The sequence below is a fragment of the Budorcas taxicolor genome, chromosome X (genome assembly GCF_023091745.1).
Source record: "Budorcas taxicolor isolate Tak-1 chromosome X, Takin1.1, whole genome shotgun sequence".
Lineage (NCBI taxonomy): Eukaryota > Metazoa > Chordata > Mammalia > Artiodactyla > Bovidae > Budorcas > Budorcas taxicolor.
The window spans coordinates 14,266,427-14,410,605 of NC_068935.1; the positions used below are offsets into that span (position 1 = coordinate 14,266,427).

General features: G+C 39.6%; 1 protein-coding gene and 1 pseudogene across 1 annotated transcript; one reads left to right on the plus strand and one right to left on the minus strand.

Annotated features, from left to right (window-relative positions):
• Positions 1-18,859: 18,859 nt before the first annotated feature.
• BEX2 (brain expressed X-linked 2) lies at positions 18,860-20,013 on the minus strand. The gene is given in 4 exon segments (XM_052663585.1): positions 18,860-19,438; positions 19,774-19,821; positions 19,824-19,851; positions 20,005-20,013. Coding segments are annotated over 4 exon segments (474 nt in total). The 5' UTR covers positions 20,011-20,013; the 3' UTR covers positions 18,860-19,046.
• Positions 20,014-20,467: 454 nt separating this feature from the next.
• LOC128070144 (uncharacterized) lies at positions 20,468-99,441 on the plus strand (annotated as a pseudogene).
• The last annotated feature ends 44,738 nt before the right edge of the window (positions 99,442-144,179 follow it).

Here is a 144,179-nt window from a genome sequence, read left to right on the forward strand (position 1 = left end):
GTTGTCCCCTCTAACCTTCAATCTGAAATCTATCTTCCTCCACAGAAATAGGGAACTGATACCTGGAGGAGAGGGACTTCTGCAGGCGTCAGCTCTGGATCACAGGAAGGAGTGTCACCAGTGGGCTCGGATCCCTAGCTCTCCTCCCTCCTGCAATAAGCGTGTCAGAAGTCAGCCCACTTCCTCCCTTCACTTGCCCCCTCCCAGCTCACCCTCCTTCAGTCTTTCTCCCTCACTGCCTGAGGCCCTGTCCCTCATTTTGGTCGTGACTAATCCCAGAGGTCAAATGGGGCCCCTGCTCCTGTGGTATGTATTTGTGCTGCCTTATCAGCCGACATATCTTCTCCCAGGGCTACTGGCCCCACTGGTACATTTCTGAGGAATTTCTTTCTCTCCTTTGATCTCAAAGCGCCTGTCCTCTCCTACTTCTCTACTCTGACCCTGATTGTTACTCTTTCTGTCTTCACATAATAAGTACAGGGTGGATTGGCAGGTAGGGAAGCAGGTAGTTGAAACAGCGATTTTCTTTTCTTCTAAATAATTTTCTTTCAGTTTTATTTAATGTATTCCTCACAGCATGAGTTATTCTTATAAGTTAAATAAAGCTCTTTTCATTTGGGAAAAAGAACATGTTCAACATAGAGGAAAAACCAAGATCCCCAAATTCTGAGAGCAAGTTAAGTTTCTAATATTAATTTTCACTATATAGAAAGTGGATTCGATTGGCTACATATAAAATAATTGTTTTTTAGTTTTCATAAATGTCATGTTCTGCTGAAAAGTCCATGTATTTAATGTTCCCAAACAATAGCTGAGTGCTAAGTGCACTTGCTGGTATGTGATGCCTAACACAAGATCAGTCTTGAAAATCTGGCCTAAGGCTATTTCATTCAGAGGTTTAAGCATGCATAAAGGCAGCTGAGCATTTGAGAGGTGCCGAACATGATCTGATCTTCCCTGCCCTACCTGACTGTTGCTTACCTGACTGTTGCTTACTCCAAAAATATACATGGAGAGGTGACCAAGATGGTGACTTCAATACATGATTTTGGCTCCTCCCCTCCCTCCCCCAAATTCCCACAGAGATTACTCAATTCCAGCAGAGGCGGGAATGCTGTTCTGACAATTGGAGACCAAAACAGATCCCTTCTAGACCGCTGCAGCAGAGGGTTTCCATAAGGCCTGGAGAAGTGATTGTTGTGGGGAAAGCCTCCATACCTGCTTGTTGTCTGCCATTATTCCCAGTGCCCAAGTGAAAATTTCCTTGATTCTGTCTATCTGCTGCCTACCACCTAGCTAGGGAGATACAGCCTGCTGGGCCTTTCAACTCTATTATCTTTACCTCCAGGGCATCTTGGAGGAGCCTAGCCAACCAGCAGAGCTGCTGCCTGCTAGTCCACAACTGCCCTGGCATGCTTTCAGCCACATTTAGACCAGAAGGAATTCTGACAAGCCAACCATACTGATTGACTGGACCAGGTGTTTTCAATTGAGGGAGTCTGTGAACCACCTGAAATAATAGGCAAGGTTGCATATGTTTAAAAGGTAGTACAATTTAACTTATATGCAGAGTACATCATGAGAAACGCTGGGCTGGAAGAAACACAAGCTGGAATGAAGATTGCCGGGAGAAATATCAATAACCTCAGATATGCAGATGACACCACCCTTATGGCAGAAAGTGAAGAGGAACTAAAAAGCCTCGTGATGAAAGTGAAAGAGGAGAGTGAAAAAGTTGGCTTAAAGCTCAACATTCAGAAAATGAAGGTCATGGCATCTGGTCCCATCACTTCATGGGAAATAGATGGGGAAACAGTGGCAACAGTGTCAGACTTTATTTTGGGGGGCTCCAAAATCACTGCAGATGGTGACTGCAGCCATGAAATTAAAAGACGCTTACTCCTTGGAAGAAAAGTTATGACCAACCTAGATAGCATATTCAAAAGCAGAGATATTACTTTGCCAACAAAGGTCCATCTAGTCAAGGCTATGGTTTTTCCAGTGGTCATGTATGGATGTGAGAGTTGGACTGTGAAGAAAGCTGAGGGCCGAAGAATTGATGCTTTGAACTATGGTGTTGGAGAAGACTCTTGAGAGTCCCTTGGACTGCAAGGAGATCCAACCAGTCCATTCTGAAGGAGATCAGTCCTGGGCATTCATTGGAAGGAATGATGCTGAAGCTGAAACTCCAGTACTTTGGCCACCTCATGCGAAGAGTTGACTCATTGGAAAAGACTCTGATGCTGGGAGGGATTGGGGGCAGGAGGAGAAGGGGACAACAGTGGATGAGATGGCTGGATGGCATCACCGATGAGATGGCTGTGAGTTTGAGTGAACTCCGGGAGTTGGTGATGGACAGGGAGGCCTGGCGTGCTGCAATTCGTGGGGTCGGACACGACTGAGCGACTGAACTGAACTGAACTGAACTGAACTGAAAGTATGTAGACTCATGAAAAGAAGATCTGTATCCTAGGAACCTCAGAAATCCTGAGACATGAGCTGGTTGACATCATGAAGAAGCAGGAGCTATGAGGTCAAGAAAAGGCAGAGGAGAAGCAGCTACTTGGGAATGAGACCAGAAGAGACAAATAGCAGCAGATCTATGTTAAAGGAGAGCACTTACTCCTTGGGTTCAGGCCTTCTTAACTAAAGAAACCCCTGGAATAATGTTCAAAATGATGTGCGTCTACGTGTGTGGGGGGGTGGGTAGGATATTACTGGGTGTGTACATTTGACTAGGATAGTATCTATTACTTTCTTCAAATGCTCAAATGGGGTTATGTAAAAAATGAAGTAAAATAAAGTAAAAAAAAAAGAAAATACATTTTCACATTTTTTTCAAATAGGATTATTTCTTAGAAGAAATTAACATTAATGGTTAACCATTTTAATGTGTACAGCTCAGTGGCATAGCATACATTCATGATGTTGTGAATCTATCACCTCTATCTAGTTCCAAAACATTGTCATCAATTCCATACGCATTAAACAGTCACTCCCAACTCTCCCTTTTCCCTAGTCCCTAGCAACAACTAATCTACCTCTTGCTTCTATGGAATAATTTATATAAATGGAATCATGCAATGTGTGACCTCTTATGTCTGACTTCTTTCACTTATCATAATGTTTTCAAGGTTCATCCACATTGCAGCATGTACAGTATTTCATTTCTTTTTATGGCTGAAAATGCTTCATTTTATGTCTATATCATATTTTGTTTATCCATTCAAACATTGATGGATATCTGGGTTGTTTCCACCTTTTGACAATTGTGACTAGTGCTGCCTTAAACATTTAAGTATGTTTTTTATGTGGATGTATGTTTTTATTTCTTTTGAGTATATGCCTAGGAATGGAGTTGCTAGGTCATATGGTAATTCTATGTTTCTATGTCTAACTATTTGAGGAACTGCCAAACTGTTTTCCATAGTGGCTGCAATATTCTGCACTCCTACCAGCAATGTATGAAATGTATCCACATTCTCCAAAACAATTGTTAATTTCCATTTTTTATTTTTATAATCCTAGTTGGTGAGAAGTAGCTTTGATTTGCATTTTCCTAATGACTGATGAAATTGAGCATCCTTTCATGTGCTCATTGGATATTTACATACCTTCTTTAGAGAAATATCTATTTAAGTCTTTTGCTTATTTTTAATTGGGTTGTCTTTTTGTTGTTGAATTGCAGGAATTTTTCATATATTCTGGATTGTCTTCACTTTTTGATGGTGTCCTTTGATTCACTAAAGTGTTAAATTTTTATGAAGTCCAATTTATGTTTTTCTTTTGTTGTTCATGCTTTTAATGTCATATCTAAGAATCTATTGCCAAATCCAAGGACATGAAGATTTATCACATTGTTTTCTTCTAAGAGTTTTAAAGTTTTGGCTCATTATTTAGGTCTTTGGTTCATTTTGAGTTAATTTTTTATGAAAGTGAAGTCGCTCAGTTGTGTCCAACTCTTTGCAACCCCGTGGACTGTAGCCCACCAGGCTCCTCTGCCCATGGGATTCTCCAGGCAAGAATACTGGAGTGGGTTGCCATTTCCTTCTCCAGGGGATCTTCCTGACCCAGGGATTGAACCCGGGTCCCCTGCATTGCAGGCAGACGCTTTAACCTCTGAGCCACTGGGGATGAATGTATAAGATTCAAAGATTCTTTTGATGGCAGGGCATTATACACTGTCACTTGAATGGATCAAAAGGCATTTTTACAAGAAAAATTGCAATTTACTCTATGATGTCTTGACTTCTGTTTTAAGCTTGATTATTTGGGATATTTGAGCAGCCCAAATAGTAGAGGATATTTGCAGAGAGTAGGAAATAAGTTGCCCTAAATAGCATAGAAAACATTTTATTGTGAGAATTAAAAGAAGGAAAACAAATAGAAGAATAAAGAGTCTTTGTAGACCAACCATAACCAAATTCCTTATTTATATGGCATTAGCCAAGAAATCAGATATGAAGTTTTCAAGGTCTCTAACAATATTTTTGGTAGACTTGAAAAGTGTTATAAGTATAATTATATATTTTTATGACAAAAGTATCTTGGTGACAAGTCCAGTAGTTATATTGTTAGAGGGTATAAACTGATAGTTTAGTAAAATATATGGGAAAAGTTACTAGTATTTATAGCCAAGGAGAAGAGGTAGTTGTGTCCATGGTCAGAGACATAGAACAGGAGATAGTGATAGAAAGTTGGAGTTGAAGAGTAGGATAAGGTGCTAAGAAGTGGGAGGTCCTCTTTCTAGGTAGTTGAGGAGTGTTCTAGGAGGTAGTTGCTTCCTGAGGAAAACAATAATCTCCATTAACTTTTATAGTGGCATCAATAGTAATAACCTCTATAAGATTTCCCTTCAGGCACAGGAGTAGAGATGTGTATAAGTTTTGGCAGCGAGCAAAACATATACCAGGGTCATGTACTAAATAAATTATGAACTCAAGACATAACAAGATCACTAAAATCAAAGGAAGAAAAGTAATAAATACATTGTGTCCAATTTGTCAATATCTTAAGGAAGGTAGCACACAGGCATTGCTGGGACTCTGGTCTTAGTGGCTGGTAGGAACTCTTTCCCCATTGAATGATCTTGGCACTCTTGTCAAAATTCATTTGACTTACATATGAGAATTATCTGGGGTATTCTATTCCATTGATCTGTCTTTATAACAGAATGACACTGCTTGATTATATAACTTTACAGTGAGTCCTCCAAATTTGTTCTTCAGTTTCAAGGTTGTTTTGGCTATTTAGGGTCACTTGAGATTCCATATGAATTTTAAGATAGGTTTTTCTGTACCTGAGTAAAACATCATTGAAATTTTGATAAGGGTTGTACTGAATCTATAAATTATTTTGGCTAGTACTGACATCTTAACAATACTGTCTTCCATTCCATGAACGTAAAATTTACTCCTGTTTTATACTTTTTTTCAGTGTAAAAGTATTTTTCACCCTTGCTTAATTTTATACCAAAATATTTTATTCTTTTAATGCTATCAAAAAAGTATTAATTTGTTTTTCAGATTGTTCACAATTGGTGTATAGAGACATAACCCATTTTTATGCATTGATTTTGTACCTGCAGCTTTGCTAAATTTATTTATTAGTTTTATTGAGGACTCTTTAGGGTTTCAATCTATAAGATCGTGTCAGCTGAGTACAGAGATATTTGCTTCTTTCTTTCCAGTATGGATTCTTTCTCACCTGATGGTGCTTGGACTATGCCTTCCATTACTGTGTTGAGTGGAAGTGATGAAGCTGACATCCTTTTCTCATTTCTGATCTTAGAGCAAAAGTTTTCAATCTTTCACCAACTGGGTATGGTATTAGTTGTGAGCTTTTCATAGAAGGTATCTATTATGTTGAGGTAGTTTCCTTCTATTCTTAGTTTGCTGAGTGTTTTTATCATGAAAGGGCAGAGTGTTGAATTTTGTTAAATGTCTTTCCTGAATCCATTGAGATAGTGCTTTTTTCCCTTCTCTCTCTTAATGTGGTTTATTACATTAATGTATTTTTATATGTTGAATAGGGCTTTTCTGGTGGCTCAGCTAGTAAAGAATCTGCCTGCAGTGCAGGAGATCTGGGTTCTATCCCTGGGTTGGGAAAATCCCCTGGAGGAGGGCATGGCAACTCACTCCAGTGTTCTTGCCTGGAGAATCCCTATGGACAGTCCATGGGGTCACAAACAGTCAGACACAACTGAGTGACTTTCACTATTTTGAACAGTACTTATATCCAGGAATAAAGTCCACTTGGTCATGGTGTATAATCCTAATGTACTGCTGAATTCCATTTGCTAGTATTTTTGAATAAATATTCATCTGAATTATTGGTCTATAGTTTTCATTTCTTGCAGTATCTTTTTCTGGCTTTAGTATTAAGATATAGCTGGACTGGTAGAATGAGTTATAAAGGGTTTCCTGCTCTTCAATTTTCTGGAAGCATTTCAAAAAGTTTTTTTTTTAATATTTGGTGTAATTTACCAGAGATACCATCCTATCCTGCTCTTTTCTTTGTTGAGAGCTTTTTGATTATTGATTCAGTCTCCTTACTCATTATCGTTCTGTGCATATTTTATATTTCTTCAATATTCAGTCCTGGTAGGTTATGTGTTCTACGAATTTGTCTATTTCACCCAGGTTATTCAATTTGTTGACATACAGTTGTTCATAGTCTTCTCTTATAATCCTTTTTATATCTGTAAAATTAGTCATAATTTCTGTAATTTAATTTTAGGCCTATAGATATTCTCTTTTTCTCTACTCAACCTAGCTAGAGATTTTTAAATTTTGGTGATTTTTTTTTCTTTTTTTATTGATTCTTTGAATAACTAACTTTTATTTTTTCTCTGTTGCTTTTCTATTCTCTATTTGTCTTTAATCTTTATTATTTCATTCCTTTTAATAACTTTGGGTTTAATTTGCTCTTCTTTTTATACTTGATGTATGAAATCAGCTTTTCATGTGAGATCTTTTTTCTTTTTTAATGTAAGTGTTTATAGCTGTAAGTTGCCCTCTAAACTCTATATTCACTGCCTCCCATAAATTGTGGTATAATGTGTCTTCATTTTCATTTATCTTGTATTTTCTAAATTCTCTTGTGGTTTCTTCCTTGACTCATTAGTCAAGGTTTAATATACTTTTCTTGAATTCCTTAAGAACCCAAGATCTCCAGTCAATCTACCTTTGTATCTCTATCTTCCAGTGTTATCATGTGCTTTTTGTTACAATATGTCTATGGTTTTTTATGAAGAGACCTCTAACTTTCCCATTCTTTTGTTTTCCTCTATTTCTTTGTGATGATCACTGAAGAAGGCTTTCTTATCTCTACTTGCTATTCTTTGGAATGCTGCATTCAGGTGGATATATTTTTCCTTTTCTCCTTTACCTTTCATTTCTCTTCTTTTCTCAGCTATTTGTAAGGCCTCCTCAGACAACCATTTTGACCTTTTGCATTCATTTTCTTATAGATTGTTTTGATCACAGCCTCCTGTACAATGTTATGAACCTCCATCCATAGTTCTTTAGGCATTCTGTCTATTAGATCTAATCCCTTGAATCTATTTGTCACCTTCACTGTATAATCATAAGAGTCTTAATTTAGGTCATACCTGAATGCTAGTGGTTTTCCCTACTTTCTTCAATTTAATCCTGAATTTTGCAATAAGGAGTTCATGAACTGAGTCACAGTCGGCTCCCAGTCTTGTTTTTGTTGACTGTATAGAGCTTATCCACCTTCGGCTGCAAAGAATATAACCAGTCTGATTTTGGTGTTGACCATCTGGTGATGTCCATGTGTAGAGTCATCTCTTGTGTTGTTGGAAGAGGGTGTTCGCTATGACCAGTGCATTCTCTTGGAAAAACTCTGTTAGCCTTTGCCCTGCTTCATTTTGTAGTCCAAGAGGAGTACTTGTCTATTACTCCAGGTATCTCTTGACTTCTACTTTTACATCCCAGTCTCCTATGATGAAAAGGACATCTTTTTTGGGTGTTAGTTCTGGAAGGTCTTGTAGGTCTTCAGAGAACTGTTCGCCTTCAGCTTCTTCGGCATGAGTGGTTAGGGCATAGACTTGGATTACTGGGATACTGAATGGTTTGCTTGGAAACACATTGAGATCATTCTCTCATTTTTGAGATTGCACCCAATACTGCATTTTGGACTCTTTTGTTAACTATGAGGGCTACTCCATTTCTTCTAAGGGATTCTTGCCCACAGTAGTAAATGTAATGGTCATATGAATTAAATTCACCCATTCCAGTCCACTTTAGTTCACTGATTGCTAAAATGTTGATATTCACTCTTGCCATCTACTGTTTGACCACTTCCAATTTACCTTGATTCATGGACCTAGCAGTCCAAGTTCCTATGCAATATTGTTCTTCACAACATCAGACTACTTCCATCACAAGTCACATCTACAACTGGTCATTGTTTTTACTTTGGCTCAGCCTCTTCATTCTTTCTGAAGCTATTTCTCCACTCTTCTCCAGTAGCATATTGGGGACCTTCTGCCTTGGGAAGTTCATCTTTCACTGTCATATAATTTTGCCATTTCATACTATTCATGGAGTTCTCAGGGCAAGAATGCTGAAGTGGTTTGTCCAGTGGACCATGTTTTGTAAAAAAATTAGAGAAAATTAGAGATGCCAAGAGAACATTTCATTTAAAGATGGGCACAATAAAGGACAGAAATGGTATGGACCTAACAGAAGCAGAAGGTGTTAAGAAGAGGTGGCAAGAATACACAAAACAACTATATGAAAAAGATCTTCATGACCCAGATAACCACAGTGGAGTGATCACTCACCTAGGGTCAGACATCCTGGAGTCTGAAGACAAGTGGGCCTCGGGAAGCATCACTACGAGCAAAGCTAGTGGAGGTGATGGAATTCCAACTGAGCTATTTTAAATCCTAGAAGATGATGCTGTGAAGAGCTGCACTCAATATGCCAGCAAATTTGGAAAACTCGGCTGTGGCTGCAGGACGGGAAAAGATCAGTTTTCACTGCAATCCCAAAGAAAGGCAATGCCAAAGAATGTTCAAACTACTGCACAATTGCATTCATGTCACACCCTAGCAACGTAATGCTCAAAATTCTCCAAGCCAGGCTTCAACAGTAAATGACCCAAGAACTTCCAGATGTTCAAGCTGGATTTAGAAAAGTCAGAGGAACCAGAGATCAAATTGCCAACATCTTTTGAATCATAGAAAAAGCAAGAGAATTCCAGAAAATCATCTACCTCTGCTTCAGTAACTATGCTAAAGCCTTTGACTGTGTGGATCACAGCAAACTGTGGAGAATTCTAAAAGCAAGGGACCACCTTACCTGCCTCCTGAGAAATCTGTATGCAGGTCAAGAAGCAACAGTTAGAACTGGACATGGAACAACAGTCTGGTTTCAAATTGGGAAAGGAGAACAGCAAGGCTATATATTTTCACTCTGCTTATTTAACTTATATACAGAGTATATCATGCAAAACCCCAGGCTGGATGAAGCACAAGCTGGAATCAACATTGCTGGGAGAAATATCAATAACCTCAGGTATGCAGATGACACCACCCTTATGGTAGAAAGTGAAGAAAAACTAAAGAGCCTCTTGATGAAAGTAAAAGAGGAAAGTGAAAAAGCTGGCTTAAAACTCAACATTCAAAAAATGAAGATCATGGCATCTGGTCCCATCACTTCATGGCAAATAGATGGAGAAACCATGGAAACCATGACAGACTTTACTTTCTTGGGCTCCAAAATCACTGCAGGTGATTATTGCAGCCATGAAATTAAAAGGCACTTGATCCTTGGAAGAAAAGCTATGACCAACCGAGACAGCATATTAAAAAACAGAGACATTATTTTGCCAGCAAAGGTCCTTATAGTCAAAGCTATTGTTTTTTCCAGTAGTCGTGTATGGATGAGAGAGTTGGACCGTAAAGAAAGCTGAGCGCTGAAGAATTGATGCTTCTGAACTGTGGTGTTGGAGAAGACTCCTGAGAGTCCCTTGGACGGCAAGGAGGTCAAACCAGTCAATCCTAAGGCAAATCAGTCCTGAATGTTATTTGGAAGGACTGATGCTGAAGCTGAGGCTCAAATACTTTGGCCACCTGATGCAAAGAGATGACTCATTGGAAAAGACCCTGATGCTAAGAAAGATTGAGGGCAGGAGGAGAAGGGGACAACAGAGGATAAGATGATTGGATGGAATCACTGACTCAATGGACATAAATTTGAGCACACTCCTGGAGATGGTGAAGGACAGGGAAACCTGGCATGCTGCAGTCCATGGGGTCATGGAGAGTTGGACACGAATGAGCGACTGAACTAACTGACTATCTATGGTTTTTTAGTTGTAAGATTAAAAGTGTGGAAGCGATGGGACAGCTCCATCTTATCCAGAACTAGAAGTCTGCAGGTCAGGTTTTGCTGTCAATAAAACTGAAATCCAGCTCATATTTAGTTATGGTCCTGCAGCTTCTCAGATCTATGGCAAGACACTTGTACTGTCTTAGAATGTGTCCTTATTTATTGTTATAGAGAGAAATCTTAGGATTTCTAACAGTTTGTCTCTATCCATCTCTGAGAATCAAAATGGCTTTTGATGAGAAAGGTTTCATTTTGATGAAGTCCAATATATTGATTTGTTTTCTATTAGAGGTTTTTTAAATTCTAATTTAAATTTATTTACATACTGAAAGTGTTAGAGTTTCTCCTGTGTTTTCTTCTGCAAATTTTATGTTTTACCTTATATTTCAGTCTTTGACAAGTTTGACTCAACTTTTTATATGATGTGAGATAAAGTTTTTCTAATGATGACAATGTGGTAGTGATCGTGATCATGATTGTTAATACAATTTCAGTTGAAACTAGTTCCAACACCAGTTATGGAAAAGAGTGCCTATTCTACCATCAAATTGCCTTGGAAGCTTTGTCAAAAGCATATATATGAGTCTATTTCTTGACTGTTTTATTGACCAATTTGTCTATATTTATGCTGATACAACACTGTTCTATTATAGTACCTTTATAATAGTCTTGTAAGAAGGTAGTCTAAGTTCTCAAAAATGTTTCTTTTCTCAAGGTCATCTAAACTATTCTCAGTTCTTTGGATTTTTTAATATAAATTTTAGAATAAGATTGTCAATTTGTATTAAAAATTGCTGTGGTTTAATTTGTCATGAATGTTTTATAGTTTTCAATGTGCAGATCCTGAAAATCTTTTGTCAAATTTAAACCTAAATAATTCATATTTGTAATGTTACTGTAAATTACATTGTTTTAAATTTTATTCTGGCTACTCATTACTTGTAGAGAGCTGAATATTTTTCCTTAAAATTTATGTTCACTCAGCACTTCAGAATGTGATCTTATTTGAAAATAGGGTCTCTGCAGATATAATTAAGAATTGAGTGATATCTTACTGAATCATGATGGGCCCTAAATCCAAATAACATATCCTCAGAAGAGACAGAAAGGATACACAGAGTAGAAGCAGAAATTGTAGTTGCTGCCACAAGCCAAAGAATTAGGGCCACTGGAACTAGAAGAGGTAAGGAAGGATTTTGTTCCCTAGAACCTTCAGAGAGAACTTAGTACTGGTGACATTTTGATATGGACTCTGGCATACTGAACTGTGAGAGAATAAATCTCAGTTTTTTTAAGTCACCAAGTTTATGGTAATTTGTCACAGTAGTCTCAGAAAACTAGAAATATATTTGTATATTGATCATGTATTCTGAAACTTTTCTAAACTCACTTATTAGCTCTAGTAGTTTCTAGTATATTACATAGCATTTTCTACAGGGACAGTTTTGTTTTCTATGAATAAAGATGTATCTGTTTTTTTCTTCTGCAATTTGTATTACTTTTATTTCTTTTTCTTATTGTACTGGCTAGAACTTCTAGTACAGTGTTGATTCTAATTAGTAAAAATGTCCATTTTTGCCTTGTTTCTTATCTTAGGGGGAAAACAGGCATATATCATTTTGTAAGTTTTTCATAGATGTATCAGGTTGAGGAAGGTCTCTTCTGTACCTCATTGCTGAGTATTTTAACACATTATTGATGGGGGGATTTTTGCAAAAGTTAACGCCTGTGGTCAGCAATTTGTTATGTAAGTGAATATTGAAACATCCCCAGTCAATAACATTCAGGTAACAAAAGACATATTAATGTATCTCTGGTCCTTAATGTATTAATCAGTAATCAGTTTCTAAATTTTAGCAGTTTTTTTTTTTCACTCTCACTTGAGATCATCATATGTTTATTTTGTCTTTTTTATATCAATATGGTGAATTATGATTTTCAAATACTAACCCTGCTTTTAATCCTTGGGATAAACCTTACTTGGTGATGTTGTATTATAATTTTTATATATAATTAAACTCAGTTCAGTTCAGTTCAGTCGTTCAGTCGTGTCCGACTCTGCAATCCCATGGACTGCAGCACGCCAGGCTTCCCTGTCCATCACCAACCCCCGGAGCCTGCTCAAACTCCTGTCCGTCACGTCAGTGATGCCATCCAACCATCTCATCCTCTATCATCCCCCTCTCCTCCCGCCTTCAATCTTTCCCAGCATCAGGGCATTTTCCAGTACCTGGTTCACATCAGGTGGCCAAAGTATTGGAGCTTCAGCTTTAGCATCAGTCCTTCCAATGAATATTCAGGACTGATTTCTTTTAGGATTGGCCGGTTGGATCTCCTTGCAGTGCAAGGGACTCTCAAGAGTCTTCTCCAACACCACAGTTCAAAAGCACCAATTCTTCAGCGCTCAGCTTTCTTTATAGTCCAACTCTCACATCCATACATGACAAATGGAAAAAGCATAGCTTTGACTAGACGGACCTTTGTTGGTAAAGTAATGTCTGTGCTTTTTAATATGCTGTCTAGGTTGGTCATAGCTTTTCTTCCAAATCCAATAATTGAACTAGATTTTACTAAAGTTTTGTTAAGAATTTTTACATATGTGTCCATGAAGGATATTGGTTTTAGTTATCTTTTCTTGTAATATAATTGTCTGGTTAGTTATCTGGATAATTCTAACCTTGTAGGATGAGTTGCAAGTATTCTCTCTGCTTCAGTTTTCTAAGGATTTGGCATAGATTTGGGGGGATTGGGGGCAGGAGGAAAAGGGGACGACAGGGGATGAGATGGCTTGATGGCATCACTGATGAGATGGCTGGATGGACGTGAGTCTGAGTGAACTCCGGGAGTTGGTGATGGACAGGGAGGCCTGGCGTGCTGCAATTCATGGGGTTGCAAAGTCGGACACAACTGAGCGACTGAACTGAACTGAACTGAACTGAACTGGTGTTATGTCATCTTTAAATGGGGCCTCCCAGGGGGCTCAATGGTAAAGAATCTGCCTGCAGTGCAGGAGACGCAGGAGATGAGGGTTTGATCCCTGAGTCAGGAAGATCCTCTGAAGAAGGGCATGGCAACCCACTCCAGTATTCTTGTGAGGAGAATCCCATGGACAGAGGAGCCTGGTGGGCTACTGTCCATAGGGTCGCAAAGAGTCAGACATGATTGAAGCTACTGACCATGCATGCATGCATCTTTAAATGATAGGTAGAATTACCACTAAAGCCATCTTGACCTATAGTCTCCTTCAGAGGAAGTGTTTTAAATTAAATTTCCATTTATTAAACAACTGTAGGGCTTTCTTCTATTCCAATATAAGTGTTTATACTATAAAATTTCCCAAGTACTACTTTTGTCATATCACAAATTATTATATGCTTAGTTTTCATTTTCACTCAATTCAAAGTATCTTATAATTTCCCTTTTGACTTCTTCTTTTGAGTTATTTAGATCTGTATTGTTTCACATTAATTTAAATATTAGGGGAATTTTCAGAGATCTGTCATTAGTTTCTTGTTTAATTCTATTGTGTTCAGTATATATTTTATGATTTGAATCCTGTTAACATTATTGAGGTATATTTTATGGTCCTGTATATGGATTATCTTGGTCAATATTCCACATGCATGTGAAACAAATGTACTGTTGTTGGTGGCAAGTTCTACAATTGTCAACTAGAAATTGATTCACATTGTTGTTCAAGTTATATGTACTTGCTGATTTTCTGTCTACTTGTTCTATCAGTATTTTAGAGAAGGTGTTGAAATTTATGATTGTAGTTGGGATTTGTCTTTTTATCCTGCATTTTTATCAATTTAAAATGATAAAATTTTATCATTTTATCAATTTACATGAAGCACTGTAGTATGTGAATATTTATGATTTTATGTCCTCTTGACAAACTCACCCCTTAAAATTATGTAATGACATTCTATGACCATGATGTGTTAGTGTTAATCACTCAGTCGTGTCCAACTCTCTGGCCCCATGGACTGTAGCCGGTCAAGGTATTATTCTTTTCTCTGAAATTTATCGTAACTGATATCAATATAGCCACTCAAGACCTGTTCTGACTGGTGTTAAGCTTGTTCTCTTTTTCCATTCTTTTTCTTAAAATCAATTCGTATCTTTAAATTTAAAATAAGGGCCTTATAGGCAGCATATATTTATGTCTTCCTTTTCTATACAGTTTGATAATATCTGCTTTATAATTGAGGTCTTTAGACCATTTACATTAAAGTGATTATTGGTATTGACATGTTTGAATTTTAATCAAGTATCTTGCCATTGTTTCCATTTGTCCCATCTGATCTTGTTTTTCTCTTTTCCCTCTGACATTTTCTTGTGTATTCTGAAGATTCCATTTTATCTATTTTGGTAATATATATTTTTAACATTTCAGAATCTACCTTCAAGTGATATTAAGGTATAGAATAAGAACTTTAAAATTGTGTACGGCTATTCCCTACCTCCTGGCCTTTGTATTACTATTGACATACATTTTACTCCTACATGTGGTGTAAATCCTATAATACATAGTAAGTTGGGGGCAATTTGAAGGCTTATATTGTTACCCATCTCTCAGAGAACTTTTCCCTGCACTGTCTAATGTTCAGTAACTAAAAATTGTTTTATATATTTTGTCCACATTTTCATTTTTTCAGTTATAGGGAATTAAATCCAGTCCCTGTTACTCTATTTTCATTTGAAGCATAAATGTGGCTTGATGTTTCAAATGATGGTTAATTTTTCAGGACTTGTTTCACTTCTAACCAAAGTGCATTTCATATGTATCTGGACTTGCTGAAAGAGTCCAGTGTCTGTGCACTATTCTTGCTCTGCCTCTGGCTAGAAAATTCAAACTGCATAGCTTTCTTTGGTCACAAGGTGGCCCTTAAGTTTATTTATTTATTTTTTTGTTTGGCGTTTGCATTTCATTTTTTTTTTAATTTTTATTTTTACTTTATTTTACTTTACAATACTGTATTGGTTTTGCCACACATTTTCTGAATTTCCTTCAATAGATTTTATTTTATTTTTTTAAGAAAAAAATCCAGCAATGTTTGTATTTAAATGTTATATTATCTACATTATTATTTAAATTTTATTGCAATACATAAGGATTCAAACATGTATCCTTGTTGGTCATTTGCTGACAAACACTAAATCTACTCTTAGTTTTTTTCTACTAGATATACATGATATACTAAAATTTCAATGATTAATCCATATCTACATCTCAAAACTTTCTTGAACACCCTTTTCTCTGATAACAAAGGGCACACTCTCTAATCTCACTGTCTTCTCTTTGCTAGATTTTTTAGGTATTTATGGGAAGAATTTGTCTATCCCTTTTGTGAAGAATGGCCACTGAGGGAGAAAAGGAAGCTCGCCACATAGAAATGATGTCAACAGGCGAATACAGCCAGGTCTTAGATATGGCTGTTCCCTTCAAGGGAACTTCATGCCTAGTTTCCTTATGATCTTTTGGTCACTTTCTGCTGGTTTTTTGTTGCCTGAGCATCTTACATGGAGCCTGACCACTCACATACTACACCATTAGATGCCCTTTCAGATCCAAACACTCTGTTAAGAGCTAAGGGAAGGTGGTTAACAGAAAGCATTCTGTCCGGAGACTACAATCCTAAACTCATCCTTCTCTGAGGTTGACAGAGCACCTTGGATCTACCTATATACAAAGAGACGTACAGTTTTGGGGGTATATGCATGTCTAAACTTCTATAAAAATATACTATAAATTCACTCACATGTGAGCTTCCAATTTCTCTTCATGAAGGAAATGCTGAATATCCTTAGGCCAAGAAAGCCATAATGCTTCTATTTTCCATAGAAGTTGATGCAAACATTGGCAACTTTAGGGAAGTCTAAGAGACTTCCCTGACAGTTCAGTGGTTAATACTCTGTGCTTCCACCACAGGTGTTGGTTCAATTCCTGGTTGGGGAACTAAGACCCTGAATGTGGCATGGTGTGGCCAAAAAAATACAGTTTAAAAAAAGAAGAAAAAGAGTGAGAAGTCTGATGGGCATAAGCCTCTCTGTTCATTTGCTTTCCTGTCTTTTCAACTTTAGCCTTTCTCTTTATAAATTTCTGTCTCGTATGAATATACCTTGTGTCTCAAGCACCTGGAGGAGGAAGGGCTTTGAAATTGATTAGGCATCTGATTCATGATGTCTGGGGTTTGCTGTGTTACATGCCATTTTGACCTGCCTAGCCACTTTCCCCTTTGGATTTGTAAGTTCTATTGTGATGCTATATTCTAGAGCAGAGGGGTATAGGTGCATAGGTGTACATCTCTTTGTGTATAGGTAGATCCAAGGTGCCCTGTCAGCCTCAGAGAAAGATGAGTTTAGGATTCTAGTCTCTGGACAGAATGCTGTTAACCACCTTCCCTTAGCTCTTAACAGTGTTTGGATCTGAAAGGGCATCTAATAGTGTAGTATGTGAGTAGTTAGGCTCCACATAAGAAGCTCAGGCAACAACCAACCAAACTTTCTCTATTAGGGCCAAATAAGTATGCAGGCTTTACAAGCGGGCCATACCATCTCTTCACAACTACTCACTTCTGCCACTGTAAGCCAAAACCAACCATAGATAATATATAAATTAATAAATGTCTGTATTCCAATAAAGCTTTATGGATATCAACATTTGAATTTCATATGATGTTTTACATGTCACAAAATATTTTTTCAACCACTATAAAATGTAAAATTTATTCTAAGCTTATTGGCCCCCAAAAATAAGGAGGCTAAATTTGGCTCATGGGCTGTGGTTTGCCAACTTCTGTTCTAGAGTCCTAACTTCTAAGTTTATTTCCACAGAAGACTCTCTTCATACATAATATGTATTTCACCTACTTAGCACACTGCATGGCAACTTCATTTTCTTTTGGGACACTAACCCAATAGTCCTCCAATCAATCTTCTCTTAAAGATCTCCACATTTGGGTATCTACTGAATTCACTGACATGATCTGGCATCTAACTCAATATTGTTGTTCACTTAGTCATGTCCGACTCTTTGCGACCCCGTGGACTCAATATAGGATAATTTTTTACTTTCATAGGTTTCACGAAGGTGATGTGAGGAGGGACTTTCTCACATTGTTAAGTGAGCTGTTTCCTCACACATGTTGCATAGTATCATAAACAGGAAGATTCTTGGGAAGGCACTTGGGAAAGACAGGGTCTTTCCAGGAAGCATAACAGGGAGAAGGGATTTATGCACAGTTTATAGAACAGTGAGGATTCAATTCACTCGGAATTCCAGAGACACAGTAGGACTTTCTCACCTTAAGGACTCCTGAACATCAACAACCTGGGAAGAAGGTGGCAATGGGGCACAACAGCAGAGGAACTTGTTTGTGAGTACTGGGACAACTTGGCTTTGGGAAAGTGAGTGAAGTCACTCAGTCGTGACCAACTCTTTGTGACCCCATGGACTGTAGCCTACCAGGCTTCTCTGTTCGTGGGATTTCCCAGGCAGGAATACTGGAGTGGGTTGCCATTTCCTTCTCTAGGAGATCTTCCCAACCCAGGGATTGAACCTGGGTCTCTTGCATTGTAGGCAGACGCTTTACCGTCTGAGCCACTAGGGAAGTATTTGGCTTTGGGAACGTCTCTCAAATAACTGAAGGTAATGTCTAAAGGTTTGGGTCATGCATCTCCCAGGGGCAGTTAAAAGCTTAAAGAAAGCTTAGACTTACTGCCTCATCAAGTGCACACAAAAGGCTTGGGAGGTGATTATTATATTCATCTTGCTGAGAAACATGATTTTTAAAGAGGTATATCTCATCATTATTAGGTTTATACTTCTAAATAAGAGATTAAGGTAAGCTAAAAACAAGATTTTGTCACAAGTACTTATAAGTGCTCACATTACTTTCATCAAGTGGTCAACAAGCTCTTTCCTTAATATGTATTGTTTTGAAAACTGAGAAAATGAAGGGAGTTTCCTGGCAGTCCAACAGTTAGGACTTGGCACTTTCACTGCTGCAGCCCCAGTTCAATCTATGGTCAGGGAACTAAGATCCCACAAGCTGCAAAACAGCAAAAAAGGAAAAAAAAAAGTGCATGGAGGGTGTAACATGTGGGTCACCAGGACCTCTAATCTTTAAAATGAGGATGTCCTCTCTGACAGTTCTAAATTGATAAATCTGATAGACAATGAACATGGCTTTCCATTTCTGTGAAAAACACAAGAAATTATCTGTGACTGTGATACTGAAAAGGTAAGATCTAGTACTCCAATCAGCATCATTTGGGAATTTTCCAATGCAGACAAACAAAAAGAGGGAGAAAATAGAGATAAGAAAATTAAAAATATTCATAGTTCTACCATAAAGAGATACTTTTACTTTATATATTTTTAGATGGTGTGTTCATATATAAAACATATACGATTTTAAGGGGAAAAAAACACAAAATGCTTTTTTAAACTGCTTTATTAACTTCACAATATATAATGAACATTTCTCCATGCAACAGTTAAAACCTTCCTGCTGACAGAAAATTACAGATTGGGTCAAAAACACATTTAATTAGAATCTGGTAATAGGAAACGCGCAAGAAACAAGTTTAACACCAAAACGTTTACAACAAAGGAAACTCAAGAACATCTAAGTTGAGGAAGTAAGTGTCTCTTAACTTCAGGGAAAACATCAGGATTCAAGGCATAAGGCAAAACTCATCATGATGCTCATGGTAAGGGGGGTCAGTGCTAACTGCCCGAAGACTATGACTCAACTGCTTTTCCCTCAGCTTTTCCATCAGCTGCCTCACCTCCTCCCCAATCCTTTCCATATTCTCTTCTCTCATCCTTGCCTGTGGCTCGCCAAGCCTCTGAGTCACGTCCCATCTATAATGCAGGATGGGCTGCCTAACACGGAACCGCCTACGATTTCCTCTAGGTAAGTAATATTCACTAGCACCCGAAAGGAGGGCCATAGGTTCTCTTTTATTAGCATCTTGATCCTTTCCATCTTTTTTTTCATTCTCCTGGTTGGCATCTTCCATGCTGTGGTTTTTTACTGCTTGTTCCTCTTTGGACGCCATTGCTCCTAGGAGACAAAAGACGCAACAAGGGGCTATTTTCTGGGTGGAATGATCAGCACCGAGGACAGAGGCCCTACTACGCACCTCTCAAGATTCCCAGTCCTGGTGGTCAAAGGCTTTTCAAATTTTCCTTTTCCCACCTGAGAGGCCTCCTACGCCCTCTAGGGGGCCCCCAGTCCGAGCACTGGCCCCCTCCTGCGCCCCAACCCACCATTTTCCCTGCCGATCCAGGCCCAGGTCTCTGCAGACACCAAAATGGAGGACGGGGCTGCAGGGAGCATTTGGAGTCTTAGGGTTTTCTCCACATTCCCCCCACCGCCCAACTGTCCCTCGCACCGACCTGGGCCTATCCTTGCTGTCTCCTGCTCCTCCCGATTCTTGCTGCAAGTGCGCCGCCGCAACACTTCGACTCGCAGACCTGCAGAGAGTCGGGGTGGGGGCAAGGGGCTGCTGCAGCCGGGCGCTCGGCCCCTTCCCGGGCCCAGGTCCCCTACCCCCAGCCACCCCCACCCAGTGTGCCCCGCTCCCACGCTCGGCCGCCCCCTTCCCAGCCCCCACACCCCGCATCAACCACCATTTTTTCTACCCCAAGAAGATCGGGGATGGGGCGGGGCTATGGGAAAAGCTTGCTACGGTGCGAGAGGCAGGTGTTCGCAAGGGGCTGTTGCCCCAAGGTCTCCAGGCCCGCCCCCCACCCCAGCCCCCGGAAAGGCCTGCCGCTTTCGTCTGCCAAATGCTGGGTGGCGGGGGGTGTGGGAGCTGCAGTCTCTACTGAGGGGCAACAGGACCCCCAGGAAGGGCCCGCAGGCCGCGTCCGCTCGCCCACGCCACCTTTGTGGACCCCACTCCGGGTCTCTTACCTGCTCCCCTCGCGCCTGCCACTCTTGGGGGCCGCCCCGGCCCGCACTCCCCTCAGTGCCAGGCGGAGCAGGTACCAAGAAGCGAGCTGGTGACCGTCGGGTCTGACGCAAGAGCTGGGCGTGCAAGACTCGGAGCCGCCCGGTCACGTGGGGCATGCGTCACCGCGGAAGGCCATGCCCTCACCCCGCCCCTCCTACCCCGAGCCGGGGGTCTCGCAGAGCCGGAGCCCGCGGGGACATCTCCCCTTGCACTCCACTCTTACCCACCCGCCCTACCCACCGCCCGGCCCCATGACACTTGTCCAGGAGCCGGCCTCAGAGCTCTCCTTTCTTCATGTGTTCCTGGGTCTTTCTCTTCTGGCCTGGGAAGGGCAGTACTTTCCCAGGGGGCCGATGGCCATGCCCACTTCTCTTCTGAGGACTTGCGTTTTCCCTCTTGTTCCCAGGACACTCCTTCCACCTGCTGTCTTTACTTCCAGTCTCTCTTTTCCTCTACTAAAACGAGTAGAAGAAATAGGTCACGAATAGAGCCTAGGAGTCTGGATTTTGAAAAATTCTTAATATCTCTCTGTTTTGTTCCCTTTATTTTAAACAGGAGTCTGTACTTTTAAAAATCGTTTTTATTTGAAAAAGGGTTAAAGTTTGGGGAAAAGAACCCAAACACCTGTTTCTTCTGCTAAGTCGTTATATAAATATAGACTCTACAGGCAGCTACATTTTTAGAACTTGGAAAAGGACAGGGCAGCTGATGGTTCCTCTTGTGAAGGTCCCCTAGATTCATGAGGCCCTTCCATGAAGTGAGCCAATAAATGTGTAGCGCAATAGAGCCTTGTTTGTTTTTCAGAACTAAGAGAACAACAGAAACTCCGTCACAAATTTCTGATTCAAAAGGCAGTAAGTATGTCTGTTTGCAAATCGCATGAGCATGTTGATAAATTCCTGAGGCATCTACAATAAACCTACTATAGAACTAAGAATTTAATTTAGCAGACTTGTAGTTATAGATATACAGAAACTCAGTTGTGATCCTGTATGCTAGCAACGAACAATTGGAATTGGGGTAAATTTAAGAAAACATGAAGAAAACTTATACACTGAAAACTACAGACCACCGAAAAAAGCTAAAATCAAAATGAATGTGAAGATAAACCATGGTCCTTGATCCAGAAATTCAGTACTGTTAAGATATTAATTCTCTTTAAGTTGATCTATAAATTCAGTGCTTCCCTTGTAGCTCAGTTGGTAAAGAATCCGCCTGCAATGCAAGAGACCTGGCTTCCATTCCTGGATGGGGAAGATCCCCTGGAGAAGGAAATAGCAACCTACTCCAGTATTCTTACCTGGAGAATCCCATGGACAGAGGAGCCTGGTGGGCTACAGTCCACGAGGTGGCAAAAGTCGGACACGACTTAGATACTAAACCACCATAAATTTAGTGCTGTCAAAATCATACTTGCAGCAGGAAACTTCATATAAATTGATAAACGTTGTTGTTGTTTAGTTGCTAAGTCCTGCGCGACTCTTTGCGACCCCATGGACTATAACCCACCAGGCACCTCTGTCCATGATGTTATCCAGGCAAGAATGCTTGAGTGGGTTGCCATTTCCTTCTCCAAAATTGACTAACTTACCCTCCCCCCAAATTTATATGGAAATGCAAAGGGCCTAGAACAGGCAAAATAATTTTGAAAAGAAAAACACAAATCTGGAAAATTGCATTATCTAACTTCCAGACTTATGATGTAATTTTACAGAGAGTGGAGTATACAGACACTGGACTTACAAAAATTAAAAACTACTCTTTGAAAGCTACGGTTAAAAAATGAAATGGGAAGCTGGGAGAAAATATTTATAATATGTGTAACCAACAAAAGGTTTGTATCCAGAAGATGTATAAAGAACTCAAATTTAAAAATAAGAAGGTAGCAATGCAATTAAAATGATCAAAATAAATAATATATGAAAAGTTTGTAAAAAGATGATCAGAATGAACAAAAATGTCACAAAAATACATATACCAATTACCAATGAGCTCATGGAATGATACTCAATGTCATTAATCATCAGGAAAATGTAAAAAAAATACAGAATAAAATATCACCGCATACTCATCAGAGTAGCTAAAATTTAAGTCTGACAATCTTAAGCATTTTTGAGGATATGGACAACTGAAATTCTCATTCATTGCTGGTAAGAAGTTCAATCACCTTGACAGATTTTAACAGTTTCTTGAAAAGTTAGACTTACACTTAACCATCTGTCCTGGAAATTTCACTCTTAGGAATTTTCCCAAACAGAATTTAAAATATATTTCCTCAGAAAGACTTGCACAGGAATGCTCATAGCAATTCCATTTATGATAACCCCTAAATGGATACAATCTAAAAGTCCATCAAGAAATGAATGAAAAAATTGTGATGCACTCATGCATTAGAATACTTTGAAGCCATAGAAAGGAACAAAGTACTGGTACAAGCAATGACAGAGATGCATCTGAAAAAATATCATGTGTAGGGAAAGTTCAGTTCAGTTCAGTTGCTCAGTCGTGTCCGACTCTTTGCAACCCCATGAATCGCAGCACCCCAGGCCTCCCTGTCCATCACCAACTCCCGGAGTTCACTCAGACTCACTCACGTCCATCGAGTCAATGATGCCATCCAGTCATCTCATCCTCGGTCGTCCCCTTCTCCTCCTGCCCCCAATCCCTCCCAGCATCAGAGTCTTTTCCAGTGAGTCAACTCTTCGCATGAGGTGGCCAAAGTACTGGAGTTTCAGCTTTAGCATCATTCCTTCCAAAGAACACACAAGACTGATCTCCTTTAGAATGGACTGGTTGGATCTCCTTGCAGTCCAAGGGACTCTCAAGAGTATTCTCCAACACCACAGTTCAAAAGCATCAATTCTTCAGCACTCAGCTTTCTTCACAGTCCAACTCTCACATCCATACATGACTACTGGAAAAACTATAGCCCTGACTAGATGGACCTTTGTTGGCAAAGTAATATCTCTGCTTTTGAATATGCTATCTAGATTGGTCATAACTTTCCTTCCAAGGAGTAAGCATCTTTTAATTTCATGGCTGCAATCACCATCTGCAGTGATTTTGGAGCCCAAAAAAATAAATTCTGACACTGTTTCCCCATCTATTTCCCATGAAGGGATGGGACCAGATGCCATGATCTTCGTTTTCTGAATGTTGAGCTTTAACTTTTTCACTCCCCTCTTTCACTCTCATCATGAGGCTGTTTAGTTCCTCTTCACTTTCTGCCATAAGGGTGGTGTCATCTGCATATCTGAGGTTATTGATATTTCTCCCAGTAATCTTGATTCCAGCTTGTGCTTCTTCCAGCCCAATGTTTCTCATGATGTACTCTGCATAGCAGTTAAATAAGCAGGGTGACAATATACAGCCTTGACGTCCTCCTTTTCCTATTTGGAACCAGTCTGTTGTTCCATGTCCAGTTCTAACTGTTGCTTCCTGACCTGCATACAGGTTTCTCAAGAGGCAGGTCAGGTGGTCTGGTATTCCCATCTCTTTCAGAATTTTCCACAGTTTATTGTGATCCACACAGTCAAAGGCTTTGGCATAGTCAATAAAGCAGAAATAGATGTTTTAGGGAAAGTTACCAGATACAAAATAGTGCATTCTGCATGATTCTATTTATATAAAGTTCTAGAAAAGGCAATATGTATGTAGACTGAGAAGCAACAATTAGAACTGGACATGGAACTGGTTCCAAATTGGGAAAGGAGTACATCAAGACTGTATATTGCCACCCTGCTTATTTAACTTATATGCAGAGTACATCATGTGAAATGCCAGGCTGGATGAGGCATAAGCTGGAATCAAGATTGCCAGGAGAAATATCAATAACCTCAGATACGCAGATGACATCACCCTTCTGGCATCAAGCAAAGAAAAACCAAAGAGCCTCTTGATGAAAGTGAAAGAGGAGAGTGAAAAATCTGGCTTAAAACTCAACATTCAGAAAACAAAGATCATGGCATCTGGTCCCATCACTTCATGGGAAATAGATGGGGAAACAATTAAAACAATGACAGACTATTTTCTTGGGCTCCAAAATCACTGCAGATGGTGACTGCAACCATGAAATTAAAAGACGCTAGCTCCTTGGAAGAAAAGCTATGACCAACCTAGACAGCATATTAAAAAGCAGAGACATTACTTTACCAAGAAAGGTCAGTCTAGTCAAAGCTATGGTTTTTCCAGTAGTCATGTTATTGATGTGAGAGTTGGACAGTAAAGAAAGCTGAGTGACGAAGAATTGATGCTTTTGAATTGTGGTGTTGGAGAAGACTCTTGAGAGTCCCTTGGACTGCAAGATCTAACCAGTCTATTCTAAAGGAAGTGAGTCCTGAATACTCATTGGAAGGAATGATGCTGAAGCTGAAGCTCCAATACTTTGGCCACCTGATGCAAAAAACTGAGTCCTTGGAAAATACCCTGATGTTGGAAAAGTTTGAAGGCAGGAGGAGAAGGAGACGACAGAGTATGAGGTGGTTGGATGGCATCACCAACTCGATGGACATGAGCTTGTGCATGTTCCAGGAGTTGGTGATGGACAGGGAAGCCTGGCTTGCTGCAGTCCATAGGGTCACAAAGAGTCGGGCATGACTGAGCGACTTCACTTCACTTCATGTTCATTCACACACACACACACGTGAAACTTACCTACACATACTATCCTTGATTTATGGCAAAGACGGACAGTGCAGTGGATGAGGATTTTTTTTTAAGTCATAGCAAATCAGTTGAATATCCATGTGTGAAAAATGTTTATTAACTCCACCTTAAGTAATACACAAAAATAAACTCCCAGTGGATTGCAGATCTAATGAGAAAGGTAGAAATATCGTTCTAACGCAAAGTACACAGGAAGTCATCTTTGTGACTTTGGAGTAGACAGTGTTCTTGAAAGGACACAAAAAGGACTAATAACAAGGATTTAAAAATATTACAAATTGTATTTTTTAATATTAGAAACTTCTATTCTTCAAAAGATATCGTCAAAAGAATAAAGAAGCAAGCCCCAAATTAGGAAAATATTTTTGTAACATATATCTAAGAAGTGATTTGTATCTATAGAGTATAAATAACTTTTACAAATGAATAAGAAAAAGACAATCCAATAGAAAAATGAGTGAACACCTTAAAATAACAGCTCAAAAATCAAAATATCCAAATGTCTAGTACATTTATGAAAATGTGCTCAACTTCATTAGTGTGCAGAGAAATGCAAATTAAAACCAAAATGTGATACTGCTAAATGCCACCCAGAATGTCTAAGCTAATAAAGACAAAAAAACAAGTGTACAAGTGTTTTACAATTAGAACTGGTATTACCACTTCGGAAAACTGTTTGAAAAATATATAAAGGTAAGCATATGTGTACTCTATGCCCCAGCACTCTCATTCTACATATACCCGGAATAAAAAGTGTGCATTGTTTTGCCAAACAACATTTACACACATGTTCATGATCTGTATTAGTCACTTAGTCATGTTCGACTCTTTGCAAACCCATGGACTGTAGCCCACCAGGCTCCTCTGTCCATGGGATTTCCAGGCAAGAATACTGGAGTGGGTTGCCATTCCCTTCTCCAGGGGACCTTCCTGACCCAGGGATCGAAACCAGATCTCCTGCATTGCAGGCAGATTCTTTACTGTCTGAGCTACCAAAGAAGCCCATAATAGCACTTTTTAAATTGCCAAAAATTAGCAAGTACCCAAATGTTCTTCATCAGGAAAATGTATTGCTTAACTGTGTATTAAACAGTAGAATATTATTCAGCAATAAAAATGTGCACATTACAACTACACATAATACGAATGGATCTCACAAACATAATATTGAAATATTGAAATAAAGCCAGAGTGAAAAAGAGGAACGTATATGAGTTTGTATGGATTTTGACACAGGCATAGCTATCTATGATGCTGGGCACTTTTGGGTAATGACTGGAATGGAATTTCTACAGTGTTGTTAATATTCTGGGTTTTTTGTTTTGAGTGTTTGTTAAATAGTTCTAGTTTGTCAAATTTTATTGAGCTACATATTTATAATTTGGGCACTTTTACATATGTATTTTTTACTCTATTAAGAAGTTCCTTAAATGCCAGACAAACTTACATCATTCTCATAGTAAACTGTTAAAAAAAATTGCACACTATTGGTGGATATGTAACTTTGTACATTCTTTTTAAAAATTTATTTTATTGAAGTACAGTTGATTTGCAATGTTGTATTAATTTCTACTGTATAGTAAAAGTATTCCATTATACATACATATATATATTTACATATGCATTCTTTTCACATTCTTTTCCATTTTGATTTATCACAAGATATTGAATGTAGCTCCCTGTGCTATACAATAGGAACTTATAGTTTATCTATAATTTGGTAATTCTTTCTGGAGAACTATTTGACAGTAATTATTATATGAAATGTCCATATTGTTTGATATAGTCACTTAATTCTTTACATTCTATTCTACAGAAAAAAATAAACGTGTAGAAAGAGTTGCACATAGAAATGTTCTTTGTTGTAAAACAAAGCAAAATAATAGAAAAAATAAAATATACAAGTGTAGATTATTAAGCTTAAACAAGTCATTGCCTATCTACATAACTGAGTTCTATCAAACAATAAAAATACACTGTAAAAGTGTACTTGATGATAAAGAATGTGTTTCATGATTTACACTTTAAATAATAGAAAAGTAGATTAGAAATAATATACTCAATGGGATTGTAATATTAATCTATATGCATATACATATAAATATAAAATGTAATAAATAAAATATAATCAATCCTTATTTCTGAATATTCTTATATAATCAGTATTAAAGCAAGCAATTTCTATACATAAAACCACCAGAAACAAACATAGCAAATAACAAACTAGGAAACAGACACAACATATATTATTAATTCATTTTAACCTCATTTTTTCATGCTTCAGGAAAAAGTGATATGGAAAAATTCTTCCTTTCCACATGGAAAATCTATCACCCTCTTCACAAGTTTGTTTAAGATACAAGATAAACCACTGTAATAGAGACCCACAAAATACAATGGTTCAAAAAAGAGGAAGTGTATTTCTCTCATACAAAATAGTCTAGAGATAGAAAGGGACTTTTGGGCAGGTGAATTTGTCTGCTGTATGAAGTCAGGTGCCTTCTATCCTGTTGTTCTGCCATCTCCAAGAGCGTTGTCTTTATTCTTCATCTGAGTTCTAGGACACAGGAAGGAGGAAAGACAAAATAGTAGGCAAACAATTCCCTTTTTATTTTTTTAAAGAGTTTTTTTTTAAATGTGGACTATTTTTAAGTCTTTATTGAATTTGTTACAACATTGTTTCTGTTGTTTTTTGTTTGTTTGTTTGTTTTGTTTTAGCCATGAAGCATGTGGGAGCCCAGCTTTCCGACCAGGGATTAAACCCACACCCCATGCACTGGAAGGTGAAGTATTAACTGCTGGACCAGCAGGGATGTCCCCCTTTTTAAAAGTGATACAGTAGTTGCATGCTCCACATCTGCTCATATCCCATTGAGAAGAACTTGAAAAAAAGACATACTGTACTTCATATTACAAGACAGGCTTTCAGCTACAAGAGAGGCTGAAAGTGTAGGGAATGTAATTTCTAGTTGAGTGATCAAGAGTTCTAAAACATTGGGAAAAGAAATAGTGTCATTTAGAGGAAGATAGAGAAAATTGTCACTAGGGACAATTAGCAGTCTTGGGTAAAAGGAGGGATGACAATAAAGTTAACAATCATCAGCCAAATTTTGGTAAAGTTGATCATCTTGGATACTACATCCACACAACTCTCTTTAGAGCAAAACAAAGTTTTCTGTATGTCTAGGAAAAGTCAACTGGGTAAATATTAGTGTGGTATACGGAGATTCTGATCATCCATATTTACTTTAATTTTGTCATATTAATTTTTTGTGAGCATCATTGATTATTTCCTTAGGATAGACACCTAGAAATAAATTTATGGGCTCAAGGGGCACCCATATTTTAAATGCAAATGGCTGAGTTTTATACATAAAAGTAAACAAGAAATTCAGTTTTATTACCTGGAAATAAGTGAGAAAGTCCTTGGAGGAGTGCAGAGCACAAACTTCCTGACTTCATGTCATAAAGAGCTTGCATTGAACCTGCTTTAAGACCATAGACACCATCAACAGACTTAAACACCTATAAAGGAGGACTAAGGGGCCCTGTACTCACAAGGCAGCATGACATAGGCCAGAGTAATTAGTGGTAACCATAGCAGGCCTGGCTTCAGTCAGACAGTTCTCCTCTCTTTCCCACCCGGCTTCTAGGTCCTGCCCATGTGCTGAGGCCCAGGTCATGGTCCTTTTCCTCTTTGAGGCTTTGTATATTTCAAGCCAACCTGGCCATTGCTATCTTCTAGCTCCTATAGGCTTGGCAGTTCACCCTTTCCTTTAGCTTTCTCCAAATGGCCTCACGCAAAGGGGTATTTGATCTACCCAGAGACAGTATATCTTTCACCAGGGTAGTTCCCTCCTCTGAGCACACAGGGCAGTGCTGGGTATCTGAAGGGGCCCCAAAATATCAACTGATTCAACTGTGAACAAGGTAAAGGAATTGAATGGAGAATATAGGAGAGAACATAGGGGTATATGGAGACAGTCTTCATTCTAAAACCTGGGTTGGCCCCCAGATTCAATACTAACCAGCTATATAACCTTGGACACTTTACTAAAACCTCTTAAAAGGGGAAAGAGAGAGGATGAGGGAAGAACACCAGAGAATAGTGTGCCATAATAGTTCAGATGCAAAGTCAGAAGGGCCTAAACCAGCATTATGACAAATTCAGCTGTCACAATAAAGGAAGCTTACTGGCTATCAAAGGGGTAACATTCAGACAAGGTTTTGAAATTTCAAGAAATAATGACTGGAGAAGTTAATATGATAGGTTGGATTAATTAGTGTTAAAAGCACAAGCTGTCACTCAAAGATGACTATAAAATATATGACTATAAAAGTCAAGTTGGCCCCCATAGACCTGTGGTCACCGAATAGTATTATTTGGATAAGGAGAAATTGTGGAGTCAGTATTTTAATTTGCTAGATACAGCTGCTGATTTTTAGGATTAGAGGAAAGAGGATGAGGTTGAACCATGAGTGGTAGTTAGCAAAATCCAGACTGTGAGAAACACTACAAATGAAAAGTCCAACTTCTTCAACAGATAATTTGTAAGGAAAAAAAAAGAGAGATTGAGGGAAAAGCCATACGTTAAGAGATTTTAAATAAACAATTTTTTAAAGAGCAAGAATATAGTGTACAGTTATATACATTTGGAAGATAAAACCTTAAAGAAATCAAAGAAAGTGATTACTATAAAAATAGGAATAGTAGTTACTTATAGGGGGAAAGGGCTTCCCTGGTAGCTCAGCTGATAAAGAACCTGCCTGCAATGCAGGAGACCTGGGTTCAATGCCTGGGTTGGGAAGATCCTCTGGAGAAGGGAACAGCCACCCACTTCAATATTCTGGCCTAGAATATTCCATGAACAAGAAGCCTGGAAGGCTGCAGTCCGTGGGGTCACAAAGAGTCAGACACGACTGAGCAACTCTCACTTCTAGGGGGAAAAGGGGAAGTTTCATATAGGGTGGGGCACCTAGAAGGGCTTCTAGGGTAGCTGAAAAAGTTCTATTTATTGATCTGAATTATGGTTACAGAAGTGTTCACCTCATAATATTTCACTGACCTATACATTTTAAATGTTTCTGGGCTACATCTTATAATAAAAATGCTTTAAAACCTACGAGTTTTCTTTTTTTGGCATGAGTAAGATCTAAGACAGCTTTTCAAGATTCAAGACATGATAGAGTAGAGATGGTGAGATTTCAGGGTCTCCTAATGACCTCATAATAAACAAGATCAGGGTTGTTAATTCTATCACATGAATTGACACAGTGATTTCCCAGTTTGTATTTATACTATATACATATATATATTTATATATAGTCTTGTATTTCTTTGTTCTGCAATTGCATGCTGCTGGTATATCGCTTCAGTTGTGTCCGACTCTGTGCGACCCCATAGATGGCAGCCCAACAGGCTCCCCCGTCCCTGGGATTCTCCAGGCAAGAACACTGGAGTGGGTTGCCATTTCCTTCTCCAATGCATGAAACTGAAAAGTGAAAGTAAAGTCGCTCAGTCATGTCCAACTCTTTGTGATCCCATGGACTGCAGCCTACCAGGCTCCTCCATCCACAGGATTTTCCAGGCAAGAGAGTACTGGAGTGGGGTGCCATTGTACAATTATTCAAAATATCAGATGGCATCACTGACTTGATGGACATAAGTTTGAGCAAGCTCTGGGAGTTGGTGATGGACAGGAAAGCCTGGTGTACTGCAGTCCATGGGGTTGCAAAGAGTTGGACATGACTGAGGGACTGAACTGAACTGATTGAAAATATCATTGTGTTTTTCACTCAGTCTGCAGGCAATGTCCATCTAGGATACAACTGCTACAAACTACAACAATTGAGGGGCTCTTGTATAGTCTTTTACAGTCCAAATTGATTTCCTTATTTGCAAAGGCATTAGGTTCACCTTGTGTTGATTTTGTTTTGATACCTTTCCTTAAACAACTGTTAGAGATATAATATACATACATTAAATTGTACACATATGGAGAATACATTTTGAATGAGTGGTGAGTATTAAATGTGTACTCCAACTGCTGATCATACAACAAGTGTATAATCACTACTGCATTTATGATATGGAACATTTCCATTACCTCAGAAAGGCATGCCCCTTTGCAGTTAGTACTCCAATAAATTTTATTCCAGGAAACACACTGATTTTTATTACTATGTATATGCTTTTGCCTCCTCAGGAATGTTGTATAAATGGAATCATATTGTACATATTATTTTGTGTCTGGCTTCATCCATGTCATTGCCTGTGTCAGTTTGTTCCTTTTTATTGTTCAACTGTTTGTGTTTAGTATTGCAATGTAACAAATAATCCCAATACTTAGGGGCTTAAAACAACAAACACTAAGTTTTTTTTTTATTTTGTGAGAAATCTCTATGATGTTTTCTGTAGGGGCTGTACAAATTTACATTCCCACCAACAGTGCACGAGGTTTCTCCTTTCTCCACATCCTCTCCACACTTGTTATTTGTTGTCTTTTTGATAATAGCTATTCTGATAGATGTGAGGTGATATCTCATTGTGGTTTTTATTTGCATTTACCTTATGATTAGTGATGTTGAGCATCTTTCCATGTGTCTGTTGGCCATCTGTATGTCTTTTTAGGAAAAATGTTATTCAAGTCTCTGGCTCATTTTTAATAGAGTTGAGTTGTTTTTGTTTTTTGATGTTGAGTTGTATGAATTCTTTGTATAATTTGAATATAGCTTTTTAGTTTGAGGTATTCCCGTTTGTTAATTTTTGCTTTTGTTTCCCTTGCCTGAGAATACTATATCTGAAAAAGTATTCCTAAAACCAATATCAAATTGCTCATTGTCTATGTTTTCTTATAGGAGTTTTATGGGTTCATTTCTTATATTTAAGTTCTTAACCCATTTTGAGTTGATTTTTGTATATGATGTGAGAAAGTAATCCAGCTGATTCTTTTGCATATAGCTGTCCAGTTTTCCTGACACCAGTTATTGAAGAGGTTGTCTTTTCCCTATTGTATATTCTTACGTCCTTTGTTTTAGATTAGTTGACCACATAAATATGGGTTTATCTTTGGATTCTCTATTCTGTTCAATTAATCTGTGTCTGTTTTTGTACCAGTACCATACTGTTTTGATGATTGTAGCTTTGTCGTATAGTTTTAAATGGGCACATGACACCTCCAAAATTGTTTTGGCTATTTGGGGCCTTTTTGTTTCCAACAAGTTTTAGAATTATTTGTTTTAGTTCTGTGAAAAATGCCATTGGGATTTTGATAGGGATTGCATCGAATCTGTAGATTGCCTTGGGGAGTATGGTAGTTTCAACAATATTAATTCTTCTAATACATGAACATGGAATATCTTTCCATTTGTGTCATCTTGAATTTCTTTCATCAACATCTTATCATTTTCTAAGTACATGTCTTTAACCTGTTTAGTTAGATATAGTCCTAGGCATTTTATTCTTTTTGATGCAATTGTAAACAGAATCAGGTTTTTTTTTAAAATTTCTTTCTGATAGTTCATTGTTAGTATATAGAAATACAACAGTTTCTGTATATTGATTTTGCACCCTGCAAGTTTATTGATTTTATTTATAGTTCTAATAATTTTCATGGCATCTTTAATATTTTCTACATATGGTATCAAGTCACCTGCAAAGAGTGACAGCTTTATTTATTCCTTTCCAATGTTAATTCCTTTATTGTCTAATAGCTGTAGCTGGGGCTTCCAACACTATATCAAATAAAAGTGGTGAGAGTGGGCATCCTTGTCTTGTTCCTGATCTTAGAGGAAATGCTTTCAGCTTTTCACCATTGAAAATGATGTTGGCTGTAAAGTTAGTCATGCTGCTGCTGCTGCTGCTAAGTCACTTCAGTTGTGTCCGACTCTGTGCGACCCCATAGACGGCAGCCCACCAGGCTCCCCCGTCCCTGGAATTCTCTAGGCAAGAACAATATGTAGTCCTTATTATGTTAAAGAATGTTACCTATATCCCTACTTTGTTGAGATTTTTTAAAATTATAAATGGATGTTGCATTTTGTCAAAAACTTTTCTGCATCTATTGATGTGTGTAGTTGTTCAGTCATGTCTGACTCTTTGCAACCCTATGGACTATAAGCCACCAGGCTCCTCTGTCCATAGGATTTTTCAGGCAAGAATACTGCAGTGGGTTGCCATATATTATTTTTATTCTTCAATTTTTAATGTGGAGTATCATCTTGATTGATTTACAGACAGTGAACCATCTGTGCATCCCTGGGATAAATCTCACTTGATCATGGTGCATTATCCTTTCAAGTATTATTGAATTCAGTTTGCTAATATTTTGTTGAGGATTTCTCCATTTATGTTTGTCAGTGATATTGGCCTGTAATATACATTTTATGGTCTCTGTCTAATTTTTGTATCATGGTGATGCTGGACTCATAGATTGAGTTCAGAACTACTCTTTCCTCTAATTTTTTGAATAGTTTGAGAAAAATAGGTTTTAACTCTCCTTTAAATATTTGTTAGACTTGACCTATAAAGTCATCCGACCCTGCACTTTAGTTTGTTGGGGTTTTATGTTTTGTGTTTTTACTGATTCAGTTTCATTACTGGTAATCGATCCCTTCATATTTTCTATTTCTTCCTGATTCAGCCTGTGGAGATTGGATAGTTCTAAGAATTTATCTATTTCTTCTAGGCTATACATTTTATTGGCATGTAATTATTCACAGCAATCTCTTATGATCCTTTGTATTTCTATAGTGTTGGTTGTAACTTCTCTTTCATTTTTTATTTTATTTAGTCCTTCTTTCTTTTTTCTTGATTCATCTGGCTATAGGCTTATTAATTTTGTCTTTTCAAAGTCCCAGCTTTTAGTTTTATTGATCTTTTCTTGGGTTTTTTAGTCTCTATTTCATTTATTTCTACTCTGATCTGTTTCATTTCTTTCTTTCTAGAAACTTTGGGCTTTGTTTTTCTTTTTCTAGTTGCTTTACATGTAAGGTTAGAGTGTTTCCTTGAGGTTTTTTAAATTTGTTTTCTGGGGTAAGCTTGTACTACTATAAACTATGCTCTTAGATTGACTTTTGCAGTGTCCCACTAGGTTTAAAATCATTGTATTTCCATTTTCACTTGTCTCCAGGTATTTTTAAATTTACTTATTTGGTTGTTTAGTAGCATGTTGTTTAGCCTCAATGTATTTGTAGTTTTTGCAGTTTTTTTCTTGTGCTTGATTTGTACCTTTATATTGTTGTGGTCCGAAAAGATGTTAGATATGTTTTCAATCTTTTTCAATTTATTGATTTGTTTTTTTGGTCTAGCCTGTGATCTATCTTGGAGAATGTTTCATGTGCTTTTGAAAAGAATGTGTATTTCATTGCTTTTGGATGGAATGCTCTACATATATCCATCAAATTCACATGGTCTAATGTGACATTTAAGGCCAGTGTTTCCTTATAGATTTTCTGTCTGAATGATCTGTGCCATGACATAATTAGGGTATTAAAATCCCCCAATATTACTGTGTTACTGTCAATTTTCCCCTTTGTGCTTGTTAATATTTGCTTTATGTATTTATATATAGACATTAGTATGCTAGATTTTGTCCTCAAACTATCCTCATTTTCTAAAAAAAATATTTTTCTTTTTTCCATTCAGCTTAGGTGATTTCCACTACTCTGACTTTCAGTTCTCTGATCCATTCTTGTGCATCATCTAAGCTGTTGATTCCTTCTACTCTATTTTTTTATTTCAGTTATTGTAGTCTTCAATTCTGTTTGATTCTTTGAAATTCTTACTGTGCTCATCCATTCTCCTGAATTCAGTGATCATCTTTATGATCATTACCTTGAACTCTTTATTGGGTAGATAGATTAGACACTTTGTTAATTTCTTTTTTGGGGGTTTTGTCTTGTTTCTTCATTTGAAACATATCCCTTTATCTTCTCATTTTGCCTAGTTCTCCACGTTCATTTCTATATATTAGGCAGTTGGTCATATTGCCTTATCTTGGAAAAGTAGCCTTATGTAGGAGATGTCCTATCTGGCCCAATACCATACTCCCTTTTGGTCACCACAGCTATATGCTCCAGAGATGCCCACTATGTGGGCTACATGGGCTCTTCTATTGTGATGGAGAGGACTACTCTGGGCACAGTGGTAGATGGGATTCCCTAGTCCAGTTGGTTGCCAGGCTCTGCCTTCTATCATGATTGCCAATCTGCTTGGTGGTGGGGCAGCAGGCTATGGAGCTGGAGGGCCTGAAACTGGTGCCAACTTGCTGGTGGGGAGGTAAGCTCCTATTGCTATAGGCTAGAGAGAGGACACCAAAATGGCACTTGCCAATACCAGTGTCCTTGTGGTAGAAGGAGCTTCCCAAAATGGCTACTACCAGCATCTATGGCCCAGAGGGAGTCCCAGTTTCCTCCTGCCTCTCTGGGAGGCTCTCTAAGATCAGCAAATGGGTACAAACCAAGCACCTTTCAAAGTACTGCCTCTGCACTATAACTTGGAGCATGTTAGATTTTGTGTGCACCTTTTAAGAACAGAGTTTCTGTTGCTTACAGCCCTCTAGTTCTCCTGCACACAAGTTCCACTGGCTTTCAAAGATATTCTAGGGACTTGCCTTCATAGTGCAGCAACTCTGGACTAGGGAATCTGATATGGAGCTTGGACCCTTTACTCACTGGGGAGACCCTTTGCAATTGTGATTTTCTTTTCATTTGTGAATTACCTACCCAGGAGTGTGGGTCTTTACTATATATGTGTACATGTTTCCACCCCTCCTACCTGTCTCATTGTGGTTCCTGCTTTATATCTTTGCTGCTGCTGCTAAGTCGCTTCAGTCATGTCCGACTCTGTGCGACCCCATAGACGTCAGCCTACCAGGCTCCTCCGTCCCTGGGATTCTCCAGGCAAGAACACTGGAGTGGGTTGCCATTTCCTTCTCCAATGCATGAAAGTGAAAAGTGAAAGTGAAGTCACCCAGTCGTGTTCAACTCTTCGTGACCCCATGGACTGCAGCCTACCAGGCTCCTCCGTCCATAGGATTTTCCAGGCAAGAGTACTTGAGCAGGTCGCCATTGCCTTCTCTGCTTTATATCTTTAGTTGTGGAAAATCTTTTCTGTTAGTCTTCAGGTTCTTGTCATAGATAGTTTCTCTGTTGACAGTTGTAATTTGGTTGTGCCTATGGGAGGAGGGGAGGGAGTTCAGGGTCTCACTACTCCACTTCCAACCACTGGTCACACCTTTAACCATTTTTAACTGTAGAATTCAATGTATTTTAGTACACTTATAAGTGTATAGTTATCAACAGTATCTAGCTCCAGAATATTTTCTTCATCCCAAAGGGAAATCCCAGACCTCTTAAGCACTCTGATCTCCATTCTTCCCTTTCTTAGCCCCTGGAAAACATTCATTTGCTTCATAAAGCAAATGCACTCCCTTGGACTGCAAGGAGATCAAACTAGTCAATTCTCTATTGATTTGCATATTATGGATATTTAATATAAATATGATCATACAATACGTGGCCTTTTATGTCTGGTTTGTAACTCACTTGTCATTCTTTGCCCACCTTCGTGAAGTTTCACTTTATGCATGTGCAGCTTAATATATAGCAATGGACTCGAGGGAAGCTTTTTAAAGACTTTTGGAGAATGTTTTTGTGTACTAATCCCTCATCTCAGGTATTCTTCCTCACAAACTTCAGCCACCTCTACCTCCAATATCTTTATTGTCAACTCAGGAAGGCAAACACTCCTCCTCTTTATGCCACCATCCATAGGATACCTTTAGTCAAAATCCAAAGCAATCATAGAGCTTACCTTGATTGCTTCTCTCTTCTCAGGAACCACACCCTTGTACTGCCAATTGTATAGTCTGAAAACATTGTAGTTATTTGATATATTTGCTCATTATCTAGTTCTTCAAGGCAGAGGATATGCCTGATTCCAGCTTGTCTATCATTTCTGTCATTTGTTTTATTTTAGCATGCGTGTGTGCATGTTAAGTTGCTTCAGTTGTGTCTGACTCTTTGCAACACAAAGAGTAGACTGTAGCTATTCCAGGGTCTGTAGCTGGCATAGACCTATGGACTATAGCTTGCCAGGGTCCTCTGCCCATGGGATTCTCCAGGCAAGATTACTGGAGTGGGTTGCAATGCCCTTCTCCAGGGGCTCTTCCCCACCCAGAGATCAAACCTGTGTCTCTTATGTCTCTTGCATGGGCAGGTGGGTTCTTTACCACTAGCACCACCTAGGAAGCCCTTATTTTAGCATATTTTGCACAGTTCTAGGAGAAGGCAATGGCACCCCACTCCAGTACTCTTACCTAGAAAATCCCATGGGCGAAGGAGCCTTGTAGGCTGCAGTCCATGGGGCCGCGAAGAGTCGCACACGACTGAGCGACTTCTCTTTCACTTTCATGCACTGGAGAAGGAAATGGCAGCCCACTCCAGTGTTCTTGCCTGGAGAATCCCAGGGACGGGGGAGCCTGGTAGGCTACCGTCTATGGGGTCGCACAGAGTCGGACACGACTGAAGTGACTTAGCGGTAGCAGCAGGACAATTTACTTACAGAGTCCCCTCACCCTGTGTGAAGCCTTATTGGAAAAGGAACCAGCAAATCAGCTTGGTGTGTACCTAACACACAGAAATATTCACCCATCCTTGCCATAACAAAGGTGAGTGTACATTATGTCTCTGTCTTCACCCTGCTATCTCTTTTAGATCAACAGAATAAATAGTAACAAGCTATGTTTTTTTTCCAGTAGTCATGTATGGATGTGAGAGTTGGACCATAAGGAAGGCTGAGCACCAAAGAGTTGATGCTTTCGAACTGTGGTGCTGGAGAAGACTCTTGAGAATCCCTTGGACTGCAAGGAGATCAAACTAGTCAATTCTAAAGCAAATCGATTCTGAACACTCATTGGAAGGACTGATGCTGAAGCTGAAGTTCTAATATTTTGGCCATGTGATGTGAAAAGCTGACTCATTGGAAAAGACCCTGATGCTGGGAAAGATTGAAAGCAAAAGGAGGGGGTGGCAGAGGATGAGATGGTTAGATGGTATCACCAACTCAATGGACATGAATTTGAGCAAACTCCAGAAGATAGTGGAGGACATGGTAGCCTGGCATGCTGCAGTCCATGGGGTCACAGAGTCAGACACAACTTAGTGACTAAACAACAAAAACAACTAAGAACTGTACACCAGTTCTGTATGTACCCTCTTCTTGCAGGTCTTTTTCTGCATGTAATTCTCTTAGAGCCTCCACCTCTACTTGGTTTAAAAGAGGATAGAATAAGAGACGTGGGTTTGACCCCTGAGTCAGGAAGATCCCCTGGAGAAGGAAATGGCAACCCACTCCAGTATTTTTGCCTGGAGAATCCCATGGACAGAGGAGCCTGGTGAGGCTACAGGCCATTGGGTCGCAAAGAGTCAGACACAACTGAAGTGACTTGGCACACATGCATTTTATAGAAGGTGGAGATGCTAACGTTAGAGAATACCAGAAAAACAGGCTTATTAGAAGGATGAACTATGGTGCCATGTGTGCTAAGTCACTTCAGTCATGTCTGACTCTATGCGACTCCGTGGATCATAGCCTGCCAGGTTCTTCTGTCCATGGGATTCTCCAGGCAAGAATACTGGAGTGGATTTCCATGCCCTCCTCCAGGGGATTTTCCTGACCCAGTGATCAAACCTGCACTTTTACATCACCAGGTGGGTTCTTTACCACTAGCGCCACCTGGGAAGCCCTGAACTATGGTATTTACTTTCATTTTTGTAATCTATTCAGTTAATAAATAGTGACTGCTTTCAAACTGGAAAAAAAGAACCCCACAAATTCAATGATCTGCATGAAAAAGCTGTTTATAGAGGCTTCAGGACTTCTCCATCCCACCAACAGATCTTTTGCCTCTATCACAACTAACCATTCCTTAATAACTGTGACAAAAATGCCCCACTCTTTTTAAGATCTCTTTTCTTTCTCCTCTTAAATAGTTTTTGGAACTACTTACCTCAAAGTGGTTGGTGGCAACTTTGCATTTATGATGAGCCACTATTTTCCAAAAACAAATATTAAGAACATATCTCTGGGAATTCCCTGGTGTTCCAGTGGTTAGGACTCCATGCTCTCACTGCCTGGGAAGACCCAGGTTCAATCCCTGGTCAGGTAACTAAAATCCCACAAGCTGCACAGCATGGCCAAAAATAAATAAATAAGTAAATAAACATTAAAGAAAAGAACACATCCCTCTTTCTGTTGCATATATTTCAAGCTAACCAATCAACAACAGATTCACTGATTAGTACCAAAAGTCTTAGCAACAAAAACTTTTGTGTGATAATTGACTACATGGGGCCAGTTTCTGTTAGTGCTTCTAATTCCCCAACGTGACTGAGTAAGGTCTTTGTTGTTGTTGTTTAGTCATTAAGTCGTGTCTGACTGTTTTGTGTCCCATGGACTGTAGCCCGTCAGGCTCTTCTGTCCATGGGATTTTCCAGGCAAGAATACTGGAGTGGGTTGCCATTTCTTTCTCCAGAGTAAGGTCTAAAGAAACATAAATAAGATAGAGATGTATGGGAGAAATGAAAATCTATTGGATTCTAAATAAGAGTGCCGAGGAAAGGTGGGATCTTTTAAACACAGTATTAAGGGAGATAAATGGGCATGGTACAAACTGGGAAAGAGAAGGCATGGTACTGAGATCAAAGTAGTAAAATTTTATGACCGACTTTTGAGATCTGAAAATCTAAGGACGAGGTGTGTAGCATTATGGAATCAGAAGCTCGCCTAATGAAAAGGCCTCCACATACTCAGGAGTGCCTCAAAGGTGTAGCCTCTAGTTGTCCTGTACCTTTTAAACTTCCAAAAATGTATCTGGTTGGAGAGTCTACATTTCTTATGATTCAGCAACAGAAACAGATGGCTTGGTCTTTTTATCCTCTTATCATGAATTTTTTTTCTAAATGCATGTATTGTTACTGTATTTCTGATTATTAAAGGAATATATGTTTATGGGGGGAAGAATAGGAAATTATCAGAACAAAAGTACAAACCACAATCCCAGTCATTGCTTCCTTCCTTAATTTACCCCATCCCTTCTAATTTGGTTGCAAGAATTGAAGTGCAAGGAAAATGATGGCTCTTGGTGACTGAGGAGAGGGCGGGTGAAAGGAAGACTGCTACCTTTCTGTTCTCGCAGTTTAGAAGAGGATGAATAATCTTCTCTCTCCAACACAACCATTTAAAAAGTAACAATTGTTAATATGACTATGGTAATCAGAGAAAGGCAAATTCCAACTACAGGGAGAAGGGGCCCCTTTTGACCTCTGGAATTAGCAGTGACAAAAATGAATGACAGGGCCTGGTGGGGGTGGGGGAAGGTTGGTAAGCTGCTCCACTTCTCCAGCACAGCTGGTGGGAGGGGAAAGTGGAGACCAGAGTTGGAGGATGACATAATCCTCACGTGATCAGGGGCTGGCGTGAAGTCCCTGTATTTCTGGGATTCTTTCTCCTTTGGCTACCAGCTCCTTACTGCCCTGCAGGCATTCCTGCTTCTGACCAAGAGAAAGAGGACATAAAATCTTTAAATCCCAGCAGGTTGGTGTGAGGGAACCACTGGAACTCTTGGGGTGGTAGTGGCTGAATCTAGTACTGGAGAAGGTCTAGGACTGCTTTCCCCAACCCCTGCGGAGATAATTGTATTTTTGAAGGAGGGTGGGGCTGGAGTAGGTGGAAGTCCCTTGAGAGACACCCAGAAGTTTAGTGGTAGTTTAGAAATAATCAGCTTCCCTCACACTGGTAAGATTTCCCTTTTTTCTTCTTTTCTTTCCCCAACTCCAATGAAGGAAATGAGGTATGGGCTGGTGTGTGGAGAAAGGCCGAAATCCTGAGGTGGAGACAGAGAAATTTAGAGATAATTTGAAAATAGTTCATCTCATTGACTGCTGATCAAGGGATGCAGTGAAGTGGGGAGTGAGGCGACAGTGGTCCTCGTAGGGCTAGGCCTGAGGGTGAGGGATGCGAGGTGGGGGCGGCACAGAGATCCAGTAGGAAAGGATAAGAACAGGAGGAGAAACAGGAGGTAGGAAATTTGGGGCAACAACAGTGATGAGGATCCTGGATTCAAGATAATAATGTGTTGTCTCTGAGGCTGGTTGATTTACAGAGAACTCCCTCATCCCCCCTCCTTCCTTTCTGCCAGCAGGTCTGAGGGTCTGTGTTCACAGATCTCTCGAGGCAAGAAAAAGAGAAGGAAACTATCCCAAACCATCTCTGGTCAGTATGAGGGAGGCACTCAGCGGTCTCTCAGGGTGGGCGTTGGAAAGGTCAAGAGCTGGGTTAAATTTGCGGCCTCACAGCTCACCTCCCTGTCCGCTCCCCTTCTCCCGCCCATCAGAGAGGCCATTTAGCCTTGAAGGAGGTGGAGAAGGGGTGGGAGAGGAAGGGGCCGCATCTCGAATTTCAGGAGGGCTGGACCAGTGTGGTAGGGGTAGGGTATCAGGCGAGTAACCAGCTTCAAAGAGAAACTGACAAGGTTGAATCAAAAAAAGTGAAGCAATCTTACTTACATTTTCTCCCTGGACTTAAGCAAGAAATCACTACATCATGCAAAAATCTTGCAAAGAAAATGAAGGAACACCCAAGTGCAATGTGCCAAAGAGACAGGAAGAGTGCTCCTATGGAGAGTTCCAACGCCAGCAAACAGAAGGGAATTTTAGGTAAAGGCTGCTTCAGTCTCTCGAGGAATTTAAAAAGGACATAGACTTTAGGCATTTTAAGGATGAAGAAATAACAAGAGAGGGAGATGGGATGGAAAGGCGTTTGGAAGAGATAAGGGGTCTGAGAAAGAAATGTAGGGCTCTGCTTTCTAACCGTAGGCATTCTCGAGACCGTCCATATCCCATTTAATGCACTTCTCGCCTGAATTCAACTATTTTCTGTTCTTAATGTTGCAGCATTGGTTCCTTTTGTCTGCATTTTCTTGTGAAATATTTGCTACTATTTTATTCCAATCCTTCAATGTTTTACATGTGACTCTTGTTGCCATCATTTCATCTTTTGACCTGATCTCACTCATTTAATAGAGTTGCTTCATTTGTTTGCATGTGAAGATGCTCATTGTATATTGTAAAGTGAAAATAATATGTTGTAAAATGATATATATAGATATACCTATCTATGTATATCTTATAAGTACATTCATATCTGTCATAGTACCAAAAAAGTCTGAATTATTATATAACAAAAGGTTAACAGTGAATTGCAGTGTTATCTGTATTTTATTTTATTTCTTTACCTATCTGCATCTTCTCATTTTCCAAAAATGAATTATATGTGTGTGTGTGTGTGTGTGTGTGTGGATTACTTGTTTCACCAAAAACTAAAATAAACAGACACGATAAAAGAAATTGTCAATCACCTTTGAAGGGCAGTGAAACAACAAACTCCTAATAACAGAACTTGGAGTAGGAAATGGCAACCCACTCCAGGATTCTTGCCTGGAGAATCCCATGGACAGAGGAGCCTGGTTGGCAAGAAGTCCGTACATGACTGAAGTGACTTAGCACATGTGCACACAGTGTATATATATGTATACTTAAGCATTATTTCTTAACTGGATTTTGCATTTTGCATTTTCAAGTAAAGGCTATTATATTTCATTATATTTCTATTGATTACTGCTGTGACTAATGCATAGTGGGTACTTAATAAATGTTTACTTAAGTAGAATTATACTGTTCTTGGCCTACTTTGTTGGAGCCCCAAAAATAAAGTCTGCCACTGTTTCCACTGTTTCCCCATCTATTTCCCATGAAGTGATGGGACCAGAGGCCATGATCTTCGTTTTCTGAATGTTGAGGTTTAAGCCAACTTTTTCACTCTCCTCTTTCACTTTCATCAAGAGGCTTTTTAGTTCCTCTTCACTTTCTGCCATAAGGGTGGTGTCATCTGCATATTTGAGGTTATTGATAATTCTCTTGACAGTCTAGATTGCAGCTTGTGCTTCATTCAGCCTGCCATTTCGCATGCCATTTGCTTATAAGTTAAATAAGCAGGGTGATGAGATACAGCCTTGATGTACTCCTTTCCCGATTTGCAACCAGTCTCTTGTTCCATGTCCAGTTCTAACTGTTGCTTCCTGACCTGCATACAGGTTTCTCAAGAGGCAGATCAGGTGGTCTGCTATTCCCATCTCTTTCAGAATTTTCCACAGTTTATTGTGATCCACACAGTCAAAGGCTTTGGCATAGTCAATAAAGCAGAAATAGATTGCAGCCATGAAATTTAAAGACATTTACTCCTTGGAAGGAAAGTTATGACCAACCTAGATAGCATATTAAAAAGCAGAGATATTATTTTGCCAACAAAGGTCCATCTAGTCAAGGCTATGGTTTTTCCAGTAGTCATGTATGGATGTGAGAGTTGGACTGTGAAGAAAGCTGAGTGCCGAAGAACTGATGCTTTTGAACTGTGGTGTTGGAGAAGACTCTTGAGAGTCCCTTGGACTGCAAGGAGATCCAACCAGTCCATCCTAAAGGAGATCAGTCCTGGGTGTTCATTGGAAGATCTGATGCTGAGGCTGAAACTCCAATACCTTGGCCACCTCATGCAAAGAGTTGACTCATTGGAAAAGACTCTGATGCTGGGAGGGATTGGGGGCAGGAGGAGAAGGGGACAACAGAGGATGAGATGGCTGGATGGCATCACTGACTCGATGCACATGAGTTTGGGTGAACTCCAGGAGTTGATGATGGACAGGGAGGCCTGGCGTGCTGTGATTCATGGGGTTGCAAAGAGTCGGACACGACTGAGGGACTGAACTGAACTGAACTGGCCTAGTTTTACCTCTGATAGCTTAAAGTTGGGAATAATATATTTCTTTACAAACTGTAACTTTTATTTTCAAAAGGAACACAACAGGAAAGGGGTTATTCCCCAAATTCAGCCCACAAAATTATTATAACGTTGTATAACTGATGTCTCTCAAAAATTCAACTCCTGACATTATAATCATCTAGAGTACTTATTACAAACACAAATTTTTGACAAATATCTCCCCATACACACACACACATACTTGTACAAAATCAGAATCTCTGTACATATGGCCTTGGAATCTTCATTTTGGGAGTTCCCATGAAATTATGTTCTCCAAAACTGCATCAAAAATTCTCACTATAGAACCTGTTTCAACTGAGCAGTGCAGAAGCAGTTTCCTTATAACCAAAGAGCCTAATCATTTATACTTCATAATTAAGGGCTCTTGAAAGTCAAAATGGTTGTTACCATAGCTGGAAAATTGAGGGTACCCATCAAGTAAATCTATGTGGAGAATAAGCATTGCTCAGCCTTAGTAGAAGGCAAGAAGACAAATGGAAAATGAATAAAATAAAAATAAGTTGCTATCTCTATTAAATAGACAAATGTTTACTTACAATACTCAGCTTTATTGAATATGTAGGCATTTTCATACTCACTGAGAGAGTAAATTGCTATATCCATATTTTTGCTTCCATTCAAAAGTATCAAAAGCTCTATACTTTGCATGCTCCATGTCTCACAAACTCTACTGCTTAGACTTTGTCCTAAAGAAATGATCAAAAAAAAGAAAGAAAGAAAAAGAATCAGAGCAGTAAGCAAATTTTTAGCTATAAACATTTTTATTTAAAGATTTCATACATTTTCAGGGAGCTTTTTTAACCTAAGAATAAACTACATGGACTATCCAATCAAAAGAAAATGAACATAGATTCCTACTAGCCATATACACAATAATACATTCCAGGTAGATTAAAGATGAAAATGTGAAAAATACAAATAAAATATTGCAATGAAAATTAAGAAAAACTTATATAGTCTTGTGTTGTGATTATCTTCTTAAGCATGAAAGAAAATCCAGAGGTTGTTAAAGAAAAAACATATAAATATCAAAAAACAAGAAATAGCCTGGAAGAAAAATATTTGCAATAGCATGACAAATAACAGGAAAATATCTCTAATGCCCCAATAGCTTTTGCAAATGGAAAGGAAAAAATAAACAAATCTATAAAAATATGTACATACCATATTACATAAAATTCCACTGCTTTGTATTATAATAGAGATATATATCTGAGATATATGATATATACACAGAATGCTTAGATGGATGTTTATTGTGACATTGTAGAAGCCAAGATATTAGAAATAGCTAACTCATCAAAAGGAAAAGGTCAAATAAACTGTGGTCTAGCTATATACTAAGAAAAGTACGTGGTAGTTAAAAAGAATTAGATTCTTTTTTTTTAAATTTTAATTGGAGGCTAATTACTTTACAATATTGTAGTGGTTTTTGCCATACATTGACATGAATCAGCCAAGAATGAGATTCTTATGGTGAATATTGCTGACCAATATTGCTTACCAATATAATGGTAAAGACATTATATATCTTTATGTTGCTATTGTCACAAGTAATGAATTACCTAGCTCACCTTAATATAATTTGCTTTAACCACACATTCAATTTCATTTTCCTTCCCACAATTAAACACATCAGCTTTATGGATATCCATCTAAAAATTTATATATTTCTGTTTTGTATTTTAGCTAAATATTATAATGTTACATTATGACTTTCAGGAGCTCTTAATTATGAATTATAAACCAGTAGGCTCTCTGATTATAAGAAGGCTCCTGTACAGCTCACCTGAAACTGAGTCTATGGCTATGTATGAACATTAACTTTACAGTTATTGTTTTGTGCATTTGTCTTTTAAGTCATATAGAAGAGAAAAGAGAAGTTATAAACCAAATATGCAAAATGATTTGCTTTTGTATTTAGCTATGTAGCTATCTCTACCATTGTTGTTTATGTCTTCATATGACTTCGTTATGCATTTACCTTGTGTCCCTTCATTTCAGCTTGGAAGTCTTATAGGATGTTCCAATGGTCAGTGAATACAAATGCAATGAATCTATTTTCTATAGTATGAATATAATCTATGCCATTCAAACTATTCCCCTGTTAATTAGCATTCAAGCTATTTCTATATTTTGCCCACTAAAAGAATTACTACCTGCCATGAGCATGCTTGTACATATATTCAAACTACTGGAGCTTTTATTTCTGTAGAATAAATTCTGGAAAGTAAAACTGCTTGATCAGAAAGTACATGTGCTGGGAATTCTCTGATGGTCCAGTGGTTAGGACTCCACACTTTTCCTGTGAGGAATTGGGGTTCAGTCCCTGGTAGGGGAACTAAGACTCAGCAAGGTGAGTAACAAGGCCAAAAAGAAAAAAAAAAAATTCGTGTTCTTTTACTTTTTCCAGCTTTCCTTGCACATATGTTGGGGCCATCAAATGTAATATAAGACACATCTAAGGCTTATAAACAATGCAGGGTGATCTCTCCACACTCCTTTCAGTAACCTTGGAAACCATGTGTGCCATCTGGAACACATAAAACTGTGAGATGAATGCAGGCTAGATACCCAAACAATCAATGGAGGAGAGCCAAGCTGGAGAGCCAATAACTCTCATGAACTGGCATGAAGGAATAATAAACCATTTTAAAGTCAGTGAGTCAGGAAGATCCCCTGGAGGAGGAAATGGCAACCCACTCCAGTATTCTTGCCTAATCCCATGGACAGAGGAGCCTGGTGAGCAACAGTCCATGCTGTCACAGAGTCAGACGTGACTGAGCAGCCACATCTTAACCCCTTGACAAAGATAACCTCGTTAATCTTAATATACTGCTTTAACTACATCTTAACCCAATTTCAATCCCTTCTCCACAAACACTTATCAGTTTGACAGCTATCCATCTAGAAATTTATATATTTCAGTATACATTTTAACTAAATGCTATAAAATTACATTTACTGCCCTACTGTTTTTACTTAAAAATATTCCTAGAGATGCTTCAAAAAAGAATCTCATTCTTTTTAATGACTATGTAGTTTTGTTAGACAGAGGATAGTTTATTTGATCTTTCCCTCCTGATGACTTGGGCTATTTCCAATATTTTGACTCTTACAAACAATTCCACAGTAAAAATCCATCTATGCATTTTTGAGCATGCGTGCCCGTATATCTCTATAGTAATACAAAGCAGTGGGAGTGCTAGGTCATATAGCATGTACATAATTTTACTTGTTTGTTTATTTACCAGTGTGTGCCAGAAACACATAATCATCTTGAAAGTCCTGTTGAATACTGATGTAAAAATTCTCAGCAAAATGCTACCAAACTAAGCTAGCAGCATATTGAAAGGATTTTACATCATGTTGAAATAGAATTTATCCACAAAATGAAAGAGTGATTCAATATATGAAAATCAAGTAATGTAATATAGATTACATTATATATATATAAATGTGTACATTATATGTTACATTAATATAAGAAAGGTAAACACATTGTGTCAATACAAAAGAAAGCATTTGACAAATTCCAACATTGTTTTATAATACAAACCCTCAACAAACTAAGAATATAAGAGGGTTGTCTCACATGATAAAGGACATTTATAAGAAACTCAAAACTAAATTATACTCAACAGTGAAGGATTGAAATCTTTCCATGTAACATCAGAAACAAGACAACGTTGCCTGCTTTCATCAATATTTTACTGAAAGTTCCAGCCAGGGAAATTAAGCAAGAAAAAGACATTAATCAAATCCAAATTGGAAAAAAGGATCTTTATTTGCAGATGATGTGACACTATATGGGCTTCCCTGGTGGCTCAGATGGTAAAGAATCCACTTGCAATGCAGGAGACCTGGGTTCAATCCCTGAGTTGAAAAAATCCCCTGGAGGAGGGCATGGCAACCCACTCCAGCATTCTTGCCTGGAGAATCCCCATGGACAGAGGAGCCTGGTGGGCTACAGCCCATGGGGTCACAAAGAGTTGGATGCAACTAAGCACATCATATATAATAAATCCCAAAGAGTATGCAAGAAGGCTACTAGAGCTAATAGATGAACTAACTTGGCAAACTGGAAGACACAAGATAGCCATCCAAATTCTGTTGTATTTTTATATACTAGCAATGAGGAATCCGAAAATGAAATTAAGAAAACTATTCTATGCACAAAAGCATGATAAAGAGCAGAATACTTAGGAAAAATATTATCCAAGGAAGTTCAATATTCATACACTGAAAATTACAAAACTACTGAAAGTAATGAAATAAGACCTAAATAAATGGAAAGATACCCCATGCTCATGAATTAGAAGATCTATATTCTTAAAGTGGCAATAATTCCCAAAGCAATCTATAGATTCAATGTGATTCCTTTCAAAACAAGAACAATCCATTTTCCCGAAATGGATAAGCTAACAAAAATTCTTATGGAATTGCAAGAAATCCCAAATAGATTAAAAAAATCTTGAAGGGAAAACAAAGTAAAAAAAGGCTCACATTTTCTTATGTCAAAATCCTATAAATTTATAGTAATCAAAACAGTGTACTACTGACATAAGGATAGATATACAGATAAATGGAATAGCATTGAGAATCCAGAAATACATCTATGGTCAACTGATTTTTTTTATGGCCAATTAATTTTTGACAAGGGTGACAAGTCCATTCAATGGGAGAAAGTATAAGCTGTTCCATAAGCGATAATGAGACAACTGGATATCCACATGTAGAAGAGTGAAGTTAGACCTCAATTCACATTATATCCAAATACAAACTAAAAATGGATTCAAGATTTAAATGTAGAAGCTAAAACCATAAAACTTTTGAAACAAAACAGAAGCAATTCATTAGCCAAAAAAAAAAGATGAATTGGACTTCATCAAAATTAAAAACATTTGTCCATCAAAGGATACTATCAGAGACTTACCTTGAGGTCCAGTGGTTAAGACTCTGTGCTTCCACTGCAGGGGACCCATGTTTGATCCCTGGCCAGGGAACTAAGATCCCATATGCCATGCCGTGTGGCATGGCCAAAACAAAATGAATAAATAAATCTTTTTTAAAAAGGGACACTATCAAAAAAGTGAAAAGACAACCTACAGAATGGAAGAAATATTTCTAAATAATATATCTGATAAAGGTCTAGTGTTAGAATATACGGGCTTCTCTGATGGCTCAGCTGGTAAAGAATTGGCCTGCAGTGCAAGAGACCTGGGTTCAATCCATGGGTTGGGAAGATCCCCTGGAGGAGGGAAAGGCTACCCATTCCAGTATTCTGGTCTGGTGAATTCCATAGAATAGTTCACGGGGTCTCAAAGAATCAGACACAACTGAGCAACTTTCACAATAGAATATATAAAGAATTCCTGCAATTCAACAACAAAAAGACAAACAATCTAATTTTAAAATATTGCAAAGGACTTTAATATAGACTTTTCTCCAGAAAGGATACAATTGGTCATAAGTAACATTAAAATATGTTCAACATTATTAGTCATTAGAGAACTAGAAATCAAAATCACAATGAGATACCACTTACACCCACTATGATGGCTCTAATCCATAAAACTGAAAACAACAAGAGTTGGTAAGGACATGAAAAAATGGTAATCTTGGGCTTCCCTGGTGGAGAATTCACTTTCAATATATGAGACAGGAGTTTGATCCTTGGTCCTGGAAGATCCCACACACCACAGAGCAACTAAGCCCATGCACCACAACTACTGAGCCCATGCACCCTAGAGCCTGTATTCCACAACAAGAGAAGCCACTGCAATGAGAAGCCTGTGCACTGCAACTAGAGAGTAGCCACCGCTTGCTGCAACTAGAGAAAAGCCTGCATGCAGCAATGAAGACCCGGCACAGCTGAAAAAAAAAATGTAATCCTTACAGATAGCAAATATGAATGTAAAATGGTACAGCCCCTGTAGAAAAAGTGAGTTCCTCAAAAGGTTCGACATAGAATTACTATATGATCTAATAATTATACTCCTAGAAATGAACCACTTTTCAGAATTTAAAATAGGTATTCAAACAGTTGCACAGAAATTTTTGTAGCAACACTATTCACAATAGGCTAAAGATGGAAACAACTCAGATGTCCATCAAATGATGAGATGAAAAAAAAATGGGATATACTCATGCAATGGACTACCATTCAGTCCTAAAAATGAGTGAAGTACTGATACATTCTACAATGTGGATGAACCTTGAAAACATTATGCCAAGTGAAAGAAGCCAGACATGAAAGGTCATACATTGCATGATGCCATTTGTATGAAATCTCAAAATATGTAAATACATAAAGACAAAAAGCAAATTAGTGGTTCCCAGGGCTGGGGACAGGGCAAAAAGGGGAATGACTGTTTAATGGGTACAAGATATCCTTTGGGAGTAATGCAAATGTTTTGGAACGAGATAGAAGTGACAGTTGTGCAGCTTTGTGAGCATACTAAATGCCACTGAATTGCACACTTAAAATAATTTTATTTTATGTGACTTTCACCTCAATACAAAATTATATGCATTTTCGTTATTAGAAATATTTCCAAACTTTTGCTCCTAAGAGTTTGTACCAATTTACAGTGGCATCAGCAATGCATAGGACTATTCCCTTCATATCACCAGGACTGTATTAAAAACCTTTTTGATCTCTAGTCTTCAGACTACCCCAGCTCATGAAGACTGTCACTTTCTCTAAACTATCTTTGACCTTCACCTTTTAGTCCATAATCATTCACGGAAAATCATTGCCAACAGGTCAGTTGTGTCCTCTTAAACTTGTCTCACTGATAGAAACAAAGTGCTTTGTGCTAGTGTTTTCTACATTTAGATCCTCTGATGTATACCTATGTTACAGATATTGTTCTAATTTTACAGATAAAAAATGGAGGTTCAAAGTTTTAGGTAATACTTTTAAACCCTGGAGTGTATCAAGGCTGGGATTCTAGCTTCCCAATCTACCTATCATTCCATGTGTCCTTCTTATGGGCTGATGAGACTTGTTTATCAGCTTCTACACATTTATATTTTAATGGCCATACTATGTAATGCATACATGTATTCATTTAATGACACCTCCTGATGAGGATGAGAGTAGCAGTGAATTTATGTTCTTTAGGCTGAGAAATCTGGGACTGAGAACCATATGGATTGGCTGGTGTCCAAGTCAAAATGGTATAGAGCAATGTGCAAATTAAAATTACCAGCTTTTCTTTGCTGAATTTGAAAGACTATCTTTATTATAATCTAAAAGTCAAGTTGTTTCTCAGTCTGTATCAACCTTCCAATGGTATTCCTTAGCTTTTTCTCTATTCTTGGGCAGTCACTTTAAAAATATATTCTTAATCTATCTGGAAGTGGAGTTTGCTTTTACTGTTTGTTTTCATCAATTTGTGTATTTGTATATGTATTTTATAATTCAGAGAAATTTTAAAGCAACATTTTCAAGTTCCAAAACAGATTCCTTGTGATTCGAATTGAAACTGAAATGAATTTATGCATAATTTTCATCTTTTACAGTAGTTGTCCCACATAAGCTCTTGGGCCCCCAAGTGGACCCAAAGATTGGACTTATTGTCTATCCTCTCAGTATTCCAGGGGAACAAGGCTGTGTGAGCTGCTAAAAGTTTACCTATAAATAAGTAACTCAAAGTTCCTTTTTACCTTGGTGAAGGTGGTGGTTTCTGCCCCACTACATTATCCTCTTAAAAAAATATTCTTCCAGAAGTACCTATTTCATATGATTATGGGAGAAAGTAGAAATAAGATATTAAATAACAGTGGTTTTTATAAGATTTCATATTTGAAAAAATAAATCAACTAAATGGGAACAATATATAATGTAGGAATGTCAGCAAGTAACATTCCATAGCATTCCAGGAAAAATATAACTGAGTATCTTGAACCTGAACCATGGCAGTATAACAGGTAATAGGTTTGGGGAAAAGTAGGCAGAGGTGAAAGATAACTAGAAGGATGAATTCTCAGGAATTGGTTATTGATGTGATTGAGGGAAGTGAGGGAATAAAAGTAAAGGATAATACTCAGGTTTCTTATTTGGCATGTAAAAGGATATTGGCATTATTTATTTAGATGGGAAATGGTGATAGCTTAGATGTATGTAATGGTAGAAGAGTTGGATTTAAAAAAAAACTAGTTCTAGAGGCATATTAAAAAGTTATATCCCAATCAACACCCAAGCAAGTTATTCCATGGAGATCACAAAATAGTCAAAGGTTTATAAGGCGAGGTAAAACACCTAGAATAGCCACCACAATATTGAAGAACAATGAAACTGAAAGACTGGCTTCAATGACTACAACAGAAATGCAAGACTTACCATAAATCTAAAGTAATCATGATAGTGTGGCATTTTCAAATGAGAGAAGACTAGATGAATGGAACAGAATAGAGAGCTCAGAAACAGACCCACATAAATATAGTCAATTGACATTTGAGAAAGGAGCAAAGACAATTCAATGGAGCAAAGAGAATCTCTTCAAAAAGTAGTGCTGTAACAACTGGACATCTACATGCAAAAGAATGAATGTAGACACAGACCTTACACCCTTCATAAAAATTAACTCAAAATGCATCACAGACGTAAATGTAAAATGTAAAATGATCAAACTACTAGAAGGTAACATAGAAAATCTAGATGACGTTGGATGTTGGGCATGGCAATGACTTTTTAGATATTACACCAAAACCTTGATACATGAAGTACTTGACAAGATGGACTTCATTAAAATGAAAAGCTGCTCTGCAAAAAACAATATCAAGAGAATTAGAAGACAAGCCACAGACTGGGAGGAAACATTTGCAGAAAACACAACTGAGAAAGGACCATTATCCAAATGATACAAAGAATTCTTAAAATTCAATAATAAGAAAACAAAAAACATGATTGAAAAATGGGCCAAAGCCCTTAACAGACACCTTACCAAGGAAGAGTCACAGATAAGTATATGAAAAGATGCTCCAAATCCTAAGTCATCATCGAAATACAAATTAAAACAAGATACACTGCACACTTATTAGAAAGATCAAAATCTACAACACTGACAACACCAATTGCTGGCAAGGATGTGAAACAGTAAGAACTCTCATTCATTGCTGATGGGGCTGAAAAATGGTTTAACCACTTTGGAATACTGGCGGCTTCTTAAAAAGTAAACATCCACTTATCATATGATCCAGCAATCATGCTCCTTGGCATGTACAAAAACGAGCTGAAAACTTACGTCCATATAAAAATCTGCACACAGATGTTTGTAGAAGTTTTCTTCATAATTCCAAAACCTGGAAGCAACCAAGATGATTTTTACTAGGTGAATGGATAAATAAATGGTGGTACATCCAGAGAGTGGAATCTTATTCAGAACTAAAAACGAATGAGCTATCAAACCATGAAGACATGGAGGAGTCTTAAATGCATATTACTAAGTTAAGGAAAGCCAGTCTGAAAATGCTACAAACTGTATGATTCCAACTACATGACATTTGGGGAAGATGCACAGGTCACAGTGGAGAGTTCTGACAAAACGTGGTCCACTGGAGAAGGGAATGACAAACCACTTCAGTATTCTTGCCTCGAGAACCCCATGAACAGTATGAAAAGGGTGAAAATGCAAAATGATATGATACTGAGAGATGACCCCCCAGGTCGGTAGGAGTCCAATATGCCACTGGGGAAAATGGAGAAATAACTACAGAAAGAATGAAGAGGTGGGCCAAAGTGGAAAGCATACCAAGTTGTGGATGTGTCTGGTGGTGAAAGGCCAATGCTGTAAAGAACAATACTGCATAGGAACATGGAATGTTAGGTCCATGAACCAGGGTAAATTGGACGTGGTCAAGCAGGAGATGGCGAGTGAACATCAACATTTTAGGAATCAGTAAACTAATATGGACAGGAATTGGTGAATATAATTCAGATGACCATTATATCTACTACTGTGGCCAAGAATCCCTTAGAAGAAATGGAGTAGCCCTCAAAGTTAACAAGAGTCCAAAATGCAGCACTTGGGTGCAATCTCAAAAATGACAAAATGATCTCTGTTCATTTCCAAGGCAAACCATTCAATATCACAGTAAACCAAGTCTATGCCTCAAACACTAATGCTGGAGAACCTGGAGTTGAATGGTTCTGTGAAGAACTACAAGACCTTATAGAACTAACACCAAAAAAGATGTCCTTTTCATCACAGGGGACTGGAATTCAATGGTAAGAAGTCAAGAGATACCTGGAGAAACAGGCAAGTTTGGTCTTGGACTACAAAATGAAGCAGGGCAAAGGCTAACAGAGTTTCACCAGGAGAACGCACTGGTCATAGCAAACACCCTCTTTCAACAATACAAGAGATAACATGGACATCACCAGATGGTCAATACCAAAATCAGATTGATTATATTCTTTGCAGACAAAGATGGATAAGCTCTATACAGTCAGCAAAAACAAGACCTGGAGCTGTGGCTCAGATCATGAGCTTCTTATTGCAAAATTCAGGATTAAATTGAAGAAAGTAGGGAAAACCACTAGACCATTTAGGTATGACCTAAATCAAATCCCTTATGGTTATACAGTGGAAGTGATGAATAGATTCAAAGGATTAGATCTGATAGAGAGAGTGCCTGAATAACTATGGGTGGAGGTTTGTGACATTGTACAGGAGGCAGTGATCAAGACCATCCCCAAGAAAAAGAAATGCAAAAAGGCAAAATGGTTGTCTGAAGAGGCCTTACAAATAGCTGTGAAAAGAAGAGAAGCAAAAGGCAAAGGAGAAAAGGAAAGATATACCCATTTGAATGCAGAGTCCCAAAGAATAGCAAGGAGAGATAAGAAAACCTTCTTCAGTGATCAGTGTGAAGAAATAGAGGAAAACAATAGAATGGGAAAGACTAGAGATCTCTTCAAGAAAATTAGAGATACCAAGGGAACATTTCATGCAAAGATGGGCACAATAAAGGACAGAAATAGTATGGACCTAGGACAGGCAGAAGATATTAAGAAGAGGTGGCAAGAATATACAGAACAACTATACAGAAAAGATCTTAATGACCCAGATAACCACAATGGTGTGATCACTCACCTAGAGCCAGACATCCTGGAATGCAAAGTCAAGTGGGCCTTAGGAAGCATCACTAGGAACAAAGCTAGTGGAGATGATGCTGTGAAAGTGTTTCACTCAATATGTCAGCAAATTTTGAAAACTCAGCAGTGGCCACAGGATTGGAAAAGGTCAGTTTTCATTCCAATCCCTAAGAAAGGCAATGCCAAAGAATGCTCAAACTACCACACAATTACACTCATCTCACAGGCCAGCAAAGTAATGCTCAAAATTCTCCAAGTCAGTATATGAACTGGGAACTTCCAGATGTTCAAGCTGGATTTAGAAAAGGCAGAGGTATCAGAGATCAAGTTGCCAACATCCGTTGGATCACAGAAAAAGCGAGAGTTCCAGAAAAACATCTATTTCTGCTTTATTGACAATGCCAAAGTCTTTGACTGTGTGGATCACAACAAACTGTGGAAAATTCTTAAAGAGATGGGAATACCAGACCATCTGACCTGCCTCCTGAGAACTCTGTATAGAGGTAAGAAGCAACAGTTAGAACTGGTCTTGGAACAATGGACTGGTTCCAAATTGGGACGGAGTACATCAAGGCTGTATATTGTCACCCTGCTTACTTAACTTATATGCAGAGTACATCATGCGAAACGCTGGACTGGATGAAGCACAAGCTGGAATCAAGATTGCCAGGAGAAATATCAATAACCTCAGATATGCATATGACACCACACTTATGGCAGAAATTGAAGAAGAACTACAGAGCCTCGTGATGAAAGTGAAAGAGGAGAGTGAAAAAGCTGGCTTAAAATGCGACATTCAGAAAACTAAGATCATGGCATCTGGTCCCATCACTTCATGGGAAATAGATGGGGAAACAATGGAAACAGTGACAGACTTTATTTTGAGGAGCTCCAAAATCACTGCAGATGGTGACTGCAGCCATGAAATTAAAAGATGCTTGCTCCTTGGAAGGAAAGTTATGACCAACCTAGACAGCATATTAAAAAGCAGATAAATTACTTTGTCAACAAAGGTCCATCTAGTCAAAGCTATGCTTTTTCCAGTAGTCATGTATGGATGGGAGAGTTGGACCATAAAAAAAGCTGAGCGCCAAAGAAGTGATGCTTTTGAACTGTGGTGTTGGAGAAGACTCTTGAGAGTCCCTTGGACAACAAGGAGATCCAACCAGTCCATCCTAAAGGAAATCATCCCTGAATATTGGAAGGACTGATGCTGAAGCTGAAATTCCAATACTTTGGCCACCTGATGTGAAGAATTGACTCATTTGAAAAGACCCTGATGGTGGGAAAGATTGAAGGTGGGAGGAGAAGGGAACGACAAAGGATGAGATGGTTGGATGGCATCACTGGCGCAATGGACATAAGTTTGAGTAGGCTCTGGGAGTTGGTGATGGACAGAGAGGCCTGGCGTGCTCCAGTCCATTTGGTCACAATGAGTCAGACATGACTGAGCGGCTGAACGGAACTGATGTGTGTGGAGAAGGATGTACTAATTCTTCAAGTTGTATCTGTGATTGAGATGAGACTCTGTAGTTCACATAGTTTAAGAAGAGACTTTATGATATAAAAAAGCAAGTCACAAAGCTAGTAAGAGACAGAGTGTGGATTTGGTTCCAATGCCTGGAATCTTAGCAACTGAGCTATCCTGGGGCCATTATGGGTACAATTTTGATATTTTCACTAATGTTTTTCTGATTATACTATTAGTTAATAAGAAACTTACATTATACTTTCTTACTGCAATCATGTATTTTTCTATTTGTCCTGTTATTCTGATTTTTGGTTTTTTTGCTTTATGTCTTTAGGGAAGGGGAAGTAGCTCAGTCGTGTCCAACTCTTAGCGACCCCATGGACTGCAGCCTACCAGGCTCCTCTGTCCATGGGATTTTCCAGGCAAGAGTACTGGAGTTGGGTGCCATTGCCTTCTCCGAAGGTGCATATAAATAAAGAATTAGTATACCTATTAAATGTCCCTGTTTATCTGTATGAATGTCCATTGCTTTGAATTCTACCTTGTTTAATATTTGAACAGCAGTATCAGTGTTCTTATAGATACAATTTGCATAATATACCTTTCAGTATTCTCTTAGGTTCACCCATTCTTTGTTCTTATATTCAATGTGAATCTTATGGGACCATCTCATAAATCTTTTTACTGGAACACTGAGGGGCAGAGTGGAGATTTAAACTCAACTAGAAGTGACAAGTTTTAACACTTGGGCTCTTTGAGCCTGAGCTATATTACTTCCCTGAATACTGCAAGTCCTCTCTCCTCTCAGTCTCCATGCTCTCCTTGGCAGATCCCATTTACTACTATTCCACATGTCTAGCCGAAACTACTCTTTGGCCCTACAGACTTTTGTCCAATCTCAAATGGAACTCTCCTCCTGAATGTCCCAAACTCACCTCAGTCTCAACAGGTCCAAACTTGTTTCACCATTAATTGAGATTAACTCTGCTTGTCCATGAGGTTGCGAAGAGTCAGACAGGACTGAGCCGCCACGTTCACTGTGTTCCTCTGTCTCAGGTTTCCTGCTCAGTGATTTTCGAGTTGCAATGTTAGTTCTGGTCACAAGGTGACCCTGTATTCTACTTTTTAAGTTTCTTCAATAGGCATTCAAATTTTGTTAAAAGAGAAAAATAAATCTGCCATTATTAAAAAAAAAAAAAACAAGTTAGGGGATATTCTTTACCTCACAATACCTATTCACTTTTGAAAATGTGTATGAATCACAAACACAGACAAAATCTACTTGGCACATTTCTTTCCCATGAAATATGCATTCATGCAACTAATGCATCTCTTCACCCATTGCTGACAGCTGTCTTAATTTTATACTTAATAGCTTTTCTCTGTGTCCTAGTTTTTACTTCTGCACAGTTTCTGTTCTCCCTAATTTCATCTTCCTCACAAGTTGGACTTCCTATGATTACCTTTCAAGTCCTCAATATTAGGAACTCCATTTTTCCCCCTTTTGCTTTGTTTCCTTTTTGATTCCCAGCATCAACAGCCTGATTATCTCCCCCATCCCCAGTTTTATCCAATGAGAGGGAAACATGGCTCCCTTTAGAAGAAACAATAGGATTGGAATTTGCCAGTACTAAAATATCTAAAAATATATAATTTTTAAATTATATTTAAGAAAATAGGTGGCTGTTCCAATCATTGCTTTAATGGATGTATTATTTGTTTTATTGAGAAACTGAGAGCACTGATTCTGGACCCAACAGTTTGGGCTATATCCTGGATTTACAGCTTACTAGCTGTACAATTTTAGGTAATTTGCTTAATGTCTATATGCTTCAATTTCCTCCTAAGTAAAATGAATACATTGATAATACAGCCCTCACAGATTCCTTGATTAGTACCTGTAAATAGGTGATAACACTGTCTTGAATATGGTGTACATTAAAAGTATGTTATGAATATTAAAAGTATGTTGTGAATATGGTGTACACTAAAAGTATGTTATGAATATTTTTATTATTACCATCATTTTCTATGTACTCTAAATTAACATGATGACATATATATATATTCAGACTTGCTTTAATGGCAATAATATTATAACTGTACAAAAAGTTAACATCTAAAACTTGGATGTTCAAGTAAATAACAATAGAAAAATTACCTTTTATCACACATCCATTCCCAAATGTCTTTTGTGGTGAATTTCTTTATGACCTTTTCTATTGTGTATGTACATTCCCAAATATATTTATGCACCTTACTTTCTTGATGATTAGATTACAGCATTAACAACATACACTATTGATTCAGTAACACCTTTTTTAAGAAAAAAATAACATTATCACATAAAATCTACACATGTATTTTATGATATATTCAAATGTGAGAAATGTTGAAAGATTCTAAGAACATTGATCCTAACATAGAATAAAAAATTTAGGTCATGTGATATATGCATTGCTATAATCCTTGATATTTTTATGTACTTCCTTGTAGTCTTTTTCTAGGCCTAATTTTTGTGTCCTCTTGAAATTCATATGTTGAAATATATCCCTGCTGTAATGTTAAATGGAGGTTGTTGGAGCCTTTATGAATGGGATTAGTGCTACTATAAGAAAAAACACTCCAGAAATCTCTCTTGCTTTTTCCAAAATATGAGAACACACAAAGGATATTGCAGTCTATGAATCAGGAAGTTGGCCCTTTCCAGAAACCAATCCTGCCAGTGTCTTGATCCTAGACTTCTTGCCCCAGAACAGGGAAAAATAAATTTCTGTTATTTAATCCATCCATTCTGTGGTATTGTTATTGTAGCCCAAATGAACTAAGACAGTGCTTAATGTAATTGTTTCCACTATACTACCAGTGGTTCTTCAGTGTTAGTACAGGATCAAAATCATGTTAATAATATATGTTCTGGGGCCCAGTTGAAAAAATGGGTTTGATTCATGTAATCCAGGGGAGGGTGCCAAAATTTACATTATTAGCAAGACAGAGTGTTACCAAGTCCAACCTCTTATTGCTTGCCACAGACCAGGTCAATAAATTAAGAGACAAGGTATTGGGGCAAAGAACAGCGGCCTTATTTGGAAAGCGAGCAGACCGATAAGATGGCGGACTAGTGTCCCAAAGAACCCTCTTACCAGAGTTAAAATTCAGACTTCCTTTATACAAAGAGGAGAGAGGTTGTGGTTGGTTGTTGCAAACTTATTGGCGCCCACCAGACCCCAGAGGGGATGTAATAATTCTTTGTTCTTGCAGCTATCCAGGTAGGTCTGATCACAATATTCCTGTAAACCTTCAACAAGACAAATGTTATTCTCTGTTCTACAACTTTTATCTCTATATGAATAGAAAGTGTTAGACGTTTAAAGGTCAAGCCTGGAAGGCAGAGACTTGAGAAAGAACTGTAATGTGTATTTCAGGCTACAGGCAACATTCCTTTACAAAGGTTCAGAGCAAGAATAACTAAGCACAGGCAACAGAGAACAAAAGTTAGAGGTAAAGGAATAGATCCAATACTGAGTCAGGTTTGTTCTTCTCTGTTTAAATAGGAGATTTTAAAACAAGTAGTCTGTGTGAGAAATTATTTGTGTTTTGATTTAGCATGCCATCTGGTCTCTACTGAGCTTCCTGGTGACTCAGTGGGTAAAGAATCTGCCTGCAATGCCGACAGATGTGGGTTTGATCCCTGGGTTGGGAAGATCCCCTGGAGGAGGGCATGGCAACCCACTCCAGTGTTGTTATCTGAAGAATCCTATGGACAGAGGAGCCTAGTGGGCTATAGCCCCACAGGGTTGCAAAGAGTCAGACACTGAGCATGCATCCTGTCGGTCTCTACTAAGCTCCTTAGGAAATGCATGTATTTGCCTCTAGAGAAATGAAATAACTTACCTGCTGTTCTTTATTCAAGAGTAGAACTGGGTAAAGGACTTGAGGATCCCCACAGAGTCAAAATGGCTTTATTAAATATTTATTCAACATTTACAATATGGCAAACATTGTAATAAACATTCAGAATATAAGGGTGATAAAGAAACTGTATTTGCTAAGAGAATGGCACAGTTCTGCAGAGGAGTTATTGCTAACACTTTTAAGATTTTTTTAAAAATCTTACAAAATATTTTAAACTCTTTTCATGTAGTGATAATATCAGATTTGGGGAATGTTACACAGTTTTGATCAAAAAAGTGAATATCTCTGTAATTTATATATCTGTTGCCCTAGTGAATGGGTCTGCCCCAAATTTTTTCTGTGAGAGACTGTAGAGCATCCTGAGAGAGAAGTCACCTCTGGAAATAACACGGCAGGCAGAAAAAGTCAATGTTGTCGCCATCTGGAGATTATTCTTACAAATTTTTACTAGTAGAAAAGAAATGCAGTCCTTATTATAATTAAGATAATAAGTGGCTGACTCCAAGTGTTCAATTCATTATTTTATTTCATTCATCATTTATGTTATTAATGAAATCTCATATTCATGTTTTAACCCAGAGCTCTCCACCCAAATAGAATCATGTCTGAGTCCCTAGAGAGCAGAGGACCTATAAATAAAATAGTAAAGCCTGTTTTTACTAAAACCTCAGTTTAGATTTTATCTGCTGAGGCACATTTGTGTAGTATCCACCTTCATAAGTGTAACAATGATCTCCTAGAAATTAGGAAGGCTTTGTCATCTTGAGGACTCCAACACCTCAACCACTGTCAGCAGAAGGAAAATAAAAAACAAAGGAGAAATGACAGTAGGGTCTAGAAGACATGGCAGTATCCAGAGGAGGGTGGAACCTACTTCTCAGTTGCCTTAAATTGTTCTTGGGCATAGGTAAGATATCCCTCAGGCCCCCCTAAATATCACTGGAATTTGAGACTTGGAAAGAGCAAGGGAGCTGGGTAGGGTCCAAGCCAACAAAGATCACACGTACAGTACCTCATCTGATCCACTCAGAGGCCTTGGATGCAAAGAGTATTTCCTTTTCCACAGATGACACCCTTTAAGGGAATGTCAGAGTAATAAATACCAGGGTTTTATTGCTAAAGCAGAAATTCTAAAAAAAAAAAAATACACCCTTGAAATGTATTTTTTTTGTTCTTTTAACAAGTTTAAAAAGCTGATTGACACATTACTTTAATTACTTTTATTACACTTAAGGGCACAAGTGATAAATACAAATTTGGGGAAAATACAGTTATCACAGAGAAAGAAATTAAATCATTCACAATTATGCCATCTAAAGAGAAACACTCACATTTTAGTATATATATTTTGACTCATTGTTAATATATGTAATACATTAATATATAAGCATTAAAATGAAAGAATGATAAATTTACTCACTGCTTTCTAACTTTTTTTTCACGTTTGAAACACACAATAAACATGTTTCTATTCAAATGAGTGAAAACACCTCTGCTGACAAAGAAAAGCTTGTTGATTTGGTCTGAATTCAAATAGATGCTGATAGTATTCAAAGTTTTGAAGCAACTGAATGAGTAAAATTACACCAAGAAAAGGCAAATAAACAGAAAACAAGACTGAAAAGTATTAACCTCAGAGAAAACCTCAGTATTCAAGGCATAAGGAAAAATTCATCATGATGATGAGGGTGGTCCTGCACCCATGCAAAGTAGCTTCAGTCGCATCCGACTCTTTATGACCCTATAGACCATAGCCCTCCAGGCTCCTCTGTCCATGGGATTCTCCAGGCAAGAATACTGGAGTGGGTTACCATTTCCTTCTCCAGGGGATCTTCCCAACTTAGGGATCGAACCTGTGTCTCCTATCTCCCACATTGGCAGCCGGGTTCTTTACCACTAGCGCCACCTGAGAAGCCCTCCAGGGTGGTCCTACTAAAGTTAGATGGACTATACTTAAACTTCAAGGCCCTGAGTTGAACTCTATCATCTCTTCCATAAACATTTCCGTATCATCTGCATCCTATCACGTTATTTACAAGCCTAAAATCCTGGGAAACCAGAGCCCAAGCCTCTCTAATATTGCCTTGAGGCTTCCAGCTTTCATTCCCTCCCAGAGCTTCCTCTCCATTCAGCAGAGGGGCAGGATCCCTTCCTTTTGTGTCTTCCCCCCTCCTCCACCAGGGAACATTTTCCATGTTGAGATCCTCCCTCCACCCCCTTTGGACTCCATTGCTTGTAGGAGACAAAAGGCAAAAGAAAGGACTGAATGCTTGAGGCAAAGATCAGCACCGAGGACAGAGGTCCTACTATAAGCCTTTCAAGATTCAGATTTCTGTGGTTTCTGAAATTTTGTTTTTCCCACATGAGAGGACTAGTGCGCCCTCCAGGAGGCCTCCAGACGGAGCTCCGTCTTCCCTCTTGCTTCTCTTCCTTCCACCCTTTTAAACTCACCAATTTTTTCCTTTACATAGACCCTTCCCCAGGCTTCTGAAGGCACAAAAGGGGAGGCTTCGTAGGGAAGCCTCAGACTGGACTCTGTTCCCGCTCCTTCAACCCCCACCCCCGCACTGTCCCTCGCATAGACTGTGCCTATTTTTGCTGTCTCTGCCGCCGTCGCATTCTCGCCGCCAGGCGCGCGAAGTGCTTGGTCCTGATCCGAAGACCCTCACACCTGATGGTTGGGGTCAGGGAAGCGGGAGGTGCCGTAGCAAAAACTTGGTGCGGATCTGCCCCTGCCGGGCCCTTCCTGGCCTCTCCCAGCACTGTATTTCCCAACTTTGTCCCTCCTTATCCATAGCCATCCTCAACTTTTGGTACACCTCCTCTTAAATACTCCCAATGGTGGAAGAGGGGTGACTATTTAAAATAAAACTCATTCTCTGTGTGTCTTTGTTTCCTCCTCCTGTGATTTGTTTCTGCACTCTTATGACCAAGATGTTTTGCACCAAAATGGGCGTGGGACACGGGAAGCAGGGGTTGAGTGGAAAGCTTTTCAGCGTATTCCCATACTTAGGTACTCATAAGAACAAAAGCTATGACCAACTTAGCATACAAAAAGCAGAGACATTACTTTCCCAACAAAGGTCCCTCTAGTCAAAGCTATGGTTTTTCCAGTAGTCAGGTATGGATGTGACAGTTGGACTACAAAGAAAGCTGAGCGCGAAAGAACTGATGCTTTTGAACTGTGGTGTTGGAGAAGATTCTTGAGAGTCCCTTGGACTGCAAGGAGATCCAACCAGTCAATCCTAAAGGAAATCAATCCTGAATATTTATTGTAAGGACTGATGCTGAAGCTGAAACTCCAATACTTTGGCTACCTGATGCAAAGAACTGACTCCTCGGAAAAAACCCTGATGCTGGGAAAGATTGATGGCTGGAGGAAAAGGGGACGGGGACGACAGAGGATGAATTGGTTGGATGGCATCACCAACTCAATGGACATAAGTTTGAGGAAACTCTGGGAGTTGGTGATGGACAGGGAAGCCTGTTGTGCTGCAGTCCATAGCGTTGCAAAGAGTCAGACACAACTGAGTGAACTGAACTGAAACTACTTGCCCCCAGCATCACCCAAAATAGACTTTGGGTAAGGAAGCTGTGACCAGAAAGCAGACTCTGATCCATTTGAGGATTTGGCCCTCAGTCCCCAGCCATCCTGGTGCCAGGGTTATCCCAGGCAGCTTCTGTCAGAACACAAACTTACAGTGTTCCTGGACCATTGCTTCCCCACGCCCTCGCGCCTCCCCACTCCACCACCTTGTCCCCCTGCCTCACATTCCTTGACCAGAAGCTTTTCCTCCTCTGCAAGAGGAATCGTGACTCAGAAGATACAAGGGACAAGAAAAAAGAGATTTGGGCCCAGGTAGACTCCCATCTAGTGACACTGTTGCAGGAAAAGGCACCCCTTCCAGGGCCTGAAAGTGGGCTCTGATCTAACATTCAGAAATCTGGGGCCTGAAAATGGGCTCTGGTCTAACACTCGGAAATGAATTGTCCAAGGAGACACATGTGCTGACAAAGCAAGAGATTTTATTGGAAAGGGTGCTGGGGTGGAGAGCAGTAGGGTAAGGGAACCCAGGAGAACTGCTCTGCCACATGGCTGGCAATCTCAGGTTTTATGGTGATGGGATTAGTTTCCAGGTTGTCTTTAACCAATCATTCTGACTCAGAGTCCTTCCTGGTGGTGCAAGCCTTGTTCAGCCAAGATGGGTGCCAGAGAGGATTCTGGGAGGTGGTTGGACATGTGGTGTCTCCTTTTGATCTTTCCCAAGCTCTTTCAGTTGGTGGTGGCTTACTAGTTCCATGTTCCTTACCAGGACCTCCTGACACAAAACAACACATGCAAATGGTTACTATGGTGCTTGGCCAGGGTGGGCGGTTTCAGTCAGTGCCCTTCCCCTAAAACACCAAAAGAGTTCAGATTCCTAATCCGCCTTCCCACTCAAACTGGGCAGCAGGAACCCTCAACCCCCGATCCTCCTGTCACCCTGGATCTGGAATGTCTGTTTTTCCACCTTAGCATTTCAGGAAGCCAGATGTACTATTTGGCTTTCTCCAATAATGGGCCAGGGGGCACTTCCCAGGTGGCGCTAGTGGTAAAGAACCCACCTACCAATGTAAGCAGACATGGGTGGGTTAAGAGAAGAGGGTTTGATCCCTCAGTAGGGAAGATCCCCTGCATGAAGGCATGGCAACCCACTCCCATATTCTTGACTGGAGAATCTCAGAGGAGCTTGACGAACTACAGTCTATAGGGACACAAAGAATCAGACTTGACTGAAGTGACTTAGCATACAATCATAAGGGAGAGGCCACTTAAAATTCTTGTCAGATTAGCGCTTTCCCTTGTTCTAACCTCTCCTCAACCTGCTCCTTCTCAGAACCTCCTCTCTTGGTATTCTTTTCCCCTGAAGCCCTTACCTGCACCTAAATGGCCAGAAAGCTATGTATCGGCAAGAGTACTGGAAGTGGAAAGTGGAACATTATCTTTCTTCTGTGTATGTTCACATTAATTTTTTTTTAATTTTAAATGCTTTGTTTTTACATTTCAGAAATACAGTACTTACATTTGTAGGGGAGGAAGAATATGGGTATTTATCTTCAGATTTCTATTTTTGTTGTAGTGCTTTACTATTTGGCTAAATTAACATGTATCAAATAGAAAATATTTTCCATCAGCTACAAAAGAAAGAGCAATTTTAAAAAACATACTAATTGTTCACAGTGTTTAAGACACACTCTTTGGAGAGTAACGTAACACAATAAAAATAAGATTTTCTACTAAATAGGAAATTCTTCATAACTTGGTCATGTTTATCATTTAAAGAATGCTTCTGGTGATACTTCCCAAATAGATTTTATAAATTGGGTGAATTTATTTGAAATTTTTAAACCTAAATTTTTCTAAAAGAAATCCACATTTTAGATGTTCAGCAAATTAATCCATGTAGAGCCTAGTAAATGTCTTATTTTTGTCTTGTTTTAGAAAAATGATCTATCTCTTTCACTTTGAAGCATTTTAATCTTTATAAATGTGAGTTAGTTCAGATGTGTCCTGTCAGAGGGATGCAGCCTGCTAGGCCTCTCACTTCTGGCCTCTTTACCTCCAGGAAACCCAGGATAAGTCTAGCCTTGCAAAAGGGTTGCTGTCTGCCAGTCCATCCCCGCCTAGATGGCTCTTCAGCCAGACTTCCAAAGAACTCTCACCCACTAAGCATATTAATTAACTTAGATCAGGTGTTCTCAAAAAGGGAAGTCTGTGGACCACCTGAAATTCTATGCAAATTTGTACAAGTTTGGGCTAGTGGGGTACATGCACTTTTGTGGGAAGATGGTTTGTACCTTAGGCACCTGAGAAGGCCTATACATTAGCAGGGCAACATGATGGGGAAACTGAAGCTGTGAAGCAGAGACAAGACAAAGGAGGAGAAGGAGATATGAGGGGAGGGGAGAAAAGACTGAGTGCAAAGCTGAGCCAAGTTAATAGTAAAACACTACAGTGCTCAGGTCTTGGCTCCCAGAGTTCCATTCAAAACTGGCTGTCAATTCTCAGATCCCTTAGGATCCTAGTCTTCTCTCACTTCAGTTCAGTCACTCAGTCGTGTCCAACTCTTTGCAACCCCATGGAACTGCAGCACGTCAGGCTTCCCTGTCCATCACCAACTCCCAGAGCTGCTTCAAACTCATGTCCATCAAGTTGGTGATGCCATCTAACCATCTTTTCCTCTGTCGTCCCCTTCTTCTCCTGCCTTCAATCTTTCCCAGCATCAGGGTCTTTGCCAGTGAGTCAGTTCTTTGCATCAGGTGGCCAAAGTATTGGAGTTTCAGCTTCAGCATCAGTCCTTCCAATGAATATTCAGGGTTGATTTCTTTTAGGATTGACTGGTTTGATCTTGCAAGCCCAAGGGGCTCCCAAGAGTCTTCTCCAATACCAGAGTTCAAAACCATCAATTTTTCAGCACTCGGCTTTCTTTACAGTCCAACTCTCACATCTATACATGATTACTGGAAAAACCATAGCCTTGACTAGATGGACCTTTGTTGGCAGAGTAATGTCTCTGCTTTTTGTATGCTGTCTAGGTTGGTCATAGCTTTTTTTCAAAGGAGCAAGCATCTTTTAATTTCATGGCTGCAGTCACCATCTGCAGTCCTTCTGGAGCCCAAGAAAATAAAGTCTGTCAGTGTTTCCATGGTTTCCCCATCTATTTGCCATGAAGTGATGGGACCGGATGCCATGATCTTTATTTTTTGAATGTTGAGTTTTAAGACAACTTTTTCACTCTCCTCTTTCACTTTCATCAAGAGGCTTTTTAGTTCCTCTTTACTTTCTGCCATAAGGGTGGTGTCATCTGCATATTTAAGGTTATTGATATTTCCTGGAAATCTTGATTCCAGCTTGTCCTTCATCCAGGCCAGCATTTTGCATGACGTACCCTGCATATATGTTAAATAATCAGGATGCCAATATACAACCTTGATGTACTCCTTTCCCAATTTGGAACCAGTCAGTTGTTCCATGTCCAGTTCTAACTGTTGCTTCTTGACCTCTGTACAGATTTCTCAGGAGGCAGATCAGGTGGTCTGGTGTTCCCATCTCTTTAAGAATGTTCCACAGTTTGCTGTGATCTGCATAGTCAAATGTTTTTGCACAGTTAATAAAGCAGAAGTAGATGTTTTTCTGGAACTCTCTTGCTTTTTTGGTAATCCAGTGGATGTTGGCAATTTGATCTCTGGTACCTCTGCCTTTTCTAAATCAAACTTGAACATCTGGAAGTTCATAGTTCACAAACTGTTGAAGCCTGGCTTGGAGAATTTTGAGCATTACTTTGTTAGCATGTGAGATGAGTGTAATTGTGTGGTAGTTTGAGCATTCTTTGGCATTGTCTTTCTTTGGGATTGGAATGAAAACTGACCTTTTCTGGTCCTGTGGCCACTGCTGAGTTTTCCAAGTTTGCTGGCATATTGAGTGCAGCACTTTCACAGCATCATCTTTTAGGATTGCAAGCAGCTGTACAAGACTGAAGCAACTGAGCACAAGTGAGCACATAAATGACATATAACACTATATTAGTTTCAGCTGTAAAACGTGGTGATTCAATATCTGTATATATGACAAAGTGATCACCATGATAAATCTAGTTCACATTCTTACACTATTTTATAGTTTCAAAAACACTAGTGAATAGATGACATAGTTGGAAAAGCAGAATCCCCATCATCAAGGCCTTTCAGAGAAAGGGCTTATGGAAAGGGTGGACTGCCAGGTCAATAGGAGCCCAGAGAAGGCAAAGCCCAGTTAGTCCAAAATAGTCAGAGGAAGCCTCATGGAAGTAAAAGACCTTGACCTAGGCCTCACAGGGTGGGCAGGACCTAGATAGAGGGTGGGAAGAGAAGAGACCAGTCTGACTATATCCTGACCCCATGTCCTTACCATTACCCTGGCCTGTTTTAAGCTTCCTTGCTGGGTCAGGTTCATTGTTCCTCTTTCTGGGTATTTATGTCTATTGACAGTGGCTATTGTCTGAAAGCAGGTTCAGTGAAAGCAATTTTTGACAAGCTCTACACTACCCCCAAGGACTTTCTCACTTATTTCCAGGTTATAGACTCTGAATTGGTCAACCTTTCTGGATAGTTCTTGAAAGTGAAAGTGTTAGTCGCTCGGTCGTGTCCATCTCTTTGTGATCCCATGAACAGTAGTCTACCAGGCTCCTCTGTCCATGAAATTCTCCAGGCAACAATCCTGGAATGGGTAGTCATTCACTTCTCCAGGGGATCTTCCCAACCCAGGAATCAACCCAAGTCTCAAGCACTGCAGACAGATTCTTTAAGGTTTGAGCCTCCAGGGAAGCCCTTTAGTTCTTCAGTTCACTTCAGTCACTCAGTCGTGTCTGACTCTTTGCAACCCCATAAATCACAGCACGCCAGGCCTCCCTGTCCATCAACAACTCCCGGAGATCACCCAAACTCATGTGCATCAAGTTGGTGATGCCATCCAGCCATCTCATCCTCTGTCATCCCCTTCTCCTCCTGCCCCCAATCCCTCCCACCATCAGGGTCTTTCCAATGAGTCAACACTTCGCATGAGGTGGCCAAAGTACTGGAGTTTCAGCTTTAGCATCAGTCCTTCCAATGAACACCCAGGACTGATCTCCTTTAGAATGGACTGGTTGGATATCCTTGCAGTCCAAAGGACACTCAAAAGTCTTCTCCAACACCACAGTTCAAAAGCATCAATTCTTCGGAGCTCAGCTTTCTTCACAGTCCAAATCTCACATCCATACATGACCATTGGAAAAACCATAGCCTTGACTAGACGGACCTTTATTGGCAAAGTAATATCTCTGCTTTTTAATATGCTATCAAAGTTGGTCATAGTTTTCCTTCCAAGGAGTAAGCGTCTTTTAATTTCATGGCTGCAATCACCATCTGCAGTGATTTTGGAGCCCCCCAAAATAAAGTCTGACACTGTTTCCACTGTTTCCCCATCTATTTGCCATGAAGTGATGGGACCGGATGCCATGATCTTAGTTTTCTGAATGTTAAGCTTTAAGCCAACTTTTTCACTCTCCTTTTACACTTTCATCAAGAGGCTTTTTAGCTCCTCTTCACTTTCTGCCATAAGGGTGGTGTCATCTGCATATCTGAGGTTATTGATATTTCTCCCAGGAATCTTGATTCCAGCTTGTGTTTCTTCCAGTCCAGCGTTTCTCATGATGTACTCTGCATAGAAGTTAAATAAGCAGGGTGACAATATACAGACTTGACACACTCCTTTTCCTATTTGGAACCAGTCTGTTGTTCCATGTCCAGTTCTAACTGTTGCTTCCTGACCTTCATATAGGTTTCTCAAGAGGCAGATCAGGTGGTCTGGTATGCCCATCTCTTTAAGAATTTTCCACAGTTTATTGTGATCCACACAGTCAAAGGCTTTGGCATAGTCAATAAAGCAGAAACAGATGTTTTTCTGGAACTCTCTTGCTTTTTCAATGATCCAACGGATGTTGGCAATTTGATCTCTGGTTCCTCTGCCTTTTCTAAAACCAGCTTGAACATCAGGAAGTTCATGGTTCACGTATTGCTGAAGCCTGGCTTGGAGAATTTTGAGCATGACTTTACTAGCATGTGAGATGAGTGCAATTGTGCGGTAGTTTGAGCATTCTTTGGCATTGCCTTTCTTTGGAATTGGAATGAAAACTGACCTTTTCCAGTCCTGTGGCCACTGCTGAGTTTTCAAAATTTGCTGGCATATTGAGTGCAGCACTTTCACAGCATCACCTTTTAGGATTTGAAATAGCTCCACTGGAATTCCATCACCTCCACTAGCTTTGTTCGTAGTGATGCTTTCTAAGGCCCACTTGACTTCACATTCCAGGATGTCTGGCTCTAGGTGAGTGATCACACCATCATGATTATCTGGGTCGTGAAGCCCTTTTTTGTATAGTTCTTTTGTGTATCCTTGCCACCTCTCTTAATATCTTTCGCTTCTGTTAGGTCCAGACCATTTCTGTCATTTACTGAGCACATCTTTGCATGAAATATTCCCTTGGTATCTCTGATTTTCTTGAAGAGATCTCTAGTCTTTCCCATTCTGTTGTTTTCCTCTATTTCTTTGCATTGATCCCTGAGGAAGGCTTTCTTATCTCTCCTTGCTATTCTTTGGAATTCTGCATTCAGATGCTTATATCTTTCTTTTTCTCCTTTGCTTTACGCTTCTCTTCTTTTCACAGCTATTTGTAAGGCCTCCCAGACAGCCATTTTGCTTTTTTGCCTTTCTTTCCCATGGGGATGGTCTTGATCCCTGTCTCCTGTACAATGTCAAGAACCTCTGTCCATAGTTCACCAGGCACTCTATCTATCAGATCTAGGCCCTTAAATCTATTTCTCACTTCCACTGTATAATCATAAGGGATTTGATTTAGGTCATATCTCAATGGTCTAGTGGTTTTCCCCACTTTCTAAGTCTGAATTTGGCAATAAGAAGTTCATGATCTAAGCCACAGTCAGCTCCTGGTCTTGTTTTTGCTGACTGTATAGAGCTTCTCCATCTTTGGCTGCAAAGAATATAATCAGTCTGATTTCGGTGTTGACCATCTGGTGATGTCCATGTGTAGAGTCTTCTCTTGTGTTGTTGGAAGAGGGTGTTTGCTATGACCAGTGCGTTCTCTTGGCAAAACTCGATTAGCCTTTGCCCTGCTTCATTCCATACTCCAAGGCCAAATTTGCCTGTTACTCCAGGTGTTTCTTGCCTTCCTACTTTTGCATTCCAGTCCCCTATAATGAAAAGGACATCTTTTGGGGGCGTTAGTTCTAGAAGGTCTTGTAGGTCTTCATAGAAACATTTAACTTTAGGTTCTTCAGCATTACTGGTTGGGGCATAGACTTGGATAACTGTGATATTGAATGGTTTGCCTTGGAAACGAACAGACATCATTCTGTTGTTTTTGAGATTGCATCCAAGTACTGCATTTCAGACTCTTTTGTTGACCATGATGGCTACTCCATTTCTTCTGAGGGATTCCTGCCTGCAGTAGTAGCTATAATGGTCATCTGAGTTAAATTCACCCATTCCCGTCCATTTTAGTTCGGTGATTCCTAGAATGTCAACATTAACTCTTGCCATCTCTTGTTTGACCACTTCCAATTTGCCTTGATTCCCGGACCTGACATTCCAGGTTCCTATGCAATACTGCTCTTTACAGCATCGGACCTTGCTTCTATCACCAGTCACATCCACAGCTGGGTTTTGTTTTTGCTTTGGCTCCATCCCTTCATTCTTTCTGGAGTTATTTCTCCACTGATCTCCAGTAGCATATTGGGCACCTATGAACCTGGGGCATTCCTCTTTCAATATCCTATCATTTTGCCTTTTCATACTGTTCATGGGGTTCTCAAGGCAAGAATACTGAGGTGGTTTGCCATTCCCTTCTCCAGTGGACTACATTCTGTCAGACCTCTCCACCATGACCCGCCCATCTTGGGTGGCCCCACACGGCATGGCTTAGTTCCATTGAGTTACACAAGGCTGTGGTCCATGTGATCAGATTGGCTAGTTTTCTGTGATTATGGTTTCATTGTGTCTGCTCTCGGATGCCCTCCCGCAACACCTATTGTCTTACTTGGGTTTCTCTTACCTTGGACATGGGGTATCTCTTCACGGCTGCTGCAGCAAATCGCAGCCACTGCTCCTTACCTTGGATGAGGGGTATCTCCTCATGGCAGCCCCTCCTGATCTTGAACGTGGAGTAGCTTCTCTCGGCCCTCCTGCACCCGAGTTTAGTTCTTAGGCAATTGCTAAGTACTTAAATATGCATTCCATTTGAACTTGTAAATCAATTCTTAGGTATTCACCCAAGGGTGAACCCACAGGGGATAGGACTCGCTCTCAAGAGGACAGACCTGAGGAAGAGGCATAAGCAAGTCTTGCATTTCCGCTCCAGGTCCTTTGGGCAGGATACTATAGGGTCCTAGGTATCTAGAACATGGTCTCGAAGGATAGAAGTGAATGTTCCAGGTTGGCATATTTCTTGCTCATTGGCTCTTCCATACCTGGGGAAGACAGCATCAGAGGACCAAACTGATTACTTCCTGGCAAACATCACCACCAAGATTCTGGAGTCAAACATGATTTCTTTTTTCATTTTGAATCCTTTTCCCCAAATGAAATCTTAATATAATTATTTTTAAAAATATAAATGTAATAATAGTTTGCACTTCTAAAGCACTTATCATATGCCAGGCACTATTCTCAGGACTATACACATACTAACTCATTTAACTGAAGTAATTCTGTCTTTGTTTTTTTCCAACTATGAAAAGACATGAATTTGTTTAAAAACAAAACAAAACCACAGACCCCAAACTTCATCTCTTGTGCTAAAGCCAATGATACCAAACCTAGACTTAATATCTCACCTAATTGCAGTTTCAGCCTCTTCCCAGAAATGTAATCTTAAATCAACCAGCCTGGAATTTTCTGGTCAAGCAACAGTAAGGTAATGTCACATAGGCCCTCTCCATCCCCCAAAGAAAGAAGTAGTCTGCTTCAAAAAACCCTCACTGCTCCCTTCCTCTGCTCATGCCAGACTCTATGCAAATCCATGGACTGTAGCCCGCCAGGGTCCTCTGTCCATGGGATTTTTCCAGGCAAGAATACTAGAGTGGGTTGCCATTTCCAACTGAGGGATCGAACCCACCTCTCTTGCATCTCCTGCATTGGCAGGCAGATTCTTTTTTGTTTGTTTGTTTTGAAGGATAATTGCTTTACAGAATTTTGTTATTTTCTGTCAAACCTCAACACGAATCAGCCTAAGGTATGCATATGTCCCCTCCCTTTTGAAGCTCCCTCCCATCTCCCTCCCCATCCCATCTCTTTAGATTGATACAGAGCCCATTTGAGTTTCCTGAACCATACTACAAATTCACATTGGCTATCTGTTTTACATATGGTAATGTAAGTTTCCATGTTACTTCTTCCATACATCTCACCCTCTCCTCCCCTCTCCCCATGTCCATAAGTCTCTTCTCTATGTCTGTTTCTCCATTGCTGTCCTATAAATAAATTCTTCAGTACCATTTTTCTAGATTCCATATATATAACAGGCAGATTCTTGACCACTGGGCCACCTGGGAAGCCCGTCTCTTCCTCTCCCCTCCCCCCCAAAATTATTCTTGTCTAAAAATAATCCTTTTATTTATTTAAAACTTTATCTTTACTTTTTAACACCAAAACATTTTAGCAATATTTTAAATGTAGTTTTTCACTTTACTTAATACTTTTCTATATTTTTTAAAAAGTAACTGAAAAAACAAAATTCAGCTGAATAAATGTGAGGAACTAATTGGCTTTATACAATTCATGAATAGGGCAGCAACCCATCTAGCAGCTATCAGGGTGCTGTCAGGGGTTGTATAAAATGGAAGGTTTCTATAGGCTGGCAAGTCGGGCAAGGGAGCTATTAGCATAATAAAAGAAATGACTGGAGCTATACCCCAACGGAAAAGTATTAACAGTAAAGTTTAGAACTACATTAAAAATAATACTTCTGTCCCAGGCCTCCCCCACTCAGCTCTTTTTTTTTTTTTTAGAAACAACCCGCTGCCAAACCAAGCCTATTCCACAACAACCAAGGACCAGACTGCAGATGAAATGGAAGCTGGGGCAGGGGCAATGGATGTAGGTTGATGTTCTTAATCCTGGGAGCAGAAGGCAAGAAAAAAGAATTCTTGAAGAAAGTAGAAAAGTTTAGTAGCTCCAGGAAAAAATGCAGCCCCTCCCTAGTAATCAGAGAAAGGCAAATAACATTTTCCCCCTCCGGGACAGGCAAAAAAGATGGACAGGGCAAATGTCCAAGCGGGGAGGGAGCAGAGGACTGGCCCACATCTGCCGCGCTTTTGGTGGGAGTGGAAATTGAGGACCAGAGCTCACTGGTGACGTAGACCTCATGTGACCAGGAGTCGACGTGTGCAGAAGTCCTGCTAGTCTGGTCCCTGTTCCCGTCTGGGTACCAGCTTCCTTCAGCAGCGGTAGCCGGTGGGGCCAACGGTGGGGAAGGAGAAGGAGTCTACTGGCTGAAATTTTTCAGGTTGGTGGCAAAATAGATGCTGCCTGGGAATTACTAGGGTGGGGATGGCCTAGAAGCAGAGATTTAAGGGAGCCTTGGAAAAGTCCATCTCTCCACCTCCCACCTCCAGGTCTGCAGGAAATGATGACCCTTGGGTAAGGGACTAGGGGTCCCGGAAGAAGGACAAGGAGACCTGTGATAGTTTAAAAATAATCATCCTCTGCCACTTAAGACCGCTTTCCCAACACCTCCCCTCCCCCCACCCCAACCCCCAGTTTTAATGATAGTTTGGAAATTTGCTTTTCCGACTCCCTGTCTGATGGAAAATTCGAGTTAACTTGCACTATGGAGAGGGAGAGAAATGAGGGAAACAGAAGGTGGGAAAGTTTCCATAACCGGGAACCTTAACAGGAAAAGTGCGTGGAGTTGCTCAGTCCGCCGAGTGCTCGCCCCACCCCCAACTCTTATCCTCTCCCCCTCCCGCTTCCCGTTGGTCTGAGGTCTGCTATCCTGAAAAGGCCAGGAAGAAAAGTGACCAGATCCGTACAGGAAGATGAGGGAAATGTTATAAACACCCCTGGGGTGGAGGTGGGCAAAGGAGGGACTGAGGTCGTGGGCCCCTATGCTCTTCCCCCGCACCCCTCTTCTCCCAGCTTACTTGTGTTCTGGGAGGGTCTTGCGTTCTGCCTTGTGTGAGAGAAATGGTTGAGAAGAACCTTGGAAACGGCTGGAGGGAGGGACGAGGGAGGTGAGGAGGTGGAAAATGGAGGTGAGAAAGGCAGGCTCAGGGGAAACCCTGATGGCTGACGTATCCTTCTTGCTTCCTAGAAGTAGCTGTTTTCAAAGAAAAATAAGTAGAAGAAAAGAAAGGAAGAGGGAAAGAAAGGGAGACACAAGATGAAACCCTGTCAAAAAACTGAAGAAAAACCAGAAAATGAGAATGGACCAAAACTTGAAGAAGTACCAAAGCCTGAGGAAAAGCAAGAGGAGGAGGAAAAAACAGAAGGAACTTTTAGAGAAAGACTGATTCAGTCTCTCCAGGAATTTAAAGAAGATATACACAACAGGCATTTAAGCAAGGAAGATATGTTTAGAAATGTGAATGAAATTGATGCGATAAGGAGAGTCAGAAACAAACTTATAGTGATGCGTTGGAAGGTTAATCGAAACCATCCTTACCCCTATTTAATGTAGTTTACCTCGATTTCTGTTTTTTCTGATGTTGACATTACTTTCTTTTTTGTTGTCCTGTATATCTCTGTCCATCTTTCTGCTTTTAACTTGTTGCTATTAGTGGTTTTAGATGCATCTCATTGTTTATTTCAAACCAATCTACAAGTCTTTGCCTTTTAATAGGAGAGCTTTACTCATTTGTACAAAAAGAGATTCCTAACAGGATATAAAATGTAAAAATGTTACTAAGTAATATGTGAATATCATATTTTTGAAAGGGAAGGGTACATTTGTATATTCCATATATACGCAGAAGAATATGTGAAGGATGAAAGACAAAAAATATAGTCAGTGGCAGGATTATGAGTGATTTTTTTTATTCAGCTTATTTGTATTTTTCCTTATTCCTAGAATGTACACACTTTATTGTTAAAAATAATAAAAGTTTTATAACAAAAAAGGAGTAACCAACAGTAGTTAGTATATTTCTAAAGGCATTGAGACACAATATTTATTAGCAGAATTTTAGAAGTAAATATGAACTCCAAATTACCAACAGACCTTTTAGCTAGAAAAATAAATTTTATATCTTTTCTCATTTGTAGGATAGAGATAATAACGATCTTTCTGGGATCTCATGAGGACCAAATAAGGTACTGACTGTGAGCTATATTTGATAGGCTTTTATCTCCATATGCCCATGTAGGATGCCAGATCCTTAAGAGATTTGTTTTAGGTATTTTGGAGAGAGAAGGTTAGTTCTCACCTGTGCTTAAGAAAAAATCCAGACAGCTGTTAGGTGGGTACCACCTTTGTTTTCCTCTCCTCCTGTGCCTGCCCAACCTTCTATGCCCCTCCCCTTGATACTACCACATGTACTGGATATTTCTGCCCCTTCATTCAGATTCTCTCAGCCCCCTGACACTGCTGATGTGCTAGAAATCTCAAATAGTGAAGCCCAACATATTTCTTCGGAACCCGCTTGATTCTCCAGTCTGAGATCTACAGAAGTGGGGAAAATGCCCATCTCTTCAGTTTAGATAGACGTTTATGCAGGGCCACTTGGGCTGTGATATCTTACTGATACCTTGGCAACTTTGGGGTTTTAATCAAAGAACCCCTCTTCCCTATAGGACTCAGACACAATGGGTCTGTTTAGGGTTGCGACCAGAAAATAAGTCTGAATAACAGACATTATGCTTTAGTCAGGGTTGCTTCTGAGTCTAAAGATTGGTTTATCTTCCTGAGTCTCGTTTCCTTAGGGTGAGTGATCTCTCCCCAAAAGACTGGTTGCAGGCCTCCTCACCAACTCAAAAGATACCCTTAGACTTGTGTAAGTTTTAAAGGGAGGTTCAAGTCAGATTTGGGGATATTCCCATTCTTTATTGGAAATGTATGAAAGTGCTGTGTAAGACTTACTATGTATTTATATCTGCATCCAGATTTTCATAACTATATGTGTATCTGTGGATCACAGTTGTACCAACAATGTGTTATTTTTTCCTCTGTGGTGCTCTTTTTGGGGGCAGTTAATCACTTCAGACCATTCTGCAAGGTTATGGCAGCTTGATGGATGCAGGTGAAGGTCCAGGAACTCACTTGCCAGCATTATAAGACTGGTTGAATCCAGCCCCCTGGCACTGAGGAGTGGCACTGTGGCAGGACACGGAAGGACTCCCCCAAGGCATGCCCCTCTCCAAGATGATCTGACACTGGTTTCTCTGCTCCAGCCTGCAGCAGGCACCAACTCTCCTAGGCTGAGGGCCAGGCTGTCCTGGACATGCATACCAGGAGGACAACTGTCCCATTGCAGGTCAGAGCACTAGACTTCCTTTATTCCTTTTTTTCCCTCACAAAAGGGCTTGATGGGAACTTTTTAAAGGAAAAATGTAAGACTTCAAAAGTCACTAACTAAAAACATTGGTTGTGATAGTCTTTTGTCCCAGCAATGACTACTCTGGAGATAATCAGATAACTTGGGATTAAGGTAGAAGGGCCTACTGGAGATGATTTCAGATAATACACAAATATTTTAAGTTGTAATATCCATGTATTTGGGGCTTCCCAGGTGGCGTTAGTGATACAGAACCTGCTTGCCAATGCAGGAGACATAAGAGATGTGGGTTCAATTCCTGGGTTGGGAAGATCCTGGAGGAGAGAATGGCAACCCAGCCCAGTATACTTGCCTGGAGAATACCATGGACAGAGGAGCCTGGTGGGCTGGAGTCCATGGGGTCAGAAAGAGTGGGACACGACTGAAGCAACTTAGCATGCATACACATATTCATGTATTTATTTGAATGTATATTAATAAATCTTTAAGGCAAATGATGATAGTTTAGATTAAGGCAGTGCTATAAAGTTTCCTTTTCAAAAAAGTACCCAAATTTCCCCTTCAAAAAATATTCAAATTAAATAAGTGAGTCAGTTTGAAGACAAACATGAAGTAGAATACTATGTTAATAGCAAAGATGGTACATAGATATGGCAAAAGTTATCCTAGTGGGAAATGCTGTTGTCACTCTTTTGCAACCCCATGAACGTAGCCCACCAGGCTCCTCTGTCCATGAAATTCTCCAGGCAAGAATACTGGAGTGGATAGCCATTCCCTTCTCCAGGGGATCTTCCCAACCCAGGGACTGAACCCAGGTCTCCTGCATTGGCAGGTGGATTCTTTACCACTGAGCCACCTGGGAAGACAAGAAATATTGCCCCGGTATAATTGATTTAGAGAATAATATCTGGAAACACTTGTCAAGAGGGGTGCAATCTGAGATTTTACCCTATCGTCAAATTAACAAGTTAATATTAACCTGCTACTGTTTAACCTGCTTTTGCTATGGCAAATGGCAAATACGAGTCCCAGTTCTAAGGACATTATTACCCATGGTAAAAGCAGTAGCCTTGGCTTCATTTTGGTTTGTATCAGTTCCCCATGATCAAGTCCCACGAGCTGACACAGCCCGTCATGGGTGCCAGCACAAGCAGTGCACCGTGTTCTAGGAAAGATGCTCATAGTTTGGAGAATTCACTGCTTTCATAGTAAGCAAAAGCAAGCCTGCTGTGTCCACAGAAAGGGAAAGACATTACCTCCTGCCTCAAATTTGCTTGCTGCAAATAAACTCTGAGAAATGGCCTGCCTGTGTAAAGAGTGGTCAGGGCCTGAAGAACGTACAAGGATGCTCAGGACTCAAGGCAGATTGCCTCTCCCAGTAACACTTTTCTCTGTGCAACAAATCTTAATGTGAATGGTAAGCCTTTCCTAACATCACAGATTTTGATGTATAATTCCAAGTTAAAGCAGATAATGCATTATAATACTGTATACTATAAACAGGAAATTTATAATTCTAATTTTTATTTAAATACATAGGACTTTGAATGAATACTAATTAACTGAATGAAAAGAACATCACCTAAGAAACTACAAGTAAATAATCCATGAGGAACTTTGAAGTTACAGTAAGACATAGCTACTGTGACACACAAAATTAAAGAAATAGAGGAGCAAAAACCATGGATTTATCAGGATACTAATTACAGGAAAAATATTCTGCAAAATTTTTCATTGAGAAATTGACAGGAGTGTGTGTGTGTGTTTGTAAGTCAGCCCCAGATCCTTTACATATATAATCGTTACTGCCTCTATAAAAGGAAAAGCCAAAAGCTAGGAGGAGAGCTGGTCTGTTCCCTCTATAGGAAAGCTCTGAGAAAGGGGGAAACCTTTTGCACATAATGGTATCCAAAATCAATCATTTGATATTTTGACACCAGTGTTTTGCAAGAGCTTCAGAAAAAAACAGCTGCAGCATTTGCTAGATAGTTTACTTGAGTATGGGGCATCTTTTCATGTACTATTGATCCTTCAAACATCTTACTTTGAGAAACGTCCATTCAAATATTTTGCTTAGTGACGTGAAGTTGCTCAGTCGTCCCCGACTCTTTGCGACCCCATGGATAGTAGCCTGCACCACGCTCCTCTGCCCATGGGATTTTCCAGGCAAGCGTAGTGGAGTGGGTTGCCATTTCCTTCTCCATATTTCGCTTAAACACCCCTCTAATATTTTTAGCACGCTATAGGTAGAGTCCATTTGCAAGGATGAGGTAGCTGCGTGTGTACTACATGTTCACCGTGCATTATTACAGGAGAAATGAAGGACAGGAGGGTAAGCATATATATACAGGTGGCGCTAGTGGGAAAGAACCTGCTTGCCAGTGCAGGAGACAGAAGAGACGCAGGTTCGATCCCTGGGTCAGGAAGATCCCCTGGAGAAGGAAATGGCAGCCCATTCCAGTATTCTTCCCTGGAGAATCCCTTGGACAGAGGAGCTTGATAGGCTACAGCCGATGGTATGGCAAAGAGTCAGACACGACTGAAGCAACTTAGCACAGCACACACACACATACACATACCCACAAATACCAACATAAAGCCCTGCAGCTCACTAAAGGGAGGGGTTGTGTCTTTCAAAGTGATATCTTGATATCTCATCAGACCGCTTGCTATCTGATTGTTTAAGGAATAATTACCTTTTAAAAATTTCTCCTAATAGATCATTCTATTATCCTTGCATTGTAACATGTATCCTTGCATGTCAAAATAGTTTCTTGTACTTACACAAAGTCCTTCCCTTTCATGAATTCTGAGTCCTTTTCAAGATGTTATGCTATTAACCTACTATTTAACAGAAAAGGAAGCAAGGCTTAAAGAGATTATGTGTCTCGGCCAAGGTCACCCAGCTATTAAATGGAACACCTGCCTAAGGTCAAAGCCCTCACTCCTAATCTCTACTCTGCAACAGTTGGTATTTAATAAATACTAACAACAACAAGAGCAACACTGCTAAATGGATTCCTATCATTTCCTTAAAGCTCCGACTCATTATCCCAGAATAGATGTTACTTCTTTTAAAACAGTTTCACCCACTTTAAGTGTACAAGTCAATAGTTTTTAGTGTACATTTTCACATCAAATAGAAATACCATACCTTAGCTATGATCCTGCCCCCACGCCTCTATCCCTTCAGCCCTAAGTAAACATTAATCTATTTTCTGTCTCTATAGATTTCCTTTTCCTGGACATTTCATAAAAATTGACTCATAAAATGTGCTCTTTTGTTATTGGCTTTTTTTCACTTAGCATATGTTTTCAAGGTTAATCCATTGTGTACCATGTATTAATTTCCTTTTATGGCTGAACAATATTCTGTTGTACGGATACGAACATTTTGTTTATCCATTAGTCCATTGATGGATATTTGGGCTGTTTTCAACTTTTGCTTGTTATGGATAATGTTGCTATGTAGATTTATGTACAAGTTTTGTGAAGATATGTAGATTTATGTACAAGTTTTGTGAAGATATCTAGCAATTGAATTGCTGTGTCATACAGTAACTCTATGCTTAATTGTTTCAGGGACTGCCATACTATTTTCCAAACTGGCTGACCATTTTACCTTCAGTGTGTATACTGCTGTATACTTAGCAGCAGTGTGTAAGGGTTCCAATTTTCCCAAATCCTTGGCAACACTTTATTTTCTGACTTTTTGACTGTAGCCATTTTAGCAGAGGTGAGTGATATCTTATTGTGGTTTGGATTTACATTTCTCTGATGGTTAATGATATTGAGGATCTCTCCATGAGCTTATTGGCCACTAGTATATATTACTAGGAGAAACGTCTATTCAAATCCTTTGCCCATTTTTAATTGGGATATTTGCCTTTTTATTATTGAGTTGTAAGAGTTTTTATATACTCTGAATTCAAATCCCTTGGATACATGATTTGTACATATCTTTTCCCATTCTGTGGGTTATCTTTTTACTTTCCTGATGGTACACTTTTTGGAAAATTATTTATTTTATTGATTTAGGTTTGGCTGAGCTGGGTCTTAGTTGCTTTGCGTGGACTTTCTCTAGTTATGGTGAGTGAGGGCCACTCTCAGTTGCAGTGCACAGGCTTCTCATTGCAGTGGCTTCTCCTGTTGTGGAGCACAGGCTCTACGTGCTCGGGCTTCAGTAGTTGCAGGAAGTAGGCTTGGAAGGTGTGGCTTGCGGGCTCTAGAGCATGGCCTCAGTAGTCCTGGTGCCAGGCCTAGTTGCTCTGTGGCGTGTAGAATCTTCCCAGAGGAGGGGTTGAACCTGTGTCCCCTGATTGGCAGGCAGATTCTTATCCTCTGTATCACCAGGGAAGTCCTGATGGTATACTTTGATGCCCTCCAAATTTTAGTTTTGATGAAGTTTGTGTGTGTGTGTGTGTGTTAGTCACCCAGTCGTGCCCAACTCTTTGCAACCCCATGGACTGCAGTCCACCAGGTTCCTCTGTCCATGAGATTTTCCAGGCAAGGATACTGGAGTGGGGTGCCATTTCCTTCTCCAGGGGATCTTCCCAACCCAGGGATCGAACCCGGGTCTCCTGCACTGCAGGCAAATTCTTTACCAACTGAGCTACAAGGGAAGCCATATATATTTTTTTATTTTTCTGCTCATTCTTTTAGTGTCAAGTTCGTGAAGATTTGTCCCTGCATTTTTTTCCCCTAAGAGTTGTATCATTTTAAATCTTACATTTAGGTCTCTGATCTATTTCTAGTTAATTTTTTGTATATGGTATGAGATAAGGGTCTCATTTCATTAGTTTGCAAGTAACTGTCTAGTTGATCCAGGAGTATTTGTGAAAGGACTGTTTTTTCCCCTTGAATGGTCTTGGCATCCTTGTCAAAAATCAGCTGAAACATAATTTTATTTCTGGATTCTCAATTCAGTCCTATTGACCTATATGTCTATCATGTGACAGGATCACACTGTTTTGATTCCCATTGCTTTGAAGCAATTCTGAAACCAGGAAACATAAGTCCTCCTGTTTTATTCATTTCCAAGGTTGTTTTGGCTATTTAGGGTCCCTTGCAGTGCATATGAATTTTAGAATAAGCTTGTCAATTTCTACAAAGAAATCAGCTGGGATTATGAAAGGGATTGCATTGAATCTATAGATCAATTTGGGAAGCATTGCCATTTTAACACTATAAAATTTTCAATTCATGAACATGGGATTTTTTTCCCCATTTAATTGCATCTTCTTTAATTTCTTAATGGCATCATTTAATTTTCTTCTTTAATTTCAATAATAGTTTACAGTTTTCAGAGTATCAATTTTATGCTTCCCTTATTAAATATATTTCTAAATATCTCAGTCTTTTTGATACTATTATAAGTAGAATTGTTTTCTTAATTTTCTTGTTCCAATTGTTCATTATAAGTGTATAGAAATATGTTTGTATTGAAATATCTTTGTATATTCATCTTATATCTTGCAACCTTGCTGAAGTTGTTTGTTTTGTTAGTTTATCAGTGGATTCCATAACACTTTCTATACATAAGATTATGTCATCTGTAAATATAGTTCTAATTCTTATTTTTCAATCTGGATGCCTTTTATTTCTTTTTCTGGCCTAATTGTCTTGGCTAGAACCTCCAGTTGTAATGTTGGATAGAAATGGTGAGAGCACATATCTTTGTTTTTGCTCCTAGTACTAGGGAAAAGATATTCATTGTTTTAACATTAAGTATAATATAAGCAGGGGGCTTCCCTGGTAGCTCAGCTGGTAAAGAATCCACCTGCAATGCAGGAGACCCCAGTTCAATACCTGGGTCAGAAAGATCCCCTGGAGAACGGATAGGCTGCCTACTTCAGTATTCTTGGACTTCGCTGGTGGCTCAGATGGTAAAGAATCTGCCTGCAGTGTGGGATACCTGAGTTCAATCCCTGAGTTAGGAAGATACCCCGGAGGAAGGCATGGCAACCTACTCCAGTATTCTTGCCTGGAGAATCCCCATGAACAGAAGAGCCTGGCAGGCTACAGTCCATGAAATTGCGAAGAGTCAGACACGACTGAGAGGCTAAGCACAGCACAGCACATAATGTCCATGGAGGGTTTTTGTAATAACTTTCATTATGCTTAGGGAATTCCTGGTTTGGGGATGTTAAATCAAGCTTGCATTTTGGGATAAATTTCTTTTGGTCATAATGTATACTTGTTTTTATATGTTTCTAGATTTGTTTTCCTAGTATCTTGTTAGGGGATTTTTGCATCCATATTCATAAGCAATACTGGTTTGTAGTTTTTTCTTGTCATATCTTTGTTTGGATTTTGTATCAGGGTAATACTGGTCTCATAAAATAAGAGGAGAAGTGTTTCCTTTTCTTTTTTTTGAAGAATTTATGAAGGAAGAAATATTTGATAGAATTCAGCAGTGAAGCCATGTGGCCTAGAATTTTATTCGTGGGTAGTTTAAAAACTGTATTACTAATTCATCTCTTCATTTGTTATAGGTCTATTCAGATGGTTTATTTATTCTTGAGATAGTTTTGGTAGTTTGTGTTTTCCTAGGAATTTGTCCATTTCTTCTATTATCTAATATAAGGGCATGTAATATTTCATTCAGTTCAGATCAGTTGCTCAGTCATGTCTGACTCTTTGCGACCCCATGAATCACAGCACGCCAGGCCTCACTGTCCATCACCAACTCCCGGAGTTCACTCACACTCACGTCCATTGAGTCTGTGATGCCATTCAGCCATCTCATCCTGGGTCGTCCCCTTCTCCTCCTGCCCCCAATCCCTCCCAGCATCAGGGTCTTTTCCAATGAGTCAACTCTTCACATGAGGTGGCCAAAGTACTGGAGCTTCAGCTTTAGCATCATTCCTTCCAAAGAAATCCAAGGGTTGATCTCCTTCAGAATGGACTGGTTGGATCTCCTTGCAGCCCAAGGAACTCTCAAGAGTCTTCTCCAACACCACAGTTCAAAAGCATCAATTCTTCGGCACTCAGCCTTCTTCACAGTCCAGCTCTCACAACCATATGTGACCACAGGAAAAACCATAGCCTTGACTAGACGGACCTTAGTTGGCATAGTAATGTCTCTGCTTTTGAATATACTATCTAGGTTGGTCATAACTTTTCTTCCAAGGAGTAAGCGTCTTTTAATTTCATGGCTGCAGTCACCATCTGCAGTGATTTTGGAGCCCAAAAATATAAAGTTTGAAACTGTTTCCACTGTTTCCCCATCTATTTCCCATGAAGTGATGGGACCAGATGCCATGATCTTCATTTTCTGAATGTTGAGCTTCAAGCCAACTTTTTCACTCCCCTCTTTCACTTTCATCAAGAGGCTTTTTAGCTCCTTTTCACTTTCTGCCATAAGGGTGGTGTCATCTGCATATCTGAGGTTATTGATATTTCTCCCGGCAATCTTGATTCCAGCTTGTGTTTCTTCCAGTCCAGCGTTCCTCATGATGTACTCTGCATATAAGTTAAATAAGCAGGGTGACAATATACAGCCTTGACGGACTCTTTTTCCTATTTGGAACCAGTCTGTTGTTCCATGTCCAGTTCTAACTGTTGCTTCCTGACCTTCATATAGGTTTCTCAAGAGGCAGGTCAGGTGGTCTGGTATTCCCATCTCTTTCAGAATTTTCCACAGTTTATTGTGATCCACACAGTCAAAGGCTTTGGCATATTCAATAAAGCAGAAATAGATGTTTTTCTGGAACTCTCTTGCTTTTTCCATGATCCAGCAGATGTTGGCAATTTGATCTCTGGTTCCTCTGCCTTTTCTAAAACCAGCTTGAACATCAGGGAGTTCATGGTTCATGTATTGCTGAAGTCTGGCTTGGAGAATTTTGAGCATTACTTTACTAGCGTGTGAGATGAGTGCAATTGTGTGGTAGTTTGAGCATTCTTTGGCATTGCCTTTCTTTGGGATTGGAATGAAAACTGACCTTTTCCAGTCCTGTGGCCACTGCTGAGTTTTCAAAATTTGCTGGCATATTGAATCCAGCACTTTCACAGCATCATCTTTTAGGACTTGAAACAGCTCAACTGGAATTCCATCACCTCCACTAGCTTTGTTCGTAGTGATGCTTTCTAAGGCCCACTTGACTTCACATTCCAGGATGTTTGGCTCTAGATTAGTGATCACATCATCATGATTATCTGGGTCGTGAAGATCTTTTTTGTACAGTTCTTCCATGTATTCTTGCCACCTCTTCTTAATATCTTCTGCTTCTGTTAGGTCCAGACCATTTCTGTCCTTTAACAAGCCCATCTTTGCATGAAATGTTCCCTTGGTATCTCTGATTTTCTTGAAGAGATCTCTAGTCTTTCCCATTCTGTTGTTTTCCTCTATTTGATCGCTGAAGAAGGCTTTCTTATCTCTTCTTGCTGTTCTTTGGAACTCTGCATTCAGATGCTCATATCTTTGCTTTTCTCCTTTGCTTTTTGCCTCTCTTCGTTTCACAGCTATTTGTAAGGCCTCCTCAGACAGCCATTTTGCTTTTTTGCATTTCTTTCCCATGGGGATGGTCTTGATCCCTGTCTCCTGTACAATGTCAAGAACCTCTGTCCATAGTTCATCAGGCACTCTATCTATCAGATCTAGTCCCTTAAATCTATTTCTCACTTCCACTGTATAGTCATAAGGGATTTGATTTAGGTCATACCTGAATGGTCTAGCAGTTTTCCCTACTTTCTTCAATTTGAGTCTGAATTTGGTAATAAGGAATTCATGATCTGAGCCACAGTCAGCTCCCGGTCTTGTCTTTGTTGACTGTATAGAGCTTCTCCATCTTTGGCTGCAAAGAATATAAGCAATCTGATTTTAGTGTTGACCATCTGGTGATGTCCATGTGTAGAGTCTTCTCTTGTGTTGTTGGAAGAGGGTGTTTGCTATGACCAGTGCATTTTCTTGGCAAAACTCTATTAGTCTTTGCCCTGCTTCATTCCGCATTCCAAGGCCAAATTTGCCTGTTACTCCAGGTGTTTCTTGCCTTCCTACTTTTGCATTCCAGTTCCCTAAAATGAAAAGGACATCTTTCTTGGGTGTTAGTTCTAAAAGATTTTGTAGGTCTTCATAAAACCGTTCAACTCCAGTTTCTTCAGCGTTACTAGTTGGGGCATAGCCTTGGATTACTGTGATATTGAATGGTTTGCCTTGGAGATGAACAGAGATCATTCTGTCGTTTTTGAGATTGCATAATATTTCATACTGTTCATTTATAATCTTTTTTCATATCTATAAGGTCAGTAATACCAGCCCCTCTTTCATTTCCGATTGTAGTAACTTGACACACATTTCTCTCGTTCCCTCTCACCCTCTCTCTCATCAATCTAGCTGAAGATTTGTCAACATTGTTGATCTTTTGAAAGAATCTGCTTTGGTTTCACTAATTTTCTCTATTCTCTATTTTCCATTACATTAATCTCTGCTCTAATTATTATTATTTCCTACCTTCTGCTTGCTTTATGCTTAGTTTGCTCTTCTTTCCCAGTATCTTAAGGTGGAAAGTTAGGATGTTGATTTGAGATCTTTCTTCTGTTTTAAATACAGGCTTGTGAGGTGAGGTGAAGTCGCTCAGTCATGTCCGACTCTTGCGACCCCGTGGACTGTAGCCTACCAGGCTTCTCCGTCCATGGGATTCTCCAGGCAAGAATACTGGAATGGGTTACCTTTTCCTTCTCCAGGGGATATTTCCCTTTATGCAAGTTTAGCTCTATCCCATCATTTTGAGTACATCGTGTTTCTAAATACCAAAGTTCCACCCCATAAGTTCTGGTATGTTGTACACTGTTTCATTTTTCTTTAATTTCAAAGTATTTTCTGATATCCATTTTGATCTGTTCTTTGATGCATTGGCTATTTAGGAGTGGTTTGCTTAATTTCCAGATATTTTTGAATTTCCCAATTTTTTTTCTGTTGTTGATATGAAACTTTATTGCAGTGTGGTCAGAGAACACTTGTATAACTAACTTCTAATCCTTTAAATTTATTGAGGGTTGTTTTATGGCCTATTACATGGTCTACCATGAAGAATGTTCAATGCACACTTGAGAAAAATATGTATTCTGCTGTTGTAGGGTGGCATATTCTATATGTCTATTAGGTCTAGTTGGTGCATGGTGTTCTCACATCTTCTATTTCCTGGTTGATCTTCTGCCCAGTTGATCTATTTATTATGAAAAGTAGGTTATTAAAGTCTCCAAATATTACTATTGAATTATCTATTTCTCCCTTTTTTATTGTCAGTTTTTGCTTCATATATTTTGGTGTTCTGTTATGAGGGGCATATATATTTATAATTGTCATGTTTTACTTATGTGTTAACTCTTTTATCATTAAATTCCCTCTTGCTTCCAGTTTTTGGTCTGGCATGGAAAAAACTTAGAAGTAGTTACTCCATTGTAACAATAAGTGAAAAGTTGAATAAGCCGAAAATCAAGAACTCTTCTTAGATCCATTAAATGATTGAAGTCACAAAGCAAATCCCTGCTCCAGACAGGTGACAGACAGGCAGATACAGAGAATCACAATTTGCTAGAGTAAAACCTATGAACAGAAACTTCCCCAGGAACCAGTACTGATATAGAAAAACCTAAACTATAGTTTACGAATTGCTAGAAGCTCAATGTGGACAAGTCTGAAATTTAAAACTCCAGAGAGGCCCAATTTAAGGGGTGCTCTCACACTTTCATGAGTTGCTTTTTAGAGACCTATGAGGTTCTCACAGTGAATATTAGAGAAAACCTCTTTGCCCTTCTGGAAGGGGAAGGGAAAAGAAGGCATTTTAAAGTGTACCCAGAGTGTTCTATTCTTATTTTTTTACTTTTTTTTTTTTTTTTTTTTACCAGAGCCTAATCAGAGTTGTATCAGAGCCTAACTGACCTGGAGGAAGGACAATATCCAATCCCAATGCCTCTCTCATCATCCTGTCCCAACTAAATGAGAGTGAGGTGAGGGGCTGAAAAGCACTTGCAAAGGCCATAGTCCTGTCCATATGCAGTTGCTAGGCTCCTATTATTGCCAGTTGATTAATCTACTATTTTTTAACAGTGTTCTTGGGCATCAGTTGTTCTGCAACCTAATTCAAACAAATTTGGGCTCCCTTGCAGGAGAAGTTCCAAAGGTCAGTGTTTAATATTTGTTCCAAACAAGGAAGGAGAACTCCCCACAGCCATCTTCTTACCTGGCTTTTAAAAATAATATATATTTATTTATTTCTTTGTCTGTGTCAGGTCTTAGTTGTGGCACCTGGAATCTTCACTGTGTCATGTGAGATCTTTCATTGAGAAGCACGGTCTCTCTAGCTGTGGCACACTGGCTTAGTTACTCCAAGGCATGTGGAATCTTAGTTCCCCAACCAGAAATCAAACCCACGTTCCCCGTATTGCAAGGCAGATTCTTAATCCCTAGACCACCAGGGAAGTCCCCTTACCCGACTTTTTAAAACAATCTAGCCAGCTTACCGCTAGTTGGTATCTTCACCAAACCCCTGAATCACTTCCCAATTGCCTCCACAACAACCATTCTGTTTCTAGAGCAACATTGGCTTGAATGCCTCCATGCTTTGTTGCAAATAAAGTAAGTTCCATTGGGAAAATTTTAGCACCTATATGATTCATGACTTTCTTCTCTCCCCAGGCAACATCTCTGATCCAGGGCTCTGGATCTGGGGGTGGAGACAATGGCACTCTTATCTTTGAATGACACTTGTGCTTTAGCACCTGATGTCTTAAAGTAGGGAGAAAGGAAACAACAGCCTGATGTTCTCTCACCTTGCTTCTCATAGTGTGGAACCATACCTTACAGCCAAACCAAGAGTGATAAGGACCCCAGTATTTTCAGTGGTACCACACCCACAGGACAATTTCCATCCTATTAGTGAGGGCTGGTTGGAAGGAAAGAGCCCCCACCTCTCAATTGCACTCACCTGGAGCCTAACCTCGCAATCTCAGTAGTGGGGGCAGGATAAGAAATACTGATTTACTCCTCTTCTGAGAAAGAAATCGCCATGGCTGTGAGCTGCAGGAAGAGGATATCCTGTGTTCTTGGCTGATAGTTAGGAGTGCAATTTTGCTTCCTTGACATGGGAGTGAGGAAAAAGGGAGAGGTCTAGGTTCAAATACCACAGACTCGTATTTCTTGTGAAGTTTTTATAGATTTTCTTGAATAGATAGTTTTCCACTTAATGGTTTCCCTTAAAACCTTTCTAGAGCCTTTAAATTGTTTTGCTTGTTTTTTTTTTTTTAATGAATTTCACTAGTTTCACAGGAAAGCAGATCCACAGAGATCCTCACATTGTCATAGCAGAAATTGACCTCCTAGACATTTCTTCTTCACTGGCAACTGGATTAAGTCCTCTTACTCAGTGCTGTCCCCTTCAGCACTTATCACACTCTCGTTTCCTCCCACTAAACTATGTGCTATGTAACAATATGAAGGCTGTATCTGTCTTATTGCTTTTTGTATCTCCAGGGCCTGGAACATAGTAGATGCTTAATAAATTATGATTGAATGAAAAGTATATTCCTGATATGTTAATTAAGTAGAAAGAACTATGTCCTGGAAATCAGAAATGTAAATAGAGTACTGAGATTGAGACGTGGAATGGGCAGGCAGTGCCTGGCACAGAAAAGGGCTCAAGCAATAGATGGATAAAAGAAAGAATTAGAAATAGATTTGGGACTTTTAAAAATTATTTATTTAATTTATTATGTTTTGGCTGCATTGAGTCTTTGCTGCTTCACGTGGGCTTTCTCTAGCTGCAGAGAGCGGGGGCTACTTTTCATTGTGGTGCATGGGTTTCTCATTACAGTGGCTTCTCTCACTGCAGAGCACGGGCTCTACGTGCATGAGCCTCAGTAGTTGCAGCATGCAGGTTCAGTAGTTGTGGTACATGGGCTTGACTGCTCCATGGTGCGCGAAATCTTCCTGGATCAGGGATCAAACCTGTGTCCCCAGCACTGGCTGGCAGACTCTCAACTACTGGACCACCAGGGAAGTCCGGGACTTATTAATAAATGAAACTGAGTAGAGGGCAAGAGCATGGAGTTAAGAACTAAACTGTATGTGTTTGAATTCCTGCTCTACCACTTCTTATCTGTTGCACAGCCTTGCTGTCTTACAATACTCTTATTTGTAAAATAGGGGATGATATTAGCACCTACCTCATAGAATTTGGGGGAGGATAAAATGCAATAATGAATATATATCTATAATACTATTTGATATATACCAGCATTTATATAAGTGCTGTTTTATTTCATTTTCATCACTATGTATTTTTAAGGAAACTAGGATAATTCTGTATATACTATTTCATAGCCTGAATTTAAAAGAAAAATAATTAATGATTTTTCCCTTCTACTTACAAAAAGAATACCTTGTCCTCTGAGATAATTTAGAAAATAGAGGTAATCACTACTTAATGTCCAGCATTAGAAAAACATTTTTAATCTCAAATATGAGGACAAGTACAATAAATGGGAGGGGATGAGGGAGGAGTGGGAGTGGAGGAGGGGGTCATCAAGTCACCAGGCGTTAAGTCTCTAAGTGTAAAATACAGCTCAAGATACTGTCATGCTACAAATGCCTAAGTCTTAGATTCATGGTGGGAAAAGTAGGCCCTGACTCAGGAACTGGGGCAGGGGTGTAAGACGAAGAGGAAGAACGGAGGAAGGGAGGAGTGTGTGAGTGTGTGTGTGAGAAAGACAGAGTATGTGTTAGCTTACTGTTTAGTTATAGATAAACTTGGGGTTTCCCTTGTGGTTCAGTGGTAAAGAAACCACCTGCCAAGCAGGAGATGTGGGTTTGATCCCTGCATCAGGGAGATGCCCTAGAGAAGGAAACAGCAACCCACTCTGGTATTCTTGCCTGGGAAATCCTGTGGATCTCTAATAGATAGTGAGGTCCTGAATATTTGTTGATTTCACACTCAGATGTCTTAGCCTTATGGCTTTGTAATTATTTAATACAAGATCTCTTGAATGAAATATTGAATGCATTATCTTTCAAATGTTCCAAACACTTAAAGTAACATCAGGTCTGTTCTCAGTTCTTCAAAATTCTTGGCATCAAAATTATAATGGCCATAGCTTATTGGGAAGCTAAAGTAGGCATAATTTCCTAGATTTTTTAATACCTGGCTTCAATTTGTTAATACGTGCTTACATTTAGGAAAAAAGAGAGAAGCACAATAAGACTGCAGCACTGAAGCACTGGGATGACCCATAGAGAACCATTCTAGGCAGGAACAGAGATATCCACACCCACAAAGCCCACCATGTGCCAGACTATCCGCTTTCAATCTTTGCACTCACCCATGAGAGTATAATGAGAGGAAACAGGACAATAACTACAATTCAACTGGGTACCTTTCCAGCCAAATACATGTGAGCTATATATCATGGCAACATAATGATAACCCTGTATGGGAGACAGCAAAAGAGACACAGATGTATAGATCAGTCTTTTGGGCTCTGTGGGAGAGGAAGAGGGTGGGATGATTTGGGAGAATAGCATTGAAACATGTATAATATCATATATGAAACGAATCGCCAGTCCAGGTTTGATGCAGGATACAGGATGCTTGGGGCTGGTGTACTGGGATGACCCAGAGAGATGGTACAGGGAGGGAGGTGGGAGGGGGGTTCAGGATGGGGAACACGTGTACACCCATGGTGGATTCATGTTGATGTATGGCAAAACAAATACAGTATTGTAAAGTAATTAGTCTCCAATTAAAATAAATAAATTTATATTAAAAAATTAAAACATTGATATCACTTTTGATTCAGAATCCTCCTCATCCCTCTAGGAGATCTATCTTTCTATCTAGAGTCTATGTATCTATCTATCAGTTATCAATTAAAAGGTCTATGTAGTGAAGTGAAGTCGCTCAGTCATGTCCGACTCTTTGCGACCCCATGGACTGTAGCCTACCAGGCTCCTTTGCCCATGGGATTTTCCAAGCAATAGTACTGGAGTGGATTGCCATTTCCTTCTCCAGGGGATCTTCCCAACCCAGGGATCGAACCCAGGTCTCCCGCATTGTAGACAGATGCTTTACCGTCTAAGCCACCAGGGAAGTCCCAAAAGGTCTATAGACTGACTATAAGTCTATAAGCTCACCTGATTATGTAGGCTGGGAAGTCCCATGATGTGCTGTCTACAAGCTGGAGAGCCAAGAAAGCCTGTGGTAGACTTTAAAAGCCTGAGAGCTGGAGAGCTAACATGTAGGTGCCAGTCTGAATTAGAAGTCCTGAGAACTAGGAACACCAAAGGAAGGGAAAGATCAAAGTCCCGGCTCAAGCAATCAGGCAGAGAGTGAATTCGACCTTCTGCTTTTCTGTTTTATTTAGGCCCTCAGTGGTATTAGATGACATCTACCTGCATTGGGGAAGGCCACCTGCTTTACTGTTTTCCAATTCAAATGCTAAACTTTTCCAGAAACACCCTCACAGACACACTCAGAAATATTATTCAGTCAGATATATGGGCATCCAATGGCCTGTTGGATACATAAAATTAACAATCACACCCTTTTCCCTGTGTTTACTCAAATGACTTGAGAGTTTGAAGAATAAGGATATAAAGACAACTCTTTATGTGAATACCTAGGGTAAGATTGCTATCCCACGTGATTAATCATCACTGAAGCTCAAGCTTGATTTCTAGAAAACCTGCTGCTAAGGACTCACATCCAAGCATCTCCCTTTCAAGTGTTTCCTTGGAAGACAGGGCCATATCTTATGTAACTCTTACCTCATAACCCTCACATGGAATTCCTATAATTCACAGGTCTCTTTGTCTGTATCAATTTCTGGTAAATCTGTATCTCAATAACTCCCCTCTTCCCAACTCTGCAAACTGTAAAGCATGGTAGGATTTATTTTTCACGCTTATCCAGAATTGGGAACTTTGGTAGGGGATTAATCTTAGCCCTTTCTCTGCCTGGCCACACCACAACATCATCTTTCAAAAATGTTATTTCCAGGCTCCCATAGCGTCTGCTGCTAAGCTGCTTCAGTCGAGTCTGACTCTGTGTGACCACATAGACGGCAGCCCACCAGGCTCCGCCGTCCCTGGGATTCTCCAGGCAAGAACACTGGAGTGGGTTGCCATTTCCTTCTCCAAAGCATGAAAGTGAAAAGTGAAAGTGAAGTCACTCAGTCGTGTCCAACTCTTTGCAACCCGATGGATTGGAGCCTAGCAGGCTCCTCCGTCCGTGGGAGTTTCCAGGCAAGAGTACTGGAGTGGGTTGCCATTGCCTTCTCCGCCCATAGCATCTGCTGCTGCTGCTGCTGCTGCTGCTGCTAAGTCACTTCAGTCATGTCCGACTCTGTGCGATCCAATAGACAGCAGCCCACCAGGCTCCCCCATCCCTGGGATTCTCCAGGCAAGAACACTGGAGTGGGTCACCATTTCCTTCTCCAATGCCCATAGCATCTAGGTAGCTCAAAATCCCAATGGTAATGCAGATATCCAGCAGAGGAATAAGTGAACCTTAACACATGATGCAAAGAATTGACTCATTGGAAAAGACTCTGATGCTGGGAAAGATTGAAGGCAGGAGAAGGGGACAATGGAAGATGAAATTGTTGGATGGCATCACTGACTCCATGGACATGAGTTTGAGCAACCTCTGGGAATTGGTGATGGACAGGAAAGCCTGGTGTGCCACAGTCCATGGAGTTGCAAAGAGTTGGACACGACTGAGGAACTGAACTGAATATCTTGTAGATATCCCTAAACTTTATGTACTGTTCTTTTGGGGTCCCATCTCCTCAGCTTTGGTGTAGGAAACCAGTCAAGTGGCTGGTTCCACTATAATTATAGGAGATAAGGAAAGGAATTAGGTTCTCTTCACAAATACTCCACTTCCCCAAACATAAACACAGGCTCCTCCTTCCCAGTACTATACTACTCTTCTATTATTTTAGGGTAAAAGTCATCAAACCAGTTCACTCTCTCTGTCCTTCAGGGCACATGAGTCCCAAACTAAGACTCTTATATCCTTCCAACTCAGCCTTAGAAATTAAAAAAATTTTGTTCTCAACAGGTTGTTACCTACCTTCAACTCCTGGAAAACACCAAGGACAAGAAAAGATCTCAATCAACATCTCACAACACTTTAGTGAAGAAAACATCATTACAAGGACAAATTTCACCTATCTCTATTATTTTTAACTAATTTATTTTTTAATTGAAGGATAATTGTTTTACAGAATTTTGTTTTTTTTTTCTGTCAAACATCAACATGAATCAGCCATAGTTCACCTATCTTTAAAATATCACTTCATTACAACCAACCTCACATGTAGCATAACCTCTAATCTTGAAAAATACACAAATGCATGCTTTCATCCAAGAAAATTTGGTGGTTTCAAGCAAAAGACTAATCCAAGATGGATCAAAAAGAGAATAGCAAAGAATTGAGCCACTGAGAGAACCAACAATCTACTTTTCAAATTTCGTATTCAATGGTTACATGTGTGCTCACTCGCTCAGTCGTGTCTGACTCTTTGCGACCCCATAAACTGCAGCCCACCAGGATCCTCTCTCCATGGGATTCTCCAGGCAAGGATACTGGATTGGGTTGCCATGCCCTCCTCCAGGGATCTTTGAGACCTGGGGATTGAACCTGCATCTCTTAAATCTGCATTGGCAGGCGGGTTCTTTACCACAAGCACCATCTGGGGAGGCCATTCAATGGTTATGTCATAGCAATTTGTCTACTTTCAGGGGATTCTTTCTGTGTAATTCCTAATTTTCATAAAAGTTTTTCTATATTGCTCTAAATATAGTCCCCTGAATGAAAAGCAACCTATTAGCCTCAGTATGCATGCTGTATGCTAAGTCATTTCAGTTGTGTCCAACTCCTTGTGACCCTATGTGCTGTAACCCACCAGGCTCCTCTGTCCATGGGATTCTCTAGGCAAGAATACTGGAGTGGGTTGCCATTTCCTTCTCCAGGGGATAGTTCCTGCATTAGCTGGCAGATTCTTTACCACTAGCGCCACCTGGGAAGCCCCATTAACCTCAATAGTGGATATATCAGTCAACAAATATTCACCAATCACGTACTTGGTACAAAGAATTCTATAAGTCACTTACTTTGCATAGTAGAAGACAGCAGATGTGTTTGGGAACCTCACAGATTTTAAAGACAAGCATATCTAGCTAAGGACAGAACTATGCTTTGCCAACTCTTTAAACCTTGTTAGAAACCATCTAATAATAGTTAAAAAAAAAAAAGTAATGAATCAACTTTCGTTGATGATTCTTTAGGCTCTGTAGTACATACTTGAAATATGTGATTTACTTCTAATAATCCCTGTTTCACAGAGGAAGCACAGAGACCTTGATAAGTAACTGACCCAAAGTCATGCATCAGTATAAGTAGCAGAAACATGATTTAAACCCAGACATGTCTGATACCACGACTCATGCCTCTGCCTCTAATCGGCATGATTCCAATGGGTATCATTAATAGAGCTACCTATAGGAAGCGTTGTTAATTGTGAGAGAGAATTCAGGAATCACTAGCATTCCTTTAAAAGACAATTATTTTTTAATTTGAGCTTTTGGAGCAATATATCAATATTTCTTTATATCTCTAAAATTAGTAAATATATGTGAATATATATGTGAATATATATGGCACTTACATATGTCACATATAGATAGATAGATACATGGGCTTCCCCGGTGGCTCAGCAGTAAAGAATCCGCCTGTAATGCAGGAGATATGGGTTCGATCCCTGGGTCAGGGAGATCCCCTGGAGGAAGGAGGGCAAGGCAACCCACTCCAGTATTCTTGAGTGGAAAATCCCATGGACTGAGGAACCTGGCAGGCTCCATGAGGAGTCCATGAGGTTGTCATGGTTTTGACATGTCCATAAGGTCGAAAAGAGTCAGACATGACTGAGCATGCATGCATATATACATAATTGTGTATATTTCAAACTACATATGCAGTAGGCATATACTCTTCCTTTATTCAGTGTCCCAGCTAGTTTAGCAGGGTGGGAGATTACATAGGAGTTTGGAGCCAAAGGGCTTCCCGGATGGCATAGTGGTAAAGAATCCACTTGCCAATGTAGGTGACCCAAGAGAGGCAGGTTCAACCCTGGGTTGAAAAGATTCCCTGGAGGAGGAAATGGCAACGCATTCCTGTATTCTTGTCCAGATAATCCCATGGACAGAGGAGCCTACACTTCATGAGGTTTCGAAGAGTCAGACACAACTGAAGCCCCTGAGCACCTGAGCAAAACTAGAGGCAGTTAGCATTTGCCTGGCCCGTCTGGCCTCAGTACATATAGCTCTTTTGGTTCCTTGAACACAACCAACACTTACTATTTTTTAAATAATAATGCCATTTTCCTAAAGGCATCTCTATTTTGTAACCATGACTTTTAAAAATAGTTTTCAATTATTTCAAGTTGAAAAAATGAACGGTTACACTCAAGATAAGTTTCAAGTTTAATTGCTTCACATACCCCATGCCTATTTCTAATATTTTTTGGAAAAATTCACATTACAAAAAACACGTCTTTGGAACTAACTTTTACCAGTACTTAATTTCTGAGATCACTCTAAGGAAGTATGTGTAGGAGTGCTTTGCCAAGTTTGGAAAGGAAAGCAGAAAATAAATAGGCTCCTTTTTTTTTTTTTTTTTAAGGCTCCTTTCCTCCAAAGACTGTGGTATCAAAAACATCACATAAATTTACATAAAATGGTCAAGGTCTGACAACTGGACTTCTACCTCAAGATTTACTTTACAGATCATTTTGAAAACACCAACTGTATTTAGGAAGATACTTGTATTTTTTCAAAATAAGATTTCAAAATAAAATGTTTCCAAAATGTTGTGTGGTGGAGTCCAAAGAAAATATTTTCTGGGAAGTACAGGTGAACAAACAAATCAAACAATGAGGCTTTTTCTTCCCGCAGGATGAAGCATTTCTTTCAAAAATGAAACCTTGTAATTTTTAATTTTTTGATGGCATGCTGACTTTAAAAAAAAAGAAATAAAGAGAAATTATTAGGAAGGATATATACAACCCATTCTACCTTCTCGCCTGTCTGACAAGTTTCTTGCTCCCTCCCCACCCTAACCTTCAACCTAAATGTCCTAGAAGATGAGTTCCGGGTACTCGGTGGGCAATGGCGGGCCGGGGGCGGGGTGGGGAAAGACTGGTCAGCGAGAAGAGGAAAGACAGCGGAAAAAGCCAAGGCCAAGGCCTAGGGGCGGAGACGGGGTAGAGGGTGTTGTAGACCCTCCCTTATAACCAGAGAATGGCAAACTCTAACCGCAGGGAGGTGATGCCACTCGCGGGCAGTCAGATTGGAGAAGAGCGAGATAATTGATGGACAGGGAGGTGCGCGCTGTGGCCCAGCGCACAAACAGGCGGTTGTCCGTGCCTGTGCACGAGGCGGAAGTGGGGCGCTCCTGCTGCACTGGCCGCCGGAGTTGGGGGCGAGCTCGGCGGTGACGTGGGGCCCTCACGTGATCGCGAGCTGCAGAGCGACGCAGCCTTCGGTGCAGTCGTCACTCCCGTCTGGGTACCAGCTCCCCGCTCCCCTGCGCACGGCGGCTTGGCGTCGGGCCCGCGGCAAGCGGAGCAGGTAAGAGCCCCGGGCCGCGCGCTGACGCCAGGGAGGCAGCTGCCAGCCAACCCCAGAGGCCGGCACAGGGGTTCAGCGCGACGAGCCCCGGCAAGCCCTCTGCACACCCTGGCTTTCCTGGGAACAGAAATAGTGGCCCCCTGGGGTGGGGGGGCAGGGGGGCAGGGTTCCAGGGAAGGCAGGAAGGCAGCTCAGAGCGATGGGAAATCATCCCTGAGTCACCTGGAGCGGGGCGGGGATGGGGGCCCCTGAGGGTGGGGGCGGGGGGCTCGGGGCGGCTAGGCGCGGAAAGGGGGGCTGGTGGGAGTCGGGGACGCGGGGTCGGGAAGGCGCCGAGCGCCCGGCTGCAGCAGCCTCCTGCCCCCACCCTGGCCCTTTGCAGGTCTGCCGAACTAAGTGTGGCGGCGGCGCACTCGTGGCGAGGATCGGAAGGAGCAAGAGACAGCGAGGATAGGCCCAGGTCAGTGCCGGGAATAGTGCAGGGGAGAAGGGACTGGTGCACAGCCCAGCCTGAGATCCCTTGCTAACTTCCCCAGACCCCATGCCCCGTCCTCCATTTTGGTGCCTGCTGTGCTCTGGGAAAGAATCCTGGGAAAAGAAAAATGGTGGGCTTTGGGTTTGAGGGAGGGAGGGAAAAGGAGAGCGCTGGGAAAGAGGTCAAATTGAAGGCTCCCCAGAAAGCGCACGAAGCACCTGAGGTGGGAGAAAAAAATTTTTTCTTTGAATCTTTACTATCAGGACTCTGAATCCTGCTGGTCAGTGCACCAAGCATTCAGTGTCTCTCCTTGCCTTTGTCTTACTTGTTGTTCAAAGAAAAATAACCGGGGGAAAAAAAATCTCATCATGGCTAATATCCACCAGGAAAACGAAGAAATGGAGCAACCCGTGCAGAACGGAGAGGAAGACCGCCCTTTGGGAGGGGGCGAAGGCCACCAGCCAGAAAGAAATCATAGACGGGGACAGGCTCGCCGACTTGCCCCTAATTTCCGATGGGTTATACCCAATAGACAGGTCAATGATGGGATGGGTGCAGAGGGAGACGATATGGAAATATTCATGGAGGAGATGAGAGAAATCAGGAGAAAACTTAGGGAGCTGCAGTTGAGGAATTGTCTGCGTATCCTTATGGGGGAGCTCTCTAATCACCATGACCATCATGACGAATTTTGCCTTATGCCTTGATTCCTGCCATTTCCATGAGATTAATACTGTGATTTCCACTGTTCTGTTTTTCCTTGCATTTTCCTGATAATGCCTTTACTGATCCGTTTGCTGTGAACCTTATGTAATTTCAGTGTGTCAGGTGGGTTCTGTGTTACCAGCTTCTAATTGCAGATTGCCTTGGCATCCAATCTAAGTTTCTGTCAACTGTAAAGTTTCACCCATTTGCATGGAAAAATGTAAAGTTAATAAAGTAATTAAAAAGCAATCTATACATTTATTATTGTCTGATTAAAGAAAAAAATACATGAACCCTTCAAAAATCTGAAATCACATATCCCAGGATGGTAATTGGAGCACATTTCTCTGTGGTTGGATAATACATGACTTTTTTTCATTTATTATCTGGGATTTTAGAAGCAATGATTTTAGAAGCAACAGTTTTTCAATGAGTCTGTGAATGAACATAATTACTGGTTCAGCAAACTTAAAGAAAAGTGAACTTTAAGTATCTTCCAGCCTTAACTGGAAGTAAACCCTCCCTTTATTACAGATACATTCCTGTAAAGAGTCAGTCTTCTCTTCTGTGAAATGGGATAAATAATGTCTGCCTTAGAGGGCTGCCAAATGGAACACATGAGGTGTGAAACTGTTGGCCTGCCTCCTATGCAACTCCCCAGCATTTAACAGGACCCTGGCTCTCATCAGATCCTTGGGCAGTACTAAGGGGAGTTTTCATCCTGGCTCACAAGAGGAAGAATAGGTGGGTTCCACTCTGTCAATCCAGTCATATTTGCAGTACCCCTACCTCCCTGATTACTGCCATGTCAGTTGGGCATTCTTTCCCTTCTGCTGACTCCTATTTCAGTTCATGTTGATGATGTGCTAGAGTCCACAAGGTAACAAAAACCCAATGATCCCTCTGTAGTCCCTGGTGAGATAAATCCCCCCCTTTGACTTCTATAAAAGTTGTGGGAGAAGGCCTTCATCCTCACTTTGGAGTTAAATTTACCAGTGAGTACTGTTCCCATGGTTCTTGTTCTTAACGTTGGTTCTGAACAAGACCCTTTTGGTTTTACTCTGTCCATGGGATTCTCCAGGTAAGAATACTGGAGTGGGTTGCCATGCCCTTCTTCAGGGAATCTTCCTGACCCAGGGATCGAACCCACCACTCAAGTCTTTTCCATTGGCAGCCAGGTTCTTTACCACTAGCACCACATGGAAAGCTCCAACAGATATTTAATTATTTTAACTGATTCATTAATAGAGTTCAGAAACCGGCTTAACACTGTTCCTAAGTGACTGTCCTTAATTAAGTGGCCTAGTGAAAAGTGAAAGTGGTTCAGTCATGTCCAACTCTTTGCAACCCCATAGACTATACAGTCCATGGAATTCTCCAGGCCAGAATACTGGAGTGGGTAGCCTTTCCCTTCTCCAGGGGATCTTCCCAGCCCAGGGATCGAACCCAGGTCTCCCAGTTGCAGGTGGATTCTTTACCAGCTGAGCCACAAGGGAAGCCCAAGAATACTAGAGTGGGTAGCCTACCCCTTCTCCAGCAGATCCCAACCCAGGAATCGAACCAGTCTCTTGCACTGCAGGTGGATTCTTTACCAACTGAGCTATCAGGGAAGCTCAATCACCTGAAGGAAATGTTAAAAAATGCTTTCGCTTGGGTGCCCCAAGGAACCCCGTGTCATTCCTTGAATCACCTGATCATTAACTACTGTTTTGACAGTTGCTCAGGTGATTCTGCTTCCCTGGTGGCTCAACAGTAAAAGAACCCGCCTGCTAATGGAGGAGCCGCAGGATTGATCCCTGGGTTGGGCATATCCCCTGCAGAAGGAAATGGCAACCCACTCCAGTATTCTTGCCTGGAGAATTCCATGGACAGAGGAGCCTGGTGGGCTATAGTCCATGGGATCTCAAAGAGTCAGACACGATTGAGCACACATGCAGGTGATTCTGATGCATCTGAGTTTTGCCAGCGTAGGCATGGAGAAACACTGACAGTGATGACACCATTTTACAAACATTGTGATCTGATTTGCTTATTTAATTTCACAAGTAATGTACCTTTCCAAATTTAAATATTTCCAAAATTGGGATTGCATTAAACAATGTATGTCTGAATTGGGGTTGCATTAAACAATGTATGTCTGTATTTAAACCAGTACCTTTTTTTACATTCTTTTCTCATATTCTTTTTCCATTATGGTTTATTAAAAGATATTGAATATAGTTCCTTGTGCTGTGCAGAAGGACCTTGTTGCTAAACCAGTACTGTTTTTTTACCTTTCCAAATATCCTGTTAAGTTAATGCACTATTATAGTTTATTATTAATAATAATTATATGACTATTAAATAAATTAGGCATTATCTTTTCTCTGCAAGCCTGTGCCCTTTTGTAACAATGCTTTTGTCTTAATTACTCTGGAGCTCAATTTCCAGCAGTGTCTGATGTAGATATTTAATAACATAATAATGCATTTAATTATTATTAAAGCTTTTAGCAATTATAACATCTAAAATAATATATAACAACAATTAACATTGGGTCTTTGTGAGTTGTTTATTTCTTTACACTCATTTTAAAAGTTTCTATGAGAAACATTTGAAGATGAAATAGTTTTTATAAGTATTTGTGTTATACAAGGTGATTAGACATATTTGGATTATGCAGAAATATAAAGAAAAATATAAACAAAACCATAATCTAATTATCCAAAGAAAGTACAATTTACAAAAATTATAAAATTTTTTATTATCATCCTATACTAGTCATGATTAAACCAGGTTTAGTCATAATTAAACTACTCATGATTAAACTTAGTCATGATTAGACCTCTTAAGAGAAATATTGCCTCTTTCACAGCCCCTGCCAAGGAGACATGTTCAACTCATGTTTATATTTTGTCTTCTCACCACTCTTCAAAGCTAATTGGATCATATTTGACCTACTTTCAGTTGTTGTTCAGTCACTCAGTCATGTCTGACTCTTTGTGAAGCCATGGACTGCAGCACTCCAGCATACCAGGCTTTCCTATCCTTCACTAATCTCCCAGAGTTTGCTCAAACTCATGTCCATAAGTTGATGATGCCATCCAGCCATCTCATGCCTGTCACTCCCTTTTCCTCCTGCCTTCAATCTTTCCCAGCATCAGTGTCCTTTCCAATAAGTCTGGCTCTTTGCATTAGGTGGCCAAAGTATTGGAGCTTCAGCATCAGTCCTTCCAATGAACATTCAGGCTTGATTTCCTTTAGGATTGAGTGGTTTGATCTCCTTGCTGTCCACGGGACTCTCAAGGGTCTTCTTCACAACCACAAATTGAAAGGATCAATTCTTTGGTGCTCAGCCTTCTTTATGGTCCAACTCCGACATCCGTACATGACTACTGGAAAAAGCATACCTTTGATTGTATGGACCTTTGCCAGCAGAGTGATATCTCCACTTTTTAATACACTGTCTAGGTTTATCATGCTTTTATTCCAAGGAGTAAGTGTCTTTTCATTTCATGGCTGCAGTCACCATCTGCAGTGATTTTTGGAACCCAAGAAAATAAAAATTTCAATTAGCTCCTGTTTTTCAAAACTGAAAATAACAGTCATGTTTCAGCAAGTCAATTTTCAGTGGGCAAATTTGGGAACATTACATGAATACATTTAGTTAATAGAACTAATTTATTTCTATATCAAATTTAAAAGTTTTCTTGTGAGTAGAAAAAGGACTGATTATAGGAATGAAATGGACAAAATCCTATGTCTATTCCATGTCTCCTTCCCTAATATCATATATTTCATATAATAAATGTGCTGATTTTGTTTAGAATGATCTCATTTAAAAAATTTCATGCATATAACATGAAATGTAGTTGTCTTGTGTAACCAGTCAAAATGCTTTCTAAGTAACATACATAACCAAATAAATAAGGCATCTCCAGAAATTTGAAAATCTTAACATTTATTTGTATTTTTAGTTTTTGCTCATTGTTTTAAAAGTTATGATTAGTCTGTTTAGAAATTTACTCTTTCCCATGTAGCCAATGGAAAATATTTTCCATTTAGTTCCCACAAATGGAATGAGCATTATTATGTTTCTGATTGTAAAATATGCCTCCTAAAGTGGTTTTGTTGTTGTTGTTTTGAAACAGAAGAGAAAATATATTAAGAAGACAAATTTTAAATCTTGATTTCAACACGTTTCCTTTACTGAAATCACGTGCGTAGATTAAAGTTTTTATCCAGTTTTCCTAAATTAGCAAGATTACTTAATCTCTGATTAAAGTTTGATTTTTAAAAGAGGAAGCGGGAATTCCTGGGTTGTCTAGTGGTTAGGTTCTGCACTTCCACCGCAGAGGGCGCAGGTTTGATCTCTGGTCCAGAACTAAGGTCTCACATGCTGCATGGCCAAAAAAAGAAAAACAAGAGGAAGCAAACTAAATGTATCAGTCAACTTAAAGACAATGGAAAACTTGATGAGAACTTGTTGAAAAAGCACCAACAAACAAGAATAATGAATTTCAAAATACTTTTGAATCATTTAGCTAGCAATATGTTGTTTAGTCACTAAGTCGTGTGACTTTTGGGACCCCATGGATTGTAGCCCTGCCAGGCATCTCTGTTCATGGGATTTCCCGGGCAAGAAATCTGGAGTGGGTTGCCATTTCCTTCTCAAGGGATCTTCCTGAGCCAGGGATTGAACCCGTGTATCCCGTGCAAGAGGCATCTCCTGCATTGCAGGCAGATTGCTCACCCCTGAGCCACGTGGGAAGCAGCTAGCGATATAAACAGTGGTTTTTACCATGACAGTGCCTCAGTTATTTCACTCTGTTTATTAATTAAATGGAGACAATAATTTCCAGGGCTGCTGTGAGAACCAAAATAGGTAAAGAGCATGTGAACTGGCACAGGCAGGATTCAAGTCCCTCAGATTCCCCTCCGTTGCTGGAAGTAGCATCCAAACTGAATGTCACAAGCCCACTCCATTCCTCTGCTGTGGTGAGCCACCTCCACCCTCCATCATTACAGATTTCTCTGGACACCTCAGTGTCCCAGTTTGTCTCTTATAGAGTTGTGCATAAAGATCCTCTACCTGACTTAGAATTGTACTAGCTTAGGTGAGTACTATCTTAATGATGCTTGGACCATGGTATGTTGTATATTTTTAGCAAAAAGTTCTTTTTCTCAGTATGTGTCTATGGTTTATTGTGTGTGCAACAAGCCCTCTCTTCTCCATAACATTCAGATATTAAGGGCTCAGTCTTGCTTTTTATTCACTCTGACAATCTCTATCATGTCATTAGAGGGCTTAGACAATTTTCATTTAAAGTGATTATCAGTATAGTTGTCCCACAACTCAGTAATGCTTGTTCATTTTTTAAAATATATTTATTTTCATTGGAGGGTAATTACTTTACAATATTGTATTGGTTTTGCCATACATCAACATGAATCCACCACAGTGCCTCAGATGGTAAAGAATCTGCCTGCAATGTGGGAGACCTGGGTTTGATCCATGGGTTGGGAAGATCCCCTGGAGAAGGGAATGGCTATCCACTCCAGTATTCTGGCCTAGAGAATTCCATGGACTGTATAGTCGATGGGGTCGCAAAGAGTCGAACACAACTGAGCGACTTTCATTTCACAACTGATTTACAATATAATGTTAGCTTCAGGTGCACAGCATAGTGATTCAGTATTCTTACAGATTATATTCCATTCAAAGTTATTATGAGATAATGGCTATAATTCCTTGTGCTATAAAAATAGGGGTATGGAATTGAGATCTATTCATTTTTCAAATCTTTTTCTCTCTGCATTTCATTTTGAATTGTTTCTCTTCCTATGTCTTCAGACTCACTAATCTTTTCTTCTGTAACATCTAATCTGCCACTAACCCCATCTAATGTATTTTTTTATTTCAGACATTGTAGTTTTTATGTCTAGATGTTCAATTTGGGTCTTTTTTTTTTTTAACATTTTTTGTTTTCTATGTCTCTACTAAACATCTTCAGTATTTCCTCCAGCTTCTTGAACATAGGCAGTGAGTTATATCTATTTTAATGTCCTTGTCTGATTGTACCATCTTTTTCTTTTCTTGGTCAGTTTTGATCGATTGGTTTCTTTTCACCTCATGATGGGTTAGATTTTCCTGATTCTTTGCTGACCTGGCAATTGTTGACTGGATACCAGGTATTATGAATTTTACCTCTTGAGTGCTACATAGTTTTGTATCCCTGTAAATATGATGGTTTTTATTCTGGAACACAGCTAAGTTACTTGTAAACAGTTTGATCTTTTTAGGTTTTTATTTTAACCTTTGTAAGATGAGAACAAAGTAGTGTTTAGCTTAGGATTAATTGTACCCCATTAATGAGGAAAAACTCGTCCAAAAAACTCTTTCTGATGTCCTGTGAATTATGAGATCTTCAAATCTGACTGGTAGGAGCAGGCACTATGTCCAACCTTGTATGCACTTAAAAAATTATTCTCTTTAATCCTTTTGGGTGGTTCTTTTCCTGATCTGGGATCATTTGCTCACAGGTGTGTAATCAGTACTCAGATAAGTAGTCAAGGGCTGCTGCTGCTGCTAAGTTGCTTCAGTTGTGTCCGACTCTATGCGACCCTATAGATGGCAGCCCACCAAGCTCCCCCATCCCTGGGATTCTCCAGGCAAGAACACTGGAGTGGGTTGCCATCTCCTTCTCCAGTGCATGAAAGTGAAAAGTGAAAGTGAAGTCGCTCAGTCGTGTCCGACTCTTCGCGACCCCATGGACTGCAGCCCACCAGGCTCCTCCATCCATGGGATTTCCCAGGCAAGAGTACTGGAGTGGGGTGCCATTGCCTTCTCTTTAGTCAAGGGAGACCCTCTGTAAATCTCGAAAACTTTTTCTCTGTAGGCTCTTTCCTTTTTGGTACTCCGTCTTGCAATCTCTAGCCGCCTTGGCCTCCCCAGATTTCCTTCTTATCCTAATCTATAGGATACCACCAGGCTCTCCATGGATTCTCACTTTCTACACTGTGGCCTGAAAACTTTCTTCAGGAAGTAGGCTGGGGCAATCATAAGAATAATCTCACTTGTTCCCAGTCTTTTAGGGATCACTGACCTCTGTTGCTTAATGTCCTGTGTCTGGAACAGGATAGTTCTTAGAATGTCTTGAACAGTTCCTTCATAGAATGAAAGGCAATTTGTTTGTTTCAGAATGAAACACTCTAAGTTACTTTATCTTGGTCAGGAGCAGAAATTCTGATGTATCTCGAATAAATGTTTAAAGTAGCCATTATGACTGTGTGCATCCTTAAGTCCTTAGCCTAATTCTACCCATGACTAAAGAATAGCAGGCAAGTCACTTCATTTCTCTAGAGTCAAAGACTTGAATTTCCCAAGGAGCCTAGCAGGATTCAGCAAATTAAAACATGAACAAAAATTTTATGTTATATTGTAAAAGAAAAATGCCTTTTACCTATTAAAAATAGCAAGAAATACTTTACTGAAGATTGTTGCAGTAAGGATCAAAACTATTGCAATAGGGGAGAGAAATTAAACTCAACTGTAAATACGACAGGGACAGGTAGGGATTTATGGCCAATGGGAAAGGTGCAGGAGAGGATAAGAAATTATGAAGAGGAACTTGATTATGTATCAAGCTTGATTAGGTATCAAGGTTGGGAGAATTCTTGATAAATTGCCTAACCAGCATGTCTTGCTAAAACTGGACTTGGCAGGCCAAAGCCAGAACCAAGGACAAGGCCTCACTGAAAAGAAAGCCAGAGAAGCCTGAGTAAAATTTTCGTCCATGAGGGAGTACATGTCAGCATGTATCAGTGATTTTTTGCAGCATTTCCCAAAGACTACTTGCTTCAGAATCTTCTATCTCTCTTGCTAATAATGCAGACTTTGGTACTCCTCTCCAGATTTCATGAGTCAAATCCACTTCAACTGGGCCCCAAAACATACATTATTATCATGTTCTCCTGAGAGATTTTAATGCACACTAACACCTGAGAACCACCAGCAGTATGGTGGAAATACAATTATATTGGATACAAACATGCCTAGGGAAAGGCTACAAGGAAATGCATCAAAATGCCAGAGATCCTAACTGCATATATCATATGACCTAAATTGTCTTATTCTATGTCAGGATCATTTTTTTTTTAATTTCAACATTTCTCACATTGGGATACATCATAAAATACATGTTATGTGATCAGTTTATTTTTCTCAAAAAAGTATTTCTGAATAAATGGTGTATGTTGCAGATACTCTAATAATAAAAAAACTAAGGTATAAAATATATATGGGAATGTGCATATAAAAGCAGAAAAAGTCATAAAGGAATTCACCACTAGTGACATGGAAATTGATGTGTGATAAAATGTAATTTTTCTGTTATTTACTTCAGTGTCAGGTTTTTAGATTTTAATTTTTTGTACAGTTATATTATTGCCATAAAGCAATTCTGAATATGTCATCATGCTAATTTGGACTACACAGAAAATTATGATACTAATCCAATATTCATAACATAGCACTACTTTTAGTGTGTACCATATCTGAGACAGTGTCTTCCGCTATTTACAGGTACTAATCAATCCATTCCTCAGAAGAAATCTGTGAAGGCTGTACTGTCAATGTACCCATTTTACATAGGAGGAAGTTGAGACACATAGTGATTAAGCAAATTACCTAAAATTGTACAACTAGTAAGTTGTAAAGCCAAGATATAGCTCAAAATGTTGGGTCCAGAACCAGTGCTCTCAGTGTCTCATAAAACAAATAATAAATCCATTAAAGCAGTAATTGAAACAGCCACCTATTTTCTTAAATATAATTTTAAAATAATGTTTTTTAAGATATTTTAGTAATGGCGAATTCCAATCCTATTGTTTGTCCTAAGAGAGACATGTTTTCCCTCACACTGAATAAAACTGGGTATGAGGTGAAGTGAAGTGGAGGTGAAAGTTGCTCAGTTGTGTCTGACTTTTTGCAACCCCATGGGCTATAAAGTGCATGGAATTCTCCAGGCCAGAATACTGGAGTGGATAGCCTTTCCCTCCTTCAGGGGATTTTTCCCAACCCAGGGGTCAAACCCAGGTCTCCGACATTGCAGGCAGATTCTTTACCAGCTGAGCCACAAGGGAAATCCAAGAATATTGGATTGGATAGCTTATCCCTTCTCTAGAGGATCTTCCTGACCCAGGAATGGAACCTGGGTCTCCTGCATTGCAGGCGGATTCTTTACCAACTGAGCCATCAGGGAAGCCCAAGGGTGGGTACAGTGCAGATAATCAGGCTATTGATGTTGGGAACCAAAAAGGAAAAAGAGCAAAAGGAAAAGAACGAAGTCCCAAATGCTGAGGACCTGAGAGGTAATCATGGTAAGTCCAACTTGTGAGGAAGATGATATTAGGGGGAGCAGAAACTATGCAGAAGTATAAACTAGGGCCCAGAGTAAAGCTATTGAGTAGAAAAAGTGAGACACCTGTCAGCAATCGAAGAAAGGCATTAGTTGTAGGAATGCATATTTCATGGGAAAGAAATGTGCCAAGTAGATTTTGTCAATGTTTGTTATTCATACACATTTTCAAAAGTGACTAGGTATGAGGTAAAGACTATCCCCTAACTTGTTTTTAAAAATAATGACAGATTTCTTTTTCTTTTTTAGCAAACTTGGCTGTCTACTGAAGCAACTTTAAAAGGGTCATCTTTGCGACCACAGCCAGCATTGCACTTTGAACACCACTGAGCAGAAAACCTGAGACAGAGAAATAGGGTTAATCTTAATGGTGGAACATATTTCGACCTGCTGAGATTGAGCTAAGTTTGAGACATTCAAGAGAGTTCCATTAACGTTCGGATAAAAATCTACAGGGCCAAAGAGTAGTTTGGGCTAGACACATGGAATTGTAGTGACAAATGCAGAAATGAATAGGATCTGCCAAAGAGAACAGAGACTGGAAAGAGAGGGGACTTGTAATATTCGGGGAAGTGATATAGCTCAGGCTCTAAGAGTCCAAGTGTTAGAACTTCTCACTTCTACTTGGGTCTAAATGTCCACTCAGTCCCCCAGTATTCCAGTAAAATACGACTATGAGATAGTTATGTAAGATTCACATTGAATATAAGAACAAAGAATGGGTGAACCTAAGAGAATGCTAAAAGGTATATTTTGCAAACTGTATCTATAAGAATGCTGATACTGATTTTTAAATATCAAACAAGATTGAATTCAAAGTAATTGACAAGTATATAGATTAAAAAGGGACATTTAATAAAGAGAAAAGATCAATCCACTAGATGGTATTGTGCCTAAAAGACATAAAGGAAAAAAAATCAGAATAACAGAACAAGTATAAAATGCATAATTATAGTGAGAAGGAATAATACAAAGCATTTTTTTTTGGTAAATAATAGTATTATCAAAAAATATCAGTGAGGACCTCAAAGATTTTACAAAATTCTTAACATATTTGACCTTATCATATATATAGAACACAGTGAATAACAACTATTGAATAACTGGGGAACTGAAGTTTGAAACATTTCCAGTGCTTGCACAGGTGGGGAATAATTCAGTTCTCATCAGCCAAATTGCAGTCTTTCCGAATCCTGGCTTTCCCAAGTGGTGCTAGTGGTAAAGAATTTGTCTGCCAATGCAGGAGATGCCAGAGACACAGGTTTGATCCCCGGGTTGGGAAGATCCTCTGGAGGAGGAAATGGCAACCCACTCCGGTATTGTTGTCTGGAAAATTCCATGGACAGATGAGCCTGAAGGGCTACAATCCATGGGGCCACAAAGAGTCGGACACAACTGAGCACACACACACAAAAGTAAATACCAATTTGTAAAGTAATTAGCCTCCAATTAAAATAAATAAATTTAAATTAAAAAAAGTAAATACCAGGAGCATTCAGTAGAGTCCTCAGAAGGGAAATATTTTAGTAGTAGTAATAAATTAACACTAGAGTAAAACCTGCTGTAAACATGTTGATAAAGTTTAAAGAAAATCCTCAAGCAGTAAGACGATCTGCCTCCCAGGACAAAATCCTGCATTCTTTAAAGGAAGAAAACTTAACCCCAATATTTAACCACATAAAATTCACAATGTTCAGCATTTAATAAAAAGTTACTAGTAATACAAAAGTAGTAGGAAATTATGACCAATAATTAAGAGAGATAAATACTCAATATAAACAAAACAGAAATTATAACAGCATCCAAGGTGAGGTTAACATCCAAAGATTTAAAACAGCTATTATAAATATGCTCAAGGATTAAAGGAAAATATTATTATAATGAGGAGTTAAATGGCAGATATAAAGTTTCCCAAGTGAAGCTTTGAATGAAAATAGTATTTGTTGAGATTAATGGTAGACCTGACACTCATTGAAAGCTCATTGAGTTGACAGCCCAAGGAACAGAAATTATCAGGAGCTTCCTCAGTGATCTGTGGGACAATACCAAGATGTCTAATGTATCTGTAATTAGGGAACAATAAAAAATATTTGAAAAAAATGGCAGAATGTTTTCCAAATTTAAGGAAAACTGAAAACTCAAAGACTCAAGAATCTCAATGAAGCCAAGCCAGAAAAACAAATAAGGCCACGCCAAAGCATATAATGACAAAATATCTGAAAACTAGTAATAAACAGAAAACCTTGAAAGCAGCTGGAGATATATGACATTCAGAAGGAAACACAAATATAAAAATCACCATGCATGGTTTGCTTATCAGAAATGGTGTAAGCCAGAATATGACTGAGTCATGTTTGAAGTACTAAAAAAATAAAAACTGTCAAACTAGAATTTGCTGTTCTCTGTAAATATCCTTGAAAATAAGGATAAAATACTTTCAGTCAGTTCAGTCACTCAGTCATGTCAGACTCTTTGTGACCCCATGGACTGCAGCACACCAGGCTTCTTTGTCCATCACCAACCCCTGAAGATTGCTCAAACTCACGTCCATCGAGTTGGTGATGCTATCCGACCATCTCATCCTCTGTCATCCGCTTCTCCTCCTGCCTTCAATCTTGCCCTGCAGCAGGGTCTTTTCAAATGAGTCAGTTCTTCCCATCAGGTGGCCAAATTATTGGAGTTTCAGTGTAGAGGAGCTGGAAGGCTTTAAGCAAATACATTTAAAAAATGTATTTGCTCCACTCATGACGCAGGTTGGAAGCTGGGACGAGCATAACAAAGGGTTATGAGCGTTCACTGAGTGCCCAAGGCTGGGAACGGATGACGAAGGGTCAATACGCCCAGCCTTGAGGCATTCAAAGGCTTCCTTCTGACCACCTGTATTTGAGAGCAAGGACTGTTGTTTCATGATAAGACTCCCTTTAGAGTTTCGCCAAAGCTATGTTATGGCTTGGGTGGTGGGAACTGTGTTTTACGCTTGAATGCTTTGATGTTTATCTGGAATGGCTACGTGCAAGTCAGCCCTATGCTCTATTCCCTGAAAATTATAAACTACACAATTGGATAATAAACTTTGTCAGTCCACTCGAGGCTGTCCCTGAGTGTCCTTTTCAGAGTGCGGTTCTCCGAGCCTTACATTTCAGCTTCAGCGTCAGTCCTTCCAATGAATATTCAGGACTGATCTCCTTTAGGATTGACTGGTTTGATCTCCTTGCAGTACAAGGGACTCTCAAGATTCTTCTCCAACACCACAGTTCAAAAGCATCAATTCTTCAACACTCAGCCTTGTTTATGGTCCAACTCTCACATCCAGACATGACTACTGGAAAAACCATAGCTTTGACTAGATGGACCTTTGTTGGCAAAGTAATGTCTCTGCTTTTGAATATGCTGTCTACATTGGTCATAACTTTTCTTCCCAGGAGCAAATGTCTTTAAATTTCATGGCTGCAATCCTTTTGGAGCCCAAGAAAATAAAATCTGTCACTGTTTCCATTGTTTCTCCATCTATTTGCCATGAAGTGATGGGATGCCATGGTCTTAGCTTTTTGAATGTTGAGTTTTAAGCCAACTTTTTCACTCTCCTTTTTCACTTTCATCAAGAGACTCTTTAGTTCCTCTTAGCTTTCTGCCATAAGGATAGTGTCATCTGCTTATCTGAGGTTATTCATGTTTCTTTAAATATTTCTTTGAATACTAACAAAGCCTGAAAGAGTTTGTTGCCAGTTGACTAGCAATATAAGAAGTATTTTTTAAAATGTACTTCAGACTGAGGGGAATAATGCCAGATGAAACACTGAATCTGGGCAAAGGAAAAAGAACACCAAATATGGTAAATAGGTAAGTAAATATACTTTTTCTCAGTTTTAAATATTTTTTAAAACTAAAATAAGATAGCATATTAAAAAGCAGAGACATTACTTTGTCCACAAAGGTCCATCTAGTCAAGGCTATGGTTTTTCCAGTGGTCATGTATGGATGTGAGGGTTGGACTATAAAGAAAGCTGAGCACTGAAGAACTGATGCTTTTGAACTGTGGTGTTGAAGAAGACTTTTGAGAGTCCCTTGGACTGCAAGGAGAGCCAACCAGTCCATTCTAAAGGAGATCAGTCCTGGGTGTTCATGGGAAGGGCTGATGTTGAAGCTGAAATTCCAATACTTTGGCTACCTGATGCGAAGAGCTGACTCATTTGAAAAGACCCTGATGCTTAGAAAGATTGAGGGTAGGAGAAGAGGATGACAGAGGATTAGATGGTTGGATAACATCACCGACTCAATGGACATGAATTTGGGTAAACTCCGGGAGTTGGTGATGGACAGGGAGGTCTGGCGTGCTGTGGTTCATGGGGTTGCAAAGAGTTGGACACTACTGAGCTACTGAACTTACTGAAAATAAGATAAATACATTATGGAATTTAAATGATATGTACAGTAAAATACATTACAAAAATACCACAATAAGGGAGAATAAAATAAAATATGGTTATTGTAAGATTCTTACATTTATATGTGAAGTGCTAAAATCAGTGTTTAAAACAGATAGAAGTTAAAAATACAATGTGCAAATTCCACTGAAACTAGTAAAAATAAAGTAATGTGTACTAATAAGCCAACGGAAGAGATAATATAAATTACTAAAAATGGTCAAGTAATTCAAATGAAGGCAGGAAAAGAGAAATTCAAAAAGAGATCCAAATAGAAAACAGCAAAACATCAAATTTGAACCAAATTGTTTTGAAAATTACATTAAACATAACTATTATGAACATCCCAATTACAATGTTAGCTTGTCTGATTGGATGAAAAAGCAGGACCCAAACATATGCTCTATAAGAAAGAGACATGATTTTAAAAAATTATTTACTTATTTGGCTGCATCAGGTCTTAGTTGCTGCTCTCAAGTTTAGTTGCTGCACAGCATGTGGGATCTTAGTTCCCTGCCCTGAGTTTAAACCCACAACCCTCACATTGCAGGGTGGATTCTTAACCACTGGACCACCTGGGAAGTCCCAGAAATGGACTTTAAATATAAAGACACATATATAGGCTAAATTCAATGGGTAGAAATGTATATTAAGAAAAATGCTAAGGCTTGTCATTATATTAACATTAGATGAAGTATACTTTGGAACAAGGAATATTATTTCAGGAAAACAAAGGTGTTTTTATAATGCTAGATTAATTCATCAAGTGACAGTGAAAGTAACTCAGTTGTGTCCGACTCTTTGTGACCCCATGGACTATATAGTCCGTGGAATTCTCTAGGCCAGAATACTGGAGTGGGTAGCCTTTCCCTTCTCCAGGGGATCTTCCCAACCCAGGGATCGAACCCAGGTCTCCCGCATTGCAGGCAGATTCTTTACCAGCTGAGCCACAAGGTCATAGAAATCCTAAATATGCTGCACCCAATAATATGCTTCAAAATGCTTAAAGCAAATCCTAACATTGAAAAGATACATAGACAAATCTGAAATTATAGTTGTAGATGTCAATGCTTCTTGCTCAGTAATTAATAGAGCAAGTAGACAAAAAAATTAAGGGTATAAAAACCTTAACAGTAACACATAAAAATCTTCACACAAATATTTATAGCAGTTTATAATTGCCAAAATGTGGAAGCAACCAAGATGTCCTTCAATAGATAAATGGATAAACAAACTAGGGTTCATCCATAAAAGGAATATTATTCAACAATAAAAATACATGAACCATCAAGTCACAAAAAGATTATAGAGGAAACTTAAATGTGTATTTCTGAGTGACAGAAGCCAAACTGATAAGGCGCCATACTGTATGATTCCAAGTACATAACATTCTGGAAAAGGCAAAATTATGGAGACAGTAAAAAGATTGAAATATTTCAATGATTATATGTACATACTAATTGAAATTTATAGAACAATCCAACTAACAACAGCAGAATAAATATTTTTGAGTAAACATGCAATATTCAAGAGCATTCAAACAGATACTTGAATGCATTTGTGCTGCAGACAAACTCCTTCAGGCTCCACTTCCTTTGTGGTAAAACAGGTATAAAACGTATAAAAACTTGTATAAAACCTACCTCGTAGACTTGTGCTGAGGATTAGATGAAGCAAGAGAGACATAAGAGACACAGGTTCGATCTCTGAGTCGGGAAGATCCCCTGGAGAAGGAAATGGCAATCCACTCCAGTATTCCTGCCCAAAGAATCCCATGGATAGAGGAGCCTGGCCGGCTACAGTCCATGGGGTTGCAAAGAGTCAGACATGACTGAAGCGACTTAGCACACATGTACAGTAAAGCTCACTTGCAAAACCTGTACAAGATGAGAAATTTCAGGCAATAATGACCAAAAAAATGCAGAGGCATAGACAAGGAAATTTGCTGATTTTTATGTTTTTTGTTCTTTTTTCATATGGTGTGGAAATCTGTGGTCCTTTGAGACAAGCGAGAGCCAGCTATTCGATACCAAAAGGTGATGGTAATGGACTATACGACCTTCTCTTTATGCCTGTTCTTTGTTCTTTTCTTCTGAGAGTGGAAGATACCAATGGAGTTTGAGAATTTTTCATCATAGAGAGGCTGCATCTCCTGGAGTTAAGTTGCCCAAAGTTGTTTCCAGATTTGAAAGGCCATATGGGATGCTAATGTAATGAGGAGTAGAAGAGAGAGGATCAGCTGCAACCTGAAACAGAGATGGGGAATCATGTCTGACCAATTGCCCATTGTAATGGACAGATTTTTCACTCAGAGAAGATCCTCTCTTCACTTTTCCAACAGTAAGAAGTTCATAATTTTTAGGTGTCAGAGAAGAGCCATCCCACAGTTATAAATTCTCTGGGTTGTTGTTGCCTCTTTCATCCAGTCTAAGTTCACAGATAGGTGATTTGGGCAAGAGACTTACAGGGAGTATGACCAGAGGAATTCAATGGCTATTGACCTGGCAGTTGGGGGGCTTCATTATTACCTGTCTCTTTTTCCCCTTCTGAAACTTTCATTATTACCCTAGCACTCAGAGCTGCTCATCTGTCTTGGTTTCCACTTCAGCCTTGGGTGGAAGAACTACTGCCAGTTTCCCTAGAAACTTTACTCACTGACTAAGTTATTTGGTGTTTCCCATGTCATACTGAAAAAATGACTTGTGATTCTTTTCTGCCAGCATTATCAGATGGGAAAAGAAATGCTGCAGCAGTTATCAAAAGGGTCCAGCCACTCCTTTGTCACATGTAGTTGTCTCCTCCTGGGCTCCACCATAAATCCTTACTCTTGTTTTGGCTGTATTACGCTAGACACGGGATTATTTGTCCCCCAGGGCCTTTAAGGAAAGAACTCATCCAGGGGTCCTCTTTCCACCCTCCTTTCCAGTTAGTCTCTGGGAGAGGAGGTCATTTCTCAGAAACCCTTTGTCTGGCCCTCATCAGAGGCAGCTCCCTTCACTTTTCCAGAAGACCTAAATTAATTCCGTTAAGAGAATCTACCACATGAACAACCTTACTCTGTGACTAAGTCTCTGTAGGTCTAAAACTGTTGGAACTGAACAGAAGCTATGAGTTCTAACTCTTGCCTAGAAACAGCCTTCTCCCAAAAGAGGATCCTGCCACCACCCTGCTCTCCTGGAGTGATGGCTCCACTGGTATCAGAAAGATGCTCATTAGGAGACATCAAGTGCCCTGGGAATGTGAGGACAGTCCATGGGGTCACAAAGAGTCAGACAAAACTGAGCGACTTCACTTTCACTTTCAACTTACTGAACAGTTGTAAGAAGTTGTAAAAACAGTATGTGGAGTTCCTAACACAGTGTCTGGCCAGTAATAGGCCATTGATTTGTTAGTTTCCTTCCCACCCCACTTCCTAACTTCTGCTTCCAAGATTACTTTAACCTAAACTATGTAGCCCTACACAGCATCACTATGTCCTTAAGGGCTTCTGGAACTATAACACAAGAAGGAAAATAAGCTCACACAGACCCAACTTGTGTATAAGAGTTGGTACCACTTTTGTGTTGTATGTATAATGGAAGTGGGCTATGGGGAAAAATTGTCACCCCATTTTCAGGAAATCAGTGTACCATTACTAAGCTCTTATGGGGCCATCTTGGAAAGTTAACACAGGAATGCCCACTGACTGGGTATGTGGGTTCGTCTTGTGGCTCAATAAACATAAACACCCAGAGAAGCACAAAGCCCAGGCATTTTGGAGCAAGGCCATAGGAATAATTGGGAGCCAGCCAGACACAGAAAGGGGAGAACTGTGGGCCAGTTGTAAGACCACCTTACAACTGGGCAGAACAGAGTGTGAGCTCCATAAGGGCAACTCACCACCAAGAGTTTTGAAGGAAGCGGACCTCAGCTGTGCAATTAGTTCTCCTTCTAATCTCACTAATTAGGTAAGTTGTTCCTGTGATCGAGAAGGAATGAGTGTATAGAAAGGCTAGAAGTGCTTCGGTCATGGATGACCCATCATATGGAAGAAATGAATGAGAAGGTCATGGATGACCCATCATATGGAAGAAATGAATGAGAAGGTCATGGATGACCCATCATATGGAAGAAATGAATGAGAATGGAGGGTCAGAATTCCCCAGGACAAACCAATGTATGGCCCGATGGACTAAGTTTCTGCCTTGTGCATCATGCTAAGTCACTTGTGTCATGTCTGACTCTCTGCAACACTATGGATTGTAGCCCGCCAGGCTATTCAGTTCTTGGGATTCTCCAGGGATTGAATCATTACCTCTTACATCTCCTGCATTGGCAGACATGTTCTTTACCACAGGGTCACCTGGGAAGCCCAAGTTTCTGCCTACTAAATAACTAATATTCTAGGCCTGCTTTCTTGAAATAATTCCTAAATTGCCTAATGACATTTAGTTTGTGTCTTCCTTGATAATTCAGTCACATGATTACAGTCCGTCTCTTAGTTTTCTGCCACAGATGGCTAACTGCTTAGCTATGGTTTTACACATTCACCCTGCAAGGGCTAGTTCACCTCCAAGAACCCTCCGTGGATTTCATTATATTGATGATACTTTTGCCCTGTCTCATTTTAAAGAACGCAAAATTCCTGATGACAGGCATTTGCTTTGTGAGAATAGCTTGGGCAGGGTTCCACCACCACCCGGCTCCCAGTCTATATTGCCTTTATTTCTCTGGTGACAACATAAAGAGCAAAGGTGCTCTGCTTTCGGGCTTCCCTTGTGGCTCAGCTTGTAAAGAATCTGCCCACAATATGGGAGACCTGGGTTGATCCCTGGGTTGGGAAGACCCCCTGGAGAAGGGAAAGGCTACCCACTCTAGTATTCCGGCCTGGAGAATTCCATGGACTGTATAGTCCATAGGGTCGTGTCCATGGGGACACGACGGAGCGACTTTCACTTTCACAAGCCAATGGCCCTGTAGTTACTGTGGGATCATGAACATCTGTATGAATTCAGGCAATTTTTGTTGCTTTTCCTCTTTGTTGTTAAGAGATAGATGAGAAAAGGAGAAGAAAAAGGCCATGGTGGGAAGCTCATTGTAACATCTGGTTGTTATGATCACTACCCAATTGTTTCAATGTCATTGTCACTAACCCAGTGCCTAGCACGGTGCAGGGCACACAGTTACACCAGTAAACCGTGGTGACTGCTGGATGTGTCTCTCCTTGAGCAGCCCTCAGGCTGCTGGCCTTGCTCATATCAGCTGTCTGAAGAAGACAGGTTCTGAGAATCCGTGTCCTGATGGCTGATGGAGCTTCTACTCCAGGTTCAAGGGCAGCAGTCCTCGGGAGACCCCGAAACTTCACATCATCAGTTAGATATGATACCTGACAAGTGAGTTCATAGGTATGATAAAAGTATGTTGTGGGATAGCTCTGTAAGGTTCACAAACTAGCCTAAAAGTAAAGAAGCTACTTTGATCTCATCATGGACGAAAAAGGTTAGCAGGTGGCATTTAACTTCTTCAGCAGCTAATGCTTTATAGTAGCCCTTGAGGTCTATTAAAGATGTCTTCTTTTGTCTGAAAGCAATTATTTACCCAACCTGAGGGAGGAACTTGATCTTTAGCATGCACTTGGAATAAATATACCTAAATTGTTCTCACTGGGTAAATATTATTCAGTGATCACGATGTTTCTCTCAGGTGGTTGTTGAAATATGCATTTGGTTAGAAACTCTTCCTAGTGATTTGAGATTGTAATATAGTTTATTTCCTGGAAGCTGCATTCTTTATCTATTCTATAATGAAAAGTCTTAAGAAGCCAGAAAATTTCCAAATGTTAGTTAAAAATATCTTTTACTGGCAGGCTACAGTTCATGGGATCACAAGAGTTGGACACAACTTAGTGCTATCCTCAGCTTTCAGCTCAGCTTTAAAAAATTTATATATTTAAATAATTACTTTAGAGTGTCTTATTGATCTGCTAAAATAACCATGTACTCTTAAATGTAGACATGTTTACCTTCCCAGTACATAATAATTTCAGCTCTTTATTACCTGCCCTCCCTCCTCCTCCCCTCTGCAGTGTACCCAGGCAATCAGTGATCTTCTCTCACTATAGATTACTTTTCATATCCTGGAATTTTATTCAAATGGAATCATAAAGGATTTTCTTTTTCGTTTTTTTTTTTTTTTTTTTGGTCAGTTGGTTTTGGTTGCTCTGGCTTCTTTCATTCAGCCTGTTTGTTTTAGATGTATCCATTTTGTTGCATGTATCAATAGTTCATTCTTTTTTATTGATGAGTAGTGTCCTAGTATGAGCTTCCTCTGCGACTCAGTGGTAAAGAATCTGCCTGTAATGCAGGAGCTGTGGGTTCAATCCCTGGGTCAGGAAGATCCTCTGGAGAAGGGAATGACAACCCACTCCAGTATTCTTACCTGGAGAATCCCATGTACAGAGGAGCCTGGCAGGTTGCAAAGAGTCAGACATGACTGAAGTGACAGCATGCAGACACACACATATCCCAGTATACGGATATACTGTGATTTGTTTGAAATTTGCTGTTGTGTTCTCAGTCAAATCTTCAGTGAATATTTGTGTATAAGTTTTTGCATGGAAATGTGTTTACTTTCTCTCAGGTTAGGGTTAGGGTTAGGGCTGAAAGAGTGCAGTATCTGAATAATATGGTAGATTTAAGATTAACATTGTTAAGAAACTGCCAAACTGGTTATACCATTTTTCATTCCCTCAAACACTTTGTGAGAGTTCCATTCTCCTCACCCTTGCCAGTACTTGGGATGGTCAGTCTTTTTAATTTTAGCCATTCTCATATGAATGTAGTGGTATCAGATTGTAGTTTTAATTTACAATTCTCTAATGATATTGAGCATATTTTCATGTGCTTATTTGCTGTTTCTGTATCTTCTTTGGTGAAATTTTTATTCAAAAAATTTCCCTATTTATTTATTGTAGTGTCTTTTTTGCTTCTTAAATGACTTTGGTTAGATTTTCTGTATTCTGGATACAGATGCTTTGTCAGATATATAATTTGCAAATATTTTCTCCCAGTCAATGCCTTGATTTTTCATTCTCTGAATAGTATCTTAGGAAGGGAAGTTTTTAACTTGAAGTCCAGTTTTATGTATTAGTTTGCTTATGGATTATAGTTTCGGTGTTCATGAAATCTTCACCTAACCCAAGGTCACAAGGATTTTCTCCTATGTTTCCTCTAGAAGGTTGAAAACTTGAGGTTATATTTGGGTCTCTGATGCATTTTGAGTGGACATTTGCGTATTATGTGATATGTGAATCACTCTTTATATGTGTATATATGATATCCACTTGTCCCAGCACCTTTTGTTGATAAGACTATCATTTCTCCCCTGAATTGTCTTTGCTTGTTTTCAAAAATCAGTTTTCCATATATGTTTGCATCTATTTCTGGATACTTTATTATTTTCTTTCAATCTGTTTGTCTACATTGATTCTAATACCACACTTCCTTGATTACTGTAGGTTTATAGTGAGCACCCTACTCCAGTGCTCTTGCCTGGAGAATCCCGTGGAGGGAGGAGCCAGGTAGGCTGCAGTCCATGGGGTCGCTAAGAGTCGGACACGACTGAGCGACTTCCCTTTCACTTTTCACTTTCATGCATTGGAGAAGGAAATGGCAACCCACTCCAGTGTTCTTGCCTGGAGAATCCCAGGGACGGGGGAGCCTGGTGGGCTGCCATCTATGGGGTCACACGGAGTCGAACACGACTGAAGCGACTTAGCAGCAGCAGAGTGAGTCTTCAGAAATCTTGGAATCTTCATCCTTCAGCATTATTCTTCTTTTATCAAAGTTGTTTTTCATAGTCCATGACCTTTGTGTTTCCATATTAACTTCAGAATTGGCCCATAAGTTTCTTTTTAAAAATATTTTCTAGGATTTTTTTGGTATTACACTGAATATATAGACCAATTTGGGAGAAGTACCATCTTAACAATACTATATCTTTTGACCCATAAAGACAGTTGTCTCTCCATTTATTTAAGTTTTCTTTAATTTTTCTGAGCAATGCTTTATAGTGTTCAGTGAACAGATCTCGCACATTTTTGGACAAGTTATTCATAAGTATTTCAGGCTTTTTGATGCTATTGTAAAGAACACTATTTTGTAAATAAAATTTCCAGTTATTGTAGTTTCACTGAACTGTCAGCAGTCAAATGTTTAATAATAGCCATGCAGGAACTTTTTGGTTGAAAGAACAGGCTACTCTAGGATGTAAAAACTACTTGATGTGTAACATGCTTTTGACTGTGTTTCTTTATCAGCTTTTAGATGTTATTGGCAATGTGCTGAAACTAGGGAGGAAGATGTCAGAGACAATTCTACAGAACATCTCCAGAAAAATCAGCGACTGAAATAAAATAATTATGGCAGCTTTCAATTTCATGCATGTGGTTAGAATTGAACCAATTTAATTGTGTTTTTTTTTTCTTTTTTGTGCCCCAGCAAGTCTTCCTCAGTGAATTCCTGGGTTCTCCAGTGGTGAAACAGACAGAAGGAGAAAGCACGTATGTATGTGAGCATGTATGTTTGTATGTATATGTATATTGGAGAAGCTTGCCAGGAATCGTTATCGGAAGGAAAACTTGAGGTTAATGCTGTGGTCATGTCAGTCCTTTTAACTTCCTGTCACATAATTGCAACCAAATTGGTTGCTGTTTGTTTGCTGGCTTCACTTGGCGAGCATGGTTACCATGGTGACTTAGTGACTGCTGTGGGATTTGATGCAGATTGGACGTCATTTTATAATTCTCACCTGAATTATTTATTACTATTACAGTTGTCAAATGTTGCTTTTTGATTAGCTCATTCCTTTCAGATTTGTTCACTGAAATTTGACTGGAGGTAGAGCTTTCTCTTTTCTCTATTTTTTAATTTATGTAAGTATGACTCATAGATTATCCTATTTTGCTCAGAGGTCTACCATTTGGTGCTGTAAGTATTTATCTTGATGCTCAAATTGTCCCAGAATTGGCCAGCAGAAGCCCCTTTAAGTTGGCTTCTGTGTCCATTTGATGCCTCCTTAGAATTCTTTGAACGTGTACTTTGCTCTCTGAGCCTGAGTATCTCCAAATCTGAAGAAAGAAAATTATGATTTTCCACCTCAGAGCATCCTTTTGTAGAACTGAAAAGTCTGATAATTACAACCTTCAGCATGTGGCATCTATTAGGCCCTCACCAAGCTGTATTTCTCCACTCCAACATTACCTCCTTCATTCTGTTTAGTGTGATGCCTTTGACATTTCCATAATAGCATGACTACGGGAGAGAATACTGGACATGTAATAGAAACAGGGATAAGGGCGCATGTCCATGATGTGAGAGCCTCAGTGTCACTGCTGTGTGTGGAGCAAAAGCATCATTGCACAGCTTCCAGGGAAATGAGAGGGGTCAGCAGGCAAACACATCCTGAGCCCCTTCCCCTGCATTTCATGTACTTTCCCCTCCTCTCACTTTCCTCTCTATTCCACGTGCTGTTTTATCTCCTCATTCTTCCTTAAAGTAGGACATCACAGAAGGATGTGGACACTGAGCCCCAGAAACAAGTTCCAGTAGAAAGAACGAGTTGTGATGTTGAGTCTGCTAGACAGGTTCTTGGAGCAAGAGTGAAGAGATCGGGTCCCATCATTGGGACACTTTAGGTAAGTCACCACTCTTCCCTCCATTGTCTTCTATACAACAGGATAACAGTACCCAATGCTTCCGACCACCCAGGAGTTTAGGTATGAACCCATGTGGGAAAGCAACCTGTGACTGTAGGTGGGAGGGAAGGACCAGCGTACTACATTAACAGATACACCCCAGATATATTAGAATTTTGCATGGTAGGCATTAAATTATCTTTTTTAAGCCATACAGCATGTGGGATCTTAATTCCTCAACTGGATATTGATCCTATATCCCCTGCTTTGGGAGCACCGAGGCTTTACTGCTGGACTGCCATGGAAGTCCCATGTTGGACATTAAATTAATGCTACACAGATGTTCGCTGTTTGGGTCAGGAATTATCCAAATGGGATCCTCAAAGCACTTCACTAAACTCACTTTGGGGTACTTATTAAAATTCCAGTTTCCTGTACCCCACCCTAGGTCTGCTGAATTAAACCCGGGGAGGTAGAATGGGAGGTGCCTACATTTTGAAGAATATTTCCAGTGTTTCTGGTATTCATCCAATTTTAAACAGATCTGCTGCAGATTTGCAACAAACACTTCTTAAAATTCTGCATCATTTAATGTCTTATGCCCTTGCCAACTTGTCCTGTACCTCAGTCTTAAATATCTGCCCCTGCTCCTGTATGTCAAATAGGTAACAATTCCTTCATGCAAGTAATACTTATGCAGAGATTTATATGTGAAGCAATGAAATAGGCACTGGGGACACAGCAAAAAGAACAGGACAGGCAAGGTCCTTCCAGTTTTATTCTAGTTTGGGGAAACTGGCAGTGAGCAGGTAAACCAGTAAGTGGGACGATTCCATATGGGGATGAGTGCTTTGAGGAAAATAAACACATAAATAGAGTAAAAAACAAGTGGCAAGGGGATTATAATGGAGGGGTTGTCAGTGAATCTCTTTCTCAGGAAGTGACATTTGAGCTGAGTCCTGAATGACAAGAGGAAACCAGGCCTGGGCAGGCCTTTGGGTCACTCACCCTGTCGAGCATGTGGCACTGCTGGTTCCAGGAGCAGAGGACAAGGTCCAGTGGGTGGAGCCTGGCAGACAAGTGCAGATGGTAAGAGATGAGGTCAAGGGCAGACAGCAGCCACATGGTGTGGGACATGTAAGGAGCTTGGAGTTCATCCTGAGGGTGAAGGGCTAGAGGGAGGGGGTGACAAGCTGTGATTCATGTACTCACAAGGTGACTCTGGCTGCTGTGAGGGGAATGGACTGGACAGGTATAGGAGAGCTGAAGGGAATAACCACTGGGAGAATCTTGCAGGGTCCAGGGCATAGACGAGAGTGGATTGACCCTGAGCTGCAGTGGTGTGCAGAGGACAGGTGGCCTGGACAGGGTGTGCTGGAGGTAGGGTAGGAGGGACCTGCAGTGGCTGTGTGTTGGGATGGTGGGGTATGTGAGGGTAATGCAGGATCCTGAATGAGGCCTCGGATTTATGTTCAGTCATGTACAGAAACTGTGATGGTGTTTCCTGAGATCAGTTATTCCAAGCACTTGAAAACATTCTTATGATAATTAGGTATCCAACATTGGTGACAGTGAAAATTAATGATATACAAAATCTCTTTTGATGGATAGAATTCAGTTGTAAGACTATTAAACTTTATTAAACATACATGTAAATGATGAAACTATAAAAAGATCTGTGAGTATTTTTTAAAGCAGCTTGCATTTTCTGAGCTGTTACTGTGTGCCTAGCATTGTTTTAAGGATTTTTATATATTAATTCAGTTCTCAAAGCGGCAACCTTTGATGTAGGGATTATTGTTTTACCCATTTTATAGAATGAGGAAAACAACTGAAGTGCTGAGTGGTTCTTTCAGTCTACTAAGATCACAGAAAGTCAGGCATCCCAATACCTCTGCAGGAGAATTTTTGTTGTTGTTCTTGTTGTTTAGTTGCTATGTCCGACTCTTTTGCAAATCCACAGACTGTAGCCTGCCAGGCTCCTCTGTCCATGGGATTTTGCAGGCAAGAATACTGGAGTGGGTTGCTATTTCCTTCTCCAGGGGATCTTCCCGACCCAGGGATTGAAGCTGCATCTCCTGCACTGGCAGGCAGATTCTTTACTGCTGAGCCATCTGGGAAGCCCAGTAGAATTTTAAAAATATTGGTATTAGGGACCATTTATGCTTGTAAAGACCAAAACACAGAGCAATATTGTTTAGAAACATTTTGTCTTCTACAGTAAATACTGCACAATCCCAGTTTTTTTTACATGAGACAATTGAGTGACTATAAGGTGAAGTAAAAGTATTGAAACTCACACAGTTTGTAAGTGGCAGAATAGCAACTTGGACCTAGCCTGTCTCCAAAGCCCATACTCCTAGCTAATACCCTTAGGGAGAAGAAAAATATTTGTTGAACCATGTCAGCCCATAATGGATGATGTTAGGTTAGAGCCATCCATATCTCTTTGGGTAGAAACTATGCTTCATTAGGCATTTTGCTATGTACCAGATGGTATTTATTTAACGAAAAGGTAATGATTATATGAAAAAAAAGCAAGACAAAGATAAACAAAGCCAGACCCTAGTTAAAGTGGTAAGGACATATTTTAATCAGTAATATATTATTATGACAGGGAAAAGAGTCCAGTGTGAGCTGACTCCAACTTCAGTCTGTACAGAGGTGACTAGGCTTTTCAAAGGGAATATGAGAGAAAAGGGAGAGGGGTGAATAGGGGCCAGTATAGCCATGGAACCAAAAATTTACAGAAAAGCAGGAAGGGAGGTGTTCATGTGAAACCCATCTGGGTTTCTAAGGCATACTTATTCAAGTTAGATTTCTACCCTCCCACAAAGGCTGGGAGACAAGGTCCTCTCCTCAGGCATTGGCTGGAACAAACAGTAAACTGTTCTGAAAGACTTGAGTGTCCTTAGGCAATCACTTTAAGGGAATTTAAGGTCATCTTAGGAATGCAGCCTTTAGTTAGAAACTATGTCAGTTTTTTGTTTGCAACTATTGTCCAGGTTCAGGCCTGGTTCAGAAGAGAGCTCAGAGGAATCTGAGTAGAATTTGGTCAAGGAGAGAATATTTTACAGGAACCATCATTATTTATTTATATTTTTATTGAAATATAATTGATTTACAATGTTGTGTTAGTTTCTGAGGTAAAGCAAAGTGATTTTATATACATATATACACACATATATGTATATTCTTTTTCATATTCTTTCCCATTATGGTTTATTAGAAGATATTGAATATGGTTAAGTTGTGCTATATAGTAGGATCTTATTGTTTATCTATTTTATATACAGTAGTTTGTATCTGCTAATCACAAACTCTTAATTTATCTTTCTCCCCCCAATCCCCTTTGGTAACTGTAAGATTGTTTTCTATGTTTGTGAGTCTATTTCTGTTAAGTTCATTTGTACCAAATTTTAGATTCCACATATAAGTGATATCATATGGCATTTGTCTTTTCCTGTTTGACTTACTTCACTTAGTTTGATAATCTCTAGGTTCATCCATGTTGCTGCAAATGGCATTATTTCATTCTTTTTTAAGGCTGAGTAGTATCCCATTGTAATAGGTACCACATCCTCTTTATCCATTCATTTGTCTCTGGACATTTAGGTTGCTTCCATGACTTAGCTATTGTAAAAAGTGCTACAATGAACACTGGGGTGCATGTATCTTTTTGACTTATGGTTTTCTCTGGATATATGCCCAGGAGTGAGATAGCAAGATCATATAGTAGCTTTTCTTTTTTTTTTTTTTAGTTTCTTTAAGAGCCTCCAAATTGGCTGTACCAATTTACATTTCCACCAACAGTGTAGAAGGATTCCCTTTTCTCCATACCCTTTGCAGCATTTATTGTTTGTAGACTTTTTGATGATGGCCATTCTGACCAGAATGAGATGATACCTCATTGTAGTTTTGATTTACATTTCTCTAATAATTAACAATGTTGAACATCTTTTCATGTGCCTTTGACCCTCTCTATGTATTTAGAGAAATGCCTATTTATGTCTTCTGTCAAGGGCAATAATTATAACAGCAAGTGAAAAGGGAATAATCACTGTAGTTCCTATGCATTAGATAGTTTGAATGTTAAAATAATTACCTGGACATCCAAGATAAATTATTTCCTCTTTAATGAACTCAAGGTGCTTTTTAGATGGGAATCACATTGCTCTGTGTTCTGGGTTTTACTGGTTAGGAGGCAGGGATGGTCTGATAGGTGAGGTCGGAGGAAAAATTCCTGGAAACCTACAGCATATACTCTTGAGTATGGCTCCTTTTAATCAACATAATGTACATCTGTGTGATTTACATTATTGTTGTCTACAGTTCTAGATCATTCATTCTCATTACTGTATAGTATTATATCATGTGGATATTTTACAATATATGCATCTAGGGGATTTACATATTTTTATTATTATGAATAATAGTACTGTGAATGTTAATTTGCACATCTTTTTATGAACATTTATTAATATTTTCACTTCTGAACATATATCAAAGAGCAGCATTTTTAAGTCATAGAATATGAATATTTTGAGTTCAGTAGAACTCAAGCAGTTTTTCAAAGCTATTCAGATCTATACCCCTAGTTAAGTGTGAAAGAATTCTACTTTCTGCAAATCCTTGTTGACACATGGTATTTTTCATCTTTTTCAGTTTTGTTGCCTGGAGGGCACTTAGTGGTATCTTGTTGTGGTTTTAATTTTAATTTCTGTTTTAATTTCTCTTTAACTCTCTCTCTGAAGTATTAGGTCTTTTAATCTAAAGAAGGTCTATCCCCATTTTTTCAACCTTCTAATTTATGTGCTGAATAAACTGGATTCTTTGTTCTATAGAGTGTGAATTTTGGATTTTGCTGATTATATGTTTATGGTATTGCTTATTTTGTTCCTCTGACCTCTGTTGTCTTTAAGTTGATCACTAGGCTTAGAGGCTTGTTAAGAGTAGGCTTTTTGGCAAAAGTTCCTTAGATGCGCTATTGTTTATTCCTATAGTATTCCACCATGAGATTCATCGTGTCTGGTCATCTCTCTTCTTGTGACATTAAAATTGATCACTGAATTGGAGTACTGTCAGTCTGATTGATCCATTATAAAATTTCCCATGTGCTTTTCACCTCATGGTTTTGTTTTGTTTTTTTTTTTTCACCTCATGTTTTATGCAGAAGATCATTGCCTAATTCTGCATTTCAGTAAACGTTGAAAAATTGTCCATGAACTGCAGCACACCAGGCTTTTCTGTCCTCCACTATCTCCTGGAGTTTGGTCAAACTCGTGTCCATGAGTTAATGACCCTATCTAACCTGTTGATGTTCTAATTCTAATTTCTTCTTCATTCATTACCTAGACTTCTGTCAAATAAATGTAACCTCAGCAACTTTAGGTGATGATGAGGTATAGTACGCACAAAAAGGGATGAATGAATGTTTAAGTCTTTTGAAGTATTTCTACTATTTAAAATAATAGGTTGTTTCCCTAGGATTCTCCAAAGCTAAGCACTGAGTTAGTTTAGTTTGGTTTTTTGTTAGCATACCATCATGAACTCATATATGCTTATATTTGATATGTTTTAATACATTGAAGCCATTAATCTTTCTGCTCCTGAAAACATTCAGTGTTTGGCCAGTGGGAGTTCCTTTGGCTTGGCTTCTGAGTCTTTTTGACATGCTTTCTGATATGATAGTTTGGTCCAAATTGATATCTGATATGTTCCTTACCCTAGACCTGGTTTCAGACATTTCAGAAAAGTCTGGTTCCTTTGAGTGGGAAATGATATTAGAGGGTTAAGTCATGGTAGTGGAGGTACACACTGAGACTAGGTTGGTCACTGTTTCTTGATCTTTTCAATGCATGGAACCAGTGAAAAATTATTATATTTTTAAAATTTATTGTTTTCAATAGAGTTTATTTCTTAGAGTGGTTTCAAGTACACAGCAAAAACAGACTGAGAAGTACAGAGAATTCTCATATACCCAGTGCCCCTACACATTTGTAGCCTCATTATCAACATCACTCACCAGAGTGGTACATTTGTTATATTGATGAATCTATATTTAACACATCATTATCACACAAAGCCCATAGTTTACATCAGGGTTCATTCTTGTATATTTTATGGGTTTGGAGAAATGTGTAATGACATGTCTCCACTATTGTAGTATCATGCAGAGTAGTAGGCCCTAAAATTACTCTGAAAAGTGAAAGTGTTAGTCACTCAGTAATTTCCAACTCTGCGAACCCATGGACTGTAGCCTGCCAGACTCCTCTGTCCATGGAATTCTCCAGCAAGAATACTGGAGTGGGTAGTCATTTCTTTCTCCAGGGGATCTTCCCAACCCAGGGATAGAACCTGGAACTCCTGTATTGCAGTCAGATTCTTTACCACCTGAGCCACCGGGTAAGTGCCCCGCCCCATCCCCCCAACCAAATGCTCTACCAGTTATTCCCTCTCCCCATTCTAGCCCCTGGCAACCAGTAATCTGTTTATTGTCTCCATAGATTTACTGTTTCTAAGATGTCATATAGTTAGAATCACACAGTATGTGACCTTTTCATATTGGCTTCTTTCACTTAGTGGTTTGAATTTAACATTCCTCCATGTCTTTATGGCTTGATAGCTCATTCCTTTTTAGTACAAATAATATTCCATTGTCTGGACATGCCACAGTTTATTTATCCATTCACCTAGTAAAGGTCATCTTAGTTGCTTCCAGGTTTTGGCCATTATGAATAAAAGCTGCAGTATGTGCAGGTTTTTTGTGTGAAAGTAAGTTTTCAACTCCCATGAGTACATACCAAGTAGCAAGATTGCTGGATCATATGGTAAGAGGAGGTTTTGTTTTTTAGGAGACCACCAAACTGTCTTCTAAAGTGGTTATACCATCTTTTCAGTCCCACCAGCAATGAATGAGTCCCTGTTCCTTCACATCCTTGTGAGTATTTGGTATTGTCAGAGTTCTGGTTGGTATTCTAATAGATGTGTAGTGGTATCTCATTGTTTTAATTTTCACTTCCTTGATGACATATGATGGAGAGTATCTTTTCATTTGGAGTCCACCCTGACTGGAGTGAAGAATGGAGGCTCAGAGGTAACTGATGGGGCACTCCAGGGATCTGAGGCCATCCGGGTGTAGGACTGATTGGGGAAGGACCATAGTTGCTTCCATGGGACACTACACAGCCCCTTTATACAATGATATGGTGTACAAATTTGGTAAGGAGTAAAGTGCCCCGTGCTTCTGTCACTGGTCTACAGGGCAGAGAAGGACCAGGTCCACTGAGAGCAGGGAAGTTGAGCTGATACTCAGTTCCCTAAACCTCCTTTAAAGTAGGAAGCAGACATAAAGGGGAAGGATTCATGACTAAGAGATTCCCCCACACTTTCTGGAGACCATACACCCTCTTTAGTTTCTCTGACCCCAGGTCCCATGGACTTCATCTGCCAGTGAGGTCCTACCTGCCTCCTGGGGGTCACATTCCCAACCAGAACACTCTGTGTCCACCCGTTAGCTCTCCCCACACTCTGGTTTGTTCCATCTCTGTATCGTCTCTGAGATCACTCAGGCTTTTCTCATCCTTTGTTGTCTCAATGCCTTTCATCAGCTCAGTGAGGTGTATTACAACACAGCACTGCCGTGACAAGCTAACCCCAAATTTAGCATTCCCCTGCACTATCTTTTATGTATTGCTTTTGTGCACTTTCCATTTCTGCAGAGCTAAAATCTGATGCAGTCACAACCTGGTCAAAAAAGACAGTGATACAGAGAGTTTTCCTGTGTCCAGACTAACACCCAAACCTTTTGGTGACTTTATGGATGTCTCATATCGTGAATGTGATCTAAATTTGTATTACAATAGTTAAGCATGTGTATATTTTCCTTTCCTTTGATTATTTTTAGTTGCCCAAGGAAGGCACTTCAAAAGTGTTTTCATTTACCTGTGTGGACTGTTTCTGGGGACTTTGTCTGAATGATCCTGGGACTAAAATTTCCCTTGAAACCTGACCTTTGAACATTTTCCCCTCTGGATGCTCTGGGGCTGGGCGATTTCATGGAGACTCTCAATCTTTCCTTTCTCCATGGTGTTAGCTACTTGGCTAACTGGGTGGTTAAACCCACGAGCTTGCCTTCATTTCAAGAGTTTATTTGGAAAGGACAGAGAAAGGCATGTTGTGAAACTACTTTCAACTCAAGACCTTAGTTAAAATCCTGGAAAGTGGAGACACTTCCTAACTGTTGAATGGAGCATTTGTTTGGAGACAGATTCCCTTCTGTTACCCATGTGATTTCCCTGAAGCTGATCAATTGGGATGGTCATAAGGTGGATTCATGAATGACTCCTGGGTCCACCCTATTACCTAAGTCCCTTAGGTTAGAGGTGTCCCTATTCTGATTCTGAGTCACTTTTCTATGGAAAGGACTGGGGATGTATGTTTATTCATTAGGGTGATTTTCATTTCCAAATCTAAGACACAGTCATTGTAGAAAAATTGAAAAATGCATTTAGGAAAACATCATTAAAAACCCATAAAAGCCTATTACTTATGGAGAAGTGTTCTTAACAGTTCAGTATCTATAATATTTATTTTTGAGCTGTTTTACTATATAAACATAACTGTTTATATATAAGAATAGCAATGAAGTAATAGCCTATTTAGAGCTTCATAAAGTCAAGACAATGGTTTTTCCAGTGGTCATGTGAGAGTTGGACTGTGAAGAAGGCTGAGTGCCAAAGAATTGATGCTTTTGAACTGTGGTGTTGGAGAAGACTCTTGAGGGTCCCTTGGACTGCAGGGAGATCCAGCCAGTCCATTCTGAAGGAGATCAGCCCTGGAATTTCTTTGGAAGGAGTGATGCTAAAGCTGAAACTCCAGTCCTTTGGCCACCTCATGCGAAGAGTTGACTCATTGGAAAAGACTCTGATGCTGGGAGGGATTGGGGGCAGTAGGAGAAGGGGACGACGGAGGATGAGATGGCTGAATGGCATCACTGACTCAATGGACGTGAGTCTGAGTGAACTCTGGGAAATGGTGATGGACAGGGAGGCCTGGCATGCTGCGATTCATGGGGTCGCAAAGAGTCGGACACAACTGAGCAACTGAACTGAACTGAAAACTTCTTTCTATGGAGAAATATCAATATAGGCCAACTTAATAATAAAAATGAGAGTAGAAACACTACTGGCCAACTTTAAGTACCTCATGCTCCAGAGTCTGTCAGTTAGTTCATCCAGTTGGGCATTTCCCATCATGTACACTGCATATAAGTTAAATAAGATAGGTGACAATATACAGCCTTGATGTACTCCTTTCCCAACTTGGAACCAGTATGTTGTTCCATGTACGGTTCTAACTGTTTCTTCTTGACCTCCATACAGATTTCTCAAGAGGCAGTTAAGGTGCTATGGTATTCCCAACTCTTGAAGAATTTTCCAGTTTGTTGTGATCCACACAGTCAAAGGCTTTAGTGTAGTAAATGAAGCAGAAGTAGATGTTTTTCTTGAATTCTCTTGCTTTTCTATGATCCAATGGATGTTGGCAATTTGATCTCTGACTCCTCTGCCATTTCTAGATCCAGCTTGAACATGTGGAAGTTCTCAGTTCATGTAGTGTTAAAGCCTAGCGTGGAGAATTCTCAGCTTTACTTTGGTAGTGTGTGAGATGAGTGCAATTGTGCAGTAGTTTGAACATTCCATGGCATTGCCTTTCTTAGGCATTGGAATGAAAACTGACCTTTTCCAGTCCTGTGGCCACTGCTGTTTTCAAAACTTGCTGGCATATTGAGTGCAGCACTTTCACAGCATCATCTTTTAGGATTTGAAATAACTCAGCTGGAATTCCATCACCTCCACAAGCTTTGTTCATAGTGATGCTTCCTAAGGCCCACTTGATTTCGCATTCCAGGATGTCTGGCTCTAGGTGAGTGATCACACCATCATGGTTATCTGGGTCATGAAGATCTTTTTTGTAGAGTTCTTCTGTGTATTCTTGCCACCTCTTCTTAATATCTTCTGCTTCTGTTAGCTCCAGGCTGTTTCTGTCCTTTATTGTGCCCATCTTTGCAAGAAACGTTCCTTCAGTATCTCTAATTTTTACTGAAGAGATCGCTAGTCTTTCCCATTCTATCGTTTTCCTCTATTTCTTCACACTGATCAATTAGGAAGGCTTTCTTATCTCTCCTTACTATTCTTTGGAAATCTGCATTCAGGGTTCTTTCCTTTTCTCCTTTGCCTTTTGCTTCTAGAGTCTGGGAGACTGTCAAAGATTAGCTGTTAAGTGACAAGAGCAGTCTGCTCAAACATGCTTATGTCAGGTGGTCATTAAAAGTAATATTGTGGACAGAGAGAACAAGATGGCAGAGGAATAGGTGGATGTGGAGTACATCTCTCTCCATCAGGAACACACCTTCAGACACAGAAGTGCATGCAGAACAGCTGAGAGCAGACAGGAGTACCTAACCAGTGGAAAAGAATATATAGAAACACGCAAAACTCAGTAGGATGAAGGAACTAGGAGAAAAAGCAAGAGTGTTAGTAGGACTGGACCTGCCCTTGGCAGGTGGGGGAACTGAAGCACAGTGGGGCAATTGAGGCAGAGGAGAAAGATTTAAGGCTGAGAGTGAAATGGCTGATCTGCAGCAGCCTAAATGGAATGAGAATCAGACAGTCCAAGCTCCAACCATACATACCATCGGCAGGAATGCTGGTCTCCTGGAAGAAGCAATGGCTGGGAGCTGGAGTTAAGGGATTGTGGAGCAATCCCAGGGCGAGGGCTGCTGTTGACTGCAGAGAGATGGATTGAGGGGATGTGAGGGAAAAGATTGTGGTGGGAAATGCCAGTGGAGGAAAGCCAGGCAGCCATGGAAGCAAGGTGATACTGCTGAGTCAGCGTAGCGGATGGAGCCATCACCATAGCTTCTCTCTCCCCACAAGTCAGCATTGGCAGAAGAACAATAGAGAGGCTGGCCCATCAAATGCCTGATGTACAGAGTAGGACCCCACCCAGGGTGCCCCTTTAAGTGCCTGATGTGCCAATCTACAGAGTAGGACCCCAGTCAGGGGGACCCCTCTATGTGACTGACAAGCCAGACAACAGAGAAGGACCCCAGGCAAGGGACCCATCTAAGTGCCTGAACGGGCAGAGCTACAGAGAAAGACTGGCCAAAGAGGCCTTCTGATCACCAGCTATAACAGGCTCAAGAAAAGACTCTGATAGGGCCATAACTCCTGCAGCAGAGGCAGTCTATGTCACTGCACACTTGGTGCCACCAGGGTTCCCACAAGCCAAGCAGCTGCACCACCTCTCAACTCTGCTCAACACTCACTGGGGCACAGCTGCCACAGGCAAAAAAGATGTCTTGTGTTTATGCGTCCAGGGTTGCTTCAGTCGTGTCCAACTCTTTGCGACCCTATAGACGGCGGCCTGTTGGGCTTCTCTGTCAGAGAGGGGGTTCTCCAGGCAAGAATACTGGAGCATATTGGCCAATAATGGTTGCCATACCCTTCTAGAGCACTATATTTCCTACTACCCTAGCCGCCAAGCCCCCTGGGTATCTGGTGCTGCCAAAACCCCTGTGACCCAAGTAGCTGCACCACCTCCACACCTGGCCCTCACAAGGGCAAACCCAAGCCCTCCAGGGAAGCCTCGGGAGCTAAACCCCAGTGGACAACCCACATGTAGAAGTGGAAATAAAACCACAATTGAAACCCAGGGGCAGTGTGGCTAAGGAAGAAGATCCAAAACCTTCCCACCAGCCATACCAGCTGCAGATTAAATCCATATGATCACCTAAACAGACTCTGTGTCTATGGAATATACAAAAGGCCACTGAGAGTGCCCACAAAAGAAAACACACTAGCTCTGGTAGCTGTGGACATTGGAGGCAAGAACACACAGGAGTAGGACTAGACTAGAATCTGAGCTGCCCCCACAGCAGGTCCAGAGATCAGCACAGTGTTGGAGGGCATCCTAGGGAGGTGAGGTGGACTGTGACTCCCAGCAAAGGAAAGGACTCTGACAGCAGTGACTCAAGAAAAATATTTATTATTCTTATTTTTTGACTTGTTCTATAGATTCTTTTGGATTTTTTTTTCTTTTTTCTTTCCCCCATTTTCCCCCTTGGTTGTAGTTGTCAATTTTATTGGCACTAAGAAACCCAATTAAGCTTTTGAGCTTTTTTTTTTCCCCAGTCACATTTTTTTATTGTTGTCATAAACCTCTGCCTCTACCTTGGGCTTTTGCAGTTCTGTGCAGTTTTCCTCTTTTTTTTTTCTCTCTCTCTTTTCTTAGTTTTAATTTTTATTTTTTAAGCCTATTATTATTTTTTCTGCATTTATTCCTTTGTTTGCTTTTCTTACTGTTCTTTTCCCCTTGCTGTTAATCTTTAATGTAAATAAATCTTCTTTATCTACCTCTATTTAACTTTGTATATATAGTCTTTCTTTCTATTCTTTCTCTCCTTTCCTCTCAACATATTTGCTAGTTTTATTTTCATTGCTTTATTCCCCAATTGGCACCTTGCTTTAGTTTTGTTTTCCAGTTTGTGCTTTAATTAGTTTTGTTCTGGTAGATATAATTTTTGGTTTTCTTTGTTCTCCAGGTCAACCTATTATACTTTATTTTTGTTGAACTGTTTTGATTTTGCTTATGGATGTATATGTATATGTATATGTAAATATCCAGTCACATTTTCTACAGTTGTTATAAACCTCTGCCTCTACATTGGGCTTTTTCAGTTCTGTGGAGTTTTCCTCCCCCCCCCCCCCCCGCCCCTTTTTCTTTCTTCTTCTGGTATTTCTCTTTTCTCTTTTTTATAATTTTAATTTTTTTAAACCTGTTATATTTTTTCTAATTTATTCCTTTGTTTGCCTTTCCTACTGTTCTTTTCCCCTTGCAGTTAATCTTTAATGTATATAAATCTTCTTCTTTTACTTCTACTTAACTTTGTATATCTATTCTTTCTTTCCTTCCTTTCCTCTCAACATATTTGTTAGTTTTGTTCTCATTGCTTTATTCCCCACTTGGCACCTTGCTTTAGTTTTGTTTTCCAGTTTGTGCTTAAGTTAGTTTTGTTCTTAACTAGTAAATATAATTTTTTATTTCCTATATTCTCTGGATCAATCTGCTGTACTTTATTTTTGTTGGACTGTTTTCACTTTGCTAATGGGTATATATGTATATGTGTATATTCCATTATTTTAATTATTATTTGCCTGATTTTGTAACTGCTATTTTTCTGGGGTTCATCTTTGGCTTCTCATTTTTGGATATTTGTTTTAATCTTACTTAATGCCATAACAAACCACTTGTGGAACCTTCGTTCCTGACCAGAGATCAAGCCCTGAGCCTTTGGAATGGGAGCACTGACTCCAAGACCCTAGACCACCAGAGAACCCTAGGGAGTATCAAATAGTGAGAACTCACACAAAGGAGATCACTTGAATACCAGACCCAGCATCACCCAATCACCAGTAGCACCCTGTGCAGGACACCTCATCTAAACAACAAACAAAACAAAAATACAAACCCAATCATCAGCAGACAGGATTACCACCTCACTCAGCCTTGTCCATCAGAGGAAAAACAATCAGACAAACAAAACTCAGCACAAATCCCACCCTATACAAAGCTCACACAAACCACTGGACCAACCTTAGGAGGACAGAAACTAAAAGGAAGAAAGAATTCAACCTTCTTTAAGGAAAGAATTCAACTTTCCTTGAAGCCTGGGAAAAGGAGACCTCAAACAGAATAACTTAGAAAAAAAGAAAGAAAAGGCAGAGAAATACTGCACAAATGAAGGAACAAGCCAGAAACACAGAAGTCCAAATAAATGAAGAAGAAACAGGCAAACTACCTGAAAAAGAATTTAGAATAATGATAGTAAAGATGATCAAAAACCTTGAAAACAAAATGGAGAAAATGCAAGAATCAATTAACAAAGACCTAGAAGAATTAAAGAATAAATATACAGAGACAAACAATACAATTACTGAAATTAAAAATACTCTGGAAGGAATCAATAGCAGAATATCTGAAGCAGAAGAATGAATCAGTGAGCTGGAAAATAAAATGGTGTAAATAACTTCTGAAAAGCAGAGTAAAGTAAAAAGAATGAAAACTGAGGATAGTCTCAGAGACCTCTGGGACCATATCAAATGCACCAATGTTCCAATTATAGGGGTCCCAGAAGAAGAAGAGAAAAAGAAAGGTTATGAGAAATTTTTTGAAGAGATTATAGTTGAAAATTTCCCCAGCATGGAAAAGGAAATAGTCAATCAAGTCCAAGAGGCACAAAGAGTCCTATACAGGATAAACCCAAGGAGAAACACACCAAGACACATACTAACAAATACTAAACACAAAGAAAGAATATTAAGAGCAGCAAAAGAGAAGCAACAAGTAACATACAAGGGAAACCCCAAATGCTTAACAGCTGACCTTTCAACAGAAACTCTTCAGGCCAGAAGGGAATGGCAGGATATATTTAAAGTACTGAAAGGGAAAAATCTACAACCAAGATTACTGTACCCAGCAAGGATCTCATTGAAAATTGGTGGAGAAATAAAAAGATTTTCAGACAAGAAAAAGTTAAGAGAATTCAGTACCACCAAACCAGCTTTACAACAAATGTTAAACAGACTTATATAGTCAAGAAATACAACAGAAGGAAAAAAGATCTACAAAATCAACATGAAACAATTAGAAAATGGCAATAGGAACATATATATCAATAATTACTTTAAATGTAAATGGATTAATTGCTCCAACCAAAAGACACAGACTGGCTGAATGGATACAAAAACAAGACCGATATATATTGTGTCTACAAGAAACTCACTTCAGACCTCAAGAAATGTATAGACTGAAAGTGATAGGATGGAAAAGTACATTCCATGCAAATGGGAAGGAAAAGAAAGCTGGAGTAGCAAGCCTCACATCAGACAAAATAGACCTTAAAATAAAGAAGATTACAAGAGATAAAGAAGGACACTACATAATGATCAAGGGATCAATCCAAGAGGAAGACATAACAATTGTAAATAGCTATGCACTCAACATAGGAGCACCTCAATACATAAGACAAACACTAACAGACATAAAAGGAGCAATTGACAGTAATGCACTAATAGTAGGAGACTTTAACACCCCACTCACACCAATGGACATATCATCAAAACAGAAAATTAATAAGGAAACACAAGTTTTTTTTTTAATTTATTTTACTTTATTTTACTTTACAATACTGTATTGGTTTTGCCATACATCAACATGAGTCCGCCACGGGTGTACATGAGTTCCCAATCCTGAACCCCCCTCCCACCTCCCTCCCCATATCATCTCTCTGGGTCATCCCAGTGCACCAGCCCCAAGCATCCTGTATCCTGCATTGAACCTAGACCGGTGATCCGTTTCTTATATGATATTATACATGTTTCAATGTCATTCTCCCAAATCATCCCACCCTCTCCCTCTCCCACAGAGTCCAAAAGTTTGTTCTATACATCTGTGTCTCTTTTGCTGTCTTGCATACAGGGTTATCATTACCATCTTTCTAAATTCCATATATATGAGGAAACACAAGTTTTAAATGATACATTGGATGAGACAGATCTCATTGATATTTTCAAGATATTCCATCCAAATGCAGAAGAATACACCTTCTTCTCAAGTGCACATGGAACATTCTCCAGGATAGACCACATCTTGGGTCACAAATCAAACCTCAGTAAATTTACAAAAATCGAAATCATATCAAAATCACATCAAGCATCTTCTCTGACCACAGTGCTAGGAGACTAGATATCAATTATAAGAAAAAAAAAACTGCAAGAAACACAAACATATGGAGATTAAACAACACGTTTCTAAATAACCAACAGGTTACTGAAGAAATCAAAAGGGAAATAAAAAAATTTCTAGAAACAAATGACAATAAAAACATGACAACTCAAAACCTATGGGATGAAGAAAAAGCAGTCCTAAGAGGGAAGTTTATAGCAGTACAATCCTACCTCAAGAAACAAGATAAGAATCAAATAGACAGCCTAACATTACACCTGAAACAATTGGAAAAAGAAGAACAAAACAACCCCAAAATTCATAGAAGCGAAGAAATCATAAAGATCTGAGTAGAGATGAATGAAAAATAAATGAAAGAAACAATAGTAAAAGTTAATAAAACTAAAAGCTATGAGAAGATATGAGAAAATAAACAAAATTCTATGTTCTATGAGAAGATAAAATTGACAAACCCTTAGCAAAACTCATCAAGAAAAAGAGACAAGAATCAAATCAACAAAATTAGAAATGAAAAAGAAGAGGTTACAGCAGACAATGCAGAAATACAAAGCATTATAAGAGACTATTATGAACAACTATATGGCAATAAAATAGATAACCTGGAAGAAATGGACAGAGTCTTGAAGAGTTCAATCTTCCAAGACTGAACCAGGAAGAAATAGAAGTTATGAACAACCCAATTACAAGCACTGAAATTGAAGCTGTGATCAAAACTCTCAAAAAACAAAAGCCCAGGACCAGATGGCTTCACAGGAAAATTGTATCAAACATTTAGAGAAGAGCTAAAGCCTATCCTCCTAAAACTCTTTCAAAAAATTGCAGAGGAAGGAACACTTCCAAAGTCATTCTAGGAGTCCACCATCACCCTGATAACCAAACCAGACAAAGACAATCAAAAAAGAAAACTACAGGCCAAACTGATTAACATAGGTGCAAAAATCCTCAACAAAATTTTAGCAAACAGAATTCAGCAACACATCAACAACCTCATACACCATGATCAAGTTGGGTTTATTCCAGGGATGCAAGGATTCTTCACTATATGCAAATCAATCAATGTGATACACCATATTAACAAATTGAAAGATAAAAACCATATGATTATCTCAATAGATGCAGAAAAAACCTTTGACAAAATTCAGGACCCATTTATGATTAAAACTCTTCAAATAAATGGGCATAGAAGGAACCTTCCTCAACATAGTATAGCCCATATATGATAAGCCTACAGCAAACATTATTCTCAATGGTGAGAAACTGAAAGCATCCCCCCTAAGATCAGGAACAAGACAAGGGTGTCCACTTTCGCCACTATTATTCAACATAGTTCTGGAAGTCCTAGCTACAGCAATCAGAGAAGAAAAAGAAATAAAAGGAATCCAGATCAGAAAAGAAGTAAAGCTCTCACTGTTTGCTGATGACATGATACTGTACATATAAAACCCTAAAGATAGTATCAGAAAATTACTAGATTCAATCAGTGAATTTAGCAAAGTTGCAGGATACAAAATTAATATACAGAATCACTTGCATTTCTATATACTAACAATGAAAAATCAGAATGAGAAATTAAGTAATCAATCCTATTCACCATTGCAACAAAAAGAAGTAAATATCTAGAAATAAACTTACTTAAGGAGACAAAAGAACTGTATACAGAAAATTATAAGATACTAATGAAAGAAATCAAAGAGGCCGTAAACAGATATTCCATGTTCCCACATAGGAAGAATCAATATTGTGAAAATGACTATACTACCAAATGCAGGTTTAATGTGATCCCTATCAAATTACCAATGGCATTTTTCACAGAACTAGAACAAAAAATTTCACAATACATATGGAAACACAAAAGATCCCGAATAGCCAAAGCAGTCTTGAGAAAGAAGAATGGAGCTGGAGGAACCAACATTCCTGACTTCAGATTTTACTACAAAGCTACAGTCATCAAGACAGTATGGTACTGGCACTAAAACAGAAATACAGACCATTGGAACAAGATAGAAAGCCCAAAAATAAACCCATGCACCTATGGGTACCTTATTTTTGACAAAGGAGGCAAGAATATACAACAGGGCAAAGACATCCTCTTCAATAAATAGTGCTGGGAAAACTGGACAGCTACATGTGTAAGAATGAAATTAGAACACTTCCTAACACCATACACAAAGATAAACTCAAGGTGGATGAAAGACCTAAATATAAGATCAGAAACCATAAAACTCTTAGAGGAAAAGATAGGCAGAACACTCGATGACATAAATCAAAGCAAGATCCTCTATGACCCACCTCCTAGAATAATGGAAATAAAAACAAAAGTAAACAAGTGGGACCTGATTAAACTTAAAAGCTGTTGCACAGCAAAGAAAACTATAAGCAAGGTGAAAAGACAACCCTCAGAATGGGAGAAAATAATAGCAAATGAAACAACTGACAAAGGATTCAGTTCAGTTCAGTTCAGACAAAGGATTCATTTCCAAAATATACAAGCAGCTCATACAACTCAATACCAGAAAAACAAACAACCCAATCAAAAACTGGGGAAAAGACCTAAACAGACATTTCTCCAAAGAAGACATACAGATGGCTAACAAACAAATGAAAATGTGCTCAACATCGCTCTTTATTGAAGAAATGTAAATCAAAACTACAATGAAATATCACCTCACACTGGTCAGAATGACCCTCATCAAAAAGTCTACAAACAATAAATGCTGGAGAGGGTGTGCAGAAAATGTAAATTGATATAGCAACTATGGAAGACGGTATGGAGATTCCTTAAAAAGCTAGGAATAAAACCACCATATTACCAAGCAATCCCACTCCTAAGCATATACCCTGAGGAAACCAAAATTGAAAGAGACACATGTATCCCATTGTTCATTGCAGCACTATTTACAATAGCTAGAACATGGAAGCAACCTAGATGCCCATTGACAGATGAATGGATAAAGAAGTTGTGGTACATATACACAATGGAATATCACTCAGCCATAAAAAGGAACACATTTGAGTCAGTTCTCATTAGGTGGATGAACCTAGAACTTATTATACAGAGTGAAGTGAGTCAGAAAGAGAAAGATAAATACCATATTCTAACGCATATGTAAGGAATCTAGAAAAATGGTACTGAAGAATTTATTTACAGGGCAGCAACAGAGAAACAGACATAGAGAATAATCTTAGGGACATGGGGACAGGGGAGGAGAAGGTGAGATATATGGAAAGAGTAACAAGGAAACTTATGCTACCATATGTAAAATTGATAGCCAATGGGAATTTGCTGTATGGTTCAGGAAACTGAAACAGGGGCTCTGGATGGGTGGGATGGGGAGGGAGATGGGAGGGAGGTTCAAAAGGGAGGGAATATATGTATACCTATGGCTGATTCATGTTGAGGTTTGACAGAAAACAGCAAAATTCTGTAAAGCAATTACCCTTCAATAAAAAATAAATAAATTTTGAAGTAATAATATGTAAATATTTCTACAAAATATCTGGACCTATGGACAAATGGGTGGCTTGTGACCTTGGTGAGAGCAAGTTCTCTGAAATCATGGGGGTATAACTGACAGTGCAGTGAGATAAGAGGTTGGTGAGAATGAGGAATGTTTACCGGGAATGCTGAAAACTTTCTGATGTTAATAGAGCATGTAGAAAACTCTCTGGGGAAGTTATATTTTGAACACAAAGAGGGAAAGAGAGGAAAGGAGTGAGAGCCCCCTGTGTCTGCATAGGTAGTAGAAGCCCTGAGAAGGACTTCTTTTATTTTTTTTTGTCATTTTTTTGTTTTTTTTAATCTTCAATTCCAGAACTTCTCAGATGGTCCAGTGACTAAGACTCAATGCTCAGGGCCCGGATTTGATCCCTGGTATGAGAAATAAATCCCATATGCCATCACTAAGACTTTGTGTACCACAACTAAGAGTTCACATGCCCCAACTATGACCCAGCAGAGCCAAATAGATAAATAAATATTTCTAAAAATCCTCAATGCCATGAAGTTTGAACAAGTTTTAAAATTTAATATCAAGGAGCCATCTCCTGTTAGGTTTAACCCGTGAATTTTCCTATATGTTCAATTCCATCTTTATCTTCTTTTTCTTTCACAAAAGAATTAATGTAACACTTTCACTGCACAGGATGGCTTCTAATAGATATTTTAAATTATTAGTAACAATGGACAATTAAGTATTGGAAAATGCTAGTAATTCTTGGACTTGTGCCTCTCAGGGAGGCAGCACATGGCTAAAAGGCTGCTGTGACTTAATCTGAGGACCCATCCACTTATGACTATTTTCCCACTTAGGACTATTGTCCCAAATTTTCCTATAGACATATTAACATACGGAGCAATCCAGGAGCAGCAATTAGGCAAACACCACAACTCGGTACCCTGGAGGCATCTCTTACTGAGCTCACCAAGTGAGTCAAAGTGAGGTGGCTCTTCCCAGTGTGGGAAACTGGATTAGTACCAGCACACAGGTATGATGTGGAGCATGTTTTAGGAGCTTTGAGTCTCCCAAGACTAGAGATCCTTCCATCTTTAAAACGTTGAAGTCAAGGTATATCAGAGAAATATTTGCTTCCTGCATAAAGATATTTATCTTCTCATTAGGGGAAACAACATCAACAACAAAAAACATCTGTCTGCAATGCTGCCTTAGCTGTCTCAGCCAGACCCTACTATTGAGTCTTGGCTTTTAAGGGGCTCTTAAAGTCCCATTATAGGTCATATACTATGGGCATGTTTTCTCAATTTATCCTTGGGATAGCTGTGTGACAAAAGTATCCTGAATCCCATTTGATAGACAATAAGGCTTAGGCTCATAGCACCAAGACTATATCACCAGATAAATGGCAGGACTGGAATGAAGTTACACACCTCACCTTAAGCAGGTATACAATCGCACTATACTATACAATTGCACTCATTCACACACTAGCAAGGTAGTGTGCTCAAAATCCTTCACGTTAGGCTTCAGCAGTACCTGGACAGAAAATGTCCAGATTTACAACCTGGATTTAGTAAAGACAGAGGAACCAGAGATCAAATAGCCAACAGTCATTGGATCATAGAGAAAGCAAGGGAATTGAAAAAAAATCTATTTAGGCTTCACTGACTAAGTTAAAGCCTTTGACTGTGAGCATCCCAAGAAACTGTGGAAAATTTTGAAGTGACAGGAATACAGACCAGGATAACTGTCTCCTGAGAAACCTGAATGCATGACAAGAAGCAACAGTTAGAACAGGATACGAACAATGGACTGGTTCAAAATTGGTAAAGTAGTACGTCAAGGCTGTATTTTGTCACCCTGCTTATTTAACTTAAATGCAGAGTACATCATGCAAAATGCCAGGCTGGATGAATCACAAGCTGGAATCAAGATTGCTGGGAGAAATATCAATAACCTCAGATATGCAGATGACGCCACTCTAATGGCAGAAAGCAAAGAGGAACTAAAGAGCCTTTACATGAGGTTGAAAAAGAAGAGTGAAAAAGCTGATTTAAAACTCAACATTCAAAAAAACGAAGATCATGACATTCCATCCCATCACTTCATGGCAAATAGTTGGGGAAAAAATGAAAAAAGTAACAGATTTTATTTTCTTCAGCT